Raw genomic sequence first — 144,179 nt, forward strand, 5'->3', positions numbered from 1 at the left:
TCCTTAATGAGCTTTCTACCATTTATTATCATACGTAACTGTTCTACTGAAGCGTAAAGCACGTTCATTACAGTTGTTACGTTCTTAACATATTTCACTTTGTAACAATGCGTAACTCTTTGAGTTATGTGAAAGAATTTGCTTTACATGAGCCGCGGAGAAGTCTTTACAAATGTCTCGATCCTCTGGAATTACTTTGAGTTATATGGGAAGTTACGTATTATACTTAGATGTTTCTTCTTTATTCCTAAGACTTGTCTGCTTAAAGCTACTCCTACGCACATTTTTACTTCTTTGTTTGAATAGATTTAACCGTTGAAGAGTTTCATGTAAGTAGGTGATAAAATTATAAACAGCCTGAATACGTCCCATTGCTGGGCACAGGAGTTCCCTCAATAAACCGATGGTGGTACATCACTTTTCAATGGCAAATATAGACTCTCTCTCTCCTTGGCATTTATTATAAAATGACAAATATAGACTATTACAGTTATTGTCTGGCAGGAGAGTCCCTTGGAGGAGACGTAATTCCTGCCCGCAAGAGTTGCCTGGAAGAAATTGCTGCATGAGCAATAAGGCCGCCTGTTGTGGCTTTCTGTATCTGTTGTTCTTATCTCTGTGTCCTGTGTCCATTGTGCTCAATAAAGTATTTTATCTATCTAATTCCTGTCGACTTACACGACTTGCTCGAGATGATAAGCAGCTGAACTCAATCTATGTTTATTCTTCGTGTCAGCAAAGATGGTTATGTTTGTGAATATCGTTCTTTTGGTGAAGGAATCATCTTCTTCAATCTCGTTCTCGTTCGGTGTGACTCGAATCTGGGAGACGGCAGCGTGCGCCGCATACTTTACAAATAATTCTATGCTAATAAATTCCGCCTTTGTTTTCCCTTTGACCTAAATAATCCCCACTCGTTATTGGGAGTCAAACTTATGTTTCAAAGATCAGTCGCCGGCGGCTGTAATATAAATTAAAGAGGTCGAAAAACTTATTCGACCCCAATCGTAATTTAGTGCGATCGTTAAAAGTTTTACGGGCAATCTTCGAGTATTCCGCTGTAATGTTTTAGCCTACGTAACCGCTGCGATTCCATTGTTCAATCCTTCTATACAAATTATCCGCGCGCGAAGCGAACAATATTTATTTTTTCTAGGAGGTACTTCAAGGGCTAGGATTAAAATAAATATTTACGTATTTATATTTTCATAACTTTGTTGTTTTTCCTCTCAGGCATTATCAGGTTAGATTAAAGCCGATTATCGGAGTACGCGTTGGTTTAAAAATATACACAATATCTAAAAAAAACCCATAATAAATATTCTAAAATATTATAAATGATAATTTGAATAATTTCAAGGAAAGACCGATGAAATGCGGCAAATAACACAGATATACCTATCAAATATGACGCAAAGTGTTACTTAGGTACTTATGTAAAATGATGAAATATTCAAATATTTTCCTTAAGTATTCCATTCTTATTTCAGCCTTAAAATTATACCAATTCGAAGTAGCACCGTTTTCTTTCTCCCTCGGGTAAGCACTGGCTCTACTTCGGGACGAAATTGACTGATGCTTCAATCAATTTCTCCTCACCCGATCGCTATTGAGTAAAATAAGCCGATAAGCTAATCTTTGTCATTTTCACTTAGAAGAATTTCGCTCCCTCGCCAATTTTTACCAGCGAAATTGGCCCTAAACCTGTAAAAGATATGATGAGACAATTTAGAAACAAATGTCTTACTTAACGGGGATAATTTTATAAGTGAACATAAGGCGGTAAAAAGCTTAACAAGTGGCTAGGTAAGGAAAGCAAACTGTGAAATTATTCGCGGACTGGACGCTCAGTTCAATTTATGAGAGGCGGGTGGAAATAAAAAGTAACTCGCGAGAGTGCGGGGGCGAAGGGTGCGGGGGCGGCGGCGCTCGCGGTCCAAACGGCCGTTTCATGCTAATGGGGCTAGTGCTTACAATAGGATTACCTACTAAATGTTGGGACTCGCCCCGAGTCCTGATTCGATTTCAGCAAACAACCCTTGGCACCTTATTTTTTATAAATACTATGTTTTAAACGCTATTCAGAACCTTTTTTTTCCTGTTTATTTTTTGTAACTTGTTTCACGTGTTACGTACTTGTAGCAGTTGTAAAATCAACTCGCGTTTACCTATCTGGAGTATGATTTTTCGTGTTTTTTTAATCTAGGTAATACTGTAATGATAATGACCTGGATAATATAGGAAATAAAAAGAAAATCCCGACTGCGTCAAAAAGTGAACTAAAAAGAGGGAAACATGATGATGTAGGAAAGTAGTAGTGTGTAAGTAATGGAAAATTATTTTTAATGACCGTTTTTAGTTGTATTTTATTCCAATCGCGTCAAACAAGGACTCCGGGGCGGAAGGCAAAAGGGAAACCACTACCCTATTTTTCCTAAACAAGTAGCGTGGAGAATGCTACGCCGACAAGAGCGTGGCTCTTAAATTAGTGATGACTTGTGTTCATAACTTTAAAGATATGTTTAATTTAGCAATTACTAGCAACCTCCGTGGTCCAGTGGTTGAGCGTTGGCCTCACGATCCGGAGGTCCCGGGTTCGATTCCTAGTGGGGACATATCACAAAAATGACTTTGTGGTCCCTAGTTTGGTGAGGACATTACTGGCTGATCACCAGATTGTCCGAAAGTAAGATGATCCGTACTTTGGAAGGCACGTAAGTCGTTGGTCCCGGTTACTACTTACTGATGTAAGTATGTAGTCATTACAAGAGCCATGTCAGGGGCCTTTGGCGGCTCAATAATAACCCTGACACCAGGGTAGATGAGGTTGGTACTCCACCTCACAACCCACACGATAGAAGAAGAAGACTTACTAGCGTTTCTATCTATAAATTGTGTTTTAGTAGGGTCTATACCTTTAAATGTCTCATGAAAGTTAGAGTAGATACTCACATGTTTAAGCTAGATAGATCTTATCTACACATCTTTCAGGGCATGTAATATTTAAACGAAATATCTAAATGCAAAATGGTCTAAGTGACATCGTCTACATTTTGAAAGACATATCCAACGATATGCCACTCAGTATGATGTGTAATATTATTTTTTCGTCTCTACGCTGAAGTATGCGTGTCTTAGGAATTATCAGTATATTTTGGGCCTAGACATAATATAGGTTATACCTATATAATCCGTCCGAATTAAATGAACACCTTACGTTAAGGTCCAAGCATATCTACGAGACATCTCGATTCGCAGGAGTTACGACGCTAAGGAATGAAGATCGAAATGCCATGCAACTTGGATAACCCTTCTATTTCAGTGAAAATTTTACACTTTTGAATACGGTCTGGGTATTGTCGCTTACATTTTAGCTAACACTAAAACGCCTCCTGACATGGGCGGGTGAATGTGAATGTTAGCGGCGGTAGTTTTGCAGCGGATCTAAAAAAGGTTCATTAACGGTGTTCCGCAGGCTTCATTGTGAGTGGCGTGCTCACTTCCCTGTCAGCTGCAAGCAGTCTGCGCTGCCACCGCTCCCTTATGATACTTGTGATGGGCACTGCGTCAATTGCCTTTCTAGCACGCTCGGTTTATGTATGTATAAATAAAAAACTTGCGAATCCATAGTCTCTGCTTAAGTTGAAAGGATAGGCGTGACTTTTTTGTTAATGAATTTGTGATAGATTTTTTTTGATGGTTTATAGTCTGAACCTAAACCGCATTACCTACCTTATTTAAGCCATATGTCTGTAACCTATTGTGTATACTTAATTAGTTAAGGTTAGTGATTAGTTAGAAGATATGAATGCATGCGATTAACTGTCTGAGAACTGCCAGTTAGGCAGTTAAATAACTCAATTGTATAATAATATCGTAATTTTTTTTTTAAAAGAACGTCTAGGCCCTGTACCGAGGTTTTTCTTGCAGCCTTTTTCCCCCGGCTATACAGGTTGTGAGAAGCTGCAGTAGTTTTAGGCGGATGAGTCGTTCGTTATGTAAAAATTGACAATTCAAAATGTAACTATGTTACCTACTAAATAAAGATATTTTGAATTTGAATTTGAATAGCCCTGTTTGGAACACGTGTCTCAAATAGCAGTGTCACGAGTTTCCGGCTTGTGCTCTAAACCACTGTTCATAGATCTATGACCCAAACATGAACTCAAACTCATAAAGTCGGATACAGTGATTCCACTGTTCCTACGTTGTGTAGTGTAACGAATTTCCGGGCTTGTGCTCGAAACCACCGTTCATACATCTAAGATCCAAACATGAACTCAAACTCATAAAGTCGGATACAGTGATTCCACTGTTCCTACGTTGTGTAGTGTAACGAGTTTCCGGGCTTGTGCTCGAAACCACCGTTCATACATCTAAGATCCAAACATGAACTCAAACTCATAAAGTCGGATACAGTGATTCCACTGTTCCTACGTTGTGTAGTGTAACGAGTTTCCGGGTTTGTGCTCGAAACCACCGTTCATACATCTAAGATCCAAACATGAACTCAAACTCATAAAGTCGGATACAGTGATTCCACTGTTCCTACGTTGTGTAGTGTAACGAGTTTCCGGGCTTGTGCTCGAAACCACCGTTCATACATGTAAGATCCAAACATGAACTCAAACTCATAAAGTCGAAAACAGTGATTCCACTGTTCCTACGTTGTGTATTGTTACGAGTTTCCGGGTTTGTGCTCGAAACCACTGTTCATAGATCTATGATCCAAACATGAACTGAAACTCATAAAGTCGAAAACAGTGGTTTAGAGCACAAGCCGAGAACTCGTGACAGTAAGATGTGAATCACGTGTCCCAAATATAATTGATATCACGTGCTTTCCAACTTTCGTATCCGGTTGATGGCTTATATACCTAGTCATGAAAACTGTGCCTCCTAGATACTGTATAAATTATCTGGAAAAGATGTATGAGACCTGATGATGAATGGCAATAGGCCCGCTCCCTATTACACGGGACTTAAACATAGCTGGCGAGGAACAAATGTACTTACTATTGGTTTCCAGCATTTGTAACCGAATGATGGTAATAGTCTCTATATATACATTATACATAAACAGCATATATAATATACGTCCCACTGCTGGACACAGGCCTCCCCTCAATCAACTGGAGGGGGTATGGAGCATACTCCACCACGCTGCTCCGTTGCAGCTTGGTGGAGGTGTTTTTACGGCTAATAGCCGGGACCAACGGCTTAACGTGCCCTCCGAAGCACGGAATCATCTTACTTTTTCGGTCAATCAGGTGATTCAAACCTGAAAAGTCCTTACCAAACAAAAAACAGTCTCACAAAGTGATTTCGACAATGTCCCCATCGGGAATCGAACCCGGACTACCAGATCGTGAGTCTAACGCTGTAACCATTAGCCCACGGAGGCTGTTACTACATTATATACATTATACATTGTATATATTATACACCTCTGCCTACCCATTCGGGGATACAGGCCTGACGCTATGTTATTAATGCGTCTTCTTTATAAAGAAAAACTAACGTGGATTAAATATACAGGGTGTAAGTGACATAACAAATACGATACGCTTTTGCGATGGAAAATTCTACTACCTTAACACAGAATAATGAGCTGAATCACACCCCTCAGTATTCGTTACGATGTCACTTACACCCCGTACAAGTATGTACAAGTAGCCATACAAGTGCATATGGGTGTTAATGACATCGTAACAAATACTGAGGGGTATGAGTGAGACCATGATTCTGAGTTGATATCAAGTGGAATTTCCTGTCGGAAAATTCATGAAAATTTTAGTGTTTCTTTAAATTATTTTCATTTCCATACTTTTGCGACGGAAAATTCCACTTGATAACTACTCAAAACAATGGTGCGGATCCTCCCTTAAAGTTTTCATTACGATGTCACTAACGCCTCTAACTAAATTTCCTCAAAGTTTTAGAATGTACCTACGTATTATTCGGTCAGGGTTTTGTATGGAATGGCGTAGAATAACATTGCGCATTGTCAATGTGTAGAGAAATGTGGAGGAAAAAATATCATTATGAAACCGACAGTTCAGTAGGTATTTAACCTAGCTCTTATAATGTGATCCGAACTAAGAAGCTTTTCTCGAGAACTTCTGAGAATGAATAGTAGAAATATTTATTTATTTTTTCGATCTATTTTATATTAAGTAAAATGTAGGACGCAATCGGATACTTTTGTAATACAATAGAAAATCCTGAAATAACAACATTCCCTTCCTCACTTATTGAATTCCATACCTACAAGAATTATATACAAGTACTTTATACATAGTAAACTATGTTTGATGGGTATGTTTGATGGGTCGATACTTCTGTCTCGAACTGTAATCAGTTCTCGAATTTAAATAATCAAATTCATAATAATATTAAAATGCATCATATCGATTTTATTTTTACTCGAGTGAGTAATCGATTTGTAGGCTATTTATGTCATAACAACACTGGCCAGGAAAAAGTTGATGCTTTTGGCGGGCTGTCATTACGAAAAAACTAAATAATTTTCAGAGAACAAAAGAAAGTGCATTAGAGCAGAGAACAGAAATCAGTGAATATTCAGATTATTCAGAAACAGATCAGAGGAGGAATAACAGTGTATTTTCAGATATAACATTCAACAACAGTTTTATCAGACTTCCAGTCGATGCGCAGGAAGAATATTCAGTTAAGTCTTTAATACTTATATATTTTCCTAATTACTTATATATCAGTTATGCTATATTTGTATTATTTGATACAAATCGACAAGGAGAACAAATGAAAGTGCATTAAGAGGAGAGAACGGAAATCAGTCCATATTCAGATTATTCAGAAACAGATTAGAGAAGAAACAGTGTGTTTTCAGATATAACAATCAACAACAGTTTTATCAGACTTCCTGTCGATGCGCAGGTAGAATATCAGAGTTAAGTCTTTAATACTTATATATTTTCCTAATTACTTAGATATCAGTTATGCTATATTTGTATTATCCGATACAAATCGATAAAGAGAACAACAGACAGTAAACAGTAAAACGGATAGTAAAACAAACAATAAAACATTGCAGTAGGTAATATCGTTGTGGTGATTTATCAGGTAATCAGATGAATTTTATCAATTCAATCAGGTAGACAGGGATGGCTGTAAGGGGCGGTTGGAGGCCATTCGCGGGGTTTCACCCCATATTCTAACATCGTGGGTTTTTCACCCTATATTTAGACAGCTATGGGCACGTTGTCCATTTGTGGGTATTTTGCCCCATAGGTATTCATATAACTATGAAACATTCTAATCCCATATTCTAACATCGTGGGTTTTTTACCCTATATTTAGACAGCTATGGGCATGTTGCCCATTTGTGGGTATTTTGCCCCATAGGTATTTATATAAATATGACACATTTCAGTTTTGGAATGTGATTCAGAATTCAGATAATTCGTGACCTTACATGATTATGAATGGTTCACGACGATTTCATTGAATTTAATAACCAATTTACCATACAAGAACAGTTGGCTATAAAGGGTGTAATTAACCGGAAAGTTTGGACGACAAAATCAAACATTATGCAGGTGACAACAACATGCAAGAGCAGTAAAACAAATGACATTGGCCCCGATAACTGGAGACACATCCTAATTTTACTTTACGTTATACCTGTCATTTTCTTATCCGCTGAAAAGGAAAGGGACGGAGGATGATAGTTGACTGCTCTTACATGCTTTTGCAAAAAAAAATTGCCGAACCGAAAGTTCCGCATCTAAGTAGGAACTCAAATTGATACTTAGATTATGATTGGCAAGCGTCAGTTGCGTTATACCATAACCGATTTACGTAACAGGCCATTGAACTCTTTGTTACTCCGGTCGAGGGTTCATAATGTGCTGTAGAAAGGAGGCTTTATGAGAAACATTTATTTTGTTATTGTGAACACGAGAAAAGTAAAAGGAAAAATTAGGAAAACTACGTTCTTACGTACGGTCACATTTCTTACATTTTAAATTTATGAGGGTCAAAACGTATCATGAAGACTGGCTTTGCTTTTATCTCGGTGGATAGATGAATATGTCAGTGGACTCAATTTTAGCCTAACAGAAAGCTCGGTGAGGTGTTGGTACTTAGTTCATCTTGCAATGGATATACCTCTGACTACTCAAATGGGATATAAACGTGTGCTTATGTGTTATATAAATTTTCAGTTTGCATCAGTAGAGCATTTCTGTAGCCAACCCTTTTTATTATTTTCAGAATAATAATAAATGTGATCATCATCATAATTATGACTATTTGCACTTTGTTACTTTGAAAGCCGGTGACATGGTCCCTCACGTTGCTAAATAGGTAGTCATGACTACAATGTACTGTTATCTGCAAAATAAATATTTCAATAAATTTTTGAGTGTCGAATAGTATATAATACCTATGTACTACATAAAAATGCAGGAAACAACTCTATTTGACTGAAAACAAACATATTCCCCGAGTGTTTTTTTTATAAATCAAGAAGATAAATAAACTATGTGAATTGAGTAATTACTCAATCACACAGAAATTCTATATAGTATGAATTCATACTATATAGAATTTCTGAAGTTGGCCTCCAATTTTCAAATGAATATCATCAGGGTTTATTTCTTTATTTATTATATATAGTTTCTTTTATTACATTTCTTGCACTTTACCACCCCAAACTTGGAAACAAATGACATTGGCCCCGATTCCTGCGCAGACACATCCTAATTTTACTTTAAGTTATACCTGTCATTTTCTTATCCGCCGAAAAGGAAAGGGACGAATGATTGACAGCTTTTAATTTTAGAAAGAATGAGTAAATGAAGGAATAACTCGGGCGAATCAAAAAGGTATCCCGCTGGTATGCATAGCGTTTGACGTGTGCTGTCAACTTAATTCTGTCGGGTTATTAACCAATGCATTTTTTTATAGTGTTGTTTTAGATTTGTACTTAAAAATGACGTGTACTTATTTCATAAATTTTATGCTTGTCGATTACCCGTCCCTTTCCTTTTTGGGCGTATAAACGACGTCTACGTCAAATCGCAGCTAGGACTAACAGTGTCGTGGCCTTTAGGATCATCAGCTTTGCTGGTATCACCGCTTATTATAGCCGCTATATGCATCTGTGTTTGACAACTCGTATTGCGAATCAGATGTTTCACCTGTGTAAGAAAATATTCGGGTTATTCGTTATAATCATTTTTATGGATAGTTTTGCTACTTATAATGTTGAAGTAGCACAAACCCGAGCACATGCGGCACGGGTTCCAAGCCGCACACAGCGCGAATCATATCGATAGCTTTGACCAATAGATGCAGCGAATGTTATAATCTACTGCTAACAAGTCGTGCGCCTATTGATCAAAGCGTGACAAATATAACTTAACGAAAACGAGAAAGTGACAGATATAACTTAAAATAAAATTAGATGGTGTTTACAGGAATTAGTACCAACGTGTTCTAAATATATATAATATTAATAGTCTAGTATCACCTTAGATTAAAAAATATCCGATGTATATGCACACTACGTCACTGCGGCAACACCCAGATTTTAGACAAAAGAGGAGTATACCGGAACTCATGTTAAACCCGCTTGGATGTCAACCCGCAATGCATTGCAGAAAGAAGAATTCTTGTCCTCTTTGTTTGTGAGATTAGGTCGTGTATGATGAACTTTACATTTCAAACAAAGGCATCAAACACTAACAAAGTGAAAAACCAAAAAAAAAAATAACCAACAAAAGGTCGAGATTAATCAAAACACTAGACTGTAGCGGGCTTTTCGGAGATAGCAGAGAAATGAAACACGAAGCCGTTTGCCTCCTCGCACGCGACGGCCGCTCAGCCCAATTTATGTGAGAGACGTTCTCGAATAAAAAGCGGCGAAGCGTTACTGTACTCACACTTTGAGGGTTCTTGTCGTAACATTGTATTAATCTAACGTGAAAGCGGTAACGAAATCATTACTATCTTTGAACAAATATATAAATAACTAGATCTAGATAAATATACAAAAGGAGAAACTGACTCACTGCCTGACATATCAACGCACAGCCTAAACGGCTAAACGTAGGCACTTGTAATTTGGAAGAGATGTAGCTTACGTACCGTAGAGGTGCACTAAGAAAGGAATTCCCGAAATTCCCACGGGAACGGGAATTAGCGGGAAAATCCTTTTGTATGAAAAATCTAAACCGCTCAAGTTAGACGCTTGAAATTTGGCATGCACACACAAAGATCTCTTTTATGATATCGTCGCCACGCGGACGAAGTCGCGGGCAAAAGCTAGTATTCAATAAATGCTTTGAATATGATCGAAGAAATCGTATATTACATATATAATCATTTTTGTAGGTACACACGTACATAAAATCACGACCGTAATCTCTAATAGGGTAGGAAGAGCCACCAGTTATCAAAAAATTGCAGCCACTGTTGGATACGAAGTCCTAAGATCGATATGATGAGCCTTGTGCCACGGGATCAGCCTGACACCGATAACAATTGTCGGATTTTACGACATGCAGCATTTCGGGGAGAAAAGCAGCTGAAGGTGTCCCATACATTCGCTCAATCTAGCATGAAGCTATGAATTATTATTTGCTAGAATTGATGCTATGCTAAAATTATTATTTTCATAACGGTAATTAAGTATAATTATGTCATTGCTGTCTCAAGTCAGCTACGATTTTAGTAGATTTCATTTAATTCGCTTTATGAGTTTTAATTCATGTTTGGATAATATATAATCGTGTCAAGTGGTTTTTAGGATTTGTGCCCGGTTATAGAGCCTCATATGGCATGGGGCTTATACATAGCTGTCGAGGCGTGGATGTAAATACTATATAAGTATCTCTGTCTACGCCTTCGGGGATACAGGCGCGATGTTATTTTATGCTACGGATGGCAATTTCAACTTGGCCAGAATAAATTTTGGCCAACAGACAGTCATAATACAGCATTTATATTATGTTACATAGTGTTAAGAGTGCCCACAATTTACTTAACTAACAAAGTGATGATATGATCGGATTTAAGACGTCTAAGAACAATAAGTTATATTGATTTGTTCGACAATTTTACACCTCTGCCTACCCGCTCGGGGAGACAGACCCTATACCATGTTATATCATTGATTCGGCCTACGCGCTCCGAGTAGAGCAACGAACGAAGCTGGGTACAAGTCCGTTATTGCAGTAAAATTAAACCTTGAGTTATTATAATACAGGGTGTTAGTGACATCGTAACGAAAACTTTGAGGGATGATTCAGGCCATAATTCTGAGTTGATATCAAGTGGAATTTTCCGTCGCAAAGGTATGGAACGGAAAATAATTAAATTAACTCTTAAAATTTTCATGACTTCTCCGACAGGAAATTCCACTTGATATCGACTCAGAATCATGGTCTGAATCATCCCCTTCAGTATTCGTTACAGTGTCACTAACACCCATACCTACTTGTATGGCTACTGTATGTACTTGTATGGGGTGTAAGTGACATCGTAACGAATACTGAGAGGGATGATTCAGCTGATTATTCTGAGCTAATTACAAGTGGAATTTTCCATCACAAAAGTATAGAATTGAAAATAATTTAAAAGAACTAAAAAAATAACATTAATTTTGCGACGGAAAATTCCACTTGATATTAACTCAGAATCATGGTCTGAATCATCCCTCTGAGTATTCGTTACGATGTCACTAACACCCTGTATATGAGATTGATTTAAAATTATGGATCGATTCAATAAATTTTGTCGTTATCGAAAAGTTTGTTTTTTTCCCTAACATGCGTGCTATGTGATGTTGTTCTTATTTTGAAACGACATTACTTATTTAGGTTTACACATTAGCACTTATTGGCAAAATTATATCCTTAGAATCGATAAAATGACCTTGACAAAATTTTATCACATTTATTTATTTATTTATTTGTACACAATGAAACAGACACAAGAAACATACAAAGAAAACAGATAGTACAGGCAAGCTACACACAGCTATATGTCACATTGCGCATGTTAGCCTTACTAGTGGGTCCGAGTGGAGTTACTTTTAACAATCGTGTAATTGAGTACTAAGTAATCATTTTATTCGTTCACCAGGGTATAGCTTAAAATATGTGGTGGTGGTGGGTTTCAAATCCCGGTGGGGATATATCACAAAAAAAACACTTTGTGATCCCTAGTTGGACATTACAGGCTGATCACCTGATTGTCCAAAAAGTAAGATGATCCGTGCACGCACGGCACGCAAGGCACGTTAAGCCGTTGGTCCCGGTTACTACTTACTGATGTAAGTAAGTAGCCGTTACATGAGCCATGTCAGGGGACTTTGGCGGCTCAATAATAACCCTGACACCAGGGTTGATGAGGTTGGTAATTCAGGTGAATTACCAACAACCCACACTATAGAAGAAGGTGGTAACAGATTAGATCATAGGAACACCGAGTCTTTCTCATTACCGAGTATACAAATCATCATCACTAATTTAAGAGCCACGCTCTTGTCGGTATAGCACTCTCCATGCTACTTTTCAGGGAAAATAGGGCAGTGGTTTCCTTCATGCCTTCCGCCCCGCAGTAGTCTGTCTGACGCGAGTGGGATGGCGCCCAGAGTAGGCTATTAAAGATAAATAAGTCATGCAAAAAGAAATAGATACAGTCTTAATTAACAGTCATAAACAATTCATAACAATAATGTAAAAAAAATCATAAATACATTTAACTATTAGGTTTAAAATAAACATTATGTCAATACTAGGGGTACTTAAGGCTTAATAATAATAAATAATAAGTATTTAAATTATTAATAAAAGATGTAATTTTAATTCTATGTTATTAAAGAATTCATCCACATTACAATAACATTTTGATAATAATACGTATACATTATCAAATTATGTTTGAAGTTGGTGAGTAACGACGTGATATGTTATTGATAACTGTGTTATTATAATAAGTATTGTAGCTACTATGGAATTGCTTTTCGACTCAAACGTTAATGGTATATTCATTTTGATATTAAGTAAGCAACTTTATGCATTAATAATCTCGTTAGGTAGTATTCTTCCGACTACAAAACAGAGATAATTATATTTTTTCTTTGTTTTTATGTTCTTTTTTTAAATAATGGCCCTGATTCCTGCAGACACCTCGTTGGCCAATAACTCGATAAGTACAATTAAGTTAACAGCACACGTCAAACTGATTGCATGTTAGCGAGATGCCTATTTGATTCGCCAGGGTTTTTTTTTTAAATTAACAGTTTACAATTACCCGTCTCTTTCCTTTTTGGCGGATAAGAAAACGACGGATATAACTTAAAGTAAAATTATTTGCATGTAGTTTGTGTTCAATCCATGTTTATTAATAGTAGGTAAGACGAAAAGTGTTCATCGCAATTTTATGTCAAACTACCGTCACTTGCGATGGGATGGTCAGTTCATTGTCGGACGCGTTCGAAGATAGCCGTTTGGTCGTCCCTTTGCGAGTGGTTCGTGTTTCGGTGTGACCGTTTTACACCTTTGACAGTGTTAATAAATCTTGTGAACTCTGTGAACTTTAAGGAACACTACAATCCTGTGCAATCCTATTGTGGTGTAGGACTAATGTCCGCATATTAATGTCGGAGCGTCGTTCGTGACTTTGTGGAGCTGGTCTGCTGTTCAGGTGGATTGCTGCTGACAAAAGGTAGGTGGAGTTTTCCTTATTAATAATAATACATTTATTCCAGATTCCATATCAAATAAAAGTTTTCGGAAAACGAAATAAATACCTATACAAATCGATGGGGAATCTTCTTCTATGGTGTGGGCTGTCAGGTCGATTTCCAACCCCATCAACCCTGGTTTCAGGGTTACTATTGAGCCGCCAAAGGCCTCCCTTGACGTCAGTCATGTAACGACTAATAACTAACATCAGTAAGTAGTAACCGGGACCAACGCCTTAACGTGCCTTCCGTAGCACGGATCATCTTTCTTTCGGACAATCAGGTGATCAGTCTGTAATGTCCAAACTAGGGATCACAAAGTGATTTTCGTGATGTGTCCCCACCGGGATTTGAAGTCGAAATCTTTCACGGGTAAAAATCTGTCTGTCGCAGTCTGTCGCAGGGTTGTCAACCGCATTGAAATTATATTTATTATAATATTATTAACATTTAAAAAGTAAGAGAGTTATGATTATAAATGATTTCATTGTAAATTGTGTGTGGCTGGACGGCTAGTCATATACGCCGCAAATGATGACGTTGGTAGACGCGAGCAGGCAGATCCTTGCGCTTGCGACGGCGGCGGCGCGTTGCAACAAGACGGCTCAGCCTGCCACGCGCAGCTCACAGAACATCCTGTTCGCACTGCACCAGTAGGGCAGACGGAGCTGATCGCGCCACGCGCCTAGGCTCCTGGCTGATTTGAACAGGCTTACAGTCCTTTACACTTATGAATAATTATTTTTATCAACGATCTATGCAATTATGGTAAATATTGTTCTTGGACCCGTGTTAGCACAGTTGGTAGAACGTTTCTTCTTCTGCGGCCTCTCACTTTGAGGTCGCAGGTTCGAATTCAGCATAGGCCTAAACCAATGATTGTCGAATTTGTTTTCGAATTCATGTTTGGATCATAAATCATAAGTGCTAAGCGGTGAAGGAGAACATAGTGAGGAAACTCACATTCTCGAGAAATGCATTTTCGAAAAGTCACCTAACTTGTACTGGGCTAGTCTTCCTTTCGCGGGTTGGAAGGTCAGGTCAGCTTCTGTAAAAAGCCGGACCTGTTAAATCTTCAGGTTAGGTAAGTGGACCCTGTGAAAAAGGGGTAATTCTAGGGGATGATGGTGAATATTGTTCTTAAATATTAATTCTTAATACCTACATAAAAAAAATCTTTAATGTTAGAGTGTTTTTTTAAACTTGATTTTTTGCATTGTTACAGGTAAGCGGCAGTTCATAATACCAGGATTAATCTCAATTTGTTAAAATTGCGGTTACAAGAAATATAAAAATAATATGAATGAAAAAAAAAAACACAAAAAAATATAAGCATTTAAAATTAAAACACATAATAACGGGTTCTTACCGCGTTTCTCATATAGGAATATGAGACTCCCGATATTTCGACACTGTTGCAAGTGCCATGATCACGGGACGACTGATGAGATTGGAGTGGAGTAGGTAGAACCATAATTTTCTACGGGCAGACATATCTGTCTACCCTCTTTCTTTGCTGATTATTATTATTATTATTGGAAGCACAGGCAGCACTTTGTGCTGATGCGTGCTTATCACTTCACTTGTGTTCATGATTGCTTGTTTATGAATTTGATATCGGAATGTTCGGAACCATCTGAACTCGCACCAAACACACTACGACAAACCGCACTCACGTGGCACTTGCAACAGTTTCGAAATATCGGGAATCTCATATCCCTGCTTTAAACACGGTAAGAACCCGTTATTATGTGTTTTAATTATGATAATAACCGCGTAAACTTAAAACAAATCATTTAAAATGTTTATTTACAACATTTACCACGGGAACCCTAAATAAAATCCAGCGAGAACAAACCGTTTGCAAGCCGAAATGAGCGCAATGTTAATGGGAGTATCGCTTACGCAAGCTGAATTGCGTTTGACGTTACACAGTACCGCTTTAATAACATTTCAGCTGAAAAAGAGATTCTAGAAATGTTTGTATTAAAATCTACGTTTCTTTCAACCGAGTTTTCTTGTGGCGATTTTACTACGAGAAGTAAAAAGATAGTTTTTGTTCTTCAGGACTCTGACCTCGCCGGCGTAGTCGACGATTTCCCTCAATCAGCGCTTATCGCTATCGACCCACTAGGGTCGATTAATTCTTTCAAATATTTTTCCTCTCAGACGACGCCCTGAGCCGAGGTTCGCGCCCAACTGGGCACCCTCAGGCCTGTTGTCTTAAACGTTGTGCCGGGTGAGAGCCTTCAGCGCTCCCCATTTGTCCGGCCAAGTAGTTAATGCCATCTGCGGCAAATCAACAATAAGTCACGTCAAAACAGAAATAGTTTTTGAAATTATATTCCTGTTTGGTTGGATTTTATTTTTGTTGTTGTTGTTGGGTATTTCATTTATTTTTAAAATTAATAGGTGTTCTCTCATCATCTGCCCCTTTTCTTTTCGGCGGACAAAAAATGACACACAGCTTAAAATAAAATTAGACGGTGTCTGGTCAATTAAGTACCATTACATAGTTAAGATTAGTTTCACTACACGGTTTCTACTTGCTTTGTTATGTTAATTATGTATCGGTTGTATCGTAATAAATCACCGGTGGTAATTAACATCAAGGTCTAGTTAGGTTCTAGGAATTCTGTATAGAATTAACTTACTTAGGGTTTATCGCCTGCGATCGATATTACAACTCGCTAAAAGGGACATTTCAGACTTAATTCTTATCACGCAATCTTGTACTAAAAAGTCTTTTAGGCAATTTGAAACTGTAGTAATGATTAGTCAGCAGTTGATGATAAAGTCAATGTGTAGTACATAAACAGCCTATATACGTCCCACTGTTGGGCACAGGCCTGTCCTCAATCAACCGGAGGGATATGGATCATATTCCACCACGCTGCTCCAATGCGGGTTGCGTCGCTCCGGGCGGTATGCTCCATACCCCCTCCGGTTGATTGAGGGAGGCCTGTGCCCAGTAGTGGGACGTATATGTATGTATGTTATATATTTGAACATAGCTAACAAAGGTCACCCCTTTTTGGCCCTGAATAAAATGTAGTTCGTTGTAAATTACGACGACAAACAATTTGTTCGTAAGCGTCAAGAATTCAATTACAAAATAACTTGTTACAATTTGTTAGTAATTAAGCTATTACAATGTTGTTTGAACTGTCTATAAGTGCAATTGGCATGTAGTTTGCATACTTGAGACTGTTGACTAATCTTGTTGAGTGGGTGCCAAGTTCAATAGCTTGTTTGCATATTACATTGATGCATTAAGTCGACATCCTACATATCACAAGCAAGTAAATAGGATCCAGTCATAAATTACTTATGAATATAAACGACAGAGTTTTATTTCTAATAAATTACGTTAAAATTTGTACTCTGCGGATTATTAATTAAATTTATTATTTTTACAACGACCCATTAAGCGGTTTATTCGTCGACAGATTTATTAGACTGCAATGGAAAACATAAGCTACTTAAATTTAAATTATTATGCTTTTAGCCCGCTTGTAGTTTTACGATTAATACTTACATTTACGACTAATACTTAGTTAGAGTTTATTCACAGTAACATTGCACAATGACAAGGGACTCGTAAACAAAACTCTTTCGTTCAGAAATTATCTTCTTGATCTTTGAAACGAATATCGGTAAAGCGATCACAACATATATCTGCGTTCACGTTGACGATAACAAACGACAAGCGGAACATCAGCCTTCATCCAACGTCTTCGGCGGAATTATGAAAATATCAACCGGATAACACGACGTGGGGCGGTCACCGAAATTTGCCAGAACCTGGAGCTAAAACCTTCTTGCGGGACAGAATTTTACGACACCATTTAAAATTTACGACAAGCAGCGCGATGAAAATGTGAACACCGACAATGTTGCCGTGCGGAGGTATGGCAATTAAACAAGCCGTTTTGTTAATTAGCCGTACGGTTTCTTAGTTGCAAAAATAAAAGAGAGTTTTCTTAATTAAGTGAATTCTATTTATAGATTCACAGCATTACATGCTTCCAACGCAGTTACGATTCGCGTCAGTAATTATACTTACTGGTATTTGTAGGATTCAATAATAAATTCGCCTCAGAAAGGTCGCGGAATTAGCCGAATCTTGGATACGTTTCAGAAACTTGCGTCGCAGTCCCAGGAGTGATATTTTTTCGTCCATAGTCCTCAATAAGGGCCGGATGACAAACGAGCATCCTCGTGACTCGACGGAAACTAACGAAATAGATGTTCCCTGCGGGCCGTGCGGCGGACGGGGCACACATTGCTTTTTATTCTATAAATCTTACCATACTTCATGTATCATTTTAGCAATAAGTGACAGGAGTTACATTCGTCTTGTCGACGTATCGACGAGGTGGTTCGAGCGGTTTTTGTTTATCCGCAATTTATTATCGTTATGATTTGGGAAAATTATGGATTTTTTTTTATAGCTTTACTTTGGTACTTACATTTTAGGTCGTGGGTATGCACAAAATATTACTAAAGGGACAACACAAGTAAGGATAATACATAAATTACTTTTAAACGGCTATTATAATGAAGGGGTGTTGTTATTGTGATAAGAAATCTATCCCTGTTACGATCAATTTTCAAAGTCTTCTCAGCACAATCTAATAATGCCCGTCAGAATTTTTATATGAATTTTTAATCTGCTAAAATGTCACGAAGGAGGGATCACCCAAGAATCTTAAAAGTTTGAAATGTTGTATGACAGCGTTGAAGGTATTCTTTTTATACCTTAATAGACACGGTTTCTTTTTCAAAAAAATTCGTAAATGGATTTCATTTATTCATGTCGCAAGAGTAGGGCCGACCGCGGACACATAAAGTGTTTACACAAAAGTTTCGTGTGATTTCAACCCAAAAGATTTTTCCAATTTAGCAAGAAAGGCTCCAATGTAGGGAGGTCGCAGAGCGAATTGTAAAAATATATCTAAACGTGACCGTAACTTTGCCTACCCTAGGGAGTGGCCAGACCGAACATGACATACAAACGAAAATGCCATCTGAAGCCAGAAAATTGTAGCTTCGAATTTTACGCCATTGGCCACATATATTCGGTATTTTAGTCTCTGAAATTTCAGTTTAAACTTTTAAACGTCGTTTCCGTTTCGAGGATGCGATGTGAATTTTACATTTTTTTTATTGTTATTGACAACGGATGTTTGTGAATTTGAATAAAACCAGCACGCAGCCGAATTCTGAATTTGCTCCTTTTGTTTCACATGGTTTCACAATGGATTGTAGCGTGCGTTGGCGTTTACAATCCGATCATGGGAAATAGGACAACTTAGTAGACGACATGAGTTTTCTGTTAGAACTTTTGGGAATATCTTTCCGGCGTGTGTTCTAGTTATCATTTTATTACACAGACAAAAGACATGTGGCAGTTCTTTTATCTAGCTGAGGCCATTGATCGACGTTTTCGGCTCAACAGACTTATACTGGGGTCGAAAATATCTGTGTGCTGTAGAATGGTGGAGCGATATTGCGGAGGCGTAACATTGACGAATGGGTGACCGTTCAGTGACCGCTGTCAGTGCAAGGAAGCTATCGGTCAAGCCGCGTTGTCTAGTCCTGTGATGAAACGACGCTCCGTTATCGGCTTACTGACAGCCTAGTGAAGGCACCACTTATTCCAAAGCTTGACAATTTAGCGGAGTTCGTATTTTCTTTTCTTGTATCAGTTTTTCTAATACAGATCTATCAAACGCGAGGACAGTTGTTTATTAGGTATATATTTACTAGAAGAGTAGAAACCAAATTTTGTTTTATTTTTGTACAAAGAAATCTTTTTAATTTTTGTCGTAAAAAAGTTATCGGTATTTATTAGACAATTTGTGGATCTGCAGTTTCTATAATATGTAGACACAATATAAGGAAGAAAAATATTCTTCTCAGTTATCTCGTTACCGTACCTAAGTACCTACGTAAATTATCAAGGACTTCCTGCTGAGTTATTTACCGTTCAAAGAAAATTATCTATTGAAAAATCCGTTCATATTTATAAAGGTTACCATTCTTATATGAGTAGTAATTGTCTTTATTTCGCGCAGAAATTAGCAGTTAGAGTGAAATTCAATCGAATTGATAAATACTTAATTTTATTGAACTTCGCTTATCTGTCTAATTCTTAATCACAATACACGTTTAAACATAATACAACTTTTTGTGATAAGTTTGATTACTTACAATTGTCCTATTTGGCAGTTCTGTACTGCCATGTTCACTGCGATGAATGGAGTATCTCTGCTTTCGTCTGCTGTCTCCACTGGTTCAGGAAGTCGTCGGTCAAGCTTCCACTAGACTGGAGTGGGTATTATTGTCTTATCGTATCCTAATTATTAAAACACCTACTCTATAAAACAAAAACGTCGAGAAATATAGAATAACGAATTGCCAAAAGTAAATACAGCTTGGTAACTAGTTAAAAATTGAAAGCATTTCATCTTGTTGGCAACACTCAATGTCAAATTAAAAAAATAAAACGTCATTTTGACATCTGTCACTTCTACTTTATAGTTTGATGTTTTGGGACTGTAAATATTGTGCGAGCCACAGAGTACTTAAATTACGTCTTTTATTACTTAGGTTTTATTTGGTAGTGTGGTGAACCTCGGATCACATATAAGAAAGGAAGAATGAAAGAAAGAAAGAGAGACAGAAAATATTTATAATATAACGATATTATTATCCCGCTGAACGCAGCGGGTTTAGTTTTACAGGACCACTTATATGGTCGTAAGGCCCAAATGCCTTTTAAAATACAAATCCCATTGTTTAAGTATTGTGTCTGGAAATCCGGGCGTTACGAGGATATCATAAGTAAAGGCCTAATTTTTCCTTCTCCAATATTTAAATGCAAGTGGGCGAAAATAAAGCACAGTATGGACATTTCATACATAAATTTCATTCTTACCGTATACCGCCATACCCCGTGCGTGCAAGTGAGTGAGACAGACAGTCTGAGCTCACTCCCGTAGGTAGTCCATACTCGGTGTGAGGTAAATCAATCTCGGCCCATGCTCGAATACCTTTTACACTAAACTTCTAGACTAAAACTTCAGTTTCAGTAAATAAAAGTAAAATTATTAGTCAACATACACAGGGTGTTAGTGACATCGTAACGAAATCTTTGAGGGATGATGCAGGCTATGATTCTGAGTTGATATCAAGTGGAATTTTCCGTCGCAAAAGTATGAAACTGGTAATAATTAAAAAAAAAAAAACACTAAAATTTTAATTAATTTTCGGACAGGAATCCACTTGATATCGACTCAGAATCATGGTTTGAATCATCCCCCTAAGTATTCGTTACGGAGTCACTGACACCGATACATACTTGTTAATTATAAAAAACTAAAATAAAAAACACGAATTTTGCGACGGAAAATTCTACATGATATTAACTCAGAATCATGGCCTGAATCATCCCCCTCCGTAACGAATATTAACGTTTTATTGATTTAATCTTGTATAAATTAAAAATACATAAATACAAATACATTCAATTCAACTACAAATTTAACAACACATTATTAAAAACAAATTTTGAAATAAGAATAATGATTAATGTTTTTAATATGATTGGCTCGGCAATGTGTTTAAATAAAGGTACAAACTAGATCACAATACAAGTAGGTTACTCGTACCCTCGTTCTGTACACAGCAAAGAACGTGGTGTGAATGTGGTGTAAGGGGGCTATTGTGTTTTGTTTTCGCCACAATACATTTATTTGTTGTCTTGGTGTCGGTTTTGTGTGTGAAAAGTCAAGTATTGAATGCTAATGTGAAACATGGTGATAGATAACCTGACACACTGTAGTCATTTACCATGTTTCTTTGGTTGTCTACTAAGGTTGTGTAGATCTGTATACCTTACTGAATCTGTGACGCGTGACTTACATGGTAGTGTCACGGGTTCGAATCCCGGTTCAGTTTCTAAACCACTGAATTCGACTTTAGGAGTTTGCATGCATGTTTGAATCATAGATTCAAATTCAAAATTCAAATTCAAAAATATCTTTATTCAGTAGATAACATAGTTTTACACTTTGAATCGTCATTTTTTACATAACGAACGTCTCATCCGCCTAAAACTACTGCAGCTTCTCACAACCTGTATAGCCGGGGAAAAGAAGCTGCAAGAAAAACCCTGGCACAGGGACCTAGACGTTCTTTAAAAAAATAAAAATAAACATAAAATATTGGTATACAATTGAGTAATTTAGCTGCCTAATATCAGTTCTTAGACAGTTAATCCCATGCATTCATATGTTTTTAATAATCACTAACTTTATAATAACCTTTTTTGTAAAGTTTTTGTTTAACTACTGTCTTATAACAATTGAAAGGCAAATTCTGAATGTCAATGGGAATCTTATTGTAAAAACGTATACATTGCCCCTTAAATGATTTAGTAATCTTATGTAATCGACTGACTTGTAAAACAAGTTTATTTTTATTCCTGGTATTAACAATGTGCCGATCGCTATTTTTTGCAAATAATCCTATATGTTTTTTTACATATATTAAGTTTTCAAAGATATATTGTGATGCCAACGTTAAAATATTAATTTCTTTAAATTTATTTCTAAGTGACATCTTGGCTCCCAATTTGTAAATCGCCCGAATGGCTTTTGCAGAACAAAAATGCTGTTCATAAGTAGATAAGTGATATGACGTCGTTTCCAAGATTCGTGCCCGGATAATGGCAACAGAATTGCCCCCATTAAAAGTTCATTGTAGGTATATATTATAGGTGTACATTCTAGGTATACATCTCTACCTACCCCTGTGTCCCACCGGCGTGATGCTATTATTATGTTACAGCTTTATAGTTGCGTTTTACGCGCGTCAGTTGTGGCAGTGTCTGTCATAGTTCTGGGGCGTTGTACTTTACAATTTTACGGTTGACAACGTTGAAAAGGCTCTGCATTAAAAAAGAAAAATGTCCAACTAGTATGCGATCCGGAAAACAACACAGTTGTTTATTTAGAAAATCCCATGGGATCCGTTTTCGTCGTGTTTTAGGAATACAATATCCTGTAACAGCTTACACAAATATACTGGCGGAAAAAGATTTAAGATTTTACAATGGATTTAGTTACCTCTTTGTAGAAAGGACATCTACAGTCAGTCACCTTTTCTAATAAAAGCGACTCATTGATTGATTATGAATAAACTAACCATAAAACTATACATAAAAGTATACCATATGGCACTGCCCATATTATTAGCGAATTGAAGCAGGATGGACTTAGATGGAGGTTTTGCAACGTTCCACTTCCTGGATAATGGATACTTCAGTGCCCAAGGTGTAGCAACTTTGGTCCTGACTACTATAGTAAAAGCAATGAAACAAGCGGCTACGGTATTCCAATTCATTGATGCCCAAGATTCATCTGTCTACTATACCTGCGAAAGTGTAATAACTTTATTGATAAACATTCTGCCCCCTGCGCACAGCAACTGCGCTGCGACACGAATTATGTCGAGGGCATCAGCCAAAAACTCTGTGGCGTTTATCTCCGTAGATAGCATCTATTGGTCAAAATCGTCGATATATTTTTTCCTTATTGCGTCCGCCAGTAATGTGTACATAATTAAGTTTTTTCCTCACGTCCCACTCACGTCAGATAGAGTACTGCGGGGCGGAAGGCAAGTGGTAAACCACTGCCCTATTTTTCCCTAAAAAGTAGCATGGAAAATGCCACACCGACAAAATATGATATTAGTGATGAGCTAAATTATTAATTTATGTAAAATAAAGTGTTTTATTATTATTTATATCCTATTCTAATTCACGACACGCGCGGCTCTGTGCCGAGGGGGCGGGCGGCTGTTCTAAAATTATCTCCTAACAGCCTGTGAAATAGTCTGCCTGTGACTGTTTACTGTCCATCTCCCAAATAATTAATGTCACTGAAAACATATTTTATTAAATCTTATTATCATAGTCAACGAATCCAACATAGAGACTAAAGTATCTAAGCGCCATCATTTCAGTCCTACCAACTTGATAATGTTAATCATATTGATATCATTGTATTTGCAACTGATATTCATTTTTAGTATTGAGTGTCCACAAACTGGATTGTTGCAAAGTCTATCCATCCTGTTTGAATTTTAAATCATAAATATTTGCTAAATTCGTGATCAATGCCTATGGTTACACAGGAAAGTTAACACCGACAAACCAATTAATTAAATTATACCTAGACTAATAGCTTTTAAGGCAAATATTTCACTATAATCTTGTGCATGCTGTGACTACTTGTAATTGAGCTAGCTCTTAATCTTTTTTTTATTGTCTGTAACTTTGCATGTGCAGAGTGTAGCTTGTAAGTTGTCCATAATAAATAAATAAATAAATAAATAAATTACATAAATTAATTTGGCAGTTATTCCAGTAAGAGAGCACATTGTTTATTTATCATTCAGAAGCAGCTGAAATAACAAGTATTTGTTGTTGCCTCACTAGGGGTGGTATTAATAAACAAATCTCAGCTGAGACTGCTCTTAAAATCATGCTCAAGTCTCTGTTTTTATATGAGAACTGTCTCAATGACATGATCTTGAGAGCAGTCTCGAAGCTGAGATTAGTTTATTAATACCACCCTAGGACCCCTGGTTGCGCTACCAGCGACATTTTATTCGGGATTCAATTGCCGGCAGCAAAATGAAAGAAAAATGCGGAATTAGATGAAATAATCCACAACTTCAGGTTAGGTAAGCGGACCCCGTGAGAAATAGGATAACGCTAGGAAGATAATGAGCAAGTAAACAAATTCAGTTTTGCATTTGTCACATAGTTACGATTATCACATCCATCTTAGAACTTCGAATCAAAAGTGGGTGCAAGTGTCTTTCATTATTGTGGTTATGGACAGCCATCCCATAAGGGTGTAACGGCCTCCGTGGTCCAGTGCCGGAGGTCCCGGGTTCGAATCCCGGTGGGACAAATCACAAAAATCACTTTGTGATCCCTAGTTTGGTTAGGACATTACAGGCTGATCACCTGGTTGTCAAAAAAGTAAGATGATCCGTGCTTCGGAAGGCACGTCAAGCCGTTTGTCCCGGTTATTACTTACTGATGTAAGTTAGTAGTAGTTACATGAGCCATGTCAGTCATGACTCATGTAAGAGTCATGTCTATGGCGGCTCAGTGATAACCCTGACATCAGGGTTGATGGTGTTGGTAATCCACCTCACAATCCACACGATAGAAGAAGAAGGGTGTAAATTTATTTATTTTGAAATAAAAATTATAGAACGTAACATAAAAAAAATATGAGAACGCTTTAAGAGTCATAATGTTAACAAATAGAGTGTCGAGTTGATACTTTTCTGGGGTTTCACAGACAGGGTTGATAAAGTACGTAGGGGTGGGAGTAACCTCAGCCCATAGATCAAATGGAATGATTTCCTCACCTCACTCGAACACACAATCTCTGCGTACATATACTACCGGTGGGGGAACTTCGTGCGGTAGTATTCTTGAAAACTGGGCTGTAAAAAAGTAGAGCTCTTTAGAAAAGTTACAATGGTTTAGGTAGTACAAAGAACCGGAATCATTTATTCAACGTAATTATCATACATAAACTTGTTAAAGGCCCATTTAACATTTTAAAATTTACGTCATTTCGCAAGGTGTTATGGCTGAGGAGAAGAAATGACAAGAAACTGCAACAGCAACACATCTTTTAAATCAATGTAGGTATACAAGTTACTTAATAACCAGAGGAACACATTTAATACCAGGCCTTTTTATCATTTAGGTATTAATCGCTAATCTTATAATATGCTTTTTTACATAAAGTAAGCTTCACATGAGCTTTTAATTTATTTTCTGACAAATTCCAGTATTTTGAATTTGTTTTCTGGTGTTTTATTGTAAAAACGTATAAGTACATAACCTCACAAAAGATGAATTTATTATACTTAAATTAATAAAATAGGATTTTGGTGTTATTTGTATACTTTTTATTTTTTATCTCCGGAATTATGCAGAAGTTGACTAAAAAGCCCAGCCCGGTCACTCCATATAAATATCTCTCTCTCTTACCATGTGCCGCGTTACCCTGTGCGTGTGAGCAAAACAGATAGACCGCGCGTTCTGTACTCCTTACGTCTTTTAAATAGACTAAAGTGGGGCGACAGTCACTTTAGTGCTCGTAATTGGAGTTTAGATAATCAAGTTCGTATCGGTGCAGAGTAGTGTTCCTTCTATACGTAATATCATTGTTTATTCTGTGCTAAAAGATGGATTTTATATATTACATGTTTTTTTTTCTACGAAGTTACCTTACTGCAATGTATCTTACATGTGATGCCTCATATCAGTGCGGTACTTAACGCAAGCTTCCTCTTCCCTTCATTTAGATATACTCCGTTTCACCCTTATAAACCGTTTTCCCTCAGAAGCACGAAAATTACAGCAATAATAGCGGGCAGATGACTGAATTGTTACGGTTATAAATGGTGTTTCATTAGTTGAAGCCAATTTCTTCACCTATCATTATTTTGTTACTTAAAAGGCAAGTCACTAGGAAAATAATAAGAGGAAAATTAATTGTAAGTATTTGTCTATTTAAACCAAATCATAAATAAAAGGAACAGGTCTAACACTACTACTTATTTAAAAACAACGAACTGAAGAGTATAAGAAAACAGCAAAACAGTTTTTACCATAACTGTACTATAACATCAAAATTCGCTCGACGTAGAGGGAAAATAAGGCCACTCGCCGTAAAGAGACTCGCCTTAGCGAGGGTCGCCGCTCGGAGAGTCGCTGTCAACGCTACAACTCATTACGTATAATTTGTTATTTTACGCTTGCAGTTATGTAAATACTTGTTATAAATAACATTACGGAGAGCACCAGTTCGAACTCCGGTACCAAACTTGCACCAATGAGTTATTAATTTATCTTAAGTGCAATTTACCCTAACATAGTTGACTCGACTATCATAGATAGCAATACGGCTCACCACCTATTACGCTGGTCTAACAGAAAGCTCATGTTGAGCGTGGTTACTCAACTGAGTACTCAAGACCACTCAAGATGAACTCATCTTGCGTTGGATGTTGACTGGGAATACAGTCGTGGGCACTTTATGTTATGTTATAAATACCATTTTACTAATAAATTTTACGCACATCTAGTTGTTTAAGGTCATAAATGTAACTTTTAAAATTTTACAGTAGAGCGTTTTAACGATTTTTGTTTTGCCATATCTACGTTAATTACTAAGTTAACTCATGTTCAGATTTTTTGACATTTAAAAAAAAATATATATTTTATTTTTATTCTTATGACTTATAAGAACTAGGTGTGCGTTATGTGTTTAAAATTAGAAGATATTGTGTACGAGTTTGTGTTAATGTTAAAATATTCAGTAGTAAATGACTTTCCAGGCTATGTTCCTCAAAAAAAAAAAAATAGATGGCGCTGTGAGATTTTCCTTCGTTTATCCTTCTAATTTCATGGATAACAGACATATGCATCTTTTATCTTTGTTTTTGGGTAAGTATATGATGACCCTTATTATAACATCCAAGCACAATTACATCTTCCACCATTATAATTCTGATCAAAATAAAGAGAAGCAATGTAGGTAGCGACATAATTCTATACATTATGTGATCCAACCATTATTTTATATATGCTTCTGCCTTTATATTGTATTTTTGAATATTTACGTACCCGAGTAATGAGAAAGTAGGTAATTATTACATTAAATCTCGACAGCGCGGACATTCGTTCTTTGCTATTATGTTTCGCAGTAGAAAATGTTCACTAGAACATTACAACACACACACAACACACTAATAACACACAAAACACACACACACACACACACACACACACACACACTCACACACACACACACACACACACAACACACACACACTAGTTGTAATTATATCAGAATTTTACCGAAATATTATTAATTTATTAGTGTAAGTAAGTACATAAAATGTAGTAGCTTACTATCTCGACCGTGTTTAATGAAATTACATAATGATAAATATAAGTTTTTGACCGCTACACATACTCCCATATAGTCCTATTCTTTCCTCTCAAAATGGCGTCTTCATCTTTCTCCTCGGTTCCCATAGTCCCATTACTTAATACAATGAATTCTTGCCTCTAACTCGACCGGGTAACTTCTTTTCTTTTGTTTCCGCACGAGGCCTTCGGTTGAATCCTTCTCGTAATTTTGTATCCAAATTGTCATCAATAACGTTGTTTGCGTCAGGGATTTGGTATTGAGGTATTTCTTTGCGTTGGGTTTGTTCATTTAGGGTTAGAGATATATATATATATATATATATATATATATATATATATATATATATATATATATATATATATATATATATATATATATATATATATATATAATATAAATTTATATAAAGTGGTGAGATTGGGTGAATGAATTATTTATTTATTTTAAGTGCAACTTTCACTAACACAGTTGGCTTGACCATTATAGACGGCGCCTATCATTTTGGTCTAACGCAATTATGATGGATGCACTGGATAGTACTACTCTTCTTCTTCTATCGTGAGGTGGATTACCAACTCCATCAACCCTGGTGTCAGGGTTATTACTGAGCCGCCATATGCCCCTGAATGACTTATGTAACGACTACGTACTTACATCAGTAAGTAATAACCGGGACCAACGGATTAACGTCCCTTCCGAAGCACGGATCATCTTACTTTTTGGACAATCAGGTGATCGGCCTGTAATGTCCTAATCAAACTAGGGATCACAAAGTGATTTTTGTGATTTGTCCTCACCGGGATTCGAACCCGGGCCCTCCGGATTGTGAGCACAATGCTCAACCACTGGGCCACGGAAGCCGTTATTTTTATTGGGAATATTATTGTGAGCTCAATAGTATGATGGATTGGGTGACCGTTTGGCCAAAAAAATAAAACATCAAGCAATATATTTCGACTGTTTTATTACTATATCTGCATTCTTATAAATTGTTAAATAACATCATTAAATACATCTATATTTTGATAGTTTATTACACAACCCTTTCGATAACTACTTGTATTAGATGTCAGCGATGTATGAACCCTCGCTCCCATAGAAATTATTAATACATAAAAATGTATTTTTGGCTGTCAAGAAATTACAATCACATTATATTTTATTTACAGGTCGTTATATTTACAGCATCTATATTTACATATCTAATGTCTTACTCATTAAAGATTGTGATTTAACTAACATATTTTTAAGATGTACATATATTCGTCTATAATCTACAAACAAAGGTAATTTTATACAGATTGTCTTTGACAAGTTTTAAATTTCTGAGCTCAATTCGAAGTAAACAACCAGACAGTAGATTGCGAACGAAAGAGGAATTCAATTATTCTGAGAATTGTATTCTGAATCATCAAACATCCTTACGTTACGTTTACGCTTCTCATTTATTCGTTTACTTACAAACTCGTAAATTTGTTTTTGTGTCGTCATCCGGTATGAGCAAACGGAGCACGGACGAGAGTCGCGTAAAAACAAAAGTAACCTAGCAACGTTAGTACCGATCCGACAGATTTCGTGCAACCATGAAATGAACGACCCCAACAAGATGAGGCGTTTTTCTATCTTGTTGTTACCTCGTGTGCTAGCTTGCGAAAATATTCACCTTCCAAGGGAGAGTTATGACACTATGAAATGGCCGTGAACTAGTTTGACAAGGTAAAAAATGGATTGTAGAAACTTTCTCGTGACGCCGAGATAATACCTACTAAAAGATATTATAGAGGACTGAAATAAAATAAATGTCGCGTCCTCGTGGACAACGAAGAAAATGTAACAGTAAATCGTAAAAGAATATTTGCCAGGCTTTCTATTTAACGAGTTTTAGTTACTGTGGAACTTGAATGTTGGAGCTATAACGGTACTTTTAGAAAAGGTTCTCATTCATAACGAACGCTAATACTGAAAAACCCTTTCGCCTTTCCCTGCTTTTCACACTCGTTGCGCCGCAACGGGCGTCGGTTCCATTAAACAAATGCAGATAGCAAACACAGGAGCAACATCCATTTATATGTAATAAACAAAATCTATATATAATACGCACAAAACAAGCGTTTGTTCGTCCATTCATTAGAGAGAACGTAATGGATTAGGAGATCGAAATGTCCTTGGCAGAAACTGTAACACAATTAGCTAATTAGCACGGACGTAATTCGCTGCCAAAGGGTTCGCATTGTTTCACAAAAGAAATGTTCCTTGAGACAAAAATAAATGACAAAAAAATTCAAACTAAGATAAAAAAAAATAATGAAAAATCAATTCCTCCATCCGTTCTTGGCAGTTTATTTTCTGCTCTGCGACTCTCATACGTCTCGGTCTGTTTATTGAACTAGATCGAACGCAAATAGCGTGTTAAAGAGAGCAAGTGGTGGCTTAGTGTGCGTACAGATAAGCCGCGCCCCGATTGAATCTGAGTCCCCCTATGATCGGTATAATGAAATCGATTTAGTCGTAATCTCAGCGTGGGATTACTACGGCGTAGTTAGCTGGAAAAACAATCGAGAATCAGCCAAGGATTATCGTCTAGCTTAGAGCTTGTAAAGTAAATCTGGTTCGCTAATCCTTCATAATAAAAAGATATTTATTTCAATAAATACTTTCTCGGTCGTTCTTTAAGACGCTACTAACAATCAAAAGCATAATTAATCTTTATATATGTCACATTTTCACTAAAAAAGCATTTGGAATGCCTAAATGTCAATTGACAGCGACGTTGTCGCCAATTTTGAATCCACAAAAGATTCGATCTACATCGTTGTATTCAAAATACATAATAATAAAATCCCAACTAATTCCCAAATTAAAACTATTTAAATTCAACGTTCGAATAAAAAATTAAATACTAAATACAACATACTTCCTCGATGTTCAGAACGTTCGGGAAGTTATACGAAAGTTGGTCACCTTGAAGTCGTAAAGTTGGCTGCGAGTTGCGAGATATAGTCTGAAGCTATATTCACGAGGGCGATGAGAGTGAAGAGTGTCACGGCTGAGATGAAGGGGATGTACTGTGTGAGTGGGAGAGCGAAGATGATCCAGTGTCGCTGGTTGAAGGTAGAGATGGCCGCCAGGGTGGTGAGGACGGCGCGGTTGAGACGCGGGGGCGTTGACCCAGAGCTCTGCATGGCCGCTGGACGCTCCCCACTCAACACGTGGACTATTACCGATGCTGACTCTGCGGAAGAGATATCATTTATTAACATACTAGCTTTTCCTCGCGTTTATTTCGAGGTTACATGGTTCCCTATCCTGATTTAAAACAGAGAAAAGAACTCTGAACACAGTCTAAATCCAAAATCAAAGCGATTGTTTTATTCCTTAAAAGTTCAAGAATGTTATAAATCTAAACTAAGCGAATTAATCCAATCCGAAAAACAACAACGGTAAAACCAAATCCAAAAGTTTTCGGAAATCGGAACTACGGTTACAAAGAGACGAAAGTAGCTTATGTCACTCTCCTTCCCTTCAATTATCTCCACTTAAAAAAAAAACACGTTAATTCGTAACACGGACTAACAAACAGACAGACACACACACACACAGACACAAACGCGCGCGCGCACACGCACACGCACGCGCGCAAACGCACACGCACACTACACAACACACGCACTTTCCTATTTATGATATTAGTATGGATTGATCGGATGATACGAAATGAAGATTAGGCAGGTGTGAATCATGATTAGGCATTGAATTTTGGGAATTACATTGGAAACCTAGTAGGTAATCTACTTATTTTATATAAGTAATAAATTAATTTTCTCTACAATACCTACTACTCGTACGCGATGGGTTGTGATGGCCTTAATAAATGCTAATCATCAATTTGTTCCAGATTATTTAATGTGTGAATCTTGATAAATGAGGCCTCCAAAGTTAGTAGGTACAAGTAGATACATCTAGTTAATGACTTCTATGTAGTCGTTCTGAAACTTTGCGTAGCAAAGCTATATTATATATGGATGGTGTATACTATGTACATATAAGGGTATACTTTTATTTATTTATTTCTAAACATATGTCATCATATCACACATATTTTTGTAAATAACATGTAAAATCTATCCATCTATTTGCGTACTCGCTTTTGCCCGCCTTTGTATGAGTTTCCTGTAAATGTCTTGTGAATGTGTGTGCAATGAGGGACCATGCAGTTCCCTAAAATCATATAGATGTTTTGTCATTGCTTCGGTACTTACATAATTATCAAAAATATAATAAAATGGCAGAAGCATAATATAAATAATTTCTTGATATTTGTATCAAATATGTATTATAATTATGTTGCTACCAATATTGCTTCTCTTATTTTGATCATAATAATATAATAGATGGATAATTTGTTGTGCCTGAGTGTAATAAAAAGGGTCATCATTAAACCCAATAAACATAGATAAAAGATATACGTACGGTCACGAGCATTAATATGTATACACTTTGGTACCATTGAATTGAACTGTAAGTCTCACTAAATGTCAAATATGTTAGTGCGAGTCCTAAAGTGGGTACATTATATTGCTCATGATTGTACAATAATGTCAGTTATCCATGAAATTAGAAGGTTAAACGAAGTCACTTCTGTACAGCGCCTTCTTTTTTTTTTTGGGGGAACGCATCCCTGAATGTCCTTCGTTGAGCGTATCCATCTTTCTCTCTCTCTCTCTCTCTCTCTATTAGGAATTAGAAGGACTCTCTTATTACCTTGGAGTCCCCCTATTGTTATCATGAAAAAGTAAACGAGACTCATTTTGAAAAATTAACGTAAATATTTTATTTTTGTGGTTATGGAATCATTTAGTGGACTAATAAAACTGGTTAAATTCATGCAGTGTTATACGTCTGTGTGGGCGGACGAATGACTTACTTTAGAATTTCATTTATAGTCTCTTCCAGTCCGATATGGTTAAAAATTGTGCCAATTTGTAAATAGATCGAAACCCAGAGATAGAAATAGAATATTTTTCAGAGGAGGACTTAAAGTACCTACTAACCAGGGACGGATCGAGTAGAGACAGCGAGAATCGAAATCCTTGCGGACAAAATAGGGTTTTTTATTGGGTCAAAGATAAATTATAAAATGCTTATAATATAGAAATAGAAGCCAGTCCGAGATCAAAAATCAATGTAATTTTACTTTCGACGTAATTTTGAATTTTATTTATGAATTAAGTAACAATGAACACGACGTTTGACCGCTTTTATTGATGATGTCACAGGACAGTATATCCATCACTTTTTAAAGTTTATGGCTGCATCGTTTAGAAACGATGATTCTGCTAACGTCAAGGTACCAAAGAAAAAAAAAACAGTAAAAAAAATAGTAGGTAGGTACATTTAAATTATATTGAAGACTATTCGGTGGGAAGTACAGTATATCCATACAAACTCCAAAGAAAATTTGACGTTTCGTTAAAAGTATCTCGTTTGATATATATAGCGGTTGTCAGCCTATTGCAAGTGAAAACCTACTATACCACAAAGCTCTCACACTAATACAAAAAAGAAATAAGTAAGTTTATTTACCATCACAAAAGATTTCTAAATAGCTGGACATTGTTCAGCTCAAAGGACCTGTCTATCTAAGTAGGATTACAATATGAAAAGGGTCCTTTGTCATATTAGCTCCACCAGATTATTTCACATGTCCATTTCAATTTTCAGACATTAACTAGATTTCAAAATTAATTTCAACTTTATTTACATTCCATTACATCAGAATGTTCAATGTATTTGCGTGAGTTGTTTCATGATGGTAGTAATTTACAAATGTTGGTAACAATGGAACTGGTGATGCTAAAATATTAATTCAGACATTGTTCAATTTATCGCATAGATAGTGGGTCGATATGTGATTGAATTATCTGTGCGGTACATGGATTTTAAACTACGGAAGATAACTTTTTATTACGATATAAAACAAGGTTTGTTGTGGGTTTGGCAGTTTCGCTTGACATTCGTATTTAGATTGTGTATCGGACAATCAAATGCAACACATCAATGTTGAGATTAGACAAAGTTCCATTGGTAAGTAAATTAAAAGTGCTACTCAAACAATGACCTTACTACAGCGTTAAGGATTTCATTGATTAATGAATAGTAAAGTGCAATTATTAATTTATATTAACGACTTCTTGTTATTATAATTTATTTGTATTCCATGAATACACACAATTCAAATTAATGTTAATGACAATGTGTGATAAATACAAATAAAATATACAGGGTGGAATTTCCTGTCGGAAAATTTATGAAAATGCCTTTTTAAATTATTTTCCGTTCGATACTTTTGCGACGGAAAATTCCACTTGTAATTAACTCAGAATCATGGTCTGAATCATCCCCCTCAATATTCATTACGATGTTACTAACACCCTGTATGAAATTATGAAAGACTTCCATCCATTACACCTCTCTATTATTGAGGGACCATGTCAGAACTATGAAAAAAGTTTTTAAAGGATTGTAAATCCATCCTGTAGTGTGTAAAAAAGTAGTAAACTAAAAAGGTGGATTGAGCATGGTAGTCGACCACATCTCATAATGCAACAAATGTTGACTGGAACTATAAATGGTTACTCTTAGAAAAAAATAGAAAAAAGGAAAACAAATTACTAATCGGCTCGGTCCGTTAAATGAGTAAAAAGAATAAGCATAAATGAACTTGTTTCTTAATCGAACACATACGTTTAAATACTGAGGAGTACACAGGAATTTCGAACGTGTTTTAGGTTGCCTGGAAGAAATTGCTATTTAGCAATAAGGCCGCCGATTGTGCTTCTCTTGAGACTTTTGTAATTGTTTTAGTATTGTTTATATGTGCAATAAAGCGTTTTTGTATTGTATATATTACCTGAACTACTAGGCGCGCATGTGTAGTTCCCGGAGTCGTGCGGCGCTGCGCGTGCGATCAGCAGCCGGCTCGTCCGCGTCCGCTGCTCAGTTTCAACACTGATACCGCCGCGTTGCGCGTAATTCACCACTTGCTCGCCACGATACCAGTAGATGAAACTGTAAAAGAGATATTCCATTACTGAACTGTTAGTTACTGTGGTCCTGAGGTACACTGCCTCGCTTCTCAATAGGGGAGCGCCGGTACCGGACCTGTCATCATCATCAGCCCTAAAACGTCCCCACTGCTGGGGCACGGGCCTTCCCTATGGATGGATAGGGAGATCAAGCCTTAAGCCATCACGCGGGCCCAGTGCGGATTGATAGTTATTAATGACTGCCAATGCAGCCAGGACCAACAGCTTAACGTGCCTTCCGAAGCACGGAGGAGCTCGAGATAAAAACTTTTTTTTGTGGTCACCCATCCTATGACCGGCCTTTACGAAAGTTGCTTAATTTAAACAATCGCAGACCGAGCGCGTTTACCGCTGCGCCACCGAGCTCCTCACCGGACTAGTGCCAATGAGTTATTAATATATTAAGTGCAGTTTTCACTAACACAGCGCCAATTATAGACGGCGATACGGCTCACTACCTATGACGTTAGTCTAACAGAAAGCTAAGGGATGGATAACTACCCCAATTGCATTATAGTCGTGAGCTTATTATGCTATGAACTGTTATTGAAGTTCTAATTACATTTCACAGTAGCTTAGCGTCGGTAATATTCGCAGCCCGGACACTCCTTACAAAAATCTCGTCCTTCACGTGTGCCACGTTAAACCGTGCGTGCGAGCGAGACAGACAGTCCACGCGCATATCCTTACTCCTTAATGAATACCTTATTGTATGTCATAATTATATTAATAATATTTTTCAATAGCCTCCTTTAGAATCAGCAAAAAAAATATAATATACGGTCGAATTGAGAACCTCCTCCTTTTTTAAAGTCGGTAAAAACACAAAAATTTCGATAGAGAAGACGGGTTTAAATTATCGAGTATGTGGAATCCAAAGGCCTAATGTGGTGATAAAACGCGAGGACACAGTGAGTGCGGTTTGTCGTAGTGAGTTTGGTGCGAGTTCAGATGGTTCTGAACATTCCGACATGAAATGTAGAAACAAACGACAAAGATGAAGGGTAAACAGATATGTTAGCCCTTAAAAAAATATGGATCTACCTAGTCCACTGCAATATCATCAATCATCCCGTGATCATGGCACTTGCAACAATGTTGAAATATCAGGAGTCTCATATCCCTTATTTTAACGCAGTAAGAACCCGTATTATGTGTTTTTTTTTTGTTGGTCTACCAGCCTGTCTGTGTCTGTTGTGTCCGGAAGTAATAAATGTTTCTTTTTTTTCTTTTAATTATAATAATAACAACCGCGTAAACCTCTAAACAACATTACTTAGTGGAAGTAGTCGCTGTAGTGAAAACCGGCTGGATTACAACATTCATCACCTTCTTCTTAGTTATTTCAAAAAAATGTCTTAGGGCGTCAGTGTAGCCTTTTCACAATTTGTGTCTCTGTTTAGCTAAAATGGGGGTCCTTTGAAATATAATGAATCACCAATTTATAGACGATTCCAACTATTCTCCGCTGTTTGATGTAAAACTTGTTCCGCGATAAACGAATAAAGGTAAACTTTCTAATATCGCTGCGCTTGGCAATCTGTCTTCTCAGCCAATGCATAATAATGTATTCAAACATCAACCTTGTGGCAAAAAGTCAAAGGCCTTCGATTGGTTGGAAAGCCCCGGTAACTAGGTTAGTCAGTAAATTGCTAGTGCTAGCGACGACGTCACGAATACACTTCTTGATAAGAGGCTTTTGTTCTGTGGCTAGCGGGTTTCGGGTTTGTTATTTTCATATAGTAGAGTGCTCTCTGAGTCTCGAAAAACTTATTTTTTCTGCAAGTACTTACCCAAAATATTGAGTGGAAATCGTGGTGGTTTTTACTGCGTAGTTTTGCGGCTACCCAAGCGTAAGCGAGATGCATTTGATCTTATTTTATTTTTGTCTAGTTTTTACTGGATTGATATCAAAATGTTTTTTCGATTCTGCTCCACAGTACCCAAATACCATTCGTAGTTGCGGCTACCGAATACATCCCACTTAGGGACGGCACAGAAGAATAGCAGCGCCCAAAGGACGTTATAAACGATCATGACGACTCGCTATAGAGGCGAACAATCAGGTCGCGACAACAAACACTTCAGGACCTCGATAGCGATCCCGCCGGCGCGGCGGCGTGGTCGATTTACCGCTATCGACCTACTAGGGTCAATTAATTGTTTTAAATATGATCCCTTCAGACAACGCCCTGAGCCGAGGTTTGCGCCCAACTGGGCACCATCAGGCCTGTTGTCTTAAATTTTGTACTTTCAGCGCTCTACATTAGTCCAAGTAGTTATTTCCATCTGTGGCAAATCTACAATAAGTTACGTCAACAAAAAAAACAGGATTGATAATGATTTACCTACATAGCTCCACGTCACATGTTCGTTAGTTTGAACAGCATGCTGCGTTTTCATGCCTGCAAGCAGTCATGTTTAATCCCCCTACTTGTACTCTATACTACATTTATATCTCTAATCACACTATTAAAGAAGTTAATTGATTGCAGTACTTATCTATAAAATTTGTTTGTTCTTAATCATTAGCTTTGCAGTGTCTATAAATATATTGGGCTATAATTTCCCAGTAGTTATGCCAATGTTGACAATGACTGAATTAGGGTAAACACAGCCTATCTGTTCCGATACAACACTATTTGAAATTAGTGTTTACTCACTATTTGCGAGTACAAAATATTTCGATTTGATTGGATGTGATACGTAATTTGCAACGATGCGTGTTTTGTTGTCGATTAATAGATATAAAGTACCAGGGAGTGGTTTGGTACGAATGAATCTAATAAAAAGAGGGAAAAGGGTGTTGATAAGTTAAGTTGTAAAACTAGAATCAAAGTTTATACAGAATTGACTTTGTAGTTCACAAGAAGAATTCCTGGAAAAGTACTAGCAGTTACCTTCGTAACACATATTCTTTTCTTGGCCAACCTGCGGTAGGAAAAAGCTTTCAACGGTGATAAAGGGTGAAGTAGGTATATCATTCTATAAAGCCTTTCGTAAAAACACCATAATATTAATATATCATGAGGAGGCCTGAATAAAAATGACATCTTTCTGCTGGGCGCTTCCTATCAATATTCAAATCGGCGGTCCCTCGCCCAGTTCCCAGACACAGAGCACCATTAAATGCTGATAGGCAAAGAATACCTCACTTTAGGGCACGTCGACCCTTTTATCTGAAAATAAGCTTATCACGTTTATGGATGCGCAACCTAAACATATGCGCGCGCCGTGTGAAAGGTACACGATAATACACTTCCATTATAAGATCGTAACATCTCGAGCTGGGTCTGCCCTATTCACCTGGCGACTTGTTTATGTGGCATTCTTTCTCAGACCTCCTTTGTACGGCCTATTTTCTTTCCATTATTCAAATATTGCGCACTTGGATGATTGTACAAGTTATTTTCTTATCATACATTTGGGACTACTTCAAGAGAATTTCTTATTGCGTTTGTATTGTGTGAATTGTAATTGTTCATGTTATTCTCCGCGTAAATATTAGACGTTAAGAGAGATCGTTTATATACTGGGTTTGGAAGGAATGCGAGGAAATTACGCGAGATTCTTCAGTCGTATGCTCCCATACGACTGCTTATTATGATGATCTTATTATACACACGTCACGTTTGACGCAAATGTCTGCAGAGAGTTATCCCGTGAGACTTGAAGGAAGAAACGTGCTCTTTCATTTGGAACGATCTGAAATGAGCACGACGTCGTCCTCTTACTTTTTTATAATGAGATTTTCGAGTGGCTATTTTATGTCTTCAAGCACTTCCATCCTTGATTGCATGAGAGTTTAAAGAAGGGAAATGTCTCAAGTTACATTTGTATTGAACACTTTTTATTCACCCGTCATCTTTTAATGTTTTACATACGTAGTTGCCTTTCCTTATTGAACTGCTTTGATGTGTCGTTTTTAACCGCTCTGGTTGTTATGTTTTATACTATAGATAACTCTTTAAAATCGCAAAATCGTCGTACGGTTTAGATTTTGAAGGCTAGTAGCACTTGTTGTTTGAGCCAGATGGGTTTCGCAGAGAACATAATTATTACATAACACGTTCATTGTTTAACTGAAAAATAGATATCAGCCCCTCACGTGCAATGTTGAGGAGATGTAGAGATGATGAAAGGACAATTTGTCAAAACGTCCCCCTCCATCAACAGAGTCCAGACATATTTCATTCGAAGCGTCTTAGTGAGTTGATATTTTTGTTTATATATATATTTGTGTTCATTTGTTTGATTTTGGGTACCGCCTGGTACAACAAACAATTCAACCAATTGCGATTTTCGACAAACCTTTTTTTAATTTTGTTTCTAAACCCTAAAATTAGAACTAATTGGTAAATGAAATACAATAAATCGCCCGTTGGAAGGGGGAGTCGGGTCTCATACAGTTACGGCCACGGTCCTTTCTCAAAGTAAGCCATATAATAGTTCTTCTTTTTCTTATCTCGTGTGGGTTGTGAGGTGGATTATCAACCTTATCAACCCTGGTGTCAGAGTTATTTACTAATAACATATTCACTAAGGCGGATCACTAGCCGCCTTAGGCCCCTGACGTGGCTCATGTAACGACTACTTACTTACATCAGTAAATAGTAGTAGGGACAGATGGCTTAACATGCACGGATCATCTTACTTTCGGACGGGTAATCAGCCACGCCAATGTCCTAACCAAACTAGAGATGACAAAGTGATTTTGTGACTATATTCCCACAGGGATTCGAACCCGGGACTTCCAAATGGTAGGTCCAACGCTCAACCACTGGACCAAGGAGGCCGTATTATTATTTACAGCGCGCGTTAACAGTATTTTTCTGATAGCAAACTGGGCTTTCTCAATAAAAAATACAAAGTTAACATTGTGATTTGACGACGAACATTGTATGCAGTTATCAAATGTTTCATCTACACGATAGCGACATGACAGCAGCGATTAGTTTGTTGACAGCATCGAGAATGCAGTAAATTTACACCAGTTTTATGAAAGAGCAAATATGTTTTTACTATATACATAAACTCACGCCCGTAATCCCTTATGGGATGGGTAACCATGAGACAACTTGCAGGCTTTTTAAACGAAGTCCTTATACTCGTAGGTGTATATGTCTTACCATATAAAGACAAAATGGTCAGTCGGACGGCCATAAATTATTCGTCACGTTTAAAAATGAATTTCGTCGACTTATAGTTAAAACACTAAGTATGATAAATAAATCAGGAAATACCTCCACCAACACAAGCCTAGCTTTTTCGAATGAATAGTGAAACCATCGTAAGCGCCTTTTTCTAAAATCACATTCTGGCCGTGGTAGTCCAGTTCGCTTGACTCTTAATTTTAGGTCACAGGTTCCTAATCCCAGGCCTAAACCGATGATTTTCAAATTTGTTTTCGAAGTCATGCTTGGATTATAAATGATTATCTCGTGCTCAGCGGTGAAACAAAACATCGTGAGGAAACCCACATTCCCGAGAAATGTATTTCGGAGGTATTTGACCTAACCTATAGTATAGGGCTGGTTTTCCTTTCGAGGGTTAGAATAGAAGGCTTCTATAAAAAACCGGACCTGTCAAATCTTCAGGTTAGGTAAGCGGACCCTGTGACAACAGGATAATGCCAGGGTATGATGATGACATTCCGGTGTGATTTTTTCCAACAAAACCTTGCAATAGACACGCTAGTTTCAACCCAGGTAAAACTTATGGATTAATTTTTTTGATTTTATGCTTTCGGGCCAACTGGTTGATCGATAAATCAGCCAGTCAGTTTTTTCTTTTATATCGGACAGGCAGTTGCTTCTGTAAAAAACCGGACCTGTCAAATTTTCAGGTTAGGTAAGCGGACCCTGTGAAAAACGGGATAATGCTAGGGAGATGATGAGTTTTTTTCTTTTAAATATATTATTTTAAAACTAGGACCTAGAAAGTTATAATCCAGGTTCAAGGTACAACTTGACCTCTATCCAACGTAAGGCTCGGCCATTAGGTTGTAAACGGACCAATTCACTAGCGTAGCGGTCATTAATCGTATTACAGACAGTTGTCAAGAGTATTAGCACAGTAACAAGTGGCATTGCGCAGTCGCGACTTTAGTACACTTCCCAGTACACAAGTAATGCTATTGACGTTTCTCATTTATCAACATTACAACCCCCGTGGTCCAGTGGTTGAGCATTGGGCTCATGATCCGGAGGTCCCGGGTTCAATTCCCGGTGGGGACATATCACAAAAATGAAAGTAAGATGATTCGTGCTTCGGAAGACACGTTAAGCCGTTGGTCCCGGTTAATACTTACTGATGTATGTACGTAGTCGTTACATGAGCCATGTCAGGGGCCTTCGGCGGCTGAATAGTAACCCTGATACCAGAGTTGATGAGGTTTATACATATGTACTTCACCTCACAACCCACACGATAGAAAAAGAAATGTAATGTCAGGGTTTTATGATGCATTTACTGACAAACAAAAACTACTAATAATTTTAATTTTATTGTATTTTAATTTTGGTTTTAATTTTGATTTTAATTTTATTTTATTTTATTTTATTTTTTTAAGTGTGTAATTAATTAATGTAATATGTCTGAAATAAATGATTTTTGATTTTTTTTTTGATTTATGAAGGCTTATCCGAGTGCCTTGTAAAAAAATATATAACATATTAGCAATTGGGCTAGTCAGAGGTAGGTACATCCGTCGTAAGGTGAACTGAGTACCTCCACCTAGCTTTCTGTTCGACCACCGTTATAAGTGGTGAACCCTATCGCCGTGTCATACTGGTCAAGCTAAATACAGCACATAATATAATTAGCCTATAAACGTCCCACTGCTGAGCACAGGTCTCTCCTCAATCAACCAGTGACGAAATATAATAAAATAAATATTCTATCGCGTGGGTTGTGAGGTGGATTACCAACCATATCAACCCTGGTGTGAGGGTTATTATTGAGCCGCCATAGACCCTTGACATGACTCATGTAACGACTAGGTACTTACAGAGGTATACTAGTATTATCATTATATAAAATAAATAAAAAAATATGTTACCTCGGCGGATCAGGTGCATGTTTCGCGAGACAGGTAAGGTTGATGTCGGAGCCCGCACGCACGAACAGCTCCGGGCCAGACAGGATCTCCGCTTTCGACACTAACAAACACAAAGGACATGTTATGCACACTAGAATCTATTGTTGGTAACATGACATAATAATGTAGGAGAAATGACATGTAATGTAATAATGATTTATCTGTTTATATGTTTGTTTCATTGTTAAGGGGGGATTAGAATGGCCACATCGAGGCAATTCATCTAAGAAAGCAATATTGCTATTTGACACTTCGCACCCTTCGTGGAAAAACGCAGTAAGTTGATTTTATCAACTTTTCAGGAGCTAAAAAAAACTGTCCTACTAATTAGGTATAAGTCCTGGAAATAACCTTCAAAGAGAAAATAATAGCAAAATGTAGCCCGGATTGACCCACATTTATTAATTTTTAATTAATAGTGTATATTTGAAAAAAAATTAAAAAAACACGATTGCGTAGATATTCCACGAAACTATAATCAAACGTTCCGTTGTAAGTATAGACACTGCTTTATTATTACGTAGTGCAAACAACATTGACAGTTGTAACTTTACCTACAACGTTGTTCACCTTCCGATTTCGCCTTACTCGGATGTTGTAAGTATTAGTTACTTCGTTCTTACACGAAAAATTTTAACAAAATATTTTGCGTAAGTTGAGAAACCTATTTGTTCCACGTGAAAGTAAATGATCTTAGATAGTGTAACTATAGAAATTGCTTTTTTAATAAGGAAATATCTCAAAATAATTGTATGTATCTTTAAATACTTGTTTGTTGCAGGGGTTAGTCTAGAATGTAGAAGTATGTATGCTCATACATTATACAGGGTGGCCCAGAACTTCAAGTTCAAAATGAAAAATTTGATAGAGTGGCTCATTGGCTACTAGAAACACCCCCATGTATGTTCAGCCATAATTTATTATTATTTATAGTTTAGGAGATATGACCTATTTTGTACCTTTTTCTAGATTTTCTACCTTACTTCAGAAATAATCATTTTGTCGCTATCCCTTTCTTAATAATTATTTTATTTTACTTCACAACTACGTCTAAAGATATATACCGCTAGGTAAAAAAATAAAAACAGTCAAATCAAAGACAAAAAAAAAGTTATTGGAAGTCAAAGTGAGAATTGGACCAAAATTGTCACAGTTGTTAAAACTTCGCTGAAGAATAATTAACACATGAGATTGGCATGGACGCTGACAGTAGGTATCTCTAAAAAACTGCTCCATTTAATAGGCTTTTAGACACATCCAAAAAAAGTACCCTTAATAGAAGCAATAAACTAAGTAATTAGACCTCAAAGATGGCAAGATAGACAGATTTGAAGGAAAAAATTACATTCTCATACAATGTAGGTAGCTGCTTCTTTCTAACGTTGTTAAAGGTGCTCAAAGACACATTTTCAATAAAAAGAATCACGCTCATAATCGCTAACAGGGTAGACATAGCAACAGTCTGAAGACAAAACTTGCAGTCACTTTTGGTATTCATATTGTAATGAAGGTAAAAGTTATCCCCAAACACTGTTGGTGATTCATACTATGAGATACTAAAATAAAATCTGTCTGTCTTGCAATCTTTGAGGGCTAATTACTAGTTTTATGCCCCTATTAAGGGTACTTTTTTTGATGTGTCTAAAAGCCTATTAAATGGAGCAGTTTTTAAAAACACTTTCAGGGTTCATGAAAATCTCATGTGTTTATTATTCTTCGGCGAAGTTTTAACAACTGTAACAATTTTAGACGAATTCTCACTTTGACTTCCAACTTCCAATGACTTTTTTATCTTTCATTCGACTGTTTTTATTTTTTCACCTAGCGATACACATCCTTAGGCATAGTTATGAAGCAAAATAATTAGAAATTAAAAAGAAAAAATTAGAATTATTAAGAAAGGGATAGCGACAAAATGATGATTTCTGAAGTAAGATAGAAAATCAAGAAAAAGGTGTAAAATGGGTCATATCTCCTAAACCGTAAATAATCGCTGAACATATATGGGGGTGTTTCTGGTAGCTAATGAGCCCCTCTATCAAATTTTTCATTTTGAACGTGAATTTTTGGGCCACCATGTATATTGAAATAAATTAAATCAGTGTTAAATTAAGTGTTTATTCTAATTTGTATTAAAAACATGAATATTTATTTACTAGCTGTGCCAAAACTCGTTTGACCCGCATGGGTTTTCAGTTTTCAGGGAGTTATTTCTATTTGTAATTAAAATCCAACTTTTAATTTTAAAACGTTTATTAATTATTACATGCATAATCACAAAATAATATTAATACGGTATGGCACTTGCCTTCATTAGAAAAACCTTCATTTTCAGTTATTACAGTTAATCATTAAGAGTTTTCTTGAACATTTTGCTCCTTTCCGATCACCCCCTCTTTGCTTTTCGGTAGAACCTGCAAATGACAAAATATAAAAACTATTCAGTATGATAATAAATTACTAAAAAGAAAAACAACCATTAATACCTATTATAGTAAGCTTAGAGATGAGCCAATTTTCCAACGTATCCGAAAAGCGACAGAGTCAGTGATAAAAATGTATGTGATTGACATAAGGTTACATGTCAATCTCTCAAATCACTGTCACTGTCGTTTTACGTACTTAATCGTTGCAACTTGGCTAAAACCCTATAAAAGCCAGTTGGTTTGCATAAGAGATAACTCTAGAAAAAACTACATTAAGCAAATCAAAAATATATCTGTGGTTGTTATGATAAGAGGAAAATGACAGAATAATTATACCACAAATACACAGGCACTGACTATTTCAGATAAACTTTACCACGCGCCGCTTCCAGGTTAGTAGGTAAATAACTATATCAATCTAGAATACAAATACTGAAAGGATATTTCGGCATACAAAACAGGGAACGTTTTCAGCTGCTTAGCTTCCCGGCCAAGTCGTAAATCAGAAATGGTACTAATATTCATTTTAATATTTAATATTAGTACTATTTCCTAATTACCGACATACATAAGTAGTCAAAGTGACACCCATATCGTAGCCGAGCGGCGAAATCACTAGGACATTGCAGTCTGGTTACCGGATGGCCCAAAAGTAAGATGATCTGTGCGTCGGAGAGCACGTTAGGCAGTTGGTTGCGGCTTAATTAAGTATGCAGGTATGTCGTCGTTACATGAGGCATATCAAGGACCTATGGCGGCTCAGTAGTAACCCTGATGGGTTGATGAGGTCAGTCAATTATTGTCTCAACCCACACGAGAGAAGAAGAAGTTTACTCGACTTTAGTAGGATACGGATAGGTACATACGAACCTTCAAGAGAATGTGTCTCATGTTGACTACGACGAGAAGATATCCCATAGTTTCTTGAAATATTTTTGCATTTCTGGTCATTCTTCCACTGGGTTGTACTGGATTGGGTTGCAGTATTAATGGAATCTGTTAATTGTAACATAATGGTTTAAATACATTGTTTGTAGGTAGGTACATAATAGACGTCAAGCAATAAAAATGACCCATTACCAAATCACCCTAATAATTAGACACAAACCTAGATATTTTATCGTTATTTAGGTATTAAATAGAAGGTTAGTACCAATGCGTTAATAATAAAATGCATATCAAACTCAAGCGAACAAATAACAAAATCAAGGGTGTTTTTGCAAAAGTTAACTTATATACCTAGGTAGATAATTCACAACCAAGCCGAAATACTACAGTTGATCACGTAACAGTTTTTTGTTAAAATATCTTTATTTTATTTATATACCAGGTGCTATGCCAGGTGATAGCGAATGTATAAAAACGGCACACCCTAATTTAAATAGGTAGTTAGTTTATAGATTAAAAGCACCGAATAGGCACCTAGGCATGCTTAGTATACTTTAATAATTAGTACAGAGCAGTGCAATCATCATCACGCATTAACCAAACCAACTTACGTCAAGTAGGTAGGTATCTGCTTCTGTGTAAACCTTACAAAACAAAATATTTATAATATTAATAGTCTAATAAATAGTAATATACTAAGTAGGTAAGGTAATAGGTACCTAAAATCTAACTAGTCTATTTATAAGTAAATAACTCACCATCTTCGATTTTGTCCAAGTTGAGCATACGTATAATCCTTGGGTTTTTTACTTCCACACAAAGATATGCACGCTTCGAGTAGCCACCATGAACAAATTAAATAGAGAGATAATTATTACATCTATCCAACATTCGTCAATCATGACTTTTTATTCTAACAAAAATCGACCTTATTATTACTGCAATGCGATCGTTATTTGTAGGGTCGTATGCTGACTGACGGAATACCGTGGTAAAACTACGATCACAAATAGACAATCAGCTTTCACTCTACAAATAACGATCACAGTGCGATAATAATAAGGTCGTTTTATATAAACTTCGTCGGCTATAATTTTGTCTATGGGTGATCTTGGTTTTACCGTGGTAAAAGCACAATCAGCATACGACCCTACAAATAACGATCACAGTACAGTAATAATAGGGTCGATTTTTGGTTGAATATAAAGTCGAGATTGACGAAAAATTGGTGGATAGATGTAATACCTCTCTAATATCTTTCTAATACCTCTCTTTGAGTGTGCAGCCCGCCGCCGCCGGCGCGGCGTAAGTACAGTAATTAGAATAACACGACAAATGATTCAAATTATTGCCTTTAAAAGAGTTGTATTCATATTTATGAAGAGTGTAGTATAAAATATGTCATCGAAAAATGAAGTTAAATGAAATAACGTAATAGTAATATCAAATCTTGCTTGGAAAAAAAAACGTGATTATATTTACACCAAACCGTTACGCTAAAAGATTCGCAGAATAGGCAAGTAGCTGGAGTTACACCAAATAGTAACGCTAAAAGATTCGTGGAATAACGAAGTAACTAGACGTACAACCACTGTCGTGTCGTATAATGTCGTGAAACATGTTAGTACGTTTACTTACGACTCGACCATCCTAAAAAACTTTCGTGTAAAATCGACGTAAGTGTTATTATGACTTTACTATATGGGAAAATTACAAAAAAAAATCACGTATTTATACTTACTTTCTTATTATGGGGGAAAAATATTTTTATCAATGTTGCACAATTTCATTGTTTTTGTAATAATTTCTTCATTTTTACTGATATCTTAATGAAAATTTGTGAGAAGGTGTATTCGTGTACGCTGAATTGAATGGTGCAATAAAAAAAAAATGTCGCTAGTCCACTTACTGCGTTTTTCCACGGGGGGTGCGACTTGTTTGCATTACGCTCTTGCTTTTATATGCGCAAATGTCAAATTGCAATATTGCGTTCTTAGATAAATTGCTTCGATGTGGCCATTTTAACCTCCAAGTTCAGTAAATTTTATGTTGAAACTATTGTAGATAAAATAAATAAATTAAAACACAAGCTCAAAAGTCGGCGAATACAAATATAACTATGTTGTTTGTTAGTATAGTAAATTTTACCGTAATACCGGGTGTTAGTGACATCGTAACGAATACTGAAAGGGATGATTCAGACCATGATTCTGAGTTAATATCTAGTGGAATTTTCCGTCGCAAAATTCATGAAATTTTGAGTTTTGTTTTTAATTATTTTCAATTCCATATTGTGCTTTTAGCTGCATAGAACCCAAATTTCAATAAAAAAAACAATAATGACAAATTATCGAAAATTTTCGATGTAATGGAGACAACAGCTGCTCGAACGGGTCAACGGCCACACGCACAGCGCCGCGCGCCCCGCTCCGCACGCCCCGCTCCGCGCGCCCCGCTCCGCGCGCCCCGCGCCGCACGCCGGCGGCGCGGCGGCGGCGCGGCCTACAAAGTAGGCACTACGAACCGATCCTATTTCTTTCTCTGTCTATCGTAAATTATAAATTTATTTTATTCTTATTCTTAAATGGACGGATAATCAACAGGCATAAAATTTATGGAATACACGTCAATTTTAAGCAGAAATCTAAAACAACCGACAGAATTAAGTTACCAGCGAGATACCTTTTTGATTCGACCGGGTTATTCATTCATTTACTCATAGGAATCGGGGCCATTATCTACCTAAAACAGTTGAAACAGTAAATAATTGTATTCTTTGTTGTCATTAGAATAACTAACAACCAACTAACACAACCACCACAGATTAGGTAATTAGTTACCTACTATGTCAACCATCCACCAACTTAGTATGTAAGTACCTACGCAAAACCTCGCTACACAAAAATCGAAAATAAATGAATCTTTTAGATCAATACCCATTATTGTTACAAAGCAAGACCTATCGGTACTATCGCTAGTATCGATCTAAATGTACTATCACTACTTTCGATAGTTTAGACAATTTTCAAGTTCAACAATTGATAATCTACCTATCGATAGTTCGGCAACTCCGCCGCGTAGGCAATGTCGGCATGTTCAAAGAAAAAAATTGTCCGAGTGGAGTGATCTTATTTTTCTTGTTACATGTTGGTACCGTACCGAGGTACTAAGTACTAAGTTATTCGTAGTTTTAAATCTCATTGTTAAATCATCAGTAAAGAACTAATTAAACCTATCCTGTTCTGTGTACAATATTCATGTAACGGCTACGTGCTTACATAAGTACCTAGTAGACGGGAGCAACGACTTAACGTACCTTCCGAAGCACGGATCATTTTACTTTCGGACAATCAGGTGATCAGCCTGTAACGTCCCAACCAAAGGCCTTATAAACAGATTTTTGTGATATGTCCCCACCGGAATACGAACCCGGACCCTCCGCATCCCATCGCTCAACCACTGGACCACATAGGCCAAGAAGGTTCTAAGACATAATTAAAGGATCCTGGGACGCAAGACCTCCGAGTTAGGGCTTGTTTGATCTGTCTTGATGGATACTCGGACGTGAATAGCCTCACGGATCAAGGGCAACGCGCGCCAATAAAGTAGGCATTACGAACAGATACTAGGTATTTCTTTGAGTTGATAGGTATCAAGTGAAGTTTCCTGTCGCCAAATTCATAAAAATAATAGATTTTTTTCAGTCCCATATTGTGTTTTAAGCTGCATAGAACGCACATTTAAAATAAACAAATAAAAATAACTAATTATTAAATTTTATCAATGTCATCAATAATAATAATAACGTATCTACAACTTCAGCTATGCGCAGGTGAATAGCCGGCGCACGGGTCAAGGGCAACGCTCGCCAATAAAGTAGGCATACGAACAGATACTATTTCTTTCTCTGTCACTTGCACCATAAACATACTTCTCTCTCTCTCTCTAGTCGTCGGCTCGACGCGGCCGCGGCCGGTGCGTCGTCGGCGCCCTTAGTCGGCGCCTTTGATGCTTTGCGCTAACGCCGCCGCGCGCTTCCGCTCAGTCGAATACTAAGCTTGACCCGAATCGCGTGATGTTTTTCGAGGATATTTTTTTCGTGTTTGTGAGTGTTTGTTTCATTCTGTAAATGAGTAGTGTCGACTATGATGATAGATCATAGACCATTTACTGCGCAAAAGTATGGAAGATTGTTGATGTTTATTAAAGAGCAAGGTGTTGTGTTTGTGAGTGCGTGTGATACCTACCTACCGCGGAGGAAACGCGATGTTGCATACCTACGTGACGTGACATGTTCTAGGGTACCTACCTAGGTACTTCATCCGAAGGAATAACAATTAAGGTAAGGCAAGAGTAGGGTTTTTATTGTTAATAAGTTAGGAACGTTTTAATAACTGGTAGGTAGGTACCGTGCGTGAAAAATCGTGGCAGTAGGTGTTCTACTTCAACAAACAACATTTTTAAACGTTGAACCACTACTAAGCATCTAAATACAAGAGAATGAAAACTCCTACCTAGATATCAACATCGTATCTCACACGCGTAACGTAGCCGCGCGTAAGTTTAGCGTCTGTGTGGCGCGTTGTTCGACTTACATTGCGGCACAGTAAAAATTGAAAATCTTAATTAAACATTTGCGACAAGAAAAACACCCACCATCGTTTTTAGTACAATAAAATAGGCGTTCCATTTTTTTTTTCGTTACGATGTCACTAACACCCTGTATATTTTTTTGTCAATCGTCTCATCCGCTTAAAACTACTGAAGTGTCTGACAATCAGTCCGAGGAAAAGTACCTATCAACAAGAAAAATCTCGGCACACGACCTTAGACGTTCTTAAAAAAATAATATTCTAATAGGTACAATTTCAGTAATTTGGCTACCTTACATTGGTCCCCAGACGGATATACCCAAAATAAAATAAATTATTAATAAAAATACAAAAATTTTCTTACATTTTATTTTAATATCTGAACAGTGTAGGTATTGTCTAGTTCCTCGGCAATTAGTTACTTTCGAGTTTAATCATAAAAAAAAATATTTCTGAACTCGATAGCGACATCTCTCAAATAAATATAAGAACCAATATAAATATATTACTGTCATATAAGCCTATATACGCCTACACGACTATATCCCAATTGGGGTAGTCAGAGGTACATCCGTCGCAAGATGAACTAACGCGCACCTCACCGAGATTTCTGTTTATTATACACAAATATACGTACACACTATACTTCTTTCAACATAACATGATTAGATTGACAGCAGCACGGAGATACAGTACATCGCCTACCTTGAAAGAGACGATAGATACATCTCTTTCGCACTTACGGTAAACAGCTTAGTATGGAAGAGACGAGAGATTATGTTGCTTTAATCATGTTACGTTAAATGGGGTACAAATTCCTCGTCTTTGACAACGAGGAATGAATGCGAATAAAACGTTCTTAATACATAAACATCACTTCAATAATACATTACGTCTGAAGAACCTCAATACACGTCCAATAAATGTAACCACATCTAATAATAAACGTAAGTAAACGTATTTGGTAAACAAATTCAATATAACGGGATGTCGAAGCGTAATCCCATTTAATATCGTCCTACGACATTTTAAGTAGATTGAGTTGTATTGCCAGTACCGACCACAAAGCGGGACATACACCAATACACAAAGTACCTACCTATACCGAATAGACGAAGCCTAAGAAGGCCAAGGAAGATTTATCTGAGATTTTCGCGAGTGGCGGCACGTTTTATATTGGTATCTTAAAAACTCAACTCACGAACTTTCAAGAAATTAAATTGAATAATTCCTATTCGGATCAAAGTGATATAAAGCTGAATACCAACAATTAGTTATAGTCAGACAAAAACCAGTAGTACTTGGATAAACTATTTTAGAGCATTACCATATTTATTATTTTCATTGTAGCCAAGATATAATATGTTTACTGTAGTTGTCATATTACATTTTCAAAACAAGGAAAAGAAAATAATATAATCAGCATTAGCCAATTTTTCCACGTACAAATATCGGGTAAGACCGTAGAAATCCGCTTCGGCACGATCTCGTAGCAGTACGTAGCACGTAGCAGTTTTCGTAGCACGTGACGTTACGGTTTATTTCGTTACCAAACACGTTGTTACGTATTAACTTACTTGGATATTGTTTTAATACATACATATGATAGAATATTGATGGAAATGTTACAATGAACCTATTTCTAAGAGGAAACAAAGTTAGGGTTTTTCTTTAGTAAAAGTATTTTAGATATCCTTTATTCGTAGTTCGAGTGTTCTACCTGATAAACTTGTAACGTTGTAGCTGACTTTTTGTTGCCTGTCACGTTTAGGTCTGAGTGATTATGAATTAGTTTTTTCAGAATAATGAAAAGAAATATTAAAAATATTACAATTTTTAGTTGTAATTAAAATTAGCTTTATGTCCCCGAATAGCGTAAAAAGAATCAAACACTCTATTCATTTATATCATATGTTATTCGTATTTTCAGGGACAAAATATCAAAAAGAACTCAAGTTTACATTGAAAAGCGTATCCAATGTCGACAGGGTGATTTAAATAATTATAGCAGTCCACATTGGGGTGACCTCGATCTGGGCTGAGCTTGTGCGGCGTGGGTTACGAAACGCGCGCGACGCGACAAATATTTTTTTAAATGTTGCGGACATCGGCGGATATTATAGCTGAGGTATAAGGAAACGTGTTGTTTAGGAGTTTCTTGTAACAAATTCTTATTCTCAGTCATAACCCGAGATTGGGATAATTTGAGGTCAATAACGCTGAATGTTGTGGACAACGAGATTTGTGATATTGTGAGATTACGTTACATTATGATAATATATTATCTTCTTCTTGTATTTAATAAAAGTAACATCATTGTCCTTATACGTCTGTTACAGACGATTTATGACGTCATTGCCTCTAAGAAATGCACTTTCTTTCATGGCTGTGCAAGCCAATCCTAGAGCAAACTGTTTACAATATCACAATTAGAGGACTACTAATATTATAAATGTGAAAGTTTGTTGATCCAAACAAACATTAAGACAAAAATAAATAAATAAATAAAATAAAACCGTGACAAAAAAAAGTTACAAAAAAAACAAGTTTAATTAAAATTCGAATATTGTGTTTCGAGATTCAAAGGGTGGCATCCATGTTAAGACAAAACTCGCAAATGGCACGACATCTCCCGATCACTGGTCAGAAGACGTTCGGAAGTGATGGTATGTTATAGGATTGTAAAATAAAACTTAAAATATATCTTATATACTTTTGATAAGTACTACATCTAAAAATAGTTTTTTTTTTAATTTTGTCTTTGTAAACGGATACAGTACACTCTCGATGTATCAAATAAAATATACTTTATTGATCAAAACTTAATTTTTACATACAGCAATTATGATCAATACCCATGTTACCTCCAGCGTCCTATGCAGCGGGTTTTGTTTGTAATTTGACGCAGACATTAAGTTAATAGAGCGGTCGAAATAATTTCCGTGCAGTCGTATGTTGCAAACGGCAATAACTTAGCAATAAGACGAATTATTTAAATAGCAAATGTACTGTAATTTTGTGTTGAAATAGAAATAATTTCCAAGAAGTTGTGTAAAAAAACAGCTGAAATACATAAAGATTTAGAATCTGTGATCGTCAGAATGGCCGGTATTTTGTAGGCGTATTTCAGGCGTAAATGGTGTTCAATAATTGCAGCCCTCTACCGGACATTTGCTTACAGTGTAATTTAGAAAAAAAAATGTACGTTTAAATCAAAAATGGCGCGAATCAAATGTGGAGAGTTTTCTTTTAGTACATAACATAAACTGCCTATATACGTCCCACTGCTGGGCACAGGCCTCCCCTCAATCAACCGGAGGGGGTATGGAGCATACTCCACCACGCTGCTCCAATGCGGGTTGGTGGAGGTGTTTTTACGGCTAATAGCCGGGACCAACGGCTTAACGTGCCCTCCGAAGCACGGAATCATCTTACTTTTTCAGACAATCAGGTGATTCAAGCCTGAAAAGTCCTTACCAAACAAAGGACAGTCTCACAAAGTGATTTCGACAATGTCGCCATCGGGAATCGAACCCGGACCTCCAGATCGTGAGCCTAACGCTTTAACCACTAGACTACGGAGGCTGTCTATCTGTGTTTCTTTAGTAAGTATATAATATAATTTATTCCTGCTCTTATCCCACTCTAGGCGGGGTCGGCACAACCTGTATTCCTTTTACATTCATTTCTGTCAGTCGTCATCTCAGTACTCACACCTTTCACACACATATCCATTTGAAGATACAAATATTTTGGTTATACCATAAAGGTTAATTATATCAATTGGCGGGCTTAAAGGTGCGTGCTTCTTACGGCCAACCTTACACTGGCGGAATATTGTTGGTATACAACGCAACGGAAATTTTCAACTTATGGTTACGCAATTTAATCTAACCCTACAGGGCTGGCAGCCATCCGTATTTTTAAGAAATTATTTAAAATACAATGTGTATTATGTCGTGGCCTGATCTTAGAATTGATCCTTTCATGATGTGTTCGACCAATTCATGAAATGGTAATTTTTCATGAAATAACCAACATATCGTTTAAAACGTCAAAATATCGTTTGGCCATGTCGTTAATGCGGGCGGTGTCCATGTTATGTGGTGTAATAAAAATGCGAATAGTCGATTAATTTTTTAGGATCGAAATTATTAAGACATGGAAAAATGTACAATTACATCGATTCATCGATTATAATAACAATTAAGTTTTAAATATATGCGACACCAGCGCCACTACCGGTGGATAATGTTACTAATTTTACAATATCATTGCCAACGTTTGGCCATATCATGAATGCTCATATCGTTAAACGTTTTGTGTTTATTGATCTGGCCAAACTAAATCATTCGTTGGCCACGTCATGATGTAGTTCCCAGCCAGCCAGTTCAGAGCATTTATATTTTGCATTAACTGTCAAAATGTTCATAATGACACGAAAGACTGTCGCTAGGTGACACTAAGTTACTCTTGGCAAAAAAGTGTAATATTATACTACGGGATCTACCTTAAACGTGCCGAGTACTAAATGTAAAATATTAAAGTATTATAATCATATACGTAATCAGCAACGCAATAATAATAAAATGCACCTACCTACTTGTTTACTTGTTTTCATATAATATTATAATTGAATACAACTTGATAGCCCTGTTCGGGGATATTACAGGAAATTGTTCCTTACCCCCGGGTGCATGTAAATAAGCCGGTATAAAATTCCCGTGAGAGTTCTAAGTGCTTCTTATTTTTTCACTTACTGAGAAAACAAGCACTCGGTACTAATAAGCAACAAGGCACTTCTTTGTTAAAATTAAGTTCGGCTTTACCACCTGAAGGAAAGTGGGGAGATAAAATTTACGAGAAGCAATTTTGTTAATATCCTGTTGTATTTCACACCCGTGTCTCCATTAAATGTGTACGTAACAATTGTAAATTCGGCTTTCTTGCGTAACCTTGGAGGGTTATATCTTATTTCAGCTCGGAGAATGATTTACTACTCATAATTAATTCATAAAATATTCAGACAATCTATATAAATAAATAATGATAGTATAAGTTCACGATCCCCAATCCCAATTAGGGTAGTCAGAGGTACATCCATCGCAAGATGAACTTAATAATCACACCTGTACGTATAAAAGTATATCTTAGTATATATTAGAAATAAAAGTAAAAAAAAAGTAAAAAAAAGTAAAAGTAAAAATTCTTTATTTGCGTTGCAACACTATAGTAGAAGTACAATAATAAGATACAACATGTTCACGGTAGTACTACAGGCATACCATCGGACGGCCGACCACGGCCCACATTCGCACTAGGATCTAACCTGTATTGCGGAAGCAGAAGCGCGACAGGCTACCAATACGTATTCCCGTATGTAACGTGACAAGGCATAATATCTCACTATGTTACTAGATTTGCAAACATATTCCCAACTAGATACATTCTGTTTATTTGGGAATATGGATATAATGATTTATATTGTAATGGATTATAGCATGCAAATTAACATTAAGTATAATAGAATGAAAGCCACTTGCGTGTGCGTGTGTGTTTGTGAGTTTGTGTGTTGAGTGTGTTGGTGAGTGCCGCAAAAGAGGTGTTTAGTGTGGAAAGAGCGAACGTGTGTACATAATTCTGAGTTGGTGCAGATTGGGCGGATGTAGCCCGGAGATGCACGACTGAGAGCAACGCGAGCAACTTAGTGTAGCCTACATTACCCTCAGAAGAGCTTCCGTTTCCTCGTAGTTCAGTTGTTGAAGCCACGCCATAAGGTTTTTCTTAAGTTCGAACTTGTTAAGATGATAAATTTTTACTGCTTGGTTAATCTTATTATATAAGAATCCGCTTAGTACCCGGTGATGGCGCTTGGCTAGAGCGGTTCTATGCGCTACGGGGGGGCAAACTATGTCCGATCGACGCTTCTTGATGTAGATACCTGGATCAAATGGTAAGGCAGCGTGTTTTCTAATGGTGGTCTGGAGTACAAACAACTGTCTCACCGTTAACACTTTGCAATCTGCGTATAGATCGTCCGTGGGGAAAAGAAATGGCCTCCTTGTCATAACTTTAAGAACAGCCCGCTGTGCTCTCTCTAAGCGCAAGAACCTATCCTTGCAGGCTCCACCCCAAGCAGTAACACAATAGCCAAGTAAAGATTGGCAGAGTCCAAAGTATACCATTTTAATGGTGTCTGCATCAGTATAGTGGCGTAATTTTTTAAAAACGTATATTAACTTTCTAACTCGAGATACTAGTTGATTAATATGGTTTTGCCAATCCAGCCGTTCATCAATATAGACCCCCAGATATTTAATGCAAGTTTCTCTCGATAAGGACTGACAGTTGCAGGTAGTAGATTGGTTGGAACAAGTATGAGCTTTTAGGTCTAATGAGGTAGCTGATTTAGACTTCTTGAGATTAAAAGTGATAAAATTGGTTTTTGACAGATTCAGCGTCAGTTGATTCTGGGATAGCCAAAACATGACTATAGATAACGCGTACTCCGCCCGATCCCTAGTTGTTTTCCAATCAGGACTGCTAACAAAAATGGCAGTGTCATCAGCGTATGTATATATACTGCAGTGAGGTAGCTGAAGCCTGCACATATCGTTTATATACAATATAAAGAGTGTTGGCCCCAAAATGCTACCTTGCGGTACTCCAAACAGCTGGTTATTTTCGTAGTCACTAGTCATTTTATTAATTGTAACAGCCTGGGAGCGTTCTGTCAGATAACTTTTGAATATTTCCAGCGACGAACCTCTTACACCATACCGTTCCATCCTCGAAATTAAGATAGGGACAGATATGGTGTCAAAAGCTTTGGAGAGATCTAGAAAAATCGCCAAGCATTTATTTTTTTTGTCCAGATTTTCAACCGCCTGGTCAACGAGAGAAGTAACAGCCATTTCCGTAGATTTATCCCGTCGAAAGCCGAATTGGTTCCGGGCAATTAATCCCTTAGATTCTAAATAACTTAGCAAGCGAACATTTAAGGCTTTCTCTAAAATTTTAGATATTGTTGGTAGGACAGATATAGGTCTATAATTATTCATAATCTTTTTGTCTCCGCTTTTGAATACGGGATGAACCAGGGCTTTCTTGAGAGCTTTTGGAAATATGCCAGTAGAAAATGTGAGGCGACAAATGTGAGTGATCAAAGGTACCAAAACCACACGAGAGGACTTGAGTAGGCTGGCTGAAATACCATCCCAGCCGACAGCACAGTCACTTTTCAGACCCAAAATCAGGCGCTCGATTTCAGCATTATCGACATCCAGTAAAACAAGCGAGTTGGGCTGCGGAGGCAGCGTCGTATCTAAGTGGTGAGCCCCTTGTAGGTTTTTAGTTTTATTTGCCAATTGTCGTCCAATGTTTAAAAAATATGAGTTTACTGTGTTGAGTGATAGATTAGGGTTGTTGGGGCAAACATTCAATAGGTCCGCTGGCGGTGGAGAAATTTGTTTAAGATAAGTTAAGTTCTTGATAGTGTTCCATGTGGCTTTAGAATTATGTTTTGATTTGTACAGTTCGTGTTTGTTATGTGTGTGTTTAAGATTCTTTAGAAGTTTGTTAAGAAAATTTCGGTATCTCAGGTAAGTTATTTTTAGAATGTTATTATCAGGGTTTCTTTTAAGTTTGCCGTGCATTTTATCGCGGTTCCGCATACAGCGCAACAGTCCAGCAGTAATCCACGGCTTGATGTTACGTTTACTTCGTGATATAACAGCAATTCTTGTGTGCTTTTTAATAATATGTGTCAGGGATGAGATCAAACGGTTAGTGGCACAGTCAGGGTCACTAGCATTCAACACATCAGAAAAGTCCCCAAGTAGCAACCGATTGTCTTAAAAGAGAATTGTAGATATCTTGAAGGCAAGTAGACTAAATCAAGCCCTTGTCTTGGATAAGTCTTATATGTCTCCAAGATATCCCTCAAGATGTCTTGAAGATACAGTTTAGTAAAAGTGGGCACATACTTTAACTCTTATACAAGACAGACTTAAGACAACGTTAAGTCAGACTTAAACCCTACTTTAGACAATGTTCTTGCGTATTCTAAACTTAGAATTCTTGTAGTATCACTTAATACCAAAAATGTATACTTGAAGATATCTACAATACTTAGTTAAGACTATAGGATTGAATTGCACTGAGTCAATTGTCACTTAACGAAGTAAAACTTCAGGTCATACTAAAACGATTTTTACTTCACGCGTCTTTATTTTAGAATATAATGGCGAACATTTACATTAACACAAGAAATGAAGTCTGTAAGAAAATGGCGTCTAAAATATTTGTTAAGTTGTTTTAACAAAAGGTTATTCTGCCGTTTCACATACAGGAAATTATAAACGCATGATTGTTTCTCGTGTAAAATCGATAGAAAGTGTTAAAAAACAGAAGGGCCTTTAATATACCAGAAAAATAATAATAAAATTTGGATTGATTATTCAGCAAATAAAAAAAATGGTGACATATAGTATAGAGAAATTCATTTTGTATTAATATGTGACAGCTGAACGCAGTAATTGTTACTACAACAGAGATATATATTAATTTACTTCAGTTTTTGACGATAATATTGTCAAAAAAATATTACATGTTTTCTTCCTGTAAGTGCAAAATGGCGTTAAGTAATATTTTTCTAAATGAAGTAAGACTTTAGAAACAATTGATTTCGTAAGAATCAGTTTAGAAAAGTAAAGTCAAGTTGCACTTCATCAAGTACTAGTTAAGATAAATTTTACTTCAATTGTCTAGGAGTATACCAACTTAAGACAAAAAGTATTTAGTGAATTCCTACTTAAAACTCTTATGTCTAAAGTGATCCTCTATTTTGATTTAGTAAAGTAATGTCGTAAAATCATGTTTGTTTATTTTGTGCCAGAATCATCTATGTAACAAGTAACAATTAAAATCGAACAAGCTTTTAAAACCTATGGAAAGTATGTTTGTTTGAGAGGTAAGTTTTTCGACTCGTAGAAGATAAAAAATATTGTTATGCTGAGTTCTTACTTGGATAGGAATGTGATTTACTTAATTATTTAATATTTATCGCAATTGGAACTAACAAACATAAACTCAATTTGCTAATGAGTCTCCGCGCATACATTCTCATAGGTACATGGTTCGCTGACGCAAAGTAGGTACGATCACCGCGCTTCTAATTGCCAACGGAAACAATGTGATTATACGTATTGTAAAAATTTACGAGTATCCGTTGAATATTGTATATACGAAGAACCCTTGCAATTTGATTAACGTCATGTGTGTAGTTTCTAAGCCCACCAAAAACATTATTGTTAAAAAAGGCCAGAATCATCTATGTAACTCCCGATGACTTTATCAAGCTAAAAAAATAAAGGAATCGAATCTAATGCCCACTTTAAATGCATTTAACCATACACAAAACTTAAAATAGATATGTTTTGTTTATGATTGTGAATAAAGCTTAGTTAAAAATAGGTACATTTTTAAAATTATTAAAAGAAAGAATGAAAGAAGAAAGAAAAGTATCTAGACACGCGGTAGCGTATCAAGCCAAGTTCAAGAAATAGAACTGGCGAGCCGCACCGTGTGTAATATTACACGAACCATTTGCAGCCACTTTTGACCCCCTCATAAATCAAAAACTATTTTACATAAACGTATCAAATCGTATCGTATCGTATCGTAAATTTGGCTCATATATTGAGACTTGTGAGATACATATAAGTGTTCTAAATTTCATAAGCTTATCTCAAACGGTTATTTAGATATTAATGTACAAAAATCCTCATTTTTATCATTGACTGACTGACTGACTGACCTATAAATCAAAAGTCTAACCCAGTTCCAGATGATCCTAGAGAGTTAAAATTTGGTATTTGGTAAGATAGGTAATTAGATGAATATAAAGGAAAAAATAATAAACTGGCAAATTTTTAATTATTAGATTCTATTATGAACGCTTAACATAAATACCTAATTAGTGCCTGTACCTAACTATAGATGTAAGAATCAGTAAGTAATCAAAACTCATGACAGCCGGTCTTTTTGTGGTAGGTATGTGGATTAACTTAACATAACATACAATCACGCCTATATCGGGGTAGGCAGAGCACTAAGTGATCATAAAACCACTTGATGCCATATTCGACAAGTACTTTAAGGGTAGGTAAGCAAGTTGGAACATGTGTTTAGCGGTCGGTGATAGGTTGTCAGCTTTTCGCCCACGATACAACACAACTCACATCCATTTTACTGGCTTTTTATTTTTTTTAACTTAACGTGAATCTTAAACGAGTTTAATAGGTATTCAAATGTATTATATCTATAAAGTCGACTTTTAGTTTTGAATTTGTCCTTTTAAAAGGACCCACGCGTTACGAGGATATGTACTTACCTACAATAAGACAGACCTTAGGCTACAATATATTTATGTTATAAGAAGATATGATATGTTATACTGTTACTTATAAATAAATTTCAGGACTGACCATTGAACTTGGCACCCATTTAGATCTCACTTCTTTTGTCGTTGAAGTCAACAACCAAAGCATTGCATAATATTGAACTTGGCTCTCATTTCACATTTATGTTTTTGATTGGATTTATTTATTATTAGACTAATAGGTACCTAATTTTATATTTGAACTTAGCAGGTTTTACTATAAAACTCGATTTTTCATGGTGTAGTGTTACCGTGCGCTTAGATTAGGTTAGACTAGCTTAGTCATTTTTGAGAAGATTTGTGCGAGACGTAGGTACCTGGGCCGCCACACGCTGGATCGGATTTGAAAAACAGGAACTTACGATTTTTTTGCCAAAATTAAATGATTGTGTTATACCAATCGATGTAAAAAAATGATGGCAATGAAGAAGATATCGCATCGCTAACAAAAACAGTGGGATGTGCATTATCACAGGTTAATTTTCTGTAAGTATTTAATATTCTGCCTTCGAAAATCACCAGATCATTTTATTATTTGGACTTCATCCATCTTTCTGCTTGCTTCTATTTCGATTTTATCGTCCATTGAATAGACTTATCTTATGTTTTACTTATTGTAGTCAAAAACGAATAAAACAGTCTTGTATAGGAGCAACAAATAATAAAAATTGCCTTAAGTATATCTAGGCAATCAATTTTTACTTTACAAGACTAAACTGATACTTCACTAAATCAATTTAGTGTTAAGTGAGCCTTCAAATAATCTGAGTAAAGTAAAAGAATACTTGTAGACTTAACAGTAGGCTGAGATAAGACTAAATAGTTTTGTGAATACTTAACTTGGTTTTGTGTATTCTAAATTATCTAAAGTAGGATTTGTTGAAAACTATATAGAATTAAAGAAGGAAATGAATTTATGAAGTCCTAATAAGTCCTATTTGATTTGGATAAATCTCACTTTAGCTAAAGTTTAGACATATATGACTTAATCACAATTCTTGATTGCTACTTGGGTCAGCAATTGCTATATCTACGTGTATAGATCTATGATCAATATATGTCCGGATTTTATTAGTGGATGGTAATGTAGCACAAGTGAAGAGGACCAGAAGTGTAGGGCAGTGGTCCGTTATGTATGAGTCAATTACAAAGCATGCCGACTTGTTGCTCGATTTAATTATAACATGATCGAGACAACTATCTTTACGGGTAGGTAGGTCGTACGCTGGTAACATGCCATGGGAAGCTACCATATTCAGGTACTCATCTGGTCGCCGACAATGATCATTACCTGTACATTTTATATTAATATTAATATCACCCATAATCACTAGGTTCGGATATGATGATAAAAGAAGAAGCTGTTCATCAAGACTTGTTACGAATAGTTCTGTGTTAGATACAGAAGGTGACCTATATATAGCTATAAGAGCAAAAGAGTTACTAATCTCACAAACAAGGCAGGCCGCATCCCTCAAAATCGTAGACTCGTAGACTGTGCAAACCAGATTGTTTTTAATATACATCACTACTCCATCGTTCCGGTTCTTCAATGTCATCGTTTGATGCATTGTATATCCAGTCATGGTTGGTACTACCGGTATAGTCTTGAGCCAACATTCGGATAAAATAATGATGTCACATTCAAAATTTAGTGATACAAGTAGGGCGCTAAGCTCATCGAAATTACTATTAATGCTGCAAATATTAAGGTGAAAAACAGTTATAGATTTTTTATTTAGCTGTAGATGCTGCGAACATTGCTGAGGGGAACATCTAATAGTGTTTGTTATGCTGAGAGCCTCAAGCTCTACAGAAAGATCATTTAAATTGTGCATAATCAAATGAAAAATTGGATTTAGATATAATGTCAGTATTATAGTACCTAAAGCTCTCAACACATCGCAGGACAAAGTATGTGATTACAAAACCCTTGCTTATTAAAAGTGTAGTTTTAATGAGAAATATCGACTGAATTGGATTCGAATTTGATATTATAAAGAATGCATAATTTGTAGAGTGATTATTGTAATTGTGTGAGTGTGTCGGGTGTTGCTGTGGCTGATACAAAGCATAGGAAGGCAAAAGTATAATATAAAATAGTTTGAAAAATATCTTAGAACTGCTTAAAACTAATAATATAATAACATTAATCGTGATTGGAAGAACAATGACATTGGCATGAATTATTAGTCATATTGAGGATGGTGATAACTTTTTTAAACATTGCATTGAATAAATACGTTTGGCTTTCGTTGTTTCATCTTCCTGTAAATAGATCTTGCCATGTGATGACCAGCAGAATTTCCAGCCGACTTTCTTCGCTAATTCTCGTGCATGGAAGAAAAGTTTCCGATCCGAGGCTGGCAGATATTCAGACACATACACCGGTTGCTTAGGCCCATTTATACCAAGGTGGCCTGTGTTTATTTTATTGTCCTTGTCATGTTTCTTATTAAAATCGCGAGTACATTTTAGTAGGTTGCTTTTCATGTAGACAGTAGAAAATTCAACACAAATCGGTTTGTTCGTGTTTGGTTTGCCGGACAGTCTACGTATATCACGAATATCGGATGTCAAAATAGCAATATCTAGAGATTTGCCAAGTTGTGTGACGAAGCTGTGAAAATAAGGCCGCCTATTGTACTAATTCTATTTCTCTTTTGTTTTGTATTTTTTTTTCCTGTTTGTGCAATAAAGTATTTGTTATGTTATGTTATATTAATTTAAAGGTCGGCCATATTGATTGAGACAGGAAATACAAATTAATACGCAGCTATCGGTTTCAATAATCCAGATTTTTGTTTGGATAAACTTCGAATATGTTAATCTCAACCGGAGGGGGTATGGAGCATACTCCACCACGCTGCTCCAGTGCGGGTTGGTGGAGGTGTTTTTACGGCTAATAGCCGGGACCAACGGCTGATTGAGGGGAGGCCTGTGCCCAGCAGTGGGACGTATATAGGCAGTTTATGTCTGTTGTTAATCTCAACTTTAATATATAGATAGGTACTTACATCATTCTGATATTCTATGTAATACAGACTCTTATTACCAGTTACTTGGTAGAAATTGCTTTAGATCAACTATGCCGCTCATTTGTACTCCTTATTTATTGATTTCATTATTTATTGTAAGTGTACGGGAGAACATAAAAACACTATCTAACGATAAGCGAGAGTCAAAATGCACAACTTATTTTTAACAGAAATCTTGCTCTAGTCTCCTTTATATTGTAATGTGTAAGTTTTTAAGTTATGTTATGCGGATTCATAATATTATAAGCAAAAAGAAAATAAGTAAAAGTGCTCACCAACAACAGTGAGCCGAAAAGACAGGCTGATCTTCGGCTCAGTGGATACTTGGCACTCGTATGCGCCAGAGTCGCGTGGCTGTGCGGGCGCCACTCGCAGCGTCCACTCGTCGGAGCCGTCCGCGTGGAGCGCCGCGAACCGCGCGTCGCTGCTGTATGTGTGCACCCCCACTGTCAGGATGTGCAGGTCACGTTTGCGAATCCAGGATACCTGGAAATAAGAAGTGATTGTAGGAAGAAAGAGATATTGAATATGTTACATAACATAACATAATCTCACGTTCCCAATGGAGTAGTCAGAAGCACATGCATCGCAAGATGAACTAAGTACGATCACCTGTGTGTGCCAACTGTGTTAGTGAAAATTGCGCTTAAGATAAGTAAATTAATAAATTCATAAACGCATTGGTGCAAGTCCAATACCATGGTTCGAAACGGCGCTTCCCATTTGAGAAGCAAACTGGAATATTTTACGATGCTGAATATCAAAGAACATCAAAATAAGACAACTTAAAAAAGTGAGATGATTCAGAAGGCACGTTTCGCCTTTGATGCCAGATTCCTAACCCAAACATCCACCTACCCACATAGCGCACTAGAGAGCGTATTTTTATGTGAAATTAATCTCAAGTGGGGTGACGGCGATGGGGTAGACAGCAACCACAGAATTCCACACTACCTTCTTCTACTCTCATCATGGTCTTCATGCTTCATGGCTACTTTAGCAATAAATTAGTTGTGAATTACTTACATATTATAATTATGTAAGATATTCACGAGGCACAGAATACCGCGAAATTGGTTTCACTAATATATTTGATATTACATCGTTATTTTTTTCCGGAAACGAAAATGTCCCAAAACAACAAATAATTGGATTAATAAGAAATTCAATTATTATATAAATACAATACGGAAATGGTCCGGAACCAAATCCTAATGAATGTCGATTGAAGGTTATCTATCACCCATTTGACACACACAGACCACACACTCACTACCACACCCCCAGACCACTCGATCCACTACAGGGTTGTTAGTAATTTGATTATATGAGAGCCAAGATGAACAGAACAAAGATGTCACCATCTTTGATCGCCAGATTACTTCTTTACTGAGAAGAGAAATCATTATAACATAAATGTGAGGACCTTAGTAGTCCTGTTATATATAAAACATTGGCGTCAGATATACCGGAGCCCGAACCAGAAATGAGTCGTAACGTGTAATAAATTGACAATATTATTATTAATCGAGGAATTATTAATTGAGGAGATCGGTGGCGCAGCGGTAAACGCGCTCGGCCTGCGATTGTTGAAGTTAAGTAACTTTCGCAAAGGCCGGTCATAGGATGGGTGACCACAAAAAAAAAAAGTTTTCATCTCGAGCTCCTCCGTGCTTCGGAAGGCACATTAAGCCGTTGGTCCCGGCTGCATTAGCAGTCGTTAATAACCACCAATCCGTACTGGGTTCGCGTGGTGGTTTAAGGCCATCCATCTATCCATCCATAGGGAAGGCCCGTGCCCCAGCAGTGGGGACGTTAATGGGCGGGTGATTATTATTAATCTTATTATTTACAACTAAGCATTTTATTATGTTGGTATCATTAATGTGTTTATTGCACCATCCCGTGCTCCAATGCATAAACTTCTTTCACCCTAAGGTTGCCTGGCAAAAATTGCTATTTAGCAATAAGGCCGCCTATTGTGTTTATTTTTATTCGTATGTTTATGTCCTGTGTATATGTCCTGCAATAAAGTATTGATGAATTGATCTCAATGAACTGATTGAATTATTAATCAGAAACTTAGGAAACATACGCAAGCGAGATAAAATACTAATCCAATACGAAAAAAATAGCTTAACTGTCGCTCGCATAGCAGGAGTAAGTGGAATGTAATAACTTGGTCTATTACAGAAGTGATCACGAATCAAATGTACTGGAAACTGGTCATTTAGAAGTCCATTTTAGCTGTAAGTTACCCCTTGTCGATGTTAGATTACATTGCATGTTTATTTGAAGTAATACTTGCAGTGTTTTGTTTGAAACAGAATATTAAAAATAAAAGTTTTTAAAACAGTCTAATTAATGATGAGTAAACAATTTCATAATTGATTACATTGACAATGTAGGATCATTACAGCCACTTCCTGCGTCCGTCCTAGACTATGCCCCGGTTGTGAGCTGAAGCTGTTCTCTTTAAACACTATGCAAAAGTCTGATCCAGAATATACTTGGTTAGTTAGCTGTCTAAACCCATTTTTAAACAACGAAGCTGATGCAATAACACAATCGTACATTTAGCCTTTTTCAGTTCCAAGCCCATTTACCACAGAAAGAGTTTTATACGGATTTGTATTCTGTACGGCTCGCTACGAGGTTTAAAAACTTTCCACGCGACACGGTTTCAAGCTTCCCCGAGACAAAACTAACCGGATATAACTGGATGTATCAAGACCAGACCAGATTCCCGCTGAAGTTTTTATGGGTCAAGCCTAGATCAGCTCAAGCTCATTGTAGAAAACGCAATCCGTATCGACGTTCCTTCTGCGGATTTATCTGCTGTATAAAACAAGTCCTATTTGCAGTTAGTAACAGCGTTGGCTGTTTGGTGCTTTCTGTGGTTATTACTTTAAAGTCGCGGTTTTGCCGGCTACGGCGGCTGGTGGTGGAGATATGCTTTGGTTGACTTAAAAAACTTGAATTGACGTTTAACTACATACATAAACTCACGCCTATTTCCCACCGGGGTAAGCAGAGACTATGGAATTCCATTTGCTCCGATCCTGACATGCTTCTCTTGCTTCCTCCACATTCATCAATCGTTTCATACACGCACGCCGGTTCAGAATAGATCGTACTGAACCTTTTCTAAGGACATCTCCAATTTGGTCAATGTACGTCCTAGGTCTTCCTCTGCCAGCCCTACCACTAACCTTCGCTTTATACATATACTGCTTTCGTAATCCTATTATCCTACATCCGCTCTATGTGTAGAAACTTAACATTCTCTTCTCAAGTTTAGTCACTATATCGTCTTTTACACCACATTGAGGGATTAACATTTAAAAATGATTATAAATCAGTTATAAACCAGTGTTTGTGGCTTGAGGTACTAAAAATTTGTGGCTTTGCCTAGATTATGTTGTAATAGGCACAACAAACATTTGTTCATGTTAGGACCATGTCTCACTAGAACAGTATTGCTGGCGTCACCACGCCCGCGACATTTACAAAATGTATGCAGTTGAGGTAGTGAATAATAATAATAATAAAACACTTTATTGCACACAAATTATACAACATAACAACAACACAATGTAACATAACATTATTATTTTTTGTAGTGCTTATACAACTGCATACGTTGCACCAGCATAGTATCTGAGTGAGATGGGTTCTTAAGACCCAGTTAGACACTACAGTTAAACAAAGAACATTGGATTCTAAAAGTATATTGGGCCTTACCCACGACATTACGTGTACGTATACATATCAGCCGTTTATTTCCGGCCGCATAAATCATAATCCACAAATAGACCGTTCCCTGCCCTCGCATTTTTGATCGACATTCAATTATTATCGCCAAATCCGTTTTCAATTCACGTAAAAGCTGGTGTGAAACCGTACAATATATGAAAGTGGAAAAAGGAAAACGAAAAATTAATTCGCGGCAACATTAATAGTTATCAAAAGCTACGGTCGCCGTTTATTTTGGTAAGTGATTTCAGCAATGTATGAAATCGCCAGGAAACGCCGGTGAGTTGCGCAAGGCGTCGTGAATCGGGCAATCTGAGCGAGCATGACTCAGCCTCTTCACTAGCAATTTGCCCACTATTCACCCGCCCTCGCATCGGAAACCACATAAAAGATTACCCACTCCTGAGAATAGCATTGTAACTAAAAAGCCAAGTTAATGCCTTCTGGGTTTCACGGAGCTGAATTACTAAACGAAGCCAAAGTTGCCGTTTTAACGAGGGACTTTCCAGGTAATAAAACAATACAGATGGCGTTGTACAGATTTAACGTGATAATTACCTATCTTCTCATTGCTCGGGGTACATAATTATTCAAAAATATAATGTTTTGGCAGAGGTATACACAAATAATAATTATTGCTTGATATTTGGGTATGTATCTATAGAATTATGTTGCTACCTTTATTGCTTCTCCCTGTTTAATGAGAATAAATAATAGGTGGAAGGTATGTTGTGCCAGGGTGTTATATTTTTTACACCATTTATACACAAAAACAAAAAAAAAAAAAAACTAAATATATAAAAAATATAAAAGTTGTTTACATCTGTTATACGTGAAATTAGAAAGGTCAACGAAACGTGTACGGCGCAATCTATGTTTTTTGGGGAACTTCGCCTGGATCGTCCCTCATTGTACGGTATTTATAAACGGTATTTTAAAACTATTTGAAGGATATCATTTCTCTAACAAGAACGTGCCTAATACTCATGAAATACATATCTAAGTGTTGCAGTTGATATAACGAAGTACCTATAATTAAATTGGAGTAGTAAAATGCAATGATTATGTTTTATAGTTCACTCTCGCTACTTAATAAAACACAAATCTTTTTCTATGCTTTTTCCACTAGTAATTATATTTACTTAGTGCAAAACAAAATGGCCGCTTGATTGCGCGTGTCATTTAATATATTTCATGCACAGTGACAATAGTATAAAATTGACAGATTGTTACAGGTTGTACTCGTAAACAAAATTAAAACACTTCGTTGTACCAAATATTTTACAGTTTAATTTACAGTTTTTGTCTACTTGGTTTGTGTTCTTGTTAAAAAAGTCCAATCTGTGAGACACGGAATTTATTATATCCGTCACGCGGCCGATACACAACATAACAGAGAGCAAATCTTCTTCTATCGTGTGGGTTGTGAGGTGGATTACCAACCCCAGCAACCCTGGTGTCAGGGTTACTATTAAACCGCCAAGGTCCCAGACATGACTCATTTACGGACCAACGGCTTAACGTGCCTTCTGAAGCACGGATCGTCTTACTTTCGGACAATCAGGTGATCAGCCTGTAATGTCCTATTCAAACTAGGGATCACAAAATGATTTTTGTGATATGTCCCCCGATTCGAACTCGACGACTGGACCACGGAGCCGTTAGAGAGCCAATCAAAAATAATGACCGCGCACACGTGCTTAGACAAAAAAAATGAGCTAAGGTTCTTGACAAAACAAACCATAAAGTGGAACAAATGTTATCTAAGAGTTTATACACAATGACATGAAATAATTACAAAAGTAAATTAAATGGGTGGTAATGGTTACTGGCGGAATCGCCGGCCCGATGAGGTGTCGATCGCTATACAATGAGTTTTGATACAGTACGTAAACTAGATTTGTATACCTACCTGATAAACTCACTTTCTGATTATATTTGGTTTTGTGCTTCTAGCCCAAAATTCTAAATAAACACGTAATATACGATTAATGTTTAACTCAATTTCATAGGCGAAAGAGTTCAAATTGTGTTTATTTTATTTATTTTATTTGGGGAGCTTACAGCTAAATTTACAAAGTTACATACTAACTTAATATCTAAAAGCCATTAACAAGCTTCCACAGATTGAAAGAAAATACAATTTACATTAAGTTTCTAAGACCATATGAAAAAAACCTTAAAAATAGAAATATCTAAACAATAGAGGAAACGAAGTCTCTAACAAGTGCTTTTTAGCACCTTGAATGCTGCCAGCAAATAGGTCCAAATTCAAGTTATGACCAAGCCTATTAAATAATATGGAACATCTCAGTAAAAAGCTGTTCTTTCTAAAGTTCGTGTGATAGCGAGTATGATGTATAATGATAGATGATGATGACGAGATATGATGTATAATATATATGTAGAACAACTTGTATGAATAATATATACTAGCTGAAGGTACTGCGATTTACTAGGACTTTTCATATAATTACCTCGACGGTATGTAAATGCATGCCTCATAAAATAAAACTTTATTTCAGAGTACAAAGTCAATTTACCTTCAGTTGCAAGCGACGATGACTCTTTCAGTTTAACTGCGGCGAATATGACGACTCAAGGCTAGTCATACTGTTCATAAAATAACATTTATAAACATAAACCACGTTATGGAACAAGTTAAATAAAAGCTTGATATAAAACTTATCTGTACTAACATTATTAATATGACATATTTACTTAAGACTAATAAGAAGATACTACGTATCGTTTTTTCATTCGTATCTTAGTTACCAAGCCATAACAGCAAGAGGAATAATAGATGGAAAAATAAAGGGCCAAACATATTGGAGATAACACAAGTAGTCCCGAAATCTGTTTCTTCTCCAAGCTCCGGATCTTTTCTGTCGTATGGATTGTCAGGTCAGATTTATTATTGAGCCACTAAAGACCTCGGACATGGCTCATGTAAAGACTACATACTTACTGAAGTGAACGCTATGCGCGACTGACTGCTTAACGTGCCCTCTGAAGCACGGATTCTCTTACTTTTGGACAATCGGTGATTAGCCTGCAATGTCCTGACCAAACTAGGGATCATAAAATATTTTTTGTGATATGTCCTCATCGGGATTCAAACTTGGGAATTTCGGATCGTGAGCCCAATGCTTAACTTAAGGTCATTCATTCGTTAGAGCACTAACTAGGTGGAAAAATAAAATAGCTGATCGTGTTGGGGATGACAATTAGTCCCGGAATCTATAAGCGTGAAGATTTATATCGAAACTAATATGACGTCACAAGTCACTACATATATGATGTAGTTGATGGCTCAGTATGTCCTATAAAGTACACGGATCAGATTGAAACGAATGTCACTCACTTCTGTACTATGTCACTGTCGCTTGCCCATTGAATCGCCTGCATTGAACATCATTGGCCGCATTCACGTCGTCAATCTACAATTGATATTGAGCGGCAGAGATTGAGGCTGTGTGGGTTTGTTTGTGACTAGGTATTCACAACTCAATCAAAATTAGTTTTTTTTTTCAATATAAGATCATTGGAGCTTATACAATGGGACTAATGAACTCATCAATTTACCTTGAGTGCAGTTTTTCAGTAACACAGTTGGTTCGACCATAATAGATGGCGATACGGCTCACCATCTATCACGTTGGTCTAGCAGAAAAGTCGGAGAGATGTGGGTACTTAGTCCATCTTGCGAAGGATGTACCTCTGACTACCCTAATTGGGATGCACCTAGTAGTGAGTTTAAGTTGTGTTTAATTAAAAAATACACGTAAGTATATATAGTGTTTCCTTACAGTTATGATGATTAGTGTTTTCTCGCAATATAGCGCATGAGGTGACTTTGTAAAGTCACATACCGGACACTTCGTACAAAGAACATTTTACATAGGCACACACACTGACGTTATCGTATACGCGAATCTGTGTGTGTGACGTCTGACGCCATACGATTGAAGACTAAACTATGTCCGAGGGGGGTAAACCTAGCTCAGACGCTGGTGGGGAGCGGTTCTCTGAGTTACCGTTCTGTACTATTATTTGTTACTCTATGGTAATGCTGAATGTTTGTTTGTGTAAATAAATAAATGTTCGAATAGTAGTACTTACAGCTCGATCAGCTAAGTTTCTGACTCGGCAATGCAGGTAGGCGGGCTGGCCCACGGCGGCGGTGGCCTCGCGCTTCGTGCTGTTGTCGAAGTACGGCTGACCCAGTGGCTCCCAGCCCCCGCCGCCGGCTGACACACCTGGTGTACATAGTAATTGGTTAAACTTCTAGTTAGAGAGAGAGATAGAAGATGAGGCAATGAGTTTAAACATTTTTGTTGACTGACGTCATCGTTTAACTGTTGTTAAACTGTTGGTTCCGGCAACTACTTACTGACGGAAATACGTAGTCGGATCATGAGCCACATCAGCCGGGCTGCATGATAACCGTGGCGCGAATTATATCGAGCGCTTCGACCAATAAACAATACGAATGCTATCTACGTAGATGGACGTCAAATGGCTATTGGTCGAAGGGTTTGATATAATTCGCGCCACGCTCGGCGTGGTTGCCGTGCAGAGCCTACAGGAGCCTTTGGCGGCTGAATTATACATAAGTACCTTGACACCGAGTTTGCTGAGGTTAATAATCCTTACAACCCACATGGTAGAAAAAGACCGATGTCATCAAATCTAGCGCGACGTTATTAGTCAGTTGCCTCAAATTTCTATATTATTTTTTTTGTTGAATGTACTTATAATATAAGTACGTATACTTGTAGGTACTATTTTCCCTTTTTAAAATTGAAAATTGTTCTGTTTTTGTAACGAAGTGTGTTGTGGTGTTGTTTATATTCTGTGACTCTTGGTTGCTTATTATTAAGTATTTTGTGTGTACTATTTATATAGGTAGGTATATTATCTATTTTGTATGTATGTATTTATAAGTGTATGTTGTTACTTTATTTATTACTGTGCAAGTATTTATTTGTAAGTTGTACTTATAGACTAACTAAGTAACTGTCAGTACTATTCAGAGGCAGAGGACAGGAGTCCTAGTATGGCTTTGTAATAGACTACTCTGGGCGCCATCCCACTCGCGTTAGACAGAGTACTGCGGGGCGGAAGGCAAGAGGGAAACCACTGCCCTATTTTTCCCTAAAAAAGTAGCATGGAGAGTATTTTACAGAAATGCTGCACCGACAAGAGCGTGGCTCTTAAATTGATGATGACTTATAGATTGTACCCGCAATCTTTAAATTTTATTGTTACATTTTTCCTCGTGAATTTAAATATTCCACCATTTGCCATGTACCTAGTTAAGAGTCTTTTGTAAATATTTCCTTTTATTTTGGTACAACAAAGTTTATTTGTATTGTATTGTAATTTAGCTACAATTCCACTGAGGGAGAGAGAAAATGAGACATATAGTTTATGTTATTCTTAATTTTTCCGTAAAAGCAGAACGCGTTCAGTTTCTTATCTTCTCAGAGATGTCTAGAAATCCGGTAATAGAATACTAATTAATGGAAATGGGTTATTCAGGTTTCATCATACATTTCGCCACATCCATCTGGCTCTGTCCACCCCATAGAGAATTAATGTACTTATGTATGTGTTGATATTAACGTAAAGTATTTTTTATATTCACTGCATATTGTTACAAAAAAAAAAATGCAAGTCTCATAAATTGTAATTCGCTTTAAAGCTTTAGACACTTGGCAGACAAATACTAGATTGACAGTTATAAGGGTTCTGTTTTTCCTTTAAAGATGCAAAACCTTAAAAAAAAATGATGTCTACCGAAATATTTTTCAATGTGTTGCGAATGAGGATGAATGCATATCACAGAGCGAAAGGGAAAGTAGAAACAGCAGTAGCGCAAAGTTTATGAGCAGTATGTCACTGAAATGTTGGTCGCCTACGTCATATTTTGGGAAGGCATTACATAAAGAGGCTTTTGTTAAGCTACCGGGTAGTCGTTAGTAGTAAATTAAAGTAACGAAATTGCTTGTGAGTAATAGGAAGCGACTGTATAATTAAAATGGGTTTTTGTCATTAAAACGTTAATCAATATTTTGATCCTTCATTAAAAAACGAACGCTTTTACTATAGTCATATTTTCCTTCATTCACGTCATTCTTTTAAATGAAAATAATTTAATAAACTTATATACTGGCCCCGATTCCTGCAAACCCTTCCTAATTTTATTTTAAGTTATACCTGTCATTTTCTAATCCGCCGAAAAGGAAAGGGACGGATGATTGACAACCGTTAATTTTAAAATGAATGAATAACCCAGGCGAATAAAAGAGGCATGTCGTTTGACGTGTGCTGTCGACTTAATTCTGTCTCGTTATTAGCCAACATAAAACTTTGGAAGGGAGTTTTAAATTTCTGCTTAAAATTGAGGTGTGTTCCATAAATTTTATACCTGACGATTACCCGTCCCTTTCCTTTTCGGCGAATAAGAAAACAATAGGTATAACTTAAAATAAAATTAGGTTGTGTGTACTGGAATCAGCAGCTTTCATTTAATTAATGCAATAATGAAAATGAATTTAAATATTCCCAAATACGAAATCTCATGACCATGACTCTGGCATGGCGTGCGGGTGCTATTATAATCGTAAATAGCCTACAAGTAACGTCCTACTGCTACTGCGCACGGATCTGCAGGGTCTACACGACAATCGCACCGCACGCGACGCCAATTATATCAAGGGCTTCCGTCAATAGACGCAGTGAATGCTATTTACAGTAGATATACGTGTTATGGCCATAGGACGAAATGCTCGATATAACTCATGCCGCGCGCGGCGCGGTTAGTATGCCGCGAGGGCTGGGGGCGGATGCTATAAAAATATAATACATTTTATATAATTGTTATATAACATTGTAAATATTTAGTTGAAGCTACAATTGGGTATGCGAGGTATTTTTTTTTTCATATTTTTAAATAAACGAAACGTATTGTCCTATATTTAAAAAAAACTAATTTGAATATTTTTTGCTTTTTAATGCAGTTGTTAATTTTTCACACCACCAGGAGAGTTTTTTTCACCATCAGATGGGAATAATAAATGCCAAGGAAAAGAGAGAGAGAGAACGCAGTAGTATTTTTTTTAATATCTCCTAAAATAGGCTGAATGACGTTAATACCCTTAGCTTTGCTTAGTTTCTACAAAGTAAGGGCGGTCCCTAAGAGTACTCAGGCCTAATAAGACAGATACAAATAACATTTTGTTATTTTTTCATATCTTTAATTAAGTTTGAATAATTTATGCTTCAAATAAACATGATGGAGATTAGTGATCCTCATTATTATTGAAGTTATTTCACTGTCTGTTAACCACACACTCATACCCTAGTGGTGACCACAGATTATATTACATTTTATTTATTATAAACGGCATTTGACAACGATAATTTGGGTTTTGGGTAAACAGATTACCTTTAGAGGTCATATGAAGGTGAAATAAATACACGATTGTTGCTAAAATAGACACCATCCGGCTGATTTGAGAAGAATAGAGAAATAAAGCTAATTAAGACGAAATCTCGAAAAATCTTACATACCTATCGAGTTAGGGTAAAAAATACTACACGTATTTTACTAATTAGGTACTGTAGCAGCCAAAATAAGTAAAAAAACATTTACAAGATATCATTATGTGTTATTTTAAGTTCAACAACACCTGCTACGATATACAGGGTGTTAGTGACATCGTAACGAATACTCAGGGAGATGATTCAGACCATGATTCTGAGTTAATATCAAGTGGAATTTTTCGTCGCAAAATTCATGTTTTTTTTAGTTTTTTTTTTAAATTATTTTCAATTCTATACTTTTGCGATGGAAAATTCCACTTGATATTAACTCAGAATAATCAGCTGAATCATCCCCCTCAGTATTCGTTACGATGTCACTTACACCCCACACAAGTACATACGGTAGCCATACAAGTTGGTATGGGTGTTAATGACACCATAACGAATACTGAGGGGGGTGGTTCAGACCAAGATTCTGAGTTGATATCAAGTGGAATTTTAGTCTGAATATTCCTGAAAATTTTTGTGTTTTTTAAATTATTTTCAATTCCATACTTTTGCGACGGAAAATTCCACTTGATATCATCTCATAATCACCCCTCAAAGTTTTCGTTACGATGTCACTAACATACACTAATATACAGGTATATTAATTGAATATTAAGGGCTGATGGTTGGTTATCCACCTCACAACCCACACGATAGAAGAAAAATACTAATATTATTATTATCCACATAGTACTTCTGATGCTGCTAAATACCTGTAGATAACTAGTACTGAATTAATAACGATTGTCTTCATAGAAGTTGTTTGTACCCATCAATTATTATTTGACGTCTACGAGAAAGAAGCTTGAGGTACTTATTTATTATAATTGGGCAATTTCCTAGGTCAACAATAAATTATGAAATTCTGATTACTGAATAAATACAGATCTAAAGGGGACAAAAAACGGTTCTCTTTTTTCTATTTAACTTATTTATGAATTTTAATAAAGAAAAATGTAATAATAAGTGCGACATTTTGTCACGTTTTTCTATGACGTCACAGGTTGCTTTTTCATACAAATTCCATATTAATTTCGTGTTTTGACGTTTAGTAAAAAGTTATTGATATGACTAGTTAGAAACTACCCTATTATTTTAATTACAAAAAAATTGGATAGTCGCGTGGTTCACCGGCTTGACTTAAACGGGGGGTGCTTCGATCAATGGTACTAAACTTGCATCGATGACTTATTAATAATACACGAGGCAATTTTCAATAATACAGTTTACTCAATTACGGTTTACTTTAGTTTTACTTTTAGATAATTATTTATTTTTTGTTGCACCATCCCGCATCCAAGTTGTTTGTAAATGTTTGTTTCCTTTTGGTGGTTGCCTGGAAGAAATTGCTCTAGAGCAATAAGGCCGCCCAAATTGTACTGTATTCATGTGTTATGTCTGATTGTTAAAATTTAGTTCTGTGCAATAAAGTATATTTGATTTGGCTATCAACCATTACAGACGGCGATACGGTTGGTCTAATAAAGCTTAAAACGCGGGATTTGTTCTAATGTCATCATCTGATACCTGTTACTCTGACTGCATAATACCAGTCAGACACATAACCCTCATTTTTGCTTTGTCGTAGTCTGGTAAAAACTAAAACAGATAACAACTAAGTTTGTTAAAAGTAAAAAAAAATAAGTAAGTATTTGATAGTTAAATAAAATAAATTAGCATTTGTGTGTTTCTAAAAATTATAAGTAATTCATCTTCTTCTTATCGTGTAGTATCAGGGTTATTACTGAGCCGCCAAAGACCCCTGACATGGCTCATATAACGACTACATACTTACTTCAGTAAGTAGTAACCGGGACCAACGGCTTAACGTGCCTTCCGAACCACGGATCATCTTACTTTCGGACAAACAGGTGATCAGCCTGTAATGTCTTAACCAAACTAGGGATCACAAAGTGATTTTTGTGATATGTCTCCACCGAGATCCGATCCTGGGGGCCTCCGGATCATAAGTAATTATTTAATATGAATAAAATTACATGTTGTACTAGTGGAGGTTACCTGAAGTATCTAAATCGAACATAACAAGGACAACCATCTGCTACAAATATATAAAAGTCACTTATAATGATCGACCGTGCTGATAACACCTACTACTATGAATTAATAACCAATACCATCTAAATTTTATTTTAATAAAAGTAGACTTGACAACAACAGTATCGATCACATTTTTTGAACTCCTACGGGGTCTGCACAGCAAGTGCCATGCGCGGCAAGAATTATATCGAGGGCTTCGACCAATAGGCGTAGCGAATGCTATCTACGCAGATAAACTTCGTATGGCTATTGGTCAAAGCCCGCTAATTATATAACATTCGAGCCGCGCGCGGCGCGGTTACTGGACTGATCCCGCTTGGTTGCAGTGCATACATACATTTATAAACTCCCGCCCGTAGTCTCTAATGGGTCGAGTGTAACCACAACTTAATCAGAAGAGAATCGGCCGCCAGCGACAACTAGTTTCCACGCTTTTTCGTACTTTTTCTTGAATCTCGGTGTCAGCTCACTCGATATATGGCAGTGTCCCATAAGGCTCCGTCCTCTGCCCTTTACTATTTTCATTGTGTACTAGTGACATTCCCAAATCCCCAAATACCGAACTAGTTTTATTCGCGGATGACGTCCAACCGGCCGGATGAGAGCCCTCGGCACTCCCCGTTGGTACGGCCAAGTAGTTAATGACATCTGCGGTAAATGTACAATAAGTCACGACAAAAAAAAATACGTTGAAACTCACCGCACACGTGAATCCCGTGGCAGCCTCTAGCTATAACAGAGGCCGTGACTTGCAACTCGTGGTGGCTGTGGGCCAACCTCTCCTAACCACTAACTTTAAGTTTTTGTGTTCGCTCTTCAGTCTTGAAGAAGCGGCGACGTAGCCGGTCCATCTTCATCCAAATACGGAGTGTTCCTTTCAGGGTAGGTTTCACTACAACTCTCTCTTCTGTGCTTTTCTTCCCCTACCACCTCTTCCTTGGTCTTCGAGTCCATTCTTATATCAGTATTATTTATTTTGTTACAATCTGTATTTTAAACTTAGTACCTACTGATACTAATAACAAATACTGATAGCAATGGCAAAACAAGCTTTCCATAACAAAGGGTGCATATTCAAGGCTAGGATTGCCAAATCTATCAGAAAAAGATGTGTCAAAACCTTCGTATGGAGTATAGCCCTCTATGGATGTGAAACTTGGACACTGACACAGAAGGACAGAGAGAGACTCGAGGCCTTTGAAATGTGGTGTTGGAGGAGGATGGAAAGAATAAGTTGGACAGAAAGGGTTACAAATGAGGAAGTGCTAGTAAGAGTAAGGGAAAAGAGACAAATACTGAGAATTATTGAGGACAGAAGAGGCAAGATGATTGGACACCTAATAAGACACGACGAATTCATTAAAAACATCATAGAAGGAAAGCTAGAAGGAAAGAGAGGAAGGGGAAGACCAAGAAGAGCTTACATGGAACAGATTAAAGAAAAGGTTAACGTCGTGTCTTATAGGGAAGTCAAGGAATTGGCCTTTGATAGACTGGAATGGAAAATGCTACACCGACAAGAGCGTGGCTCTTAAATTGATGATGATGACCTACTGATACTACTTTAGTCAAGACCATATTTTATTACTAAAATGTGCGCATCGTCAACTCTCACAAATACGCCAACATCCGCCACTGACGCGCTGCGTGCACTCTTCGCGCATTTAACCGATTCGACGTCTTCCTATAATAATTCCCTACATTTATTTTTACTTAGTAGCATCTCCTTGCATACTTATCGTAAGACTTTGCAGCAGAGAGAGGGTTATAAAATGTGACGGGTTCCGTAAACGGATGGATGACGCGTCACGCGCGTCAGTCACTAGTGGCTGTGACCGGTGTCCCGTTTGCACGCAGCCTTATAGTAATTAAACAGGTAGGTACTTGAAGTCAATGTAACAGTAACAATTAAATTGAAACCCTTTTGCCATTAACCCAAAAGGATAATGGATATGCTCAGTAATTGTGATACAAATCGAAGATTAATCTTTCGAACGCCGGAACGTGGATCTCGACCAAACACAATGTAAAATCTATTGTGTCTGGTATCTCGGCATATGAGAGGTTAAAAGACCTACAATACTATAGGTACGCACATTTAGTTCAATATCACTTTATTTTTAATATCAATTCTTTGTGTAATAAAATTACAATTTGTTATGTCGATAAGCCAATCGCCGGGGGCGTTCAAATAGAAAATGAACATTTAGGCGCTAAGGTAAGTATTACAGAAGTTGGAATAAAACAATAATTGAATAAATATTAAATGATGTTTAGGAGTTATAGCATTCTACGCATTTTAACGATTTAAGGTTTTTATAAACCTGTGTAAAGTAAGTTCTAATCCAATGTTCAGCTCATTATTCTGAGTTGAAACCAAGTGAAATTTTCCATTGTAAAAGTATAGAAATGAAAATAATTTAAATAAACTACATAAAGGTTAAAGGTTCAGAACCATGTTCTGAATTATCCCCTTTAGTATTCGCTACGATGTCACTAACACCCGGTATATTTTAATTTAAAATGGTGCAATAGATCAGTCTAGTTTAGCGGGGAAAACGTTCATATTAGTGAAAAAAAAGAGAAATGGCGCCTCCGAGGTAACAGCTACAAGCTATGAAGTTCACAAGTGTAATAAATTTCCCCGTATCATTGGAAAATTTTCTATAGCTCCGAGCGCAGGGTGGGTTCATCCCAATACAGCCTCCATTAACCGATCCTTTTCAGCGATAAAAACGTACTTTGTTTCCCGTCACGTCCCTTTATTTTTTATTCCCCACTTTTTGAGCATTAACCCTGTGTTTTGAAAATATTTCATTATGTAGTCAGCGTATTGAAAAAAACCGTTGCTGCCGACATAAAAGAGATTCATTTGTATGAATTGTAAACTGAATTGTGTTGGTCATGACGCTTCTTTGTGCGAAATTCTAAATTGCGATGTAGTTTAAATTTATGTTTTTTTGCGTATTTTCGGCCTACGTCCCTTTGTGGGATAAATGATGTTATGATATGAATAGTAATATTAGGGAAGATAAAAGGAAATGCGAAAATGGAGAGAGACTTTTGGATTGTGTGTATGAATGCTGTTTAGATAACTCTGTGTTGCCTTGACATACATTCGTTTTCCTTTAAGGTCACTAGAGCATGAAGCGCGTTCAATCCGGCCAAGTAGTTAATGCCATCTGTCTGAGGCAAATTCTACACTACACCATAGAATAAGGAATAATACTACATATAGTATAGAACGGCAACTCTCAGCTCTCCACCAGCGTCTGAGCTAGATTTACCTCACCCGCCCTCGAACATAGTCCCCCCCTTGAAACGTGAAAGCAGCGCGCGGACCATTGTTCTATTTTACAGTGTTTATATGTTCGAATTTTGAAATTGAACGGTGACGTTCTTTCGTCTGATTCGAATATTTGATCTCATAGTAATTACCCGCGCTGGCTCGCCTGCGTTTTTCATGGTGATTGCTCATCGAAACGGGCTAATAAGTAATTTACAAGAAATTTGAACCTAGGCTAAATGTTTAATGTAAACGTAATGTAAATGATAAATGCAATTAATTAGTTCAGTGTTTTTTTTTTAAGTCATGTGCCTAAAGTGTATTTATTTATATTTTGAACCTTCATTGTTCAAAATTTCTTGTTTGTGATTATTTTGTGTGGTAAATAAATAAATATTATGTGATTATTATAAAAGCATCTTTCGTAAGTAGTACTATCTAAGTGTCCCTAAAAAGTAGCATGGAAAATGCTGCACCGACAAGAGCGTGGCTCTTAAATTGATGATGATGATGATGACTACCTAATTAAGTAATGACGGTTAAATTAAGTAAGTATTGTGATTGGCAAGCTTCATACGTCACTCACACAGTTGTGCGCGTTGATATGTCAATATGTAGTGTCTGTGTAAAACGCGGTAGTTTGTATAAAGTGTCCGAGGTGTGACTACACGTCAAAAAAATGATTATTTTTAAACATTTTTATTTAACATTGATTCTTATAAATGTTCTTACATGGTGATGAAATGGGGTAGAAAAACAATATCCCTGTCGTTGTTTGTTAGAACTCAGATAACTTATAAAGTACACTTTCAAAGAACAACTAAAGTTACTTTAACAAGCTTCGCTTTCATTTCACAAGAATCAACGGTTCCATGTACCTACTTTCATATTATATAAAATAAATAGAGCTTAATAAATTATTGTAACAATCTGTTGAATATTTCCAGTTTTATTACAAAACGAAACAAAAACTAAAAGACAAATCTAGCAGTAAAATATAGTCCGTGTCAAGAAAGAAGTCCCGTAGCCGCGACGCTACTTCGGCATAGAATTCCTAGGTCAAAGATAAATTCTGATGATGATGAAATTCTGATTATTAAATAAAGACAGATCTAAAACTGACAAAACGTTTTCTTTTTTCTATTTAACTTATTTTTGAATATTAATAATGAATAATGTAATAATAAGTACGACATTTTATCACGTTTTACTTTCTTTGTTTTGACGTTTAATAAAGTAACGGATTTGACTAGTTGGAATCTACCTTATTATTATGACTTGTCAATTAGTTTAAAAAATAAAATAAAAATAAACAAAAATAGTTTATTTCTTAACCTGTTACACTTTAACAAATATTTTTGGTTACTCCTTTTAAGTAAAAAATGTACCTGTAGGTAGTAGGAGTATCAGCTCTTCCAATAGACATTATTTAATACCAGGTTTGACAAAATGAAAAATAGGAAAAAAAATAAAAAAGAAAAGTAAGAAAAATACCCTAAATTAACACAAGTCATTTTTGTGTGTCACTCTCTCGTCGTATTGTGTATGGATGTGTGTGTGTGTATGTATGTGTGTGAGAGAGAGAGAAGGAGAGAGAGTGTGTGTATGTGTATAGTGTGGCTACCGGGTGAGAGCCTTCAGCGCTCCCCATTTGTCCGGCCAAGTAGTTAATGCCATCTGCGGCAAATCTACAATAAGTCACGTCAAAAAAAAAACAAAAAATGTATAGTGTGGTGAGCATGTGTAATGTGTGTTTGTGCGAATATAATGAGAAGATGTGTAAATAAAATATATCAAATGTTTATTACGGAATATTATTTTAAATCTAGTTTATTTTTCATTTTGTAATAACACTGTGTATCTTTGTCGAAACTGTTTTAACAATTGTTAGAACTACGGAATTCCCTAGCGAGTAATGTACATTATTATAATATTGTGTTGGTTAGCATGCATTTCAACATCAACATTGTTTACCTACATATTCGCATCGATTTGACTGCATATACAATACTCTGCACCAAACTTACCTACGCGATATTAACGGTTATTGACGTTAGAACTACTAACTAATTCGTATGTGCTGTCGGTAACTCTGTACTGACGTTTAACCAAGTTCATAATGTTAGCGGAAGCGATTTAAATTATTCTCTTAGCTATGATCTCCCTAGCATTTTGCCTTTACATTTCTATAAATGGTGTGCGGTGGGAATACGAATATGGTGAAACCGTTTCGTTTACCTGCCTGATAGTTGATTAAAAGCAATACATACATAACATAAATTCACATCACTCTAATAAAGACGACTGAGTAATCAGAATAAAATTTCACTTGCGATAGGTACGAAGTCCTAAGATGGCGGTGATGGACCAAACCACAGATGATGACCCATGCCCATTATATTGGTCCATCATTTTGAGTCGAGCCACAATTATTATTCTTTAGCAGTTCAGTTAAGTAGAGGAGTAAAATAGAGCTCACAGCCATGAAAAAAAGTGCATCACTTCGCAACAATGATGTTACTTATATTATTTTAACATTGGACGATTACCCAATCTATCGGGTGTAAGTATAAAAAGTAAGCGAAATTGTGGATGAGCTTTTAAAACGCTTTTCGGTCGTGACGCATAGCGCCCGCTAGATTCGGAAGTGTTATAAGCACTAATTATAATATGTAGCGGGTAGGGACCCGCTGTCGCGTCCGTTCCATATTTATTCACGGCCTTCTCTATATTTGCAGTGATTTGAAAATTAAACAGAATGATTCCATTTCGGAAACTAATTTGTTACAGAATTGTTCAGAAACGTTATGTTATTTCGAAATTATTTATGTTTGCTCTCTATTTCACGGTTAATACGAGTATGTTTTAGTCACAAATTTAAGTGCAATTGCACGTAGGTATTTGTGATGTAGGCACAATTAAACGTAAATGCGTTCTGCGGTTCGGCTAATTTCCCAAAATTATAGTAGAGAGAAATCGAAGGCAATTTATGCTTTAACATACTTAAATATGTTTATAATTTTCGGTTACAGGAGATAATGAACCAGGAAAATATAACACGGATCTTCTCCGTTTACAGTAAATAGATATTTTACTTAAATATTGGTTTTTGGGCGTTTCTAAACGATTGCCTTTCGAAGGTTCTTAATTAAAATTATAAGCTATTAAATACTCGTTTTGCTGATGCGGGCATTTACCTAATTTTTAAAATTGTTGAGTATGAAGAAGGAATGTTTTGCTTTATGTTGAACAAACAGCGACACACTTTAAAAAAGATGGTCTAGAGCTTTTGCCACGTAAGTTACCTAAAAGACCTCCTTTTTATTTAGCCTCAGAAGAAAAAAATAACTGGATAGTGAAATCTATGTAAATTTTCTTTGAATCTGAAAATTAAATTATGTTGGTGGAAGATCTACGAGTAATTCGTTGGAACTCAAATATTGGCGACGAAATAACGCATTTCTGTAGTTAGTTATAATCGTGGATTATCAACCTCATCAACCCTGGTATCAGAGTTGTTTGTGACATGTAACAACTACTTACTTACACCAGTAAATAAATGGTAACCGGGACCAACGACTTAACGAGTCTTCCGAAGCACGGATCATCTTACTTTCCGACAACCAAGTGACTCGCCTGTAACATTCTAACCAAACTAGGGAACACAAAGTGATTTTTGTGATATCTCCCCGCCGGGAATCGAACCCGGCACCTCCGAATCATGAGCCCAACGCTCAATCAATGAACCACAGAGGCAGTAGTTAGTATTAGAATACCATTATCCATAATAATGTGAACTTTATCTAATTTGAAAGAAAAATGCTCTTGTGCATTTTCCAAAAAAAGTATTATTTTTATTTCAAACCCCCATAAGACTTAAACGTTAAGAGCGAAGTGGAAAAAAGTGTTTCTTTTCCTGTAAAGTATCATAAATGGGAAGTGACGTTGCGTTCACAGATAAAGTGCTTACATAAAAGCTGAAGTGATAATGCAACTTCGCGTCATGACAGTTTTGTACTAGACAGAAGCAAGCGCCAATTTTGGGACATTCTACTCCTTTTTATGTAACTTACGTTATTGTAGACTTGCCGCCAATGGCATCAACTACAAGGCCGGACAAATAATAAGGGCTCTTACCCGTTAGAAAATTTAAGACAACAAGCCTGAGAGTACCCAGTTGGGCGCGAAACTCTGCTCAGTGCGTCGTCTAAGAGGATTATATTTGAAAAGATTAATCGACCCCAATGTGCGGATAGCGATAAGCGCTGAATAAAGAAAATCGTCGATTACGCCCGCGGCGGGGTCAGCATCGGAGTCCGGGGTTTGTTGTTGCGAGGATATTCTATACTTGTCTCGAACTGTAAACAGTTCTCGAATATGAATAATCAATTTCATAATAATATTAAAATTCATCATATCGATTTTATTTCTACTCGCGTGAGTATTCGATTTGTAGGTTATTTTTGTCATAACAACACTGGCCAGAAAAAAATGATGCTTACGGCGGGCTTTGATTACGGAAAAATTTAATAATGTTCAGAGAACAAATGAAAGTTCATTAAGAGCAGATAACAGAAAACAGACAATATTTACAAACAGACCAGAAGAAAATATCAGTGTATTTTCAGATATAACAATCGACAACAGTTTTATCATTGTGTAATTCAATGCGGAAATGTTATTACTTTATTTTACTTATTGCTTGTTGTCCTATTACCAAATAGGACAACAAGCAGTAAAATAGACAGAAAAAACATGCAGTAGGTATGATATTGCTGTGGTGATTCTATCAGGCAATCGGATGAACATTCCACTCATTACTCATTCAGGTGGACAGGGATGGCTGAAACGCTGTAAGGGATAGTCGGAGGCCATTCACGTGGTTCTACCCCGTATTCTAACATCGTGGGATTTTTACCCTATATTGAGGCAGCTATGGGCACGTTGCCCATTTGTGGGTATTTTACCCCATAGGTATTTATATAACTGTGACATATTTTAGGTTTGGAATGTGATTCAGAATTCAGATAATTCGTGACCGTACATGATTATGTATCCACGACAACACTATTAAGCGTTTCTTCTTGTAAATGCATCGTTTTCTAAAATTAACTGTCTGCGAAACTACAGACCTCTGGTGTCTACAGTGTCTAGCCAATAAAAATATATAGCCAGTAAAGTTAAAGGTTAAGCGTGGGCCTTTATGTCATTATAAACCAAATCGCAAGCGTGCTGTAGTCTGTTTCAGACACATTATAATTAAGGAGTTTTCAAGAGTAAAATGAATAGGAATTACCTAGAAAGCATATCCTCTTAATAGGAGATATTACCATCAGGTGTATTAATGATCAAACTGAAAACTATAGCTATAAAAAAAAAATAAAAGAAAATAGAAAATGTAAAAGAAAAAATGTTCTTATATTCTTTTATGATGTAGGTGGATTACCAACCCAGCAACCTTGATGCACGGGTTATTATTGAGCCGCCAAAGACCCCTGACACATGACACACGTAACGGCTTTTTGCATAGATTAAAAAAAAATAATGTTGATAACTTACCAAACAATATGAAAATACAACTGAGCTCTGCCGCCCACATGGTGGTAGTATAGTCCTTCACATCATGTCCACTACACTCGGTACCCTGTTACACTGCACTCACTTAACATACCCTATAATATGCTCTCTAATAGCATATTACTATTTTCAAACGCGCTGATTGAGATCTGCAAAAAAAAGAAAAAGTTCTGTTAAATTATTATCATAAAAAATAAATTTTATATTTCGATATTTTTATTTTGAAATAGGTACTTAATATTATAAGTTGTTTTTGAGAAACGTAACCTAGAAAGTCCCTCTTTGCATAAAATGATTTTGATGATAAAAACGTGCTGATAATAAAAATATATTTAAAACTTGTTTTTTTTTTTGTAAATGTTGAACCCTGTTGTTGATTTGAATACGAAAGTAGATTTTAAAATTAATTTATTTATTCTATTTCCCTTTTAAATGTGAAAATATAATTGCGCGTACACACCTGCTAAATTCAGTTGTTGATCCAAGACGTAACTAGAAGGAAGACGCGAGTGGCGAGCCTCATAAATTATGAAACAAAAACTTTATTGTTAAAGCAATTAGAATTTTGTAATTCGAATTTCGTTTAATTTCGTGCCAGTACATTTGACATAATCACTGTTGTGATTTAATGTATATTTGGTATCACTACAGTGTTAATATACCATTAGTCCCTTTTAACGTAAACTTTATTGAGATTTGGTAACTACTCGTAACGATAATTAAAGTCACAAGGTAACGTCCTTAGCGGCGTCGTTCTAGTTATGGCTATCTAGAGAAAATCCCTTTAATCGATAAGGCCGCCAAGTTCATGTACAATCAATGGGTAAAACGATAATCACAGCCTAAGAATCATATTGCCGTGTCGTATTTCTTTGTGTGCGTATTGCCGAAGACACATACGCTTAGATTTAGTCATAGTTACGCACAAAACCTTAAACCAAGTTGTATAAGCCATTGTTAAAATTAACGCTTGCCTCTAATAACTGCTTTCCCATGCGTATAAAAATATTTAATAAATTACCGGATACTTTCAAAGATTGTATACGCAATATGTTTCGCGTAGCAGTTAAACTCTGGCTTGCAGATAGATGCTTTTACAGCGTAAAAGAATATTTAGAGTACAAATAACATGTTTTAAGTGTATAATTGAAAGCATGTATTAAGTGTATAGAATATTTGTAAAATTGATATAATTATTTGTTATTGCTTTGAAATAATCTGTGTGTATGCCTGAAAAGGTAGTATTTGGTAAAACTCAATGAAAAATAACAGATGTTTCTAACCTAAATACCATGCAAATTGCACAGAATAAATGTCATTTAAGTAATGTAATTTCAACCAACTAATCAGAAACAGTATTCGTACGAGTATACCTACCAATCCTTTGCTAAAGTAAACGACTACTTAACTTGTTCTATTTCTTCATGCCTCCTATTGGACATTTGCACTGATATTACTTTGTTAAGTTTCATTTGTAATTGTTTCCTTTTTGTTTGATTGGAGCAATAAAGTATATTTGAATGAGGGTCTTTCCAAACGACGTTTCCCAAAAACACGATAGAAGCTACGCCAGTAGTTAAGTTTTTCTTCCTTTAAACTTCTAATTTCATGGATAACAGACATATGCATCTTTTATCTTTGTTTTTGGGTATAAATTATGACCCTTTTTACTACGCCAAGGTACAATTACAACTTTCATCCATTATTATAAAGAGAAGACAACTCAGAATCACGATCTGAATAAAATTATTCCTCAAAGTTTCATTACAGTGTCAATAACTCCCCGTATAGACGATAGAAAGATAATCTAAAATTATTAACACACAATTTAAGTAAATAGCTTTTAATTTAATTAAAATTGTTTTGCCTTTAAGTATTTATTAGCCAGAATTACTTACGGGCTTAAAGTTGTATTTACCTAATTAGACCACAGGCAATTTTCTCTCTATGCATCTGGGGCCTTAGCCAAGTTGCAAACGATTATGACAATCGAACGTGACAGTGATAAAATGTACCGCATTCAAATAAAGTGACATGTCAGTCCTATAATATATAAATATAATATATTCATTAAATATATAATATATACTGGAGTACTGCGGGGCGGAAGGCAAGAGGGAAACCACTGCCCTATTTTTTCCCTAAAAAGTAGCATGGAAAATGCTGCACCGACAAGAGCGTAGCTCTTAAATTGATGATGATGATTAATTAAATGACAGTCCATTGTCATAATCGTTTGTATCTTGGCTGGTGCCTGGCTGGCTGTCATCTGGCATTTAGCATCTTTGTTGTGGCTCTATTACATGGGACTTAAACTGCTCGCCAGCTGTGCGGCAGGAGTTGGTGTAAACGTCGTGGCTAGATCTTAGAATTGATCATTTCATGACGTGCTCGATCATTTCATGAAATGGTCATATTTCATGAAATAGAATATCACTCGTTGGCCATATTATGAGTTTGGCCAGATCAATGCACGTCGTGGAAATGAATCAAATGATCATGGAATTATGTTTAACAACCTGAGCAACTAAATGCATGATTAATTCACGATATGGCCAAAGTTGGCAATCATATCGTAAAATTAGTAACATTATCCACCGGTAATGACGCAGGTGTCGATTATATTTAAAAAGTTGATTGATATTATAATCGATGAATCAATGTAATTGTACAATTTTCCATATCGATTATTCGCGAGAAATTAATCGACTATTCGCATTTTTATTACTCTACTTACATCGATTTAAAGCCGTCGTTCATTACGTAGTAACACAAACGCGGAATGACGTGAACAATTTTATATCCTTAATACATAATAACTTCATAAATATTATTGTTTTGTGCATATTTCGGTCTCACCGGCTATGCTCCCGCGGCATTTCTCTATTATAAGAACTCTGTGATAAAAACACTTTATGTTAGTGAAAATCTGCGAATTCTGGACCTGATGGTTATCCAGATAAGGCTTTCCCCTCGAGACAAAACAAAAACAACATAAGGGAATATGCCCCGGAAAGTTGGGAAGAAATATTTAGTTTCATGTACATAGTAAAGTATAGGGCTACACTTGTCGCCCAGAGAAGTGAAATATGTGTTATGGCAATATTATTATAATGGGTTTTTATAGCGTTTTTTCCTTGGAGGAAGTATGTATCAGGTTTACTACTTGAGTAATGTGGGTTAGCAGATACGTTTTTGGGTCGATTTAAGTTTTTAGGGACGTAAGATTATTTATTCAATAATCGTTACTCTATTACCTATAACTGAATAAAGACTACTTTAAAGCTCAAAAAATTATATTACGCCGTTCTGTCAGTTGATTCTTCTAATTACCTCGTTAGATCAATTACTAATCTAATTGGCCCTGGTGTCAATAGGAACCGCTAAAGCCCCTGACATGGCTTAAATTATGGCCACATACTTACTTAAATAAATAGTACCCTGGGCCGATTGCTCAACGCGCCCTGAATGAAGTTGCACAGAATCATCTTATTTTTCAGACAAGTGATTTTAGCCTGCAATGTCCTAACTAAATCAAGGTCTTAAAAAAGGTTTTCTCTTGTTAGACGTGTCGCCACCTGGAATCAAACCCAGATCTCTGGACCGTGACCCTAACGCTAAACCACTAGACCACCGAGGCCGGTTGGTTATTTCGGAGCTAATGGCTAATCCACTTGTTTTCAAGCGCTCAAAGGTCAGGTCGGGACCCACAATTTTTCGTTCCAAGAGCGGAAGTGCTCGAAGGGAAAGCCAACAAATAATTCACTCACTGACCGCAAACTTTTTACACGACCGACCGTGTGACGACGACAGAATTAGGGTTATATTTTGCGGGTATCGTATCGACAATGGGATTATGTACAGTAGGTACCTAAAGGGCTTCGAATTAGTCGCGTTGCTGCATTGATCAGCGCGATGATTCGTGCTGCAGCCGTGCAGCACAATATTTAAGGATTTATCAAAAATACGAGTATGCGCAGGTTGCATTGGATGTATCCCAGTTAGTTTCTACTGATGTAAGCACGTAGTCGATACATAAACCATGTTAGGGGCCGTTGGCGGCTTAATAATAACTCTGACACCAGGGTTACTGATGGTAATCCACCTCACAACCCACACGATAGAAGTAGATTTATGTAATTCAATTATTACGAAGTTACGAGTTCGTATTATTAATCTAATTCAACAACGATATTTATTTTTTCTGACCATTATTATGTACATAGTACGTTTATTTTTCCTAAATTGTTATTAGAACCAATATTGCTCAGTAACATCAACGCGTGTACACACTTATGTCTAAAAATAGATTACATTTATCAAAAAAAAAATACTTCCTTGTTCAAATACGAATTAACATACGTACATTTCCATGACAAAAACTGGAGATCTCTCAAATAAATGTAAGTACTTATCTGAATAATTTTGTTAAGGATAAACTCGTTTCCTGAACTTGAACGAGCTACCTTCAGGTAAATGAAATGTGCTTCTGGGAAAACCCTGCTTTGTATTGATAAGTAACAAAAATACACTAGCAAACAAAACTGTTGCGCAAATAAACTGATGCCAAAACCCCACGCGAGATATTCTTTATACAACTACATACAGTTTGTTCACCTTGGCGCCGTTTATGCTTCCCTTGTCACGTTGTATTTGTTTTTTAATGTTGTAATAAAGCGTACTGTATTATGTCCTAGGATAAGACTAAGTTATCCTCTGCAAAGGTTGTTGACAAAATATATTATCTCACCCCTTTCACCCGAACGAATGTGGTTAAATAAGTCATTACAAGAGTTCTCTCTTGCATTTTCATTGGCGCTACCTAGTTTTGTATACTAGTTTGTACACATGAGTTAAGTATATCAAAAGTATAGCAAAAAATATCGAACATACAGTAGAGAAAAGTAATAAAGAAAATAAGTAAGTAATGTTTAAAGCCGAAGTAGTGCAGAACACCACACACACACACACACACACACACACACACACACACACGCACACACACATAAGACATTGTACACATTGTACTCGAAAACCATCTCGTCTTTTCGTCAACAACCACTGGACTAAAACTGACGATAAATTTTGGACCTAAACACTTTTTCCACAAAATAATTTTAAAATATTCCGATATATAAATCATTCTTAAATAGTTACTGTAGTTAATAAGACTTCCTTGATCGAAATAAGAGATACTTAATAAATAGCATATTTACTTCTCACTGCACTTCTTGCACACCCCTCGTCACAATTGACCGGAGAGGGTAAGGAACATACTCCACCACGTTGCTCTACTGTGGGTTAGTGGTATCTCTTATTTCAATCAAGGAAGTCTTATTAACTACAGTACCTATTTAAGAATGATTTATATATCGGAATATTTTAAAATTATTTTGCGGAGAAAGTATTTAGTTCCAAAATTTATCGTCAGTTTTAGTCTAGTGGTTGTCGACGAAAAGACGAGATGGTTTTCGAGTTTACGTACTTGCAACCTTTCGCTGTTTTTTTAAATGTTGAGGTCTTGGACCTTTTCCCGTAGAACAGTTACAAGATGTCAACACACACATTGTCGCAAGCAAACACACTCGACCTGAAGCAAATATTTGTGTTTTAAACAAAGTGGAATCGAAGTCAGTTCCATTCTGGTCCCAAAAACAGGAGGAATTACTTTTACGTATGCTTCAGTTAATTTTATTAAACTTCTTATTCCGTAAATAAGAAAATGACAACAGAGGTTTGCGTTATTTTTACAGGGACAATACAGGGTGTCAGTGCCATCGTAATGCATACTGAGGGGGATGGTTCAGACTATGATTCTGAATTAATATCATGTGGAATTTTCCGTCGCAAAATCATTATTTGTTTTTAGTTTTTTTTTTATTATTTTCAATTTTATACTTTTGCCATGGAAAATTCCACTTGATATTAACTCAGAATAATGAGCTGAATTATCACTCTCAATATTCGTTACGGTGTCACTAACACCCTGTATAACACACATAAGCTTACGATTACGTGTATCCTATTGGGATGCCAGAGCTGGGTGAGACTTGGTGAAGTACCCGTACTTTGCGATGTAGGTACCTCTTTGATTAGTAAATTAAAATTTGCAATTTCTAAGTTCGGTGCAGCGTGCTTACATAAGTTCTTAGTTGGTTCATCATACGAGGAATATATCTCTAACTACCCTAATTGGGAATACAGTCGTGAGCTTATGTTGTGTTGATTTTTTATAGGTAGTCAATTAAATAAAAAAATACTTTTATTTGAAGAGAAAACTGTGTTTAGAAGTGAATAAGATAATCTAATACCTCACGTATTTTACTAATTCACTTATTGTAGGTTTATCAACACAAAATGTAGTTGGATAAGTGTGACCTACTCATAAAATCTTCTGTATCTTATTCGAATCATATGTTCCAACAACATTGATGGTAAGGGAAGATAACACAGGTATTGTTTCGTAAACAAGGGAGTCATTCAGAATAGCCACGAAGAAATTATTACGAGGATTTTGCACAAAACAAAAAGTTCAACAAGTTCTCCAATTTTTGAATAAAGTTTATTGTTTAGAGAGTTTGTCTAGTGAACAGGAAGCTTCGATCACAAAAAATACTTCTCTGCTTCTATAAGACACTCTATACACACATGCCACGATGGCAAGAGACATGGGACATTATGCCGTCGATATCATCAGTAATTTAAGAGACATGCTCTTGTTGGTGTAGCATTCTCCATGCTACTTTTTAGGGACAAATAGGGCAGTGGTTTCCCTCTTGCCTTCCGCCCCGCAGTACTCTGTTTGACGCGAATGTGATGGCGCCTAGAATTGTCTATTTCAATGCCTTACTAGGACTCCTGTCCTCCGATGTTAAAGCACTTTTTAAATAAGTACCACTAACCCCAACCTGCAGTGGAGCAGCGTGGTGGAAGGCATGTGCCATAGAATAAGGAATAAAACTACGTATACGTAGAATGGCAACTCTCCGCTCCCCATCAGCGGCTGAGATAGGTTCACCTTAAACGGTCATACTTTATTCTTGAATCCTACGGGCTTTTATCGGTACTTATATTTTATATTTTCGAATTTTGAAATAGGACGCTGACTTCTTTCGTCTGATTCTGATTTACCTGTTTATTTTTCTTAGTGTTTTTATCGAAATATATGAATAATTTGCAATAAAAACAAATTTATTAGGGTAAGTGCTTAATGTAAAAACAATGTGATGCAATTAATTAGTCCAGTTATTTTTAAGTGAAGTGTAGATATGAATTTAATACGCGTAAGTATTTCACATTCATATCAAATGCTCTAAACATAAAGCAGGTAAGTTAGTAAATACAGGCAAGTTAATATACATATTTTTAATCTCTTTAATTATACAGGTAAGAAATCAACAATTTTACCTGACATGTGTTTATTAGTAAATTGATTTAGGTCCGGCACTAAATCTATATTAGAAAATTTTGCGAAAACTGAAGAAGACTCAGTCCACCTTGCCGTCTTTCTATTTAAGTCAACACTGACGAGCCCACCGGCTGCAGAAATGGCTGTGTATCGTGTTCTGTGTCCACTGAGGACGTATTTTTGATCCAACGACTATGATTATAAAACCGTAAGTAGTAGCACCTATCTAAGTAATGCCGGTTTAATTAGGTATTGTAATTGGCCGCCCTTAAACGTCACACACAGTGTACTATTATGTCAATATGTACTGTCTGTGTAAAACAAGGTTTTTTGTACGACGTGTCGGGAGTGTGCCCAGCAGTAAGACGTATATAGACTGTTTATGTTTTTTTTTAAATAATGAGTGAGTCAACATTTTGGATGTTTTCTCTTTGCTAATATCGAGTGGTTCTTTGTAGGTACTACTACGTTACTATAGTAACATATTACACATCAATGCCGGACACAAACTAGGACCAAATGTAGAATGTGTCAAAATGTAGAAAATGTCAAAAGCAAAATGTGTCAAATGTAGAATATGACAAAAGCAGAATATGTCAAATGTGGAATGTGTCTATGATGTCTACTAAACGAGACGGGCAAGGTGAAAGTGAAAGATTTCTGTTTAAAAATTCAAGTCTAAAATATAGAAACTACCCAAAACTTAGTAAGTACCAAGTTTTAGCCGCAAGAACTATGTTGCATAATTGATTAGATAAATTCAACACAAGTTGAGGATGGTTATAACTTATAATATACCTACTTACAACGATACGATGACTCCAGTGATGTTAAAACTTTTATAATGCTTTGTTATTTTCGTAAAATAATGGTTGTTAGAAAATTGCCTAAGATACCCGGCCAAAAACTCCTTTGATTCCCGACAAAAATCTTACTCTAACCCACATCCTTATTAAAAAGAGAAACTAAATATCCCGGAACTTTTTTCACTAGGACGCATCATTTCTAAGATATTAGCGAAAATCCTAAAAATGGGACTTTTCTACCTCTCGCTCCACTCCGGCTCGCCTCCTAGACGTGGGGACTTTTAGTATGTTAGCTCCCTGAACACATATCTGACAGAATCGTTTATGTCCCCTCTCAAGGACTCCACAATCCTTTTATTGATCGGACTTTTTTATTTCTATTTTCTACCTTCAAATTACAAGAAAAAATACAAATTAAAATTAGAATATTTGAAATGAACTCACTGATAGTTATTTATTTTTTTTATAACTACCTAGGTCGTGCCTGTTGATAGACTATGAGCCACCTTACCAAGAATTAATTCCCGGAGTACTTATTTTGAAATAGATGCTCGAATAGATGCTCTATCTTTTATTTTATTTAATAATTATTGTCAAGTTCATATTATTAATGTTGATTTCTCAGGTTGATTTAGTTTGTTTTATGCATGACAATTTTAAATTCGTATGCCAATTCTTGGCTGAATGTGCTGAGACCTTTGACAACACTGTAACCCTGTAATATCTTGTAACACGCAACATTCACGAATAAATATTTTTGTATTTGTATTCGAATATTTTCATTTCATACAGGGTATTAGTGACACCGTATCGACCACTGAGGAGTATGATTTAGCTCATAAATCAAAATAATAATTTTATTTTAAGTGTAAATTAGGTATCAGCAGGAATCGGGGCCACTAACAACAATAAAAAAGAGAAGACGTTATAAAAGATGCTGATATACTGTTTATTGTTACTATGTATATTATACTATAATGTTATTATACATATATAGTATGTGCGCATATGTCTAAGTGTATTTATATATATTATATGTCATAGTATGTTATTTTATAATGCCAAATCTATCTATTTGCGCGCTACACTGCTGTCTGTATACTATGTCTTATCCTCTATTGAAAATTGTCTGGAAGAGATCTATTTTAACGACCATACCGTCTATGCCCATAGTTTTAGTTGTTCCTTGTACCTGTTCCGTATTTGTGAGTGAAATAAAGATTTTATTAATTAATTCATATAAAGAGTGGACCTCGATTAAATTAAATATGTAACATACGTCACACTACTATGGCTACATATATTAACCTTGTCTCTAAATTAAAGCCAGCCTCGTAACATTAAAATCAAAATGTGTGCAGTAAACTACAAGTAAATGTGACGTTCGTGCGTGCGTGACTACTGCACGGACGGACTAATGTCCTCCAATTAAAGTCATTCACAAAACTCCGAAATCAACACCATGTTTAGCAGAAATACGTTTTTTTTTCTCCGACTAAAAAGAAAAAGCTGTGTGTAAGGTAGTGCTTAATTAGACGTTTAAAACATAATTTCTAATTTGTTGTACAGACGGTAATAATGCAAGCATTACATTGGTCACAGCTCATTAATCTTGTTTATTTATGTGCCCGAAATTAGCAAAATATTATTATTTTATTTTACATTGTTTTAAGTTTACGCGGCGAGGGTAGACAGATATGTCTACCCGTAGAAAATTATAGATCTACCTACTCCACTCCAATCTCACCAGTCATCCCGTGATCATGGCACTTGCAACAGTGTCGAAATATCGGGAGTCTCATATCTCCATTTAAACGCGGTAAGAACCCGTTACTATGTGCTTTATTTATTTTGTCGTAAGTTATTATTAACGTTCACTAGTCGAAAACGAGTCAGACAGGCAGTCGCTTCTGTAAAAAACCGGACCTGTCAAATTTTCAGGTTAGGTAAGCGGACCCTGTGAAAACGGGATAACGCTAGGGAGACGATAATGTTCATGTGCTTATAGTTAGGTACCTACCTGCTATGAAAGCTTAACATCTTAGACCATCATATCCATCTTAGGACTTCGTATCAGCAGTGGCTGCAAGTTGGCTTTGATAACTTGTGTTTCTGGCCACGTTATGAGGAATAATATGTAATAAATACAAATAATCTGTTATTATCTTCGTCAATACACAAAAAATAGTGACGTTAAATTTGATTAGTAACCAAATCATTCATTTATCAATCGTAAATCTGGGAGCAGTAAAACAATGCCACGGTTCACAAGGACAAGGAATAAAAAGTTTATGACGTCACTATTGCTCCCGTCATCCAACTTTATTGTTGTATCAACGAAGAATGAACGCAAGCTCCCTCCAAAGATAATATGAGAAGCGACTGCCTGTACGACGAAGGGAAAACCAGCCGAATACAGATTACATCATATACCTCTGAAAATGAATAACTCGGGAATGTGGGTTTCGTCACGACGTATTCCTTCACCTCTGAGCACTTATTTATGATGAATTCGAAAACAAATTCAACAATCAATAGTTTAGGTCTGTGGTAGATTCGAACCTGCGACCACAAAGTGAGAGGCAAGCCAACTGGGCTACCACGGCTTCCTCATCAATTTTATCTATAATCCAAACATAAATTCAAACTCATGAAGTCGAATTCAGTGGTTGAGCGGTGGTGGAGGTGGCCCGAGTTGATACTTTTTCCACGACCGTACTCTCTAAATGTCATTTAACAACTTTACGAGCATGTAATTTGTCTTAAACCGTTAATTGCCCCTTAAGAAAGTTTAACTGCTATTAAGAGTGGATAAGTTTAAGCAAATTATTGGGTGAATTTGTGTCATCTCTTTACTTGGTACTTACCCGTAAACTACGATAATTGTGGTTGTAAAACTTTATACAATTGAGTCTAGCCGAAACTGCGGAAGCTTTTCCTCATGCTTTTTATGCTTTGAAATTGTATTTATTTTTAATTTGGTAGATATGTATTAACGGGAAACGCTTATTAGGTATTCTCCCACGTACCAACAAAAAATATTAACATACTAGTAATCTAGGTAATCTGACTAGATTACCTATTTATATAAGTCTATTTATATAAAACACTGAATAATTCTGGTAAGTTTGTAAAGTGACTAGACTAGTTATTATCGGAATATGGTCTTTACATATTGATCACAGGTGAACGATTTCTTGTCCTTTCGTGTCGAAGACAAGTAGATCAAAGTAATGTATAATTTGTCAGCCCAAAAAGCTGTCACGGCAAGAGCACGGGTGGAAGCGCTCATCAAATCCTCTCGTGTGTAGGTTTCAGGGCACAGTGGACATGCGATTAGGTGAGACATGATCTGCGGGGTTGCTCCACACTCACAATCAAGGTCCGCCTCATCTGTGAACCCCACCTAGATCATTTTTCTTTAAATAAAATAAAATAAAATGAATGTGCACGCCTATCTGCCACTCTCAGTTTTAAGTTTGTCTCTTTCCCGGTCTGCTGGAAGAGACTTCTACTAGAAATATGCTGAACCCTTTGTCTGTTTTGTGTAAGTCGAATTATTTTTATATCTTGTTCTTTGTACAATAAAATGTTAAATAAATAATCTCACGACTATATATATCCCCATTGAGGTAGTCAGAGGTACATCCATCGCAAGACGAACTGAGTACCCACGCTTCAACGAGGTGTCTGTTAGACCAACGTCATAGATGGTGAGCCGCATCGCCATCTATAATGGTCGAGTCAATTGTGTTAGTGAAAACTACGTATCATAATTCGCTTCTCTCAATCAAAAGTTGGGGTAAATCATAGTCCACCACGTTGCAGCTTTATGGGTGGTGCTGGTGTTTGGTTGTTCTACTATTTACTCAAAATACGTAGCAACGACCCTAAATTGACAAGTAACTTTACATTTATGGACATCCAGACTAAAATTACTTTTTTATAGGGTCTTACCGTGATAATTTGTGTCATTAGACCTTCGTCAGTGCTCTAGAAAGCTTTTAGGTTTCAATCTTTGAAGTTAGATTACCCAATTAACAGTGATGAGTTTTTAGTGTTATGAGTTGATCGCTAAATTCTTCTGTAGCACAGTTTGAGTAGAAATTAAAAAATAAAAACAACATAGCACCACGTCTGTATCCCGAAGGGGTAGCCAGAGGATGTGTCTACACTCAGCGGGATCCCCTGTCTGGGAGACATAAGAGTGATGCAGAGAATTAGATCTGGATTTGTTCTACTGAATTATGCTGAAAACAGAATTTGTTCCGTTAAAAAAACGGAAATACAAAGTTTTCTAACCGACCTCCAGCCAGCGGGATATTTACCAAAGTTAAGTCTGATGAAGTATAAATTGGTATTAACTTTTAGATCTGTATTTATTCTGTTCAACAAAAAAAATACTTCTGACATCCTTACTTCAGCTACAATCAAGCTGCAATGAAACCTCCAGTCAGCGGACTTTTTCTCTCACGGCTTCAATTTGTACCTGATACATAGTTTTTTTTATATTCTACCCACATAATATCTTTCAAATTCTATACTTTTTAATTTAAGCTCTAGATGTACGAATAGGTAATTTAAGTGAAATTATAGTCGTAAATAGGTTAATTTTTATTATTTTAGTGTAAAAGTTACAAAAGAATGTCATTGAGAGAAAAAGTCCGCTGACTGGAGGTTTCATTGCAGCTTGATTGTAGCTGAAGTAAGGATGTCAGAAGTATTTTTTTTGTTTTGTTGAACTGAATAAATAGAGATCTAAAAGTTAATACCAATTTATACTTCATCAGACTTAACTTTGCTAAATATCCCGCTGGCTGGAGGTCGGTTAGAAAACTTTGTATTTCCGTTTTTTTAACGGAACAAATTCTGTTTTCAGCATAATTCAGTAGAACAAATCCAGATCTAATTCTCTGCATCACTCTTATGTCTCCCAGACAGGGGATCCCGCTGAGTGTAGACACATAGCCAGAGGTGTATGCGTAATATTTACACCCACTCGCCAGCCATTTTTAAGTCCCATGTACTGGGGGTGAGCCTATTACCATTTACCGGGCACAAATCCTGGAAACTAGGTGGTATTCATTATTTATATAATTCAAAGATGAATAAAAAACAAAATAAATATGCATGAATATCTTTTAAGTACGTCTACGGCACCGTGCCAAGGTTTTTCTTGCAGCTTCCTTTCCTCGGTTGGGCTATACGGGTTGTGAGCAGCTGCAGTAGTTGTGTTCGTTATGTAAACATTGACGATTCAAATTGCAACTATGTTACTAACTGAATAAAGACATATTTATATAAAGATATATTTTTGAATATCATTTTCCATACTTACGCCTGACAAAAAATCTTGATGATTGGTGAAAGTATGAGTTAGAGGGTAATCGTCTTATGAATATCATGTTTCAAAAATATGTCATAAAAATCCGTTTAATATAAGAATAACAATATTGTCAAGAGATATTTCAATCAGGATCATACCAATCCAACCAATATTTAGACCAATATTTCATAATATTGGTTTAGATTACTCTGTTACTATGAATTAAATTTGCTAAAAGCATTTTCTCCCTTTTCCTTATAACTTTGTATAACAAAAACTATCCGATAAAACAGAAACAACGTTATAATTCTACACATAACATAACATAAGCCCACGACGATATCCCAATGGAGAAGTCAGAGGTACACCCAACGCAAGATGAACTAAGTGCCCATGCCTCACCGAGCTTTGTATTAGATTAACGTGATAGGTGTTGAGTGGTATCGCCGTCTGTAATGGTCGAGCCAACTGTATTAGTGAAATCTACACATTACATACAGGGTGGCCCAGAAGTTCAGGTTCAAAATGAACAATTAGAAAGAGGGGCTCATTAGCTACCAGAATCACCCCCATGTATGTTCAGCAATTATTTACGGTTAAGGAGATATGACCCATTTTGTACCTTTTTCTAGATTTACTACCTTACTTCAGAAATTATCATTTTGTCGCTATCACTTTCTTAATAATTATTTTATTTTACATTTTATTACATGTTTACGCCAGAACGAATCCTGTAAAAACGAATTAGTTGCGAAAATCAATCATTTTGCCATGATAGAAACCCCCGGAAAAGTCTATTAAATGTAATTGGGGTTCGAGTGCCACAGTCAATTATAGATCACATGAAAGAAAACGAAGAAAGTAAAAGCTGTTTGGTAAAACGATATCAAAAACCTTAAATGAATTAAATAATAAATTAGGCCAAGTTGCATACCTTAATGATATAATAAATTATACGATAAATTATTCCCGACTATCTTAATGTTACAAATTATAAATAAAGTAGAGACAAACATGATAAAATTTACTGCGGTTGAACCCACGAAGGCAAGGTTGCGTGATAAGCCCCTGATTAATGTCCGCAATTCACATTAAATGAAATTTTTATTTCGTTCTAAATACGCTTTTTATATCCTCTATATAACAACTGTAAATACAACAACAAAGTTTTATTAACTGTATACATTTTGATGTTTAGAATGGAGGAAATATAAAAATACGTACGTAGTTTTCCAATTGATTAAAGCAGTATCCAGCGTAGGTAACTTAGAACTGATCACATTTGGGTGTCACAGGGTTTTCACTTTAAAGAATATATTTACGCGCGCGACTGTACGCGGGCGGGCAACGGGCGCGTACTCTGTCGCGATACCGAGTCGACTGGAGTGTGCTCTATCGCCGGCCGCCACCGCGCTAACGTACATGCGCACTTACAATCCTTTCCTTTACCATTGTGAATTTACGCGTCTGTAAACGCTCCTCTCCAGCATTAGCTGCAGATAGACCTTTTTTGGGCCACTGTAGACGCTTTCATTGTTTTCGTTCGCTTCCGCTGTCCCGACTAGCAACGAAATGGTCCAGAAGTTTATTTATTCGGGCCAAGTAGAACAGAGTAAACAACAGTCGGTGAATATTTTTACTTGGCATTGTAAAAACCAAACGATTTTATTTAAATAAACTTAACTATTAACTAAGCGACGCTACAACGGAACGTTAGAGGAGCAAAGCTAACGTTACAATAAATCCATTTAATTTGCTCGGTGGGCAAAACTATGTCATTCGCCTTAAAAAATACGGTTTTTATTTCCTCTGAAAGTGATTTCGTTTCCAATGTCAAATACATAATTAATGACCAAATTATAGTAACACGGAAGCATTTGTTAGTATGTAGAAGCGTGGAACATGTACCACGCTCAAGATATTGAGAATGAATTAACTTCAAAAGTAAATATTACATTCACGTGACCGAGGTCCCCGAAGTCAAAAGCTAATTAATAATCCATTTTGTTTTTACGACGTATTATGCTTTGGTAACCCTATTTGGGATTGATACGTCATGCGTCATAAGAAACTTCGGAATGCAAACGTGCAAGGACTTTTCGTACATATTTGTGTTGTACAGATACATCATCATCATCATCAGCCCATTAACGTCCCCACTGCTTCTCTTTGGGCCTTCCCTATGGATGGGTAGGGAAATCGGGTCTTAAACCATCACGCGGGCCCAGTGCGGATTGATGGTTATTAACGACTGCTAATGCAGCCGTTACCAACGGCTTAACGTACCTTCCGAAGCACGGAGGAGCTCTAGATGAAAACTTTTACTCTTATGTACAGATACATACATAAGATTAAATTTAACAGCTTATGGTATATTACTAATAACTTTGCAGTTGCCTTAACCTTAAATAGTTATTTAAGGTTAAGGTAATATTTGAAGTATTTATTTTTGTCCCTTTATTACCTTCATATCGATACCACATAATTTGATGTTATGTGTTATAGATCCAATATTTGCAATACATACATAAACAGCCTATATACGTCCCACTGCTGGGCACAAGCCTCCCCTGAATCAACCGGAGGGGGTATGGAACATACTCCACCACGCTGCTCCACTGCGGGTTGGTGGAGGTGTTTTTACGGCTAATAGCCGGGACCAACGGCTTAACATACCCTCCGAAGCACGGAATCATCTTACTTTTTCGGACAATCAGGTGATTCAAGCCTGAAAAGTCCTTACCAAACAAAGGACATTCTCATAAAGTGATTTCGACAATGCCCCCATTGGGAATCGAACCCGGACCTCCAGATCGTGAGACTAACGCTCTAACCACTAGACCAGGGAGGCTTTTTTGCAATGATTCGGTAATCCGCAATTTTTATTTTTTATTGTTTTGGTATATAAAATCTTATGGTTATAGATCAAGATTATCTGGTAGTTATGAGCGTAATAAAAAACGTTGATGTCACGGCGGGGGCACGTCTGTATTCATTAGAGAGTGAGCGAACGAGTTACACGTAAAAACCAAAATCGTGTTCTGTGTAATGCTTGTGCACTATTTAGTATGAACTGTCAGTGAATAATGAACTGCTGAGTGCCAGGTGGAGATATTGTTTTGACGTGATGCGTTAAGTAGTGCTTCGTATGTCGCTGCTAACTGAGGATCAGAGTGGTAGTAATGGTATAAATATGACTCATATTACAATGCCAATTTTGCGTTGTCATGATGTACTTTTTCTTTCGTGTTTTATTTGTGTATATTATTTGAATATAAGATTAATTGTATATTTATTTGAGAAGGGAATGTTAGGTTGGTTTGGACACGTAGAGCGGATAAAGGATAATAGAATTGCAAAAGCAGTGTATAAGGCGAAAGTTGATGGTAGGGCTGGCAGAGGAAGACCTAGAAGGACTTACATTGAGCAAATTGGAGATGCCCTTAGAAAAGGTTTAATTCGATTTACTCTGAACCGGCGTGCGTGTATGGAGCGATTGATGAATGTGGAGGAAGCAAGACAAGTGTGTCAGGATCGAAGCAAATGGAATTCTATAGTTTCTGCTTACCCCGGTGGGAAATAGGCGTGAGTTTATGTATGTATGTATATTTATAATGAATGTGTGTGTGTGTAATAATAAATGAATACATTTACTAATTGTGCGATTTAGTAGTTATTATTCAGTTAAAAATCTTCGATTTTGGATATTTTACGGCACTACTGTTAGAATAGGCACGTTATATATTTGTTTTCTTTATTTTTTGGCTTCATTGGGTCTAGTTTTAAAATAAGTATAACTGTTTTTATATCAATTAACAAGTCAGATTATAACTGTTGCTATGTTTAGCAGTGGCTTACTTCAGATGGTATACTTCAGTGGAGAAATGTATGGATTATGCTCTGAACATAATTATCAATTACATATTACTAATATTAGCTCACTTGAAATATCCGTAATCCTGTTAATGTTAGGTATTACATGAAGACGAGAATAGAACATTAATCTGTTTACGAGATATAAGTTGTGTACTTAATCATTATTGTTCCCCTACCTGTTCTTGTGACAAGATTAATATTAACAGAATTGTATACCTTTACAAGCATACGCCTACAATTACAAACCTTGTAAGACGATTAATGGAACAACAAAATTGTTACCATCGATACTAAACATGTATTTTATAGCCGAAAGACCGAATGAATGTTCATTTAAAATCCAAACCCCCTTGTTTAACCTCGGCCTAACGGAGTTATAGAAATACTACGTATCTTTTTAACGACAAAAAAATCTGTTTCTTTTTATTATTCAGAGCGAAGAAATGCTACGGTGCTACGTAGTGTTACGACGTAGCATAATGTAGCCAAGCGTTCAGGTCACATTTCTATTTTAATAAAATCTAACGCAATGCAAACATACTTCATAATAAATAACGTAATATAATAATTAAATAAAACAATTAGCGTTTCCTATATCACATTAATGCATTTTAGTTGCTTATGCGGTTACATAGGCAATACAGGCTGTTAATGATATCATTACGAGAACTTTGAGGGACGAAGGAGATCATGATTCTGAGTTCATATCAAGTGGAATTTTCCGTCGCAACAGTATGTAACTGAAAATAATTTAAAAAAAAAAAACACAAAAAAACATGAATTTTCCGACTGCTAATTCCACTTGATATCAACTCAGAATCATGGTCTGAACCATCCTTCTTAGTATTCGTTACTGTGTCACCAATACCCACACCTACTTGTATTGGGTGTTAATGACATCGTAACGAATACTGATAGAGATTATTCAGAGCGAATATCAAGTGGAATTTTCTATCGCAAAAGTATAGCATTGAGAATAATTTAAAAAAACTTAAACAAAACAATTAATTTTGCGACGGAAAATTCCACTTGATATTAACTCAGAATCCATATTCGTTACGATGTAACTAACACCCTGTATAGAACGTGAATGATCGAACACAATATGAACATTTGTGGCGTAACTTAAATATTGAAAAGTTCAGTACTGTCCAACATACAGTCCATAAAAATACAACAAGAGGTCGTCGTTTGTTCAACACGAAGTAAATTAAAGTACAGTAGTAACAAACTTACTTGTCTGCCAACTTTGATTGCACCTACCTATTGTTTGGAAGTTCTGATGCAACTCAATAGTTAGTTCTCTCGCAGATTTCTTTTGTTAAAAGAATTCATCGTAAATATGTTGGGAGAGACTCGTATACGCGTCGGCAGCAGGTTGCTTTGGCAGAGTGCTTTTTTATTGTAGGTTTAGACCAAATGAACATAAAACTAAATCAATATTTTCTTATATTCCTGTTGTTTTTCTGTAAACGTAAATTATTCTATTAACATGTTCACTTAATTTGAATTTGTATTGTACTCAGTTTGCACGAGCCATGAACTTTTGCATATTTTCCTTATCTTATGGTATAAGGCCGCCATTTTCGATGTACCTAGTTAAGTCTCTTTTGTAACTGTTTTCTTTTATTTTGGTGCAATAAAGTATACTTCGAGTTTGTTTTTTTTATTCCACGATAATGGCCTCTTTCTACTCTAACAGGGAATAGGCGTTATCTTATTAATGTGTGTATGTTTTATCAAAGTCATAAATAAAAAAAACAACAAGTAGAACCGGGGACCTCCGGATCGTAAGCCCAACGCTCAACCACTGGACCACGGAGGTCGTGAATCCCGGTGGGGACATATCATAAAAATCACTTTGTTTGTGTTTGTGTGTTCATAGTTTGGTTAGGACATTACAGGCTGATCACCTGATTGTCCAAAAAGTAAGATGATCCGTGCTTCGGAAGGCACGTTTATCCGTTGGTCCTGGTTACAACTTACTGATGTAAGTAAGTAGTCGTTACATGAGCGAAGTCAGGGGCCTTTAGCTCAATAATAGCCTTGACACCAGGGTTGATAAGATCGGTAATTCACCTCACAACCTACACGACAGAAGAAGAAGAATTAGTAGAACTAGAGTTTTCTATATGAGTTACAGTACTACTAAACTTTCAAACGTTACACTTGCCCTTTGCTTGTATCATATCGTACGTACCGCCACAATTTATATCTACAATAAAAGGTTGTAATCATAAAACCTAATTTATTGCGACCATATATTTCCGCCCTTCAATTAAACGAGTATCAAACAAAAAAACACATACTCTTAAAAGCGTGTAAACATGGCGTAAGTGTAAAATTACACGGTAAACACGGTGCGTTTAAATTTATGGCGCGATCGTGTGGTTTAATATTAGGGTCCCGTGTATCACATCCTGGCGGGAGTCTCACCCGCCTATATGGAGCCTGTAATTTGCATTTTGAGTAAACGCCGTGCAGTTAAAACTTTCCCTGCTAAAAGCCGCAACGTCTGCTCCGTACTGTATAAAGTTTGTTTGACGAGCTTTTTGGACGCCACAGCCAAGATATATTTTGATAAATCCCGCTCATGATATTCGTCATTTGTTTTAAGCTTTTCTGGATTCCGCTTATATTTCTTAGTTAACTTTGTTTTTTACCTCTTACCATTTTCACACTACTTTCTTTCGTTGACTTACTTATATATACTATATATGTGTGTTATAAAATACTTACGTAGAAAATAATAAGTTTCGTGAAAGATATTATTAGTAAAAAGAATCTGATACTCGTAAAAATAAAAGTTAATAGTTTCAAGTCTCTTATTATTGACGACCTACCAATAAAAAACGATTCTCGTGCAAACAACAAGACAAAAACCAAAGACAATAAAGAATAAAAACTATATCAAAGAGGTAAAATTCTATAAAAAGATGTGCTATCTTGCACACTTATATTACCTTTTTCTTCTATCGTGTGGATTGTGAGGTGAATTACCAACCTCATCAACCCTGGTGTCAGGGTTATTATACTGAGCCGCCATAGGCCCCTGAAATGACTCATGTAACGACTACGTACTTACATCAGTAAATAATAACCGGGACCAACGGCTTAACGTGCCTTCCGAAGTACGGATCCTTTTACTTTTAGGGCAATCAGATGATCAGCATGTAATGTCCTAACCAAACTACGGATTACAAAGTGATTTTTGTGATTTGTCCCCACCGGGATTCGAACCCGGGAACTCCGGATCGTGAGCACAACGCTCAACCACTGGACCACGGAGGCCGTATATTACCTGTTGTGTACGAACGGGATGATAAGTTTAACTAATAGGCAGGGACATTCTCTAGTCCAAATAGAGACATACGAAGCTGCCTACAATTAACTGGCCAGAGATTTGATTCGAAAATTGTATAACTATGCAATAATATCCAACTAGCAATCGCAACTAGACTACTAGAGTATCAGCTATCATAAAAGTTCACAGCTATATTGAGAGAAATTTAGACTTTACGCAGTCGAAATAAACGCTACACCAGTTGGGGTAACTAGTATAAACTGAGTGATACTGTTTGGTACGTGCGTAGCAAACGCCTCGCCACTAATATGAATATGCGGTGCATGCGGCGTATATGCCTCGCAATGTCTTTATTGTATCCATCTTAGTGATGGGTTCCAATTCGTCTTTAACACACGTCCTAAAATTCAGCTTGGATATTTATATATTTTTAGATTTGATTAACAGCCGTCACTTTGACGTTAATTCCTTTAGAAGACAAATTCATTTGAGTTCCAAAAGCCGTAATGAATACCCCACACTCTAAATCAAGTTATCTGGTCTCGAGAGCTATGCAAACTTTTCTATCGTGACCGCGAATTAGGCTAGCGAAGTTGGTTCGAAGTAAAGTTGGTGGAGCAAGTTCCGGGAAGCATGGTTCGGACACTCTGTCATCAACCTATTTTCAGTGCTCCAGAAACATGCAAGCTCTTTGCGACGATTTTATCGTCTTTTGATCGCTTAGCTAAGTATTACTAACGCTCTTAACATTCTTAATTACAATGTACTTACCTCTATTCGTCCAGCCATAAAACTTAACAAGATGGTGTAATAAAAAAAACTACTTAATTGAAGAATTGATTTTCAAGAAGTTAAGGAAATTATTTATGTTATTAATAGTCACATCTTTATCTTTTTCTTGTTTTTGCTTATCCGTCGAAAAGGAAAGAGATGAATGATTGTCAACTTTACTGTTAATTTTAAAATGAATGAATAACCCGAGCCAATAAAATAGGTATCTCGCTATTATGCAAGCCGTTTGACGTGTGCTGTCAACTTAATTCTGTCAAATTATTGGCCAATATAAAATTTAGGAAAGGATTTTTAAATTTCTGCCTTAAAGTGACGTGTGTTCCATAAATTTTACCTATCCCTTTCTTTTTCAGCGGATTAGAAAATGACAGGTATAACTTAAAATTAGATGGTGTGTACTGGTATCAGCACCAATGCTATACTTGTCTTGTGGTAATAACACCACCAGTCCCATAATTTGGTAGTTTTTTCCAATTACCGGGAGTTTTTAAATTTGGCGTTTTTTTTATTATTTCTACAGGTCAGATAATTTTAGATTTACTATACTTGGTATATTATCTACAATTCGGAACAGTCGATAAGGTAATTAATAATGAACGTAATGTTTTACAAATTCGCCTCTCTTCGAAGAAAGCATGGATTTCGAAATTAGTCCTTCATGTTGACAACTTCTACAAAGAAACTTCTAAGGAATGCTATAGGTACCTACTTTAAAATTAGACACATATCCTGCACATGTGTGTTTCTTAAAGTTTTCTCGTTAGAGTAATTTATTTTACTTTTTTTATTGTGAACAATGTTTTTTTGGAGAGCCTGTGCCTGGTGTATGTGTGTGATGGGCCTGTGCCCAGCAATGGAACGTATATAGGCCGTTTATATGTTATGTATGTTTATTTCAGTGTTTGTACAAAATAAACTTCGAATGTATTTTTAAATAACTCACTTGGGCAGTAACCCGTCATTACCTAATAGTAATTTTATTGATTATCTGAGGCGCTGTAAATGAGGAAAACCTACAAGGAATCACGTATAAGAAGATATGCATAAGTCGCTGGAGTTAAAAAGTTTACCATTCTAAAACTACCAAAGTTTTTAGGTATTAATAAATATTTTAATTTTACTTAATTAAGCCAAGGACATTCTCATTAGCGAGGCAGCTCCGGTAATTTCTATATTCTACAAAAAATCAAGGATAAAACTCTTGATTACGTAGTCTTTGAGATCACAAACGAGATAACACAAGCTAGGGGCTCAATGAGAACTAAAAAGAAAAATATCGTAAATTGCTTAAAGAATATTATGAAGTAAGTTGCCTTGCGGACTGTTTTTCATTTTTCAATTGGTTTATGGAATTAGAATATTAATATTTCTATATAACATGTTATAACCAGGAACATTCTTTGAAAATTTACTTCTTGTTATAAATAAATGTATTAATAATACTTATATACATAACCACAAGCCTATTTCCTACTTGGGTAAGCAGAGACTATGGAATTCGATTCCATTTTTTATTATAACTTCTGGATTTCGTTTTTTATTTCACGTAATTAACTTCTTAACGTTTTAATCATGCGAGAGTATTATGGCATCAATATTTTATGATCATAAAATATCTCAGCGATAATGTACGACGAAAAAGTTTGATCCATTTTGGATAATCCCAATATGACTTCCTTAAAAGTTCCCCTTGTTTTCGTTACCGGAACCTTTGACATAATGAAATGCCGTCAACAAGTTGGCCCACAATATTATGATGTTCTTTCAAGCTCGCCTGTCGTTTTGTTTTACCGACAACTTCTCTGACTTTGATATGGGTAAGACAGGTTCGATATATCGTCTAATTTATATTAACTACAAGTTCGTATCGACTCGAAGTAGCTACACCTGAGCCTAAACAATCACTTGCTTTGTTATATTGTCTATTTTCCTATAACACTGTTAAAGTTATTGCCTACATGGAGCAAATTCTGGGCAAGTAGAAGTAAGCTAAACCTTTTGTTTGTCTGGCGTTTATTATACATAACATAAGCTCACGACAACAGCTCAATCGGGGTAGTCAGAGCATCATGCATCCATGACCATCCAACTAGATGAACTAAATACCCGCATCTCACCGACCTTTCTGTTAGACCAAAGTGATAGACCAGGTAGTAAGCCGTATCGCCATCTATAATTGTAGAGATAACTGTGTTAGTGAAAACTGCACTTACCGTATCGAGGTTCGAATCGGCGCTCTCCAATTGAGAAGCAACCAGATGTGCCACTAGACCACAGGGACTATAGTAGACACTTTACAATTCTTTACAAAAAAATTGTCAAAGTTTTTATAAAGGGAGCTGTAGGGAGCTTAACTAGCTTCCATTACTTAAGATTCTATCCAGTTTGATGATGCCAAGAAGGCTACGAAGATTGATTGCACTCAAAGTATAAATCTGAGCACATAAAAGTGATCAAACTTCAACTTACTAATTACAATTTGCAAGTTGAAATATTTTTATTTTCTATTAAAAGTGTCTGCAAGTCTCTACCCACCCCATTAGGGATTATATGCGTGAGTTCATGTATGCAATACAACAAGTTCATTTTCCGTTTCCTAAATAGATAGTCGTACCGAAAAATCTAATTTTCTACAATCTCAACACAACAACATTTTAGCATATCGTAAGCATAAATTGAAACCCAAAAATCTTCGGAGCGGAGAGAACGGTCGGGTATATGTAGAGCCGTAATGAAGACACAACAATCCAATCAAACCGAAACAGACCCTTATCCGGGATCTGAACCCGTGACCCCTTTTAGTCCGACGAGGTTGTCAGCGGCTTCGGGCCACATAACTATTGGACACTTGATTATATGCACCTATTTACCACTATCTACGTAACTTTTTATATTATCAGTGTAGTATAATCTTGGTGTAGCTACGGTGTAATCGTCCGTTTAATTTACAAGTAATTAATGTAACTAAAATTATAAAGCTTTATACGTGTTACCATAAATAAATGAACAAGGATTTTAGAACTTCAAGATAATAAGTCCAGTGCAGGCTGGCTTTAGGGGCAACAGAAGCTGCGCCGATCAAGTGCTGGCTCTATCCTCATTCATCGAAGCTGGATACCAACGAGGCCTAAAAACCGCAGTGGCTTTCGTCGATCTTAGTGCGGCTTACGATACTGTGTGGATAGATGGCTTGCTCAATAAAATTATTGATATCATCCCATGCCGCAAAACTATCCGCCTCATTAAGGCCCTGCTCAGCCCTCGACACATAAAGGTTCACCTTGGCGAAAGCTGTAGCAGATACCGGCTTCTTAAAAATGGGCTACCACAGGGATCGGTATTGGCACCACTGCTCTTCAATGTTTACATTCGTGACATGCCAGAAACCAGGTCTCATAAATTTGCTTACGCAGACGATCTGGCACTAGCGTATCAGTCCCGAAGTTTTGAGGAAGGTGAGATTGCACTCTCGCAGGACCTCGACACCATGGGAAGCTACTACACTCAGTGGCGTCTAAGCCCTAATCCGTCGAAAACCGAAGTGACATCGTTCCACCTGACCAACTGCCTAGCTAACAGGAAGCTTAAAGTAACGTTCTGTGGCGAACTCGTGAAACATAATTTCACCCCCAATTATCTTGGCGTTACACTCGACCGGTCCCTGACGTATAAGCAACACCTAGACAACGTCAAGCAAAAGTTGAAAACCAGAGTGAACATCCTCCGACGTCTAACGGGTACAAGCTGGGGGGCTTCCGCGTCTGTTCTGCGCGCGGCAGCTCTAGCCCTGGTATACTCGACCGCTGAGTACTGTGCGCCCGTATGGTACCGTAGTGCACACACACACAAGGTCGACACTCAGCTACACGAAGCAATGCGCCTTATAACGGGAGTGATAAGATCTACACCACTCCCCTGGCTTCCAGTCCTGGCTCATATTCCACCGCCTGGGCTGCGTAGGTGCAGAGCGGCCGCAATTGAGTGGAATAAGTGCTTCTACATGAACCGCTCTGGCCCCATGCCAATAAGGGACACGCTGGATAACCTACCCAGAGCACGCCTTCCATCAAGGTCACCGATCTGGAATGACGAGCGCATAAAAAGTCAATTCAGTGTGGAAGATACGTGGAGGCTGGAGTGGAACATGTTCGACGGCACAAATTCGGACCTTATTCAGGATCCCTCGCGGAGGGTCCCTGGCTTTGACTCCAAGCGAAAAATCTGGACACGACTGAACCGGTGTAGGACCGACTATGGAAAGTCAAACCATCACCTGTGTAGATGGGGCTTAAAGGAGTCACCATACTGTGAATGTGGTCACCCGGACCAAACCATATCTCACATAGTGAACGAGTGCCCTCTGCACCGGTTCCCAGGTGGTATAGCCGAGCTGCATTGTGTGACGGATGCAGCAGAGACTTGGTTAAGGGAGCTTAAGCTGGATATTTGATCCAAGCAGGATATTTGTCTGCCATACGCAATAATAATAAGATAATAACTACCAAGTACCTACTTGAAACATCTTAGCGGCTGCTTGTTCAGTATTCAATTTGATTCCCCGTTTAGCAACCATTTTTAGTCAGCTATAATTAGGTAGTTTCCTAAGTCAAAGAAAAATATGAAATTGAAAAAGAGACTGAACTAAAGGTGACAAAAACGTTTTTTTTTTCTATTTAACGTAATTTATTATTTTTTATAAAGAAAATTGTAATTAATAAGTGCGACATTTTGACAAGTTGTTCAATGACGTCACAGGTTGCTTTTTCACACATATCCATAATAATTTCGTGTTTTGACGTTTTGTAAAAAGTAAGTGATTTGACGTAATAGTACGTCCACGCAAGTTTAAGCTTAACTGGATGGATTTAGATCCTTTTTAATCTAAAGTTCTGTCATATCTTCATAATACGTATATATTCAGTTCCTTTATATTAAATAAAAACATAAATTATAAAGTGAAGGACTAGTCTAGTGACGTACTATGCTCACTAATACACATATTTCTATTTACCTGTGTCATTAGCGAAATTAAAATCGAAGCGCAGTCACCTGGAAAAGCTATCATGTAAGTGCGTTATAACATCCAATCGGCCGGGGGGATTGCGAGTAAATTTTACGTCGAGTCCATTGCGAGTGTCCCCAACGATTTTTTATTATTGCCTGAACGAATTTAGTATCTGGGGAGATATAAAAGGAAATGAAGCTAAGCCCTTCGGAAATCTCAGAAATTGGTCTTTTTCCCTCAGAGTGCGTATGGAAGGACAATGGCACTGTTCGAATGAAACAGTTACTTCATCCTCTCTCGGGAACAGTTTTTACGATCGCCTACGAGATTTACGCTTCAATAGCATTTCGAATACTTGAATATTTTAATATGCAATAATCATGCCTCTGCCACGGTGGGAATCTCTCTCTCGTTCGGAATAATTACTCAAGTATCGTTTAAATTTTCTGCATCCTATTCTATTTATGAGAGGAATATCAGTGCATATATTTTGTACATTTCTTATCATTTTACTGTTCTTAGCTCGTTTCAAAAACAGGTTCTTCGATAGAGTTAGGAGTTAACTCGCGCACTAGAATATTGGCATGTGTGCCGGTTGACACTTACGTTGTAGTTATATGGTTAACTCACTTGAATCTCTCGATAGATAGATGGTAATTCTTGCAGGTTGATTCAACACTAATTTAAGAGCCACACTCTTGTAGGTGAAGCATTCTGCATGCTACTTTTTAGGGACAAATAGGGCAGTGGTTTCCCTCTTGCCTTTCGCCATATATTACTCTTTGACGCGAGAGTGACGGTGCCCAGAGAAGTCTGTTCCAAAGTCGTACTCCTGTCATCCGCCTCTGAATTGTACTGACTGTTACTGCTGCCCTCTGTCAGGTTCTAGGTAATATTCCCTGTGCCTCACTTCTTCTGTCCTGCATTGCCGTACCGATGGCTCCCATCTCCCATCCATGCATACCGATGGCTTCCATTTGGCGGGTTGATTAGCATAAATAAGTAGAATTGTGTAAAATTGACTCTAAAGATTAATATTATCAATCGATGAAGATTATAAATCTAATTAAGTAAACATTTTTTTAATACGAACATGAAACAATGTGCCACAGAAATGTTTACAAAGCAAAATTACGCGTATAAACTTTAGCTTACCCCGATGGAAGTGGCATGAAATCGCACAAAACTACATAATTTCTAGTAAATTTTGCCTTCGTTGAACCTTGACATCGTAAGCGAGGTATTAACCCAGGGTAAGTATAGTTGATCGCACCCACGGGCCTCGTCGCAAGTTTGAGTAAAACTCTCGCTAGGAAACGGCGGGCCCATATATTTTCGGCCATATTAGAATCCCGCGCAGGCACCTTCATACACCACGTTACGGCATTATAGCATCTTTTTTAATTTTTCCTTCTATTTTACGTTGCAACCCTAAGTTTATCAAGGAAATGCTAAAGCTGCCGAATGAAATTTTGCGGATGCCTAAATATATAATAATATACAGGGTGTTAGTGACATCGTAACGAAAACTTTGAGGGGTGATTGAGGCCATGATTCTGAGATGATATCAAGTGGAATTTTCCGTCGCAAAAGTATGGAATTGAAATAATTAAAAAAAAACACAAAAAATTTCAGGAATATTCAGACTGAAAATTCCACTTGATATCAACTCAGAATCATGGTCTAAACCATCCCCCTCAGTATTCGTTACGGTGTCACTAACACCCATACCTACTTGTATGGCTACCGTATGTACTTGTGTGGGGTGTAAGTGACATCGTAACGAATACTGAGGGGGATGATTCAGCTGATTATTCTGAGTTAATATCAAGTGGAATTTTTCATCGCAAAATTATAGAATTGAAAATAATTTAAAAAAAAACTTAAAAAAAAATCATGAATTTTGCGACGAAAAATTCCACTTGATATTAACTCAGAATCATGGTCTGAATCATCCCCCTGAGTATTCGTTACGATGTCACTAACACCCCGTATATTTTTTTTAAATACGCACATAAGATTTGACTTATTAATCTTTAAAAATTGAAATAAAATAAAATTTTAATTTTGAATCGATATACACTTATCTAATAATTTCATTGTCCTATTAGACGCGACATATATTTACAATGTTTAGTAACATCTACTTACTAATGTCATGATCACTCATATTTGAAAAGAAGTTGAATTATCTGCAAGTAGATATCTCAATATCTAACATGAATATTAACTAGATTAAAGTTAAAAGTTGCGAAACGATAGAATTTATATGGACTATTAATTTACTTACCTGCACTTTTATCGTTCAAGCAAATGGGCATATAATTTAAAAGTATTTTAATGATTTAAAAAATTATTAAATAGAATTAATATAAATTATTTATAATTGTAAATGTTACACAACCAATTAATTAATTTAAAAAGTAAGTAAACAGAAAAGGCGGGAACGGAAGTGAGAATTACGCGGCGAGAAAAACAAATGAAGAACGGGGTTGGATTGGTTCCCCGACTTTTCTAGGAGACGTTGGTGGTGGAAAGAATTACGATGGAAATTAATAAATAGTCGATAAAGTCACCCAATTACAGTGTTTTCTTGAAACTAAAAAAAACATATTAGTTAAAACAGTAATGCATTCTACAAATTTCCCTTCTAAATAATATTATGTTGGACAGAATATGCATAGGTAGAATGAATTATCAAGTAGTCGCATATTTTACCTTCAGCACAGGAAACTAAATTCATTGTATTTGTGTGCACCATGCTAAACAAAGGCACAAATGTTTGCGAGAGCAAACACTTTCAGGTCTCCAAAACCTGCCGGCTAGGTTTAAGGTCCAAAGCATAAATGAAATAACAACAGAACGCTTAAAAAAGATATGTGAAGACCATGTCTGGGTGGCGGGACGCAATCAGCTTAAGAAAACTCCACCACTTAAGCTTATGTTATGTTCTTATCGTTCATTTTGTCATTTACTACTTTCACATGATTGTATCTCTGTTGTTTTCCTCATTGGACCCCTACGGAAATGTCGTGCTTGGTCCATTTGTCATAATGTTTGAGGTCATTATTTACCGTAAACTTTTCCCTTAGAACAAGGGAAAGAATATAAATAAGATGGAAGAACGTTTAGTACAAAACAACACCCGAAATACTTGTGCTTAAGCGCATTTTAATGCTGCGAGACTGTTTTTGAGATTTATGTTTTATTTTAAGATTTATAAGCGAATTCTACGTAGGTACAATTTTTTTTTTACTGCGGCATATACAGCTGTGTAAAATATAGCAAAACCCTAAAAAACCGAAGTACGACATAAGTATTTACCAAAAGTTGGGTTTGTTTGTTAGGCATCTGCATTGTATTTAATACCTCTACATTCCTTACATTAAAAGAAATCATCGGTTTCCGGCTCAAAAGCCAAAGTGCCAGCCAAAAAATAATCTTGCTATATTCCGATATAAGTCTGAGCATTTATTGCTATATTCTATTTTTGGGATAGTTTATGGGTTTTATGATACTCACTCAAACTCTAAACACAAAAATTTATTACCGTTGGTACCGGATACTACTTACTGATGTAAGTTAGTAGTCTTTACATGAGCCATGTTAGGGGCCTTTGGCGGCTCAATAGTAACCCTGACACCAGGGTGGATGGTGTTGGTAATCCATCTCACTTCCCACACGATAGAAGAAGTTATTTATATCATCTTATCTTTGATGATATGAAATATTGGTTGTTCGAATAAGCACGTGCGAATAGCAATATTGCCAATAGTAAGTTAGGGTAGTGTATGGCTAATCCTGCACCTGTGCTAAAATATAGAAGTTAGAAGCTCGCGCACGGTTCGTTAATTGTTGAATTTGGAGTTTGATAAGTTCATGTGAAACTTTTACATCGCATCGACGGTATATTTAGTGCAGCGTGGCAAGTTTGACGGAGTCCGGTCACTTGTGGCGGATGCATGCAACAGTATTTGCCAGGTCGTTAACAACTTATATGAAGCCAGGTTCATAGTTCAGGTCGATTTGTTGTCTGAAACTGTACCTAATAGCTTGCGCTACTCGTATTACTTGTGTATACAAACGTACCTACTTGTTATTTATGAAATGTTTTATGAGATTGAGTTTAAAAAGGTTTATAGTAAAGCTTATATATTTCCCAAAATTATAATTTCTCGATCGAGAGGTGGTAAAAGGGAGTATTTTTAATTGTTCCTTTAGTTATGTACTTTTGTTTCTTTTTGTTTTTCGTTTTAGTAGTCTACTTTTAATTATTTATAATGTTAATATTAAGAATATTTAATTGTTAAGTTTATGTTCCTGTAATATCATAGTTTGTAACGAAAAAAAATATAATTGAAATTATAGTGCTTACCACGTTACGAAATAACATGAGCCGCTTAATTCGTTAAACTTCTAGACATAGAATGCGAATCAATGGGAGGGCGCATTGGCAGGAGTAAGGAACATACTCCATCTGGCTTCTCCATGGTACTGACTGATTATCTTCACTAGAAGGCACTAGACGGTTTAACCTTTTGACTGTTAGAACGAAAATATCTACGAAATCTCTGTAGATACCTACACTAAACTGAATGTAAATAATATACAGTGTCTTGTACCTCGAAAGATTAAAGATATTTCCATCTTCAGACTCGTTGTGAACTCATATAGTTCATGTACTTAAGATGCAAAGTACCAAGCGTTTCAACCAGCTATTCAAACTAAACATACATAATTACACGTACCTACAACGCCGCACTCACTGGAACACATTACGGGCAATTCACTTCGTTACACTGTAGCTATATTCAAAGTAGGTACTAGGTACCTATATGCGATCAATAACTGGTACACATACGTCACCCCGCCAGATTGCGGTGACATCGATCAGAATAGTTTGCCTGCAAATTTGGCATCTGTTACCCATCGGGGATTAGCTACCGGAGCTGCGAGCGAAGCAGTAATCTACTTTATTTATATATATATATCTATAGTAGACGTTACTCTAACTGATGCATTTTTGAAGTGTTATATTGAATAATAACGGCGAGCCAGGGAGAGGTAATGGTGTAATTAAATTATGTAAGTTTAGATTAGGTTGAGAAGGATGATATTCGAAATGAGTTTAGTTTAAGTACTGTTGTAGATCTAGAGGCAAATCGCAATTAGTCGGTACTTCTTAATTTGGTCGATTATTTCATGATACGCCCAATGTAAAGTTAGGCATATTGTTGATAGCAACCTGTATTTCGATTTGTCACATAACGCTCGGCTTACGAGATATGACTGGACGCAACGTAATGTTCCCTTTGGCGACACTGGAGGCGCTATTTTTGTTTTTATTTGCTAATACTGTGGTCACCCAAGAGACTATTCCCAGCATCATTATGATCATAGCCTTATACGGGATAAATCTTTACTCTTCCTATCAAGTAAAATAATGATAACCTGAACTTCATTATATTTGCTTGTAGTTTGGTCACCGCACAAGATCGATTTGCCCGAACATGGGGTTTGAATTTATTTTAGGAAGTACGCGCCAACCTTAGAACAAAGTTTTAAATAAAAGTATAATTATTATTTTAAATTAATAATCCATGCGGTTAAACTCAAATGGTAAAATAAAATAGGAATAATAATATAATAATAGGTAAAATAGGATGAACCTGTTACCAGCTACAGTCATGAGCAATATCATGTGCCCACGTTAGAACTCTGTCACACTATCATATTGACATTTAATGAGACTTACGATTTAATTTGTCAATAAAGTTAAATGTGACATGGTTTCAAAGTGTAAGTATACATATTAGTACTCGTGACCGTACATCGTCACGAATGTAGTATTTATGACAAGAGAATAATTGCACCTGGGAAAGTATAAAGAGAAAAACAATCTACGTTGTGAGCATTGCAGTGCCCCTAGACAGTAGAGTGTAGAAAAAGACTTCTAAGTCCCGCACTGAACTGTCGCACCGTCTAGTACTCTCATTAACGGCAGAGGCTAATGACGCGCGACGTGCCTAACTCCCAACGGACAGACATATATAGCTTTACGAACTGAATATCGGAATACTAGTAGGTACATCTACAATGTAGTCCAATAATATTAAGCTACGACGCTAGCCATTTTATGTTGGGTGTAAACTAATAATAAGACTTATTATTTATACGTAGGTGATTAGTTCATTGTTGGTAGTTTTTGTTAGTATTTCATTGATGCACTTTGAAAGTTTTTACCTTCTCTATACCTCATATGTATTATGACATTTATATAAAGAGTTATGTGTATGTGAGTATCTATTGTGAACGGTTTAGAACTTTTGTTCATATTCCGAACCCTATTAAGGGTCTTTCATGCAAAAACACCTCTTTTTATTATTACGAGTCACGTTATATTTCTCAGTACCTACGTATCACCTCAATAATGAATAGTTGAGTTTTCAATGACATTATAGTTCACTTATATTATTCCAACAGCACACAATTTACCGACGTTCAGTAAATATGTCAGTGTGAAACCAGGCGTGTTATTAAAACACCATGTGCACGTAACAAGTGTTCTTAACCTAGTTGACTCAGTTCGTTGATCTAGTTTTGACGTTCGTTTCTATTCCCAATTTCACTTTCATTCACCTTTGCGGTTTCTCGTTATTCCGTACAAATCCGGTTCAGAGCGGCTTTGCTCGAATAGTGTTTGGGAACACGCTAATGACGACTTGCTTGTTACCCCAACTTTGTTGCCACCTTATCCTTTACTGTGTCAAAATAAGAGATTAACCCACGAGAATACCGCAGGTACGATTCCGTCACAGTCTGTTTCAGAAGTAGCAATGCTTATGTTGATTTGACCAGATCACCCTTTGATAACGACTAGTAAAATGTTAAGAAATTACGCTTTCTAAATAATTTTGATACTTAATACTAAAGACTAGCTTTGATTTAATGAAATCGACTTAAACTTGAAGATATCCGAAATTAAATAAGCCGCCATTTTATCCCGATTAGAGAAAATACCAGAGATTTCACTGAAATCCGGAGGTAAAAGGACTTTAAACGATTATTTGATCAACCTGTATTATTTCTTATCTTCATGATATTATTTTAAAATTACATTTAAAGTCTGTACTTACCTAATACAATTTCATTAAATTTATAAGATATCAAAGTTCAACTATCGTTGGGAAATAAATTTGTTGTGGCGTCAATTTGTGTTTTATCTTAACAAAACATTTTGATACAAGCAAGAGTATGAAAAATGAACTTTGATAGTGACGACAGAGAAGGTATTGTAATTATACCTTCTTGTAGTGTTTTGATACTTTCGTGTTGTGACGTGCAGCGGTACTATGAGTGAACATTTTTTATCAATCAAAATATGCGATTGGTATTGATCAATCAGAGTAGACCATTTAATAACAAGTCATTCTTTCACACAACAGAAATTTTGCTTCAGCACCCACATGCTTGTAAGTCTTATCGTGTGTCTTTTAGTAATTTCCCTATATGGGCAGTCAGGCATTGATCAATCAAAGAAGACCATTTAATAAGTTATCCTTATACACAACTCTGTGGACAAGATTTTTTCTTCAGAACTTGTTTTTTTAATCAAAGGTCGGAGGTGTCATATGGCTAGTCAAGTACTTAGACTTCTAATGCTATCCAAGGCAAATGCACAATAAGTCACCCTAGTATTCTAATACCTTACTTCATAAACATACCACTAGATGAGTTACCTGTCTGCAAACAGTGTCTCAAAGACACCTCAGTATCTAGTGTGCATGCCAGAAACGAACCTACTAAGCCTGCCGCATGCTCTACCGTTCCGTTTTCGCGACTTTACATCTGTTAACTTACTAACTGAAGAATCTACCGCGCATTATATTTGCACGAGAAAACATTTGCATAAGGTCTTCTTTGAAATTTATCTTCTGCTTCGTGTCTGTGCGATTCAAACGCCTCTTTGTAGATATTATTGGGTATTAAAAAGCTTTGACGTGAGGTAGCGAGTCAAAGATCTGCCTGTAATTGTATGCTTCTTTTACGTATAGCCGTTTAAGATTCCATTTTGTGAGGAACGTTTTTATTGGCAGCTTAATTTTGCTTTTATGAGGCGAATGTGTTTTATTCAAAGCTTGTTCATGAAATCGATTTTTTCCCAATGATTCAGCTATCTCTTAATGTATAAACGTTTGATATGTTTTATTTTAGGTGTGTACAATTGTGATTTATGATATTATTTATTCTTTACAGGTACATTATTTCTGATACGAAGGTACGAAGGTACGTGTTAGATTTTACTATTTTTGGGATTAAAATAAAACGAAAATGGACAATTACAAATTGGCGGCCATAATGCTAAAATATAAGGTATTATTTGTACGGGTACTACATGGGATTAGTAATTATTTTAACAACCTTCCTATTGTACTTATTTGTTATGGTTTGTGTGTTTCTGTTTACCACGTCAAAACAGACGTCTACTTTAATCATACTAATATGAACATTATTGTACATTTGTTATTAGACAAACAATTAAAATTGAACCTTGAAGGTTTAATAATTAACATTCAAGGGACGGGACATTCAAAATTAAAGCAACTCAAATCAACCCCATGACAATATATGATATTAAGAGTCAAATTATCTGTTTTCATATTCATATTAATCGTATTTATGCATAATTAAGAAAAAACTTTTGGAGCTACGTAACAATTACAAAACGATTCGAAATGGAACACCTATACAGCAATAATTGAAAAGCAATACCCCTAATGAAAATTACAGCGGCTGTTAAAAAATCGCTATAAACGTGAATTGAAGGAGTAGGCAGCTATTAGGCTAATTCAGCAGAAATCCGCATAGCCCGCAATGGCCCATTTAGCGTGCGCTGGATTTACAAAACATTGCCCGTAAGCCTGCAGGCGTATAATGTTTATTAGGAAAAATGTGTTCGTTACGCACGTGCGTAACGCAGTATTCAAATAAGTCCTATTAGGGCCGCGCAGATCAACTTTTATTAAGTTTTTTGCGTCACCCCCCGACCGCTTGGTGGCTGTAAAGATTAAATGGTTAAGCCGAGAGGTTGGTTAATCTTGAGGTTGGAAACTTTTTTGTTATAATAAATTTTCATGTAAGCATACTTACGTATTTTTTCTCTTATAGTATTATCTAGAGATGTGGTTAATAGTAAAAGTCAAGGCCGCCATTGTAAATAAGGCATTTAAAGCGAGTCAAAATAAAACAGTTATTACATAAGTGTACTTACTCCTTTTATTAAAACAACAATTATTATTATTTTTATTAATAACAAGTAGACATGGTGAGCGAATCCTAGTAGTGTAAGGTATTGAGGGAGGCACTTGTTAGGATTTTTTATTAATAAAACACCGGGGCAGTTATAAAACGATGCGCACTGTATTCTTGTTGGACAGGAAGATTCATTACAAAAATTATTACCACCTTAAGATATATAAACTGCCTATACATACGTCCCACTGCTGGGCACAGGCCTCCCCTCAATCAACCGGAGGGGGTATGGAGCATACTCCACCACGCTTCTCCACTGCGGGTTGGTGGAGGTGTTTTTACGGCTAATAGCCGGGACCAACGGTTACGGCACCTTAAGATATATCAAACTAATACTTTATTTGTAGTTGCCAACATAATTATTTTATCACAACAATAATATGGTAACATAACAACAATAAACTGAAATACGACATGTGGTAGTATTCTTGTTACCAATTTAGTAGATATCATGTCTACTTATTATTACAAAATATAAGAAGTTAGTACAAAATACATACGTATTTAAGGAAAAAATGATGTAAGTAGTAATATTTCTTTTTCACGCTGAACTGATTAAAATAATATTTCGTCTGAGTATAAATGGTATGATATTTTATGACTACATTAGCAGAGATATAACTCAGTCTGTGCAAACTCTAGGAACCTGAAGGTAAACGTCTCGTTTAACAGACAATTATATCGCTAGACGGATTAATTTTAATGTGGGGTTACTGTACCGGATTAATATTTAATGTGAGGTTAACGAACCTTTACGCTGTACAGTCATGAGTAAATCATGTACCCACTTTAGAACCTTGTCGCACTATCGTATTTCACATTTAATGAGATTTACGGTTTAATTTGTCAAAAAAGTTAATGTGACATGGTATCAAAGTGTGACCGTACACCTAGACTCGATAGAATATGGTTTCTAGAAGATTATAATAATAATATACACATTACTTCACTCTGGCTTGCTATGATTGGATTTTGATGAGTTATAATATTAATTAAGGCAGAATTAATCGTTATTACTAGTTATTAACTTACATCGATTCTAGTCATAAAAGATACCTTAATCTATTTATTATTGAAATAAGTCAAGTGCGTTCTCTTTAATAAAAGCTAATAAGCGACTTGGCAATAGACTTGGCTAGCACTCGTCCTAGAATCGTCTTTTATTATATGGGACTTAAACATAGGTGGCGAGGAGTGGGTGTATAATGTATGTATTATATACCTCTGCCTATTCCTATGGGGATATAGGCGTTATGCTATGTTATGTTACAAGCGACTTTTGTATTAAGTTTTGCAACACAGAGTATCGCGTTGTGTTCCGATTTTTGGCTTTTCTTATCATCATCATCAGCCCATTAACGTCCCCACTGCTGGGGCACGGGCCTTCCCTATGGATGGATAGGGAAATCGGGCCTTAAACCATCACGCGGGCCCAGTGCGGATTGATGGTTATTAACGACTGCTAATGCAGCCGGGACCAACGGCTTAACGTGCCTTCCAAAGCACGGAGGAGCTCGAGATGAAAAGTTTTTTTTAGGGTCACCCATCCTATGACCGGCCTTTGCGAAAGTTGCTTAACTTCAACAATCGCAGACCGAGCGCGTTTACCGCTGCGCCACCGAGCTCCTCAGCGCTTTTCTTATCAATTCACTTGATTTAAACTGTCTTGTATGAAATATCATCACTGGGTGTTGGCGGGTTTTTGCTTAAGAACCTACTGCGATTTGCTTTGTTAGCAACGTACTTATGCAATTGATCACGTTTTTAGCAAAAATTGCCCCAACATAGTTGCACTCTTTTGGCGTTCTGTAAGGATCTGAGACGTTTTTGTGAGGCTTTAGTGAGGAGGGCCTTGATCCTCCAAAACCACCGCATTACTCGTTGATACATTGTGACTGTCTTCTTGGACTCATAGTAAACGTCAAACGAAAAATATAGGTTTTCATCTGATAATCAGATAAACCACAATAATTTTACAATAAAATTATACGTTCTCAAACACAATCACGCCGCAAGTGGCACAAATATTTGACATGTGTTAATTACAAGCAGAACTCCCAAACCATAATCATTAAAAGGTTGTTTTGGCAATAAACGCCAATAAAAACTTTGCTCGGATAAATTAAATATTGAATTCACAGAAACAAAGAGTTCGGAGACGAATTCCACGAAATAAACAAAGTTTTAGGAAAAATAAACAACTTGTGAAGAAATACGAAGATGGGTACAGAACGAACAACAAAGCGCCGCTTTTGTTCTATTATTTATTTACTTACCTATATATCTGTGTATAGACATTCAAAGTAATGGCCATTCTTAGTTTCAACGAGGTTTGTTCCAATTCTAGGGGTATTTGTTTGAATGAATACTACTCTTTTATTTAAATATATTTCATTCATCATCATCATCTCCCGCTCATCTAACCTGAAGATTTAACAGGTCCGATTTTTACAAAAGCTCTGACCTTCCAACCCGCGTGAAAACCAGCCCAATACATGTTAGGTCACATATCTCCGAAAGGCATTTAAGTATATTTTATTATGAACGTAAAAAATGAAAGGAAGAAGGGGCGGCCTTTACCTAGAAGTAAGAACTCGATCGACTAGAAATAAATATCTCAACAATCCGCAAGGATCATATTCTGTCTAATATTACAGGGTAGACAAATATAAAAATACTTATTTATTTATTTCTTCCCATTTTATGAAAGCGAAAGCTCATTGACATGTGTATTCTGCCCATCCTAATCTCCGATGCCCAGAACTGGTCATTGACAGAACGTCAAAAGTCCAGACTCAAGGTTTTCCAAAGAGCGATTGAGCGTAGTGTGTTAGGTGTCAAACGAATTGATCGAGTCCGAAACGCAACACTGCGTTCAAAAACGGGAATCGCTGATGTGGAACGAAAAGCCGCTACACTCAAATGGGATTGGGGCGGACATGTTTGTCGCATGCACCCTGAGCGGTGGGCACGGATCGTCACGCATTGGGTGCCCCATGACGGGTACAGGCGTTGTGGTAGACCTCGAAAGAGATGGCGTAACGACTTGGACGCTTGCCGGAGGGATTGACCGGAGTACGCACAGGACCGCGAAAAATGGAAAGAGGAAGGGGAGGCCTTTGCCCAGCAGTGGGATCTTGTAGACTAGGTTAGATTAGATTAGATTTATTAATTTATATCTGGTAACGTTTTTTTAGACTCTAACTAATATTATACTTTAATATACTTATACTTAATACATACAGGGTACTAGTGACATCATAAAGAAAACTTTGAGGGATGATTCAGACCATTATTCTAAGTTGATATCAAGTGGAATTTTCCGTCGCAAAAGTATGGAACTGAAAATAATAAAAAAAACACGAGATACAAGATTTACCTTTGTTGCCTCGTTTTATATCATCTCCTTAGCATTATCCCGTTTTTCACAGGGTCCGCTTACTTACTACAAATATTTACAATAAAATAGATCAATAATTTGAAATTTCAAATCATTTATTCATTAAAGCTTTAGCAGAACCTTGGAAAATGTAGTCGACAGCAATTAATTAACCAAGTTTGGGAGAGTATCTTCCTAATTCCACTCTATCGATTTTTGAAATGATTTTAGATTTAAAGAACATTCTTAATAAGGAATAAATAATAAAAAATATACGGCGGTTATTTTTTTTGTAGGCATAGATATGTGTGAGGCTTCTTCCAAGCCAGTAGATGATTTGTTACATATTATCTGTACTTTTTCTCTTTAAATACATTTAAGACACTACTAATACATTACAACTACTAATGAGCTCTAAACGAACAAAACACAACTTGCAATCAATTTTGATACAACAATGCAAACTAACAACAATAATGCAACAAACAGAAGAATAGGCAAATTTCCTACTAGTCAAATCAATCACTTTTCACTAAACGTCATAACTCGCTATAGAATTTGTATGAAAAAGAAAAACGTAAATAAGTTAAATAGAAAACAGAAAAAGTATTTCATTAGTTTTAGATCTGTCTTTATTGAGTAAACAGAATTTCATAATTTATCTTGAACGTAGTACACGACTCAATTCAGCAAATAAACAGCATTATAACAGCTGTACTAATCGAGAACCTTTTTAGTACTTAGAGCCCTCAACCACGGCAACTTTTTGCAGCGAAGCTGTCGCGCGTTCGCATCAGCACAGTCACCATGGTCGCTAGCTGTGTGCCCTTGCCCACATAACCTGGATACTTTCAAGCATGATCTTCTTCCATCGTGTGGATTGTGAGGTGGATTACCAACCCCATCAACCCTGGTGTCAGGATTATTACTGAACCGCCATAGGCCCCTGACACGACTCATGTAACGATTACGTAATTACATCAGTAAGTATTAACCGGGACCAACGGCTTAACGTACCGAAGCACGGATCATCTTACTTTAGGACAATCAGGTGATCAGCATGTAATGTCCTAACCAAACTAGGGATCACAAAGTGATTTTTGTGATTTGTCCCCACCGGGATTCGAACCAGGAACCTCCAGATCGTGAGCACAACGCTCAACCACTGGACGACGGAGGCCACGCACGCACGATGCAAACGGCATTCAGTAACGCGATTCTCCATTAACGCTCCGCCCTGCCTCCATTCCTCCCCGATTGCGTCTAACATGGTCAAGCATTTGCTTCGATACAGTCGCAATGGTGTAGCGCGTTAGTATCGCTTCTGTATAGTGTGGGAAATGTGATTAAAGGGCATCAGTAGCGACGTTGTTACGCGTTTACGAAATGCGCGACTGCATATTTGCAAATGTCAAATCTTGCAAGTAATTTCATAGTAATATACATATCAACTCAAGCTCGGTGAGGAGCTCGGTGGCGCAGCGGTAAACGCGCTCGGACTGCGATTGTTGAAGTTAAGCAACTTTCGCAAAGGCCGATCATAGGATAGGTGACCACAAAAAAGTTTTCATCTCGAGCTCTTCCGTGCTTCGGAAGGTACGTTAAGCCGTTGGTCCCGGCTGCATTAGCAGTCGTTAATAACCATCAATCCGCACTGGGCCCGCGTGATGGTTTTAGGCCCGATCTCTCTATCCATCCATAGGGGAAGGCCCGTGCCCCAGCAGTGGGGACGTTAATGGGCTGGTGATGATGATAATTAGGACTCAAACGAACTTACCTGTTAAGTGATGTTTGATTCCAATTATGCGAGGGTGTCAACCGAAGACGATTACATATTTACTTGCAGCAGTACATGAGCATGTACCATCTTCATCACACATTTAGAGTATAAGCCTAGAAAGAAAACTATGATCTCCCGTCTCGCTCCCGCCTCGCCTAGCGGCCCATGCGTCCCGATCATTATTTAAGAGTTAAAGGATTTTGTGACGTAATTCATGAACATTTTATTATAATGTTTTTGGGGTTTGGGTGGGTTGGGACGATGTAATCGTCTTCGGTTGACACCCTCGCATAATTGGAATCAAACATCACTTAACAGGTAAGTTCGTTTGAGTCCTAATTATACTTCAGGTGTCAACCGAAGACGATTACATATTTACTTGCAGATGTTTAGAGTAATTTCATTTAACTCCATTAATATATGTCCATATAGAGTATAATAAATAAAATGTTCAAATCAGCAAGTGAACACAAATTTTCGTTGTGTAATGGAATGAAATGATTACATCTACTGGAATACAAAGGTGTACATATATCGCGAACATAGTTATTAAATAAATACAAATAATTGTAAATAACCTTCATAACGTTAATTGTGTATATATAATAGCATTAAGAAAATCATCTTGATTAATTAGTACTACTCCTCAGCAAAAATATTTAAGGAATACGTTGGATGTATCATTCCATCCGGCCTTGCGAAACACGTCCAGATTGAAGCCAAGATCTGTGTGCGGAAGATGTCGATGCAGTCCTGGCACTGTGAGCAGCAAATAGAGTTATATTTATGCCACCGACATGCAATTTTTTTTTTTTTTTTTTTTTTTTTTTTTTAATTTAACGCGCGAGTTTCTGGGTTTTCGACTTTATTATGAGTTTTACGTATTGTTAGGAAGAGGGTAGTCATCCTATCTACTTAGTCATGAATGACGGGTTCTTGCTTAAGTGCATAAATGCCGGACAAATGCTTGGCTTTTCTCGAATAAATAACAATCTGATATAAGATTGGCAAGCTCCAGGCCTCCACGTCTTAACTAAGTCGGTAATTTAAATAACAATTAAACTAATAGCCTGTCTCTACATCCGTTAAGCAGAGACAACACATAGAAGAGCGCAAGTTTTATATGTGAGATTTGGTAGTGGTACAGCATATTAGATAGAATTTAAGACAATGTTGATGTCCCAAATTGAATTGTATTTGGGCTGAGTTGAATTAATTTTGTATTATATTTGCCCTACATGAAACAGTTAACACCATCATTTACTGTAACGCTAGTACCTAAAACAATCGATCGAGGCTGATCTATGTAAGTTTAAACAACTATAGTTCGCACCATCTTTATTTTATATTCATTTTTTTTTTGATCACATTACTGTATTGATTAAATATGTTTGTGCAAAGAGGAGTCTAGTCGCACGTCTCGCTTGGTCAATGATTCCCTGATAACCCGCTGCCACTAGGGCTAGGTCCGAATTTAGTGGGTGACGTTCTCCGAAAGGGAAATCTTTCAAAAAATCGTCAGGTCCCAAAAAAAAATATATATTACGGTCGAATTGAGAACCTCCTCGTTTTTTGAAGTCTGTAAAAAATATATATTTTCCATGTAACAAGCGTTGACCACAGAGGGTACCATGGCTGAGAAGGCCATTTAGGTACAATTAAAATACCCTTTGCTTTACCTGTATTAATTTTGTCTAATACTTTAGAAATTCAGTTAAATTAATAGTGAATGGCTTGACTATTTCTGAATACGGATCGAATTTCTATGACGCGTATCTAGGACATTTGTTATTTTTGGCACTTGTAAATAAGTCAAATTCTGGTTTGACCAAAAAAATTTAAATAAGTATGTAAAATTTGGATAATAGATTTCTCATTCAGTGTCAACGTTTATGATGTCCTATCCGCTGTGAAGAAGAGAATATATTTTTTATTTTCATACCGCTGCCATATATCTCGAGCTAAATTATTTAAATAGGGATGTTGCCATTCTGTTTAATGTATCTAATAGCAGTGGTGTGGTCAATCCTCAATAAATTTTGGCAGATTTTTGGAATTATTTTAAGTCCATAGTAAGCAGCTCTGAGTTCAAGGATATTTATGTAGAGTTGTAACTCTGTATCATTCCAGTTTCCATTTGCACTTTGATTTCCTCATGCTGCATGGCAGTATCTCAATTGTCACTGAATATTTCCAAACATTAATTGGTTTTTTTTTTTTTTTTTTTTTTTTTGTGCGTAAATTTTTTATTTATTTATTATTTTTATTTACCTCAGAAAATCGTTTTTAAGAACGATCCAATTTTCGTTTGTTTAATATAGACATCAGTGTAGTTTAGTGCTTAAAATTTGTCACCTTGAAATAATTTAGTGTACATCCAGCCATAACTTACAGCCGAGTATGCTGAAGTCAACAAGCTTATGAATTCAGCGAAACGTCTAATATTGCAATTATATTTTCTTATCAATTCTGTAGCTTTATTTTTCATACGTATTTTCTTCTCTATCGGTAAATTAATACCTAGTTATATGATTCGTATCAAAAATTATACATAAAACTTGTGTGTATTCACACAATAGTCACATGACACTTTTCTTAGTGTTTATTATAACGCCCAAGGACTTCAGAAATTCTTTGGTTGTGGTGATATTATTAAACATTCTTTGTATGATCGACCAATATAATAATATCATTATAATTTGGTCATATAGATCAATCAGTTCATTACCAATAGGTCATTGAGATAAGCTACTGAAAGTATTCCAGATGAACGTAAATGTTACAAAACAGGTTTTAATAATTTCATAAATACGTATGATGCAGTGCATAGGCCAAATGGGAGAACATTAAACTCATCCATTTGTGATTTCCATTCAAAATATAACATCCTACTATATTTTTTATGAACTGAACGAAATTAGAAAACAAGTGTCTTGAATATCAATAGAACCCATACACGTAATAGTTATGTTATAATAAATTCATAACAGTGCGACAGTCTTCTATATAAGTCGTTTTAGGTTTAATATAAACATGTGTTGTCCGTTCGGCTGAGCAAGTTGAAATCAATTTCAACGCTATTAAATCAACAATGCATTTATCAATTATGACAATTTATAGCAATTTGAGACTGGGAATTGCAAGCACTATTTTTACGTAGCACTATCTGTACGGATACTTCTTTGAACGGTATTGGATACCCTTTGAGCCAGTTTAAAATATTGTGGTGGTCAGTAAGATCAGGCCATTTCGACTAAAAATATTTTAATCGTCCAGCGACAGGTACTTGTACATCGTCTAGAGTAAACGGTGGCTCGCTTGTACATCGTCTAGAGTAAACGGTGGCTCGTTGACAGGCCCACGGAACAGGCTGGCAGCCGTCCCGCGGCGCGGTTGCGGCGGTGGCCGGCGGTGCGCAGGGGCTTACCGTGGCTGGCCGGTGCTCGCGGAGTCCCCCCCGAGTTTAAAGCCTCTCTCTGTGGTTGGGTAGCTGGTGACGCCCGAATGCGAGCTGGCTTTTCTGAGGCCGTCTTTGTAATGGCTTTTGATGTCCATAAATGGTTGGCCAAATTGGAGCCAAAAAAGGTTCTCGACAATTTTTGTGGCCTTAATTGTATCATTTATGTTCTTGTTGAGGGTGTTTAATATCGCATATCTGCGGAATAAGGATTCTCTGTGAAAGCTGTCACAGGAAAACCTCACTGCGTAGTTAAAACTTTGATTAACGACTTTGACTAACGGAAGAATATGTTAAGATGTTAAAGCCCAATTTAGTACTTGTCCAAGTGCTTCCTATTTGGACTTGCTTTCTCTAACCATAAAAGTAGATTCAGCTTCGGTGCCGACATATTAGTGCAGATCTTAGGCGGCAAATACTGTTTTACTAGTTCCAACTGGATGTCTCTTATGCTGCACCATTGGTGAGTATACATGTCCATCTTGGCACAATATCTTTGTGTAAATTAACACCCATAATTCTTTTTCTAGATGGGTGAAGACCCCCACCTAGACTAGGAGAAGTCCTAGTGTATCTAAAATTCCAGGGTCTAGATTGACCACTGCATTAGGCTCCTGAAATTTAGGTGACATTGGTTCGTCTGCCGCTGCGTCCGTCGATGTGGTAGAAGCCGGCGGCGGTGTAGCCGGGGCAGGCGTAGACTTGTGATGCGCGGGGCGCTCCTCGTTACAGATAATATTTCATCCTTCAAGTTTATTTCTCGGTCACGTATATCATTATCCGAAAAAACGAGAAATATCTACTTATATACCAAACTCGGTATTCCCAATAAGTACTAGGGTCCAGGCAAGGTACCCAATTATGGTTGGGGGGTCCATGGCAGGTACTCATGCACATAGGCGGGGTCCAAGGTAGGTACCCGTGCATATAGGGGGGTCCAAGGTAGGTACCCATGCACATAGGGGGGGTCCAAGATAGGTACCCGTGCACATAGGGGGGTCCAAGATAGGTACCCGTGCACATAGAAGGTCCAGGGTAGGTACTCGTACACACAGGGGGGTCCAAAATAGGTACCCGTGTACATAGGGGGTCCAAGCTAGGTACCCGTGCAAATAATCATTTTCATTTATTTCATTTTCATTGTAGGTAGATACGTATTGATACTCCAAAATAAGACAATACACTTCGTACGAAATACGACGCGACTTAATTTATGAAATATTAACTCCAACATATTACGATAGAACATTATAATATAAATATTTACAAAGACACGGTACTGTGACGTACCGCACTCACGCATTCTAAGTATTCATCACAAAATAAGATTCGTGTCAGAATGTTTCGATTCTATTTTTCTCTATTTAGTACGAGTAAACAAATGTACTTCTTACCTGTATAATCCGAAGAATTTGATTGCACTGATAATAAACATTTTCGACGTTTTTACTTAAGTTTTCGTTTTAATTTAATAATTTCTTTGAGAATATTACAATAATCATCACCTTTTGACCTAGATCTTTTCCGTTTTGGCATGATAAACGCGAAATACAACATAATGGTGAGCGAATTATGTGTGAACTTGATGACACAAAATCACGTAATGATCGGGACGCATGGGCCGCTAGGCGAGGCGGGAGCGAGACGGGAGATCATAGTTTTCTTTCTAGGCTTATACTCTAAATGTGTGATGAAGATGGTACATGCTCATGTACTGCTGCAAGTAAATATGTAATCGTCTTCGGTTGACACCTGAAGTATAATGATACATAATTAACCCACACTGATCCGTTAAAAATATTCTAAACGAGTCAAAACATCTACAAACAGATCCAACTTCGGTTGACTAAACAACACGTCGCATGAATATTCACGCAGACTTATTGGGGAAACAGAAAAATAAACAAAAGGACAAAACAGACCGGTACATTTTTATCTCCGAACTAAACAGTTTACGATCATGTAACAGCTATCGTAAACAGAGAACGATAGCACGTTGTCACTTAACGATATTAGGGTTCACCATAAGAAAGCATGGAATCGCTTCGCCAATAGAATTTTAACGAATACTTTCCTGTTAATGTTCGGAAGGAATTGGAAATAATAGGAAATTAAACTGCGACTCCGTACATGACTTACGAGTTTACCTTTAATTTGACCTTACAGGAGTAACATGAGTGGAAACGCGAATAAAAGCTCTTTTATACTTCTCTTTTTCTATCGTGTGGATTGTGAGATAGATGACCAAATTTATCAACCTTGGTGCAGGGTTATCATTGAGCCGCCAAAGGCCGCGGACATGGCTCATGTAATGACTATATTCTTACATCAGTAAGTAAATACTAATCAGTAACCGGGACCAACGGCTTAACGTTCCTTTCGAAGCACGGGTAGCTAATCTTGCTTTTGGACAATCGTATGATCAGCCTGTAATGTAGTAACCAAACTAGGGATCACAAATTTGTTTCTAATTTTTGATTAAAATGCTAAGTATGGTAAAGAGTCACGAAATGAAATCAATAGCCTATGTCTGTCCACTGCTTGGCGAACGTTACTAAGCCTGATTTGGCTCTTCGTATTATTAGTGCCTCTGGGAGTAGGTCAGTTTACCCTGTCATTTGGGCATTCAATCAATCAATCAATCAATAATACTTTATTGCACAACGACATATACAAAGGACATAAACATACGAATAAAAACATAAGTACAATAGGCGGCCTTATTGCTAAATAGCAATTTCTTCCAGGCAACCTTAGGGTGAAAGAAGTTAGGGCATTCTACTACAGATTAGATAATAGTGGTTCTACTAATAGGGTGCATTTGCAATGACGTCCAGTTAATGTCCTGACCTACGACTACGTTTAAGCTTACTCATTCCTAACGTCCTTATAAATGACGAACATTATAAAAAATACAGTGTTTGCTATTAAAAATAGCCAAAAATATCCCTTTGAATCCGTTTACGGCTATATCTGTTTGAAGTAAAATTTGCAATGTAAATTAATATACGACACTCAAAGACCCGAGTCCCGTATGAATTGAGAAAACACGCGGCAAATGGCAACAGAAAAAGAAACAATGAATATGGAAACGAACAATGAAATTGAGTTGTAGAAAGAGCGAAATATTGAAAACATAAAGCGTTTCAAGATAACTTTTTGTCTTCTGAAGAATTTGAAATTAAAATTAGAATAAGCAAGCAATACTTGGTAAAAGAAACATCAGATTCACGTGGAAGCGGATGGGAAGCGAGAATTTTAAGAATTTCACCGCAACACCGCTTGGAATGTTTCGCTTGATAAACGCCTAAAGTTTTCGTCTTATCAGTCCGGCTTCTTGTTTTCGTGCATCAGATTTTTCGCATAATCGCCATGTTGTTTTTTGTTATACTTAATAAAAAAGAAGTATTCTGGAATAAAGGAGAATGGGCGAATCTGGTCCAAGAACCTCCACTGATGAGACTTATATGTAATGAAAGCTTATGCTTTCTCTATGAATCTAGCAAAGTTCTATTAGATTCTGTCCCGGGGTTCTTTTTTTACGGCCATGTTTGTCCTGGCTAAAAATGTGATAAAATACAGCGGGAGCTAAAATCGGCTCAAGATTTGTTGCTGGATAACTAAGTCTACATAAATAATTATGTATCATATTGTATATCATTTTAAAGAGGATCTTTTCCAGAATCCAAAACATAAAAAAAAAACAAAAAAAAATCTTTTTGTAAGCGAATTATAGTCAATTTATATCTGCAGCGCCATTGTTTCTTGGTAGCTAAGTTCAAGTTTCATGCCTTTTACCCCTTCCAAAAGTATCTTACCGATTTTTTTTATATTGCTTCCGGAATTTGATCTGAGTGATAATAACAAGAAAAATAAATAGACACCTCTCCGATAGAGACCGCCTAAGCTATTGCCTATTGCAAGAAATCGTCATCATTAGCAAGTCATTACGGTATTGCATATAAGCTTATCAGCAACTTGGAACTTGGTCCAAGAACCTCCACTGGTGAGACTTGCATGTAATGATAGCTTATACTTGTCCTATGATTCTGGCAAAGTTCTATCAAACTCTGTCCTAGGGTTTTTTTACGGCCATGTTTCTCCTGAGTGTACAGTAGTGGACTGCAAAATCACCTCAGGATTTGTTGTCGAAAAACTATTTAACTAAGTCTATATACATAATTATATATCATAATGTATATCAATTTTAAAGGGGAAGGTTATCAGAATCAGAAACACAAATAAAAAAAATGCATTAAGTATGTAAACGACTTTTAGCCAACTCACGTCCGTAGCACCATTTTTCTCAGCAGCTACGTACGAGTTTCGCGCCTTCCAACCTTTCCAAAGAAGCCCAATCATTTTTTCCTTCTTCTGATATTGCATTCTTAACCTGACAAGTGACAACAAAGAAAAAAAAATAAGAAGAAATAAAATAGATACCATTCCGATAGAGGCCGCGTGAGCTATGGACCTATTGCAAGATAACGTACTCAAAGGCTAGTCATTATAATCCAACAGACGTAACATGTTTAGAATGCGGGAGGACGCAAATGTAGTATGTTTTCTTTCACCACAATCTTGTTTTATTAATCCAGGCTTATATCTTGTATTATAAACAATGCCGAATGGTACAACAAACGTATCGTAAACGTAAGGTTGCCTGGTAGTAATTGCTACCTTGGCAATAAAGCCGCCTTTTGCACCAGTTATTGCCTGAACTTGTTTAATAAATGTGTTTCTTTTGTATACAGTAGAGTCATTGTATTGCATCTTGATTAGAATGACTTATTTCTTGTTTCTCTCGTACTAAGCTGTATACTGTTAGTGTTAAAGAGACACATATTTCGTCTCTTTCGCATAAGGCGATGTACTACATTTCCGTCCCGCCGCATTCTAATCATGTTACGTCTGTTGGATTATAATGACTAGCCTTTGAGTACGTTATCTTGCATAGCTTACGCGGCCTCTATCAGAATCTCTATCTATTTTACTTCTTGTTGTTGTCACTTGTCAGGTTAAGAATGCAATATCAGAAGAAGGAAAAAATGATTGGGCTTCTTTGGAAAGGTTGGAAGGCGCGAAACTCGTACGTAGCTGCTTAGAAAAATGGTGCTACGGACGTGAGTTGGCTAAAAGTCGTTTACATACTTAAGGCATTTTTTTTATTTGTGTTTTTGATTCTGATAACCTTCCCCTTTAAAATTGATATACATTATGATATATAATTATGTATATAGACTTAGTTAAATAGTTTTTCGACAACAAATCCTGAGGTGATTTTGCAGTCCACTACTGTACACTCAGGAGAAACATGGCCGTAAAAAAACCCTAGGACAGAGTTTGATAGAACTTTGCCAGAATCATAGGACAAGTATAAGCTATCATTACATGCAAGTCTCACCAGTGGAGGTTCTTGGACCAAGTTCCAAGTTGCTGATAAGCTTATATGCAATACCGTAATGACTTGCTAATGATGACGATTTCTTGCAATAGGCAATAGCTTAGGCGGTCTCTATCGGAGAGGTGTCTATTTATTTTTCTTATTATTATCACTCAGATCAAATTCCGGAAGCAATATAAAAAAAATCGGTAAGATACTTTTGGAAGGGGTAAAACGCATGAAACTTGAACTTAGCTACCGAGAAACAATGGCGCTGCAGATATAAATTGACTATAATTCGCTTACAAAAAGATTTTTTTCGTTTTTTTTTATGTTTCGGATTCTGGAAAAGATCCTCTTTAAAATGATATACAATATGATACATAATTATTTATGTAGACTTAGTTATCCAGCAACAAATCTTGAGTCGATTTTAGCTCCCACTGTATTTTATCACATTTTTAGCCAGGACAAACATGGCCGTAAAAAAAGAACCCCGGGACAGAATCTGATAGAACTTTGCCAGAATCATAGGGAAAGCATAAGCTTTCATTACATATAAGTCTCATCAGTGGAGGTTCTTGGACCAAGTTTCATACAAAAGTGCCCATTGTCATTTATCACCTGGACGTTCATTGTAATGACGCTAATAGTAGCACTAAGCATTAAAATTTTGTTGGTTCCTTCTTTACATGGTGTATTATTTCATTTTATGTCTTATGGTAGATATCCCTACTATAGCCGAGATATAGTACAGTACTATAGATCGGCACGAAGTAGGTGCAATACTGTTAAAGCTTCAAGCAAGGTATTTATTAATGATTCCTTAGCATGCAGAGAAAAAATTAACTTAAAACTTAAGTACTCAACTGTGCATTTTACTTGGGTAAATCTGTCTCTGCTCTGCTACTTATATAAATGGACATTTTCAGTCAAAACAACCCATTTCTCCTTTGTATCTTCTTAATAAATTTTCGTCTCTTAATACACATGTTTGACATCAATAACAAACTAAAATGAGCAGCATACTCTCTTAATAAAGGAATAACAATTCTGTCTCATCCTGTACACAAGGCAAAATTAACTTTACCCAATTTCGTTAAAGGAGTTTTCTTATCTGAACTCTAATTAGGGAGCACAAATAATCACAAAATCTCTTCCCACTTCCCGTCGCTGAAACAAGAGAAACAATATATGCAATTATATATTCCGGGAGCGAGGGGCAATTAACATGGAAATTCTCGTTAGCGTTTCGCAAAGGGAAACTTTTGATGTTAAGGAAGAGGGGAAAAAATTCAAGAGCAGCTCCGAGCCTCATTAACGAGCCTTAATACTAGTGAGACGCTTCGTGCACTGCGTAAGAATTTTCAACCGGATGCATAATATTTTAAAGTTTGCAAGTCACTGCCCATGCGCTTACCCTTTGACTTGCACCAAGCATTTATAATTTTCGACCGTACATTTTATCCCAGCGTGATGAAAAAGATTGCGTGTATAATTTCATATTTAATTTGGAGTAGAATTTCAATTTATTTCCATTGTAAGTAAATAGAATTAAAACTAATTTAACGGAAATTTTATAAAATAAAATAGTTGTTAACTTTACATTATTTCAACCTATATGAAAAGATTCGTTTGTTTTTCGTCAATGGTCACGCCTGCGTTTTGTTTACTTTTCTTTCTGTGTCGTGCGACATCGCTGGCTATAACGAGCAATCTTTCTAAATATAGCCCCTTAATAACACCCTGTGAATATTATTATGTTAGCAACGGCAATCAGTGGTGGAGGGTCACTAACGGACCTCGAAAATGGTCACATTATGCGGTCGCTTGATTCGACAAGCGCTGAACTTTGGCGGGTGACGACTTACGATATTGTCTAAGTAACACTCAAACAAACCCCTTTCCGCACTTAAGACGATGTGATTGGACATTGCAGGCTTGAATCACCTGATTGTCCGAAAACGTAAGATGATTCCGTGCTTCGGAAGGCGCGCTACACCGTTGGTCCTGGGTTAGTGCCCAAACACCTCCACCAACCCGCAGTGGAGCAGCGTGGCGGAATTTTCTCCAAACCGCATCCGATTGATTGAGGGGAGACCTGTGCGTAGCAGTGGGACGTATATAGGCCATTTATGTTATGTGATTTGAAGACTTTGTTTCTTATTACTTCAGTCTATTTTTTATATATTTATTATATGTCCTATGTCCTTTGGGGATACAGGCATAATACTAGGTGTTGTGTAATAACTATGCAATTTTATGATTGTTTCCTATCTGTTTTTCAGTCCATTATAGGCATCCAATAGAAAAGATAAAGTTCTAAATACTATGTTGCGAAAAGTAAGTTATACGCAAATACCGAATTATCAAAATTAAAACTTGTTATTTTAAAAATCTGTCAGTTTCAATGAATTTTCACTTTAAGAAATAGCGTTAGAAATGAGCAAACTTATGCAGCACTGAATAAGCAACCGCTTGCATAAATAAGGTACAGAACTGTCCAAATCACGTCTAATTCGCTTTAAAATCGCGCTCAAAGAAACTTTGCCAATTAACCAATGCCCAGGAATAGTTACAAATTTGCTTTTAATTAAAGCCATCGAGTCGATACTGTGTAGTTTCAGCTTCCTGTATTTGCTTTAGTGCTCCTATCTATTTAGCATTCAAACCACAATGCTACAGGTAACACTGAAGTGATACTGTTGGACTATTTATCTTTACACCACATCCTACTAAGCTTGGACAGGGAATATTAGCTTTGTGTTTATCAACTAGTGTTGTTGAGTGATAGTGATCATATTGTAAGTAACGGCCTCTGTAGTCCAGTGGTTGGGCGTTGGGCTCACGATCCGGAGGCCGCGGGTTCGAATCCCGGTGGAGACACATCACAAAAATTACTTTATGACCCGTAATTTGGTCAGGACATTACAGGCTGATCACCTGATTGTCCGAACGGTATCGACAGTAGGGAAGTATCATTATTCAACTTGAATTATGCGTGTGGAAACAAGAGAAGTGTCAGGATCGTAGCAAATGGAATTCTATAGTCTCTGCTTACCCCGATGGGAAATAGGCGTGAATTTATGTATGTATGTAAATGTACAAGGTAACTATAAGTTAAAACACATAATAACGGGTTCTTACCGCGTTTTAATCAGTGAAATATGAGACTTCCATTACATTCCGATATCAAATACGTAAACAAGCGGCAAAGAAAGAGGGTAGAGAGATATGTCTGTCCGTACAAAATTATGGATCTACCTACTTCACTCCAATCTCATCAGTTATCCCGTGATCATGACACTTGCAACAGTGTCGAAATATCGGGAGTCTCATATTTCCCTGATTTAAACACGGTAAGAACCCGTTATTATGTGTTTTAATTTTATTATGATAATGGCCCCGATTCCTGCAGACACCGCCTAATTTTATTTTAAGTTATATCCGTCATTTTCATATCCGTCGAAAAGGAAAGGGACGGATGATTCACAGCTCTTAATTTTAGGAAGAATGAGTAAATTAATGTGTCGGGTTATTGACTGACGTAAAATTTTTAGACGGTTGGTTTAGATTTGTGCTTAAAATTGACGTGTGTTCCATAAATTTTATGCTTGTCGATTACCCGTCCCTTTCCTTTTCGGCGGATAAGAAAATGACAGATATAACTTAAAATAAAATTAGATGTTATTTACAGGAATTAGCACCAATAACCGCGTAAACTTAAAACAATGTATAACTATAAGTTTTATCGATTCTTTTAACTCAACTTCTAAACGTCTAGATTCGAATAATATCATTATGACTGTAATTATTCATTGTAAAATGCCTTTGAGTTCATACGTAATGTGGCATAACTAAACAACATCAATTTTATTCATAAATCAAGTACGTATAAGTTTGTACTACCCGATGAAAGTAATTCTGCCCGGAAAGCGAACTGGAGTCTTTTCAAAACTTTCCTATTTCCTGCTCATTAGAAACCCGGTATGAAAAGCGTTTCACATCATAACTTCAATAGTGGCCGTTTGAAATTTTCGAATACTCAGTGTTGGCGTGGAATCGATTTAAGGTGCGGTTCAAAAGGTGGTCGCCCCCGGCTGAAATTTCTCCCTAGACCCATTGAATGCAATAAAATCTTCTGCACAATTGACACCATTAAAGAGCGTCGCTGCGCCCCGTGAATGTTAATCACGAGCTAGTGTGAATAGAACAATCACATTGTGGAAAAAACCTCATTTTTTCATTTAATTTTCATTTGGAAACAAAAGGTTTTAGTGCGGACTAAAAAGGTAGACTTCTAACTATGTGCCGCGTCTGTGATTTCGAAATTAATTTAAATGCTTTGGCTGGCGTCTTACGATCTTTAATTTCTTTTGAATTTTAATATAAGTTAATGAGGTTGAATATATTATGAATTAATTTCTATTGTATTTCCATTATTTCATTTTTTGTAGAGTAGGTAGAATTTAGTTAATTACCATTGAAATCGATTTCGAACGACTAGAAAGTGTTAGCGTCCATTTTATTTTTGTTGAACGTTGAAAATGGGAGGTAAAAGTACGTCAAGCACTAGTTGAGAGCCCTGTTAGTGGGAGTGCAAAACCTGTTTTCTTTATTTTCCTCCGTCTTTTTGTCATTACTTGAGTAAATTGTTTTTCCTGTGCGGGAGTGTCTTGGTTAGATCTAGATTAAACGGTAAGCTTGGCTAATTCTCTCCACCCGTAGATTACTCCATAGCCTATTATGGGCTTAAGGAGGCTACAAGGACTGCCCAATTTTGTGTGCTTGGGAACAAAATTACGGAACTTTTTAATGATAATAACGTTACCCTTTGTGGAGTTCTGCGGCCAAATGTTGGAAATGGGATCATGTTGAAATTTGATTCAGTTGCGGTTTATCTTTTGGTGTGATAATCCTGACCCGAAAAAGTTACATTTTAACGGTCGCACATATATATATACATTACGGCTTTCCATATGAAAATGCAAGTTTACTCCTCAATTTATATAGAATATATTTAATTTCAGCTATATTTAAATCGTCTCTTCTCTTTTATCGTGTGGGTTGTGAGGTAGAGGACCAACCTCGTCAACCCTGGTGTCAAGGTTATTATTGAGCCGCCAAACACATGATCAAAGCAAAGGGCAAAGGAAAGGAAGGAAGGCAAAGGTATAATCGTAATTATCATTGAGAAACATTACAAGTTTACAAGCGCGCCGCGCCGCGCGTCTCTGAACGCGGCCTAAGTATCATCTCAGTCATTAAAGTAGACTAAATATTTTTCACCTCTCTGGAAAAGGATACATTATATCAATTTTATTATCAGAATTTTATGCCATTTTCTTTTTATGATCTATGGCTGACATTGTTCAGAGATGTGATGTGCTTACATCTTCGATAATCTTATTTATTTATTCATTTATTTATTATAGGTTATCAACATGATAATCAACAGTACATGTTTTGACACATTAGCACATATAAATTCGTAATTGATACCACAATTAAAGATAACGACAACATTCATATACATATATCGTTAATTAGTGCAGAGCTCACATGCACAACGTGATAAGATTATCGATCGATTCAATAAGTTTTGTCGTAATTGATAAGTTTGTTTTTTGCCTAACATTCGTGCCACATGATTTTGTTCGTATTTTGACAGAACGACATGACTTATTTTAAGGTTCATATATTAGCACAAATCGACCAAACAACATAATCATATCGTCAAAATCGATAAGGTGACCGTGACAAAATTATATCACGTTGCGCACGTGGGCCCTGCTGCCCGTCACTATTTACCTATTTTAAAATTTAGTTTTTAAATCATCATCATCAGCCCATTTAACGTCCCCACTGCTGGGGCACGGGCCTTCCCTATGGATGGATGGGGAGATAGGGCCTTAAACCATCACGCGGGCCCAGTGCGGATTGGTGGTTATTAACGACTGCTAATGCAGCCGGGACCAACGGCTTAACGTGCCTTCCGAAGCATGGAAGAGCTCGAGATGAAAACTTTTTTTTTGTGGTCACCCATCCTATGACCGGCCTTGTATAAGTTGCTTAACTTCTACAATCGCAGACCGAGCGTATTTACAGCTGCGCCACCGAGCTCCTAAATTTTTTTAAATCATCATCATCATCAGCCGTATGACGCCCACTGTTGGGCATAGGCCTCCCCCAAGGATCTCCACGACGATCGGTCCTGCGCTGCCCGCATCCAGCGGCTTCCCGCGACCTTCACCAGATCGTCGGTCCACCTTGTAGCCGGCCTACCGACTGCGCGTCGTCTGACACGTGGGCGCCATTCTAGAACCTTTCCGCCCCATCGGCCATCGGTTCTCCTTGCTATGTGTCCTGCCCACTGCCACTTCAGTTTTGCAACTCTCCGAGCTATGTCGGTGACTTTAGTTCTCCTGCGGATCCCCTCATTTCTGATTCAATCGAGCAGGGAAATACCGAGCATAGCTCTCTCCATTGCCTCCTCACGAGACCCATAGTAAGCGGCCACGTCTCACTGCCGTAGGTCATCACTGGCAACACGCACTGGTCAAAGACTTTCGTCTTGACACACTGAGGTATTTTGGACGAGAAGATATTCCGCAGCTTCCCGAACGCTGCCCATCCGAGTTGGATCCGACGAGAGATCTCTTTCTCGAAGTTGGACTTACCTAACTGGATTATTTGTCCTAGGTAAATGTACTGGTCTACAACTTCGAGTGTAACGTTCCCAACCTGAACTGGAGTGGGTGCGACATGGTCGTTGGACATAATTTTTGTCTTTGCCATGTTCATGCTAAGACCCACTAGTTGGGATGCGTTACTGAGATGCTCGAGCATGGTGTTCAGGTCTTCCAGGGTCTCAGCCATTAGGACTATATCATCGGCAAATCGAAGGTGCGTCAGGTACTCGCCGTTGATGTTGATGCCAAATCCTTTCCAGTCCAGAAGCTTAAAAATATCCTCCAATGCAGCAGTGAACAGTTTCGGAGAGATGACATCTCCCTGTCTCACTCCTCGCTGCAGTTGGATCGGATTAAGCTCTGGTTCTGTACTCGAACTGACATAGTGGCATTTTGGTAGAGATCCCTTAGCACCTCGATGTACCTATGGTCCACTTGACACCTCTGAAGAGACTGCAACACCGCCCAGGTCTCGATCAAATCAAAGGCTTTCTCATAGTCCACAAACGCCAAGCAAAGTGGCAGTTTATACTCTTCGGTCTTCCGTATAACCTGCCGCAGCGTATGGATGTGGTCTATGGTGCTAAAGCCTTTTCGGAAACCGGCTTGTTCGGGAGGCTCAATTTTTTTAAATATCACTATTTAAATATTTACTATTTTTTTAATCTAAAATAAAGTTAAGTGACACGCCACGCCACGCCAGTAAACTTTTATATACAAGTCCCTAAAGAATAACAATCTAGTCCCTATAAGAAACTAGTTAGGTGTTCCGTCCGTTCATCTGAAACCACAGTTGAAATGAGGGATTATCTCGTTGTATTTTTGCCAGGTCCGCCGTTAGGGCCGTAAATCAGGAAGACGTGACGTCACGTGACACAAAACACACATGTTACATTTATAACCTGTTTTGCAAGAACCTTTGAGAATTAAATATTTCTACTAGCTTGTTATCCATAACTATACGAGTAGAATCATTTTTATAACTGTTTTGTTTATGGTGTAAATAAAGTATAAGGTTAGAGTTTCTACTATTCATTACTAGATGGCGGTAAATTAACAATACAATACAAAAAACACTTTACTGCACCAAAATTAAAAAAAATAATTACAAAAAGTATCTTAACTAAGTACATGGCAAATGGCGGCCTTATCGCTTGTTAGTCATTTTTAGTTTTTCATAAAGACATCCCGAGTCCCGAATGGAACCGAATTTATTTGAAATTTTTATTCTAGCAACTAAGAACTTAGACACCTTTAATAAAGTATATTCTCATAAAGCATTTCATCCTGTTTTTACTAATTTAATAAATACGTTATTTATTTTGTTTAGTCGTTAGAAGGAATGAAATAAAACTGTAATTCCAAGCGATAAGTGTTTCAACCACGTACTTCCTTAGGTTATCAACGCTATACATTCAGTCGTAAATCAAGTCACGCTATCTGGCAAACATTCCGAATTTTAGAAACGCTTTCTCTTTTCAAATAACTCAAGCAAGCCTACAAGCTGAAATAATAAAGTGAAAATTAAATAAAAAAATATCTTTGAACAATAGGCATTTGTTTTCAGCTAAATGCATCCCAGAAACAGTTTGAAAGCACTCGAGTGTATCTGGGAATACATCGTTAAAGTTTCCCATTATTATGTTAAGAGTTCAGTGTACGCAGCATTTGTTTCAGCTTTATGTAAATGTTTGTATAAATCTTTTTCGTGTTCGTCTAGCTGCAGCCACGTATGCCGAGCAGCCAACCTCGCGGGAGCTCTCGTTCCGGACGCTTTGAATTTTTACTCCTTACATTGTTCTTCGCTGAGTATTTACGTATTATTTCTATTACCATTGCAGCACTGCGGAAATATTTTAAAGAAAACTAGAACAGAGAGGTCAAGAGTTCGAGTCCACAGGGAGATAAATTGAAAAGTCGCTCTCACCGCAAAGTATTACCTAACCAGAGTCACACATTTTTAGCCAAAAATACAGCTTTTAATGTTTCAGGTTCGCTTGCTTTTGTCGAATTACAAAATGGATATTCTTTTTT

The 144,179-nt window shown here is 36.7% G+C and overlaps 1 protein-coding gene across 1 annotated transcript; it reads right to left on the reverse strand.

The window, feature by feature from the left end:
• Positions 1–28,727: 28,727 nt before the first annotated feature.
• Positions 28,728–100,579, reverse strand: LOC126371017 (hemicentin-2-like). The gene is made up of 7 exons (XM_050016210.1): positions 100,390–100,579; positions 85,608–85,774; positions 71,228–71,364; positions 63,625–63,835; positions 41,926–42,025; positions 34,691–34,848; positions 28,728–31,012 (listed from the first exon to the last, which is right to left on the reverse strand). The coding sequence occupies exons 2-7, from the start codon at positions 85,645–85,647 to the stop codon at positions 30,738–30,740; spliced, it is 921 nt and encodes a 306-aa protein (XP_049872167.1). The 5' UTR covers positions 85,648–85,774; positions 100,390–100,579; the 3' UTR covers positions 28,728–30,737.
• Between the last annotated feature and the right edge of the window lie 43,600 nt (positions 100,580–144,179).

The sequence above is a fragment of the Pectinophora gossypiella genome, chromosome 11 (genome assembly GCF_024362695.1).
Source record: "Pectinophora gossypiella chromosome 11, ilPecGoss1.1, whole genome shotgun sequence".
NCBI classification, from domain to species: domain Eukaryota; kingdom Metazoa; phylum Arthropoda; class Insecta; order Lepidoptera; family Gelechiidae; genus Pectinophora; species Pectinophora gossypiella.

Excerpts from the sequence above, each read along its gene's own strand:
- LOC126371017 (XM_050016210.1), bottom strand. The coding sequence starts at position 85,647 with ATGTGGGCGGCAGAGCTCAGTTGTATTTTCATATTGTTTG. Across the intron at positions 63,836-71,227 it reads GAAACTTAGCTGATCGAGCT|GTATCCTGGATTCGCAAACG; the intron begins GTAAGTACTACT and ends TCTTATTTCCAG. Across the intron at positions 31,013-34,690 it reads ATGCGCGCCTAGTAGTTCAG|AGTCAGCATCGGTAATAGTC; the intron begins GTAATATATACA and ends TCTCTTCCGCAG.